Source organism: Condylostylus longicornis, unplaced genomic scaffold, assembly GCF_029603195.1.
Source record: "Condylostylus longicornis isolate FDR11 unplaced genomic scaffold, ASM2960319v2 ptg000004l, whole genome shotgun sequence".
NCBI lineage: Eukaryota > Metazoa > Arthropoda > Insecta > Diptera > Dolichopodidae > Condylostylus > Condylostylus longicornis.
In genome coordinates this window covers 1497465-1622109 of record NW_026577973.1, presented here as the reverse complement: position 1 = coordinate 1622109, position 124645 = coordinate 1497465, and the positions used below count along the sequence as shown (strand labels likewise).

The 124645-nt window shown below is 26.0% G+C and overlaps 17 protein-coding genes across 21 annotated transcripts; 9 read left to right on the top strand and 8 right to left on the bottom strand.

Annotated features, from left to right (window-relative positions):
* Positions 1-39789: 39789 nt before the first annotated feature.
* LOC129609881 (putative uncharacterized protein DDB_G0291608) lies at positions 39790-57981 on the top strand. The gene is made up of 4 exons (XM_055522081.1): positions 39790-40273; positions 40959-41023; positions 56376-56795; positions 56885-57981. Exons 2-4 carry the CDS (start codon positions 41012-41014, stop codon positions 57563-57565), a joined length of 1113 nt encoding a protein of 370 aa, XP_055378056.1. The 5' UTR covers positions 39790-40273; positions 40959-41011; the 3' UTR covers positions 57566-57981.
* A 1609-nt stretch (positions 57982-59590) lies between these two features.
* On the bottom strand, positions 59591-61357 carry LOC129612411 (SCAN domain-containing protein 3-like). Its single transcript, XM_055525995.1, has one exon. The coding sequence runs from the start codon at positions 61355-61357 to the stop codon at positions 59591-59593; it is 1767 nt and encodes a 588-aa protein (XP_055381970.1).
* Positions 61358-64900: 3543 nt separating this feature from the next.
* On the top strand, positions 64901-66169 carry LOC129610341 (apolipoprotein D-like). The gene has a single exon (XM_055522889.1). The coding sequence runs from the start codon at positions 65037-65039 to the stop codon at positions 65859-65861; it is 825 nt and encodes a 274-aa protein (XP_055378864.1). The 5' UTR covers positions 64901-65036; the 3' UTR covers positions 65862-66169.
* A 674-nt stretch (positions 66170-66843) lies between these two features.
* LOC129609988 (N-alpha-acetyltransferase 40) lies at positions 66844-76153 on the bottom strand. Of its 2 annotated transcripts, XR_008697067.1 has the most exons (4): positions 75689-76153; positions 75439-75637; positions 67742-68262; positions 66844-67508 (listed from the first exon to the last, which is right to left on the bottom strand). XR_008697067.1 is itself a non-coding variant. In XM_055522285.1 (2 exons), exons 1-2 carry the CDS (start codon positions 76045-76047, stop codon positions 75406-75408), a joined length of 591 nt encoding a protein of 196 aa, XP_055378260.1. In that variant the 5' UTR covers positions 76048-76153. The 2 variants fall into 2 exon arrangements, 1 of the variants encoding a protein (XP_055378260.1); XM_055522285.1 differs by lacking the exons at positions 66844-67508; positions 67742-68262 and having other exon boundaries at positions 75406-75637.
* Positions 74267-75418, top strand: LOC129610000 (pterin-4-alpha-carbinolamine dehydratase). Its single transcript, XM_055522298.1, has 2 exons — positions 74267-74697; positions 75030-75418. Exons 1-2 carry the CDS (start codon positions 74560-74562, stop codon positions 75327-75329), a joined length of 438 nt encoding a protein of 145 aa, XP_055378273.1. The 5' UTR covers positions 74267-74559; the 3' UTR covers positions 75330-75418.
* A 2580-nt stretch (positions 76154-78733) lies between the features above and the next one.
* On the top strand, positions 78734-87747 carry LOC129612489 (uncharacterized). Of its 3 annotated transcripts, XM_055526122.1 has the most exons (6): positions 78734-78848; positions 78911-79068; positions 83645-83823; positions 85752-87013; positions 87271-87417; positions 87483-87747. In XM_055526122.1, exons 2-6 carry the CDS (start codon positions 78912-78914, stop codon positions 87559-87561), a joined length of 1824 nt encoding a protein of 607 aa, XP_055382097.1. In that variant the 5' UTR covers positions 78734-78848; position 78911; the 3' UTR covers positions 87562-87747. The 3 variants fall into 3 exon arrangements, with proteins under 3 accessions (XP_055382097.1, XP_055382087.1, XP_055382107.1); XM_055526112.1 differs by having other exon boundaries at positions 78801-79068; XM_055526132.1 differs by lacking the exons at positions 78734-78848; positions 78911-79068 and adding an exon at positions 82618-83585.
* On the top strand, positions 79074-82473 carry LOC129612507 (gametocyte-specific factor 1 homolog). The gene is made up of 2 exons (XM_055526153.1): positions 79074-79148; positions 81755-82473. The coding sequence occupies exon 2, from the start codon at positions 81762-81764 to the stop codon at positions 82257-82259; it is 498 nt and encodes a 165-aa protein (XP_055382128.1). The 5' UTR covers positions 79074-79148; positions 81755-81761; the 3' UTR covers positions 82260-82473.
* Positions 87748-89980: 2233 nt separating the features above from the next.
* Positions 89981-92022, top strand: LOC129612498 (tubulin alpha-1 chain). The gene is made up of 2 exons (XM_055526144.1): positions 89981-90143; positions 90587-92022. The coding sequence occupies exons 1-2, from the start codon at positions 90141-90143 to the stop codon at positions 91934-91936; spliced, it is 1353 nt and encodes a 450-aa protein (XP_055382119.1). The 5' UTR covers positions 89981-90140; the 3' UTR covers positions 91937-92022.
* Positions 92023-93481: 1459 nt separating this feature from the next.
* Positions 93482-95497, bottom strand: LOC129610680 (acetyl-coenzyme A transporter 1). Its single transcript, XM_055523330.1, has one exon. The coding sequence runs from the start codon at positions 95423-95425 to the stop codon at positions 93809-93811; it is 1617 nt and encodes a 538-aa protein (XP_055379305.1). The 5' UTR covers positions 95426-95497; the 3' UTR covers positions 93482-93808.
* A 916-nt stretch (positions 95498-96413) lies between these two features.
* LOC129610469 (translin-associated protein X) lies at positions 96414-97996 on the top strand. Its single transcript, XM_055523074.1, has 4 exons — positions 96414-96806; positions 96881-97073; positions 97131-97604; positions 97658-97996. The coding sequence occupies exons 1-4, from the start codon at positions 96761-96763 to the stop codon at positions 97863-97865; spliced, it is 921 nt and encodes a 306-aa protein (XP_055379049.1). The 5' UTR covers positions 96414-96760; the 3' UTR covers positions 97866-97996.
* LOC129610461 (aprataxin and PNK-like factor) lies at positions 97919-99577 on the bottom strand. The gene is made up of 5 exons (XM_055523064.1): positions 99386-99577; positions 99152-99333; positions 98663-99051; positions 98280-98443; positions 97919-98215 (listed from the first exon to the last, which is right to left on the bottom strand). Exons 1-5 carry the CDS (start codon positions 99411-99413, stop codon positions 98007-98009), a joined length of 972 nt encoding a protein of 323 aa, XP_055379039.1. The 5' UTR covers positions 99414-99577; the 3' UTR covers positions 97919-98006.
* A 1698-nt stretch (positions 99578-101275) lies between these two features.
* LOC129608900 (protein penguin) lies at positions 101276-103602 on the top strand. Its single transcript, XM_055520685.1, has 3 exons — positions 101276-101293; positions 101548-102100; positions 102172-103602. The coding sequence occupies exons 2-3, from the start codon at positions 101566-101568 to the stop codon at positions 103512-103514; spliced, it is 1878 nt and encodes a 625-aa protein (XP_055376660.1). The 5' UTR covers positions 101276-101293; positions 101548-101565; the 3' UTR covers positions 103515-103602.
* Positions 103526-107322, bottom strand: LOC129608897 (peptidyl-prolyl cis-trans isomerase G). The gene is made up of 9 exons (XM_055520670.1): positions 107066-107322; positions 106688-106907; positions 106542-106629; positions 105954-105983; positions 105755-105894; positions 105555-105690; positions 105385-105502; positions 105098-105322; positions 103526-105038 (listed from the first exon to the last, which is right to left on the bottom strand). Exons 1-9 carry the CDS (start codon positions 107144-107146, stop codon positions 103635-103637), a joined length of 2442 nt encoding a protein of 813 aa, XP_055376645.1. The 5' UTR covers positions 107147-107322; the 3' UTR covers positions 103526-103634.
* Positions 107323-112196: 4874 nt separating this feature from the next.
* On the bottom strand, positions 112197-112875 carry LOC129611307 (ER membrane protein complex subunit 6). The gene is made up of 2 exons (XM_055524388.1): positions 112638-112875; positions 112197-112577 (listed from the first exon to the last, which is right to left on the bottom strand). Exons 1-2 carry the CDS (start codon positions 112771-112773, stop codon positions 112369-112371), a joined length of 345 nt encoding a protein of 114 aa, XP_055380363.1. The 5' UTR covers positions 112774-112875; the 3' UTR covers positions 112197-112368.
* A 556-nt stretch (positions 112876-113431) lies between these two features.
* On the top strand, positions 113432-115102 carry LOC129610297 (WD repeat domain phosphoinositide-interacting protein 3). The gene is made up of 6 exons (XM_055522834.1): positions 113432-113616; positions 113670-113756; positions 113806-114152; positions 114207-114395; positions 114458-114680; positions 114763-115102. Exons 1-6 carry the CDS (start codon positions 113553-113555, stop codon positions 114867-114869), a joined length of 1017 nt encoding a protein of 338 aa, XP_055378809.1. The 5' UTR covers positions 113432-113552; the 3' UTR covers positions 114870-115102.
* An 81-nt stretch (positions 115103-115183) lies between these two features.
* On the bottom strand, positions 115184-116897 carry LOC129610283 (dynein assembly factor with WDR repeat domains 1). 2 transcript variants are annotated; one of them, XM_055522822.1, is made up of 6 exons: positions 116763-116897; positions 116612-116687; positions 116237-116560; positions 115847-116164; positions 115456-115762; positions 115184-115402 (listed from the first exon to the last, which is right to left on the bottom strand). In XM_055522822.1, the coding sequence occupies exons 1-6, from the start codon at positions 116800-116802 to the stop codon at positions 115205-115207; spliced, it is 1263 nt and encodes a 420-aa protein (XP_055378797.1). In that variant the 5' UTR covers positions 116803-116897; the 3' UTR covers positions 115184-115204. The 2 variants fall into 2 exon arrangements, with proteins under 2 accessions (XP_055378797.1, XP_055378789.1); XM_055522814.1 differs by having other exon boundaries at positions 115197-115402; positions 115456-116164.
* Positions 116898-117119: 222 nt separating this feature from the next.
* Positions 117120-122188, bottom strand: LOC129607948 (Fanconi anemia group M protein). The gene is made up of 5 exons (XM_055519223.1): positions 122021-122188; positions 120766-121958; positions 120597-120708; positions 117629-120542; positions 117120-117576 (listed from the first exon to the last, which is right to left on the bottom strand). Exons 1-5 carry the CDS (start codon positions 122127-122129, stop codon positions 117261-117263), a joined length of 4644 nt encoding a protein of 1547 aa, XP_055375198.1. The 5' UTR covers positions 122130-122188; the 3' UTR covers positions 117120-117260.
* Between the last annotated feature and the right edge of the window lie 2457 nt (positions 122189-124645).

The following is a 124645-nucleotide window of genomic DNA, read 5'->3' as shown; positions in this document are numbered from 1 at the left end:
TAAAGTTGTGATATTTTAGTGTATACTGTATATTTGAACTAAAGAATTATAATAAAACTACAGATATGTGTAACTAAGTTGAATATCATAAATACTCTTCTTTTTCTGTACATTTTAAATTGAATGACTTGTCATTTAAAGTGTTCAACATCAAAAATGCGAAGTAAATTTTATTAAAAATTATGAAACAAGAGTCACTATTGACTACAGTTAAAACTACGTAATTCCATCCCTAATAAATAAAAATACACGATTTTCTTGTAATATTTTCCAACAGCAACATAGAAGCATATATCCTTCTAATTGTTTTAAAGCATCAAATATTTACAATACTAATTCTTAATGTTTAAGTCCTATTTTTTTACTGACCGTATTACATAAAATAAGGGAGCTTATGTGATGACACTCGATTTTTCGTTGGGAGTAATATGGAAGCATAAATGCATATACTATTTTTAGCAAGATGTCGGTGCTTCACAATATTCGGATCCCGCTATATTCTATAAATAAATGTGGTATGGCAATAATTTTTACTAGTTTTAAAGCAACTTTCAGTAAAATTAAAATTTTTCAAATTTTTGAAAAATTTTTCAAGGTTTGAAATAAATTTAATATTATAATAAGTTCAACAACGACTTTGGAATATCATGAATTCAGTCTTAACCCAAATGGAAAATTTACCAAATCATACTACTATATTTAATGTTTTGTATTTAAAAATCTGTGTACTATTCCTCTAAGTATTACGGGCTACATTTTTATACTACTACTAAATTCAATCAATGATATTAAACGAAAAAATTTTAATTAATTATGAAAAAGAATTTTTTTCACGTAAAATTATTTTACTAAATTTATCAATTTAGAGTTCAAAACTCTAAATAAACTATCAATTCCAATAAAAGAAAAAACCCTTTACTACTGAAAATCTTTACTTAATTATTTAACCTTTACAATCATATTTTATATCTCACCTAAAATGCGGCATCATTGTATACGATTAAGAGATTCTTGAAAAATAAATTATTTACGCTGATAAAAATAAGGAGACTTAGGGCATGATAATAAATATTGTCTTAACGTTAGCATACGTGTGATTAACGATATAATTAAGAAAATTAATTGCACAAAAATGATTTAAACGTGACATGCTATTTAGTAGAGTCTGAAGAAAAGTCAATTAATATTTTATTAAATTAGGTTTATTCAAAGAAGATTTTTATTCTGCTTTTATGTAGCATATAAGTAATAAATTATAAGAGCATGTTGAATAAGAACTCTTTAATTCGGTTTAATATGACATAATAAAATAATGGTAATTTATTATACAAATAAACAAAGTTTTTAAATAAAATTGAAGCATAAAATAAAATTTTACCAAAATTTAAATCAAAATTACAAAATTTTATATGTATTTCCATCTAATCTCATTTTCAAATGTCGTTAGTAAGATTATTTGTTACTTATATATAATTAAGACTAAACTAAAATATCTGAATTCCGTTCCACAAGATTAAATCAAAAATATAAAAAGAGATTTTGAACTATTAAGTAAGAAGAATTTAGTTCATATTCATGAAGTTTTAAAAACTCTGCAGTTGAAATTTCAAGAACTAAATTTAGTTAAAAACCGCCGCATCAATCGAATTTAATAACGCAATCAAGTATTAAAATTTAGTAAAAATATAACAAAATATAATAAATGGAGTAAGAATTCTAAATTCAGTATTTCAATACTTTTAATATAATTAAATGGTATTGTAAAGTATTTTAAAGCTATTTTGAAAGTTGGATCGCAAAATACCCTTTGATCGCCGAATTGTTTCGTAATACTCAATATACGAAAAGCAATTTATTCTATTTTTAATGTGACTGCTTTGAACTCACTAATACTTGGTTTGGAACTTTTCTATTCAAAAATTCTTAACAATATTGAATGAAATTGTAGATTATTATTAAAACGATCATTCCTTATATTTTGACTTTTAAGTATTTAAATCTTTAATTTTCTTTAATATTACATTTTCTTTAAATTACTGAAAACAAGTGAAATTTTCAATAAAATTCAAATATGTAAAACTTGTTTAAGTTTTAAAGACATATTCGTTTTTTATATGAAAATTCTTCTTTAAAGACTTTAATTCAAAAAATTGGGAGAAAAGAACACATACAAATTGAATTTGGTTTTATAAGTAAACCAATAAAATAATAATTTGAATTCATTACAACTTTTTTCTTGCTTTTTTTTTCTATTTTTCTCTTTTTCTCAACAATTACTCATTATTTTATTACAATTCATCCGGGTTATATGCAATTTTTTCTGTAATTTTTTTTTCTTCGTTTTGTCTTCACTTGTTTAGTTTTTTTTTTGCAAAAGAAAATCGCAAAATAAAAAAAAAAAATAAAAATATTCTTTAACATTTTTCTCAATATTTCTTCAATTTATTGTATAAAGATCTACAAGCACTCTATACATACATACATATACAAAAAAAAATAGAAAAAACTCGCAAATAAGCGAAAAAAAAATATAAAAAATTAAATAAAATCCTTGAAACAATTTCCGCACTTTTCAATAAAAATAAAACCAAAAACAAAAAAAAATTGAAATCCTAAGAACGTAATATTTGCCATCACAGTACAGAGTTTTGTACATAAATATTATAGAAGAAAAATCCAAAAACGAAACAAATTCAAAAAAAGAAAAAAATGAAAAATAAAATTAAGAAAAATTGTATGAAAAGAAAATTTTTCTTACACAATCTTGCATATCTATAGGAGTTATCTATATAAAACACACACATACGAGTATATAAAATACATACCTATTATAAGTACATTAGCGAAAAGGTATATTTTAACATTGTAATATGTTTTAAGTTTATAATGTATATAAAAACTCATATATCATTTTAAATAATGTATACACACACATAAATAATAAAAATAATAATACGAAAACTGTGTTATTTTTCCTTTTTTTTTTTCTTTTACTTTATTCCTTTCAGATTATTGTTATAGTTTTGATTTTTTTTTTGGTTTTGGTTCTTTTCGTATATGTTCATGTACGTTAAGCTTCAACAACCATAAAATAATATGTTCACCAATGTAACTCTTACAACTCTGTACATATACATGGATATATGTAAAGATATACAATAGTATTCAGGACTTTAAATGCTATAATATAGGAAAGGATAATATATTTGAAAAAAAGGATATGTTATTTATTATATATGTGCTATATATAATATGAAGTATTATTTCCGTATACATATACACAGGCGCGGTCCTGATGTATTCGTCGCCCTAAGCGGTTCCTAAAAAGTGCGCCCCCCCCCCCCCTTCAACCGTTTCACCTATTTTATTACTGTGAACAAAATTTAATAGGCATTGCACATTGTGCATCATAAAGCACTTTCTTGTAACCTTATTATGCTGAATTATAGAATTAAAGTCTGGAACTAAACTTTCAATATTTTGTTTTATAAATTCAAAAACAAGGTAATTTATTTAACTGTACGTTTTTTTATGAAGTTATGATCAGATTTATATCAATTATTTAAACTTGATTTTTTGATTTTAACAACCAAAAAATTTACTTTTTGACGTACAAGTGAAACTTATTGTAAAAGGTTCTATGAAAATTATATCAAACGAACTTTTTCAAAGCTTATTTGAATATGAAAAAAAGTAAAAATTTATTTTTATTTTTATTCGTAATTTTAAATTTACGAATAAAATTTAGCTTTTTATTTCACAAATCGCCTGAGAAATGAAGCAGCGTATAAAAAAAGTTTCGACTTGCATTCAAAAATTTCAAAATCAAAGTTTCGTTCTAAAATTTATGACTTGAAAACTAAGCTTTTTATGTAGATTGGTACAAGCTTTTATACTGCTCATTAAATTTGGTAGATTTTATTAAAATAAATGCATTTTTAATTTTGGAGTTAAATGTGTGAAACAAATTATTGCGCCATTTCATTTTACTTTTATTGTTTGGATGATTTACATAAGATCAATAATTCAACATAAAAATTTTTAACATTCGCTTGATTATTAAACAACATTTTTCCAATTCAATATAAGTAGTAGATATTACCAATTAATATTTAATGCTGTGATTGATAACAGTTTTTTCAAAAACGAAAGCAAAACATAATAGTAGAAATTCATAACGATCATGTAATTTTGAAATTCATTCAAAATTTTTGTTGTTAAACAAAAAGAAAATATTGGTATACACAATCTCAATATCAAGCTATACATTCCATTATTTAAGAATATTGCTCTCATTCTCTTTTTCTAATTTCTTTCTATTCTCATTCTTAATTTTTGTTTTTTTTTCTTTTTTGTTCTTGTAGTTTACTAATGCAATAGTATACAGAAAATGTAATACATTATAATAATGTGTTTGTTTGTTTGGTGAGTGGGCGCCAACTAAGCAAAAATAAAATTTTGCATGTATGAAACAATTTAAATATAATGTGTACGAACGAGTGTAGCCACTAAGCATAATAAAAACATTGCTTTGTGATATAATTATATGTGTACGAGCGAGTGTTGATAGGGAGCAATCTCAGCAAAATAAAAATTTTGCTTTATGAGATAATTATATGTGTACGCATGAGTGTTGATCTTATTCATATTAGACAATATAAATTATGTGTACATGTGTATTTTTGAATATTTTTATTTGTTGCGTACATTGCTTCTATATATGTATGTATATTATATGAGACGATTTCACTTATATATATGAACGTTTGAATGTATACAGCTGTGTGAAATAATATTCTGTGTTTATAGGCATATACAGTACATAAAAAATAAGAATGAAAGAGTAGTGTAGAGTAAAGAAATGTATGAGTAATTTTAATTCTATGAACATTTTTTGTTATATGGTGCAAATAGAAAATATGTATGTGTAGGAACAAAATATTATGTTTGCATGTAGGTAGATTTTATTAAGTTAATTTCGCCATAAATTGATGTATAAAAAAAAACTTGGAATCCTTTTTTTTGGGTGAAAATTTTTTTTTTTAAATTTAGGGGTTTTTTAAGTTTTCAATGGCGCCCCTATTTTTTATCGCCCATTGCAAATGCATACTTTGCATGTATGATAAATCCGGGGCTGCATATACATATATATATATATATATAAATATAACATTTTATTTATACATATATAAAAATAATATAGCCATATTATAAGTATATCTAACATAAGAGCAGCAATGTATCGCACCCCTTAGTATAGCATTATCGTACTCCAAAATTTTAAGTTTCGAGATTTTTCAGCTATACATTTACGAAAATATTTTATACGAAATTAAAACTATATATAGTACAACTGGGAACTTTATACCAAAAGTATAAAATAACCAGTTATGAATACCTCTTGCTTACAAGTTGTACTCCTTTCAATTCATATTTTAAATTTCAATATATTTGGAGATTTTGCCTGATAACTGCGACAAAAGTGATTTGTGTGGACCACTAAGTAATAGCGATTTTATTTTTTTATAAAATATGGAATTCAAAACTTTTAGTGTAAATTTCACTATCACTGATTAATTAGGTTCTTAAAGTTATTGCCCTGATCTACTTAATACCTAAGTTGTTTTAAAGTATTAAATAATTAAAATTATTAAAGCCAAATAATATTTATTACAAATTTGGCTTATAATTTATTACAACGTGCCAAAATAAAAATAACTGAAAAAAGTAGTATGATAATGGAATGAAGCAATTTTGTAATTTACGCAATAATTTCACTTTTCATTATAAAATAAAAACAATATTATGTTAAAATTATAAATGGAAAATTTACTGAAATGATGAACGTGAAAGCTAAAGAAATTTAAAGCAAGAGAAATCAATATAAAAGACATAAAAAAATTATAACACGAAATAAAATTCATCCTAGAAATAGTTAGAAAATTTAACTGACAAATATTCATATATAAGACAGATGACATTGTTCATTTTATTGGTTAATAAGAGTGACACAACACAAATAACCTTTTTGTAATTATTTATGTTGTGTCACTCTTATTCTAAGGGTGCGATATAATATTCTTATATCAGAAAAGCACACAAGAAATAAAAAAAGCATAAAAAACTTAAAAGAAGAATAAAAAAAATAAATCCCTTAGAGGAACTGCTTGTTGAATATATCCTTCTGGCAATAGATAGGAATTCAATTAAGATTCGACACTGGATAATAAATACATATACATATTATTTATCCATACATGCACTAGTATATACATATATAAAAGTAAATACATGTGCATATGCACTATATTATTTTTATATTATAATATAAAATATAAGAAACAAGGAAAAAATAAGAAAAATTTAAAGTTTAATAACAAATATTGTTAAAAGGTAATAATTTTTAAAATATTTTATAAAATTAAAATTAAATTTAAGTTGTTAAATATTGAATTTAATTTCTTTGAAGATTTTAAAATACATTGTACACTATTTAAGGTATTTTTAAGTGTCGGAGACCGGAAAATACATTGTTTCGGAGGAGATTAAAATGTTTTTTATACTCTAAATTTAAGCACGTTCTCAATAGAATTTGGAAAAAGGCGTACTTATTAGTTTCATATCCTGCGTCCGGCGGTGCGTTCATGTATCCGTTCGTGCATTTGTTCACAAAAACTTTAACAACTTTTAAGAGGAATCGTTTAAAATTTTTATTTAAATGTAGTTGCTCCGCAAAGTCGCAAAAATCAATAGCTTATTTTAATTAGACAATATTTTTTTCCACCCTCGTCGCTCCCCAAAGTTTCGTCTCACAAAATTAGTAAAATTTCATATACTTTAAGTATTTTCAAATATTTATGAAAGCCAACAACTAGCGGTAAATGCCTTATCAAAAAATACAATTAATACTCGTAACCGTAAATCGCCTAATTTGTTCTCGAATTCGACCATTATGCTAGCGCTTTTTTAAATTTTTTTTTTCTTGTTCGATAGGTATGCAATTTTCTTTATTAAGCATTTAATACATATGCACTACTAATTTTGTTTTGATACAAGTAATAATTTTAATACATACCTAGCTATAATGATGCGAATAATGTAAGTAAAAAATTGTTTTTCAAACAATAGCATTGTCAAATGCGCTTTTTTCCAACCCATTAGTTGAATCCGAATTTATTTTAATCTTAATTTAAATATTAAACATGGTTAAGGCATTCCATTTATTTATATACACAAAGTTTTAATTACATTTTGAGATTTTATTTTGGATTTATATTAACATATCAGATTTACTTTTATTTCAAAAATTTTCCTATGTGACGCAAATTAAGCATGATAACTAAGCAAATTTGTAGCTGAAAATCTTAAGTAAAATTGTTTCTTATTCTATATAATTCTTTAAAATGTCTTTGGTAACATAAAATTATTATTGACTAATTTCGATTTTATAGGTTGTCGTTTGAAATAAATTGCATTTGTAAAACTGAAGTAAGAGAATAAAAGGGTAAAAAAAAAATAGGTCAAGGGTCAAATAGGTCAATTAAATGTGTTACTATGGTTGATTTGAGATGCGCCAACGATATAAGAAAAGTGATTAGAAAGTTTTCATATTTTGTTAATTCAATTCCTTGTATCATATCAAACGTACGTATCATATCGTACCGCCAAACATACATATATATCAAACCAACGTATCATATAAAAATTTTAAAACAATTTAGAAGAAAAACTATTTTAGAATTGGGTTTGCTTAGTTCAAGTCGCTTTTTATTTCTCACAAGAATAATTTACGCAAAGATGGGATTATGAAAAAACAAATGTGCGTTTTTTTTTTTGGTTTGTATAGAAGAAATGAGAAAACTTTTAAATATAAAAACAATTTAGTTAAAAATTTAAGTATTTCATCTTTATATAAAAATAAAAAGTGAGATATTGGGAGAAGCAATATAGTTTTTTTTTAACATACATCACTTTCACATGGATAAAAATTCATATTCTAATAAATTGATTTGAAATCAGATTTTTATACTACAACTAAAGCACTAGTTTAATTTCGTTTTTATGTATTTTTAATACTAGAAATAGTACATAAATTCAAGGCATAACGCAGTTTATTTTTAAAACCTTTTAATGTTACATGAAATAAGAATAGCAAAAACAATTTGAATTTTTCTTTTTTTTTCAAAAATTTTAAGTGATCATCGAAATGTGTACTCTCAAATTTTCATAATTTTACAATATTATTCACTTGTAATAATTTTCAACTTCAAGAAATATAATAGACTAGAAAGTTATTTCAAAGAATTTTGTAACATCATTACCTTTATATGTAATCAATATTATTTAAAATTCTTTTTTTTTCGCTAATATTTAAATAGTTTAATTTTTCTTTAATGCAACAAGAATAATTAACATTTTTTCCAATCAGTGCAACTTAAAACTTAATGTTTCAAAATTTTGAGATAATTTTGTATATTCTCTATAATTTTATTTATTCTCTATTGTGAAAAATATTTTCGTTATTGTACATTTTTCTGTTCCAAGAAAAGTCACATTTTCAAAATTGTTTTAATAATAATGTAATGTAAAAATAAGCTGAAAATTATACAAAAAAAAATTTCGTTTAAACCTTTTTTGACAAATCATTTAATATTTTTCAAACCTACACATAAATCACATTCTTTTAATTCGGCCTTAATTAAGTACAAGTTACCCAAAATTTAACATGAAAAACTTAATTTTGCTATTTCTGTCGCATAATAAATTTTTTAATATGATAAGATATTAAAAAATTACAAAAAAAAAAATGAAGTTTTATTCTTTAATAATTTAAAAAATAAATAAAATTATTATTTTTATGTTTTTATGTGCAAAAATTTCCCTTTTTTCGCTTTATTATTAAAAACTACATAAAATAGGAAAAAAATACCAAGTGTTGCATTAACCGATTATAGACTAACACTCTTGTATAACACCAAGTCTAACTAAATAGTGTTAATACACTTTTGAAACGTCACTATTATTAAATAATTAACACACATATACATTTTCCTTTAAAGTTTAAATATAACAACAAAAACAAATAGTATCCTTTCATTAGAAGGATATTTAAAAGGAAAAATCTTCACAAATTAATAAAATAAAAGAAAAAAAAAAACAAATTTTTTCGTTTTCTGTATTATTTTACCACCGGATTAAAAACAGATTAAAAAAAATAACAATAATTTTAATATATAAAAATACAGTTTTTTTTTTCTTTGGTTTTTTTTTTTAAGTCAAACAGGAGATAACAAATAATAATCCTTTAAGTTTAATTTATTTAAAATCTTGTTTAGAATATATATTTGTACATACGTATGTATAATATTGTATAACATTTAATATATTGTATAACATTTTTACATAAATGTTATACATACAAGTTTTATACATAAATACACATATAAATATCTTATATAATATACGAGTATTTATGTATTTTAACAAAAAAAGGGACAAAAATGCTGATTTTCTTCTTTAAATTTTTTTTCATTTTGGATTATTTAAATTAATATTGTTTTTATTTTCCTTATTCTGGTTTTATGTGTATGTGTGTACGGTAACTAATTTGAATAAAATAAACTCAATATACATATTATAACCAAAACAAGAACAAAAAAAAATCAAGAATACAAAAAAAATGGTAGGAAAAAGTAAAATGTAATAAAAATATAAAATGAAAAAAAAAACGATATAAATTAAAAAAAAAAAATTGGAGGTTAAATTTTGCATATAACGGTTTTTTTTCTATACACATACAAACACATGTTTCTGTTACATTTTTTTTTTTATATAATAAAAAAATTTATTTTCAAAATATTGAATTTTTTTTTGTTATACTTACTTAGCATGATGTTATCAGAAAACGGTAGCAGAAAATTAAGAAATCTTAAATTCTAATCACTTTTCACTTAAGAAGAACAGGAACAACGAACGCGAAAAAAAATATATTTTCTTTTATAGAATAAAAAGCAAAAAAAAAAATAAAATTTTTTTTTGTTTTTGTTATTTTCACTTCTTTTATGGTTCTTTTATACATTTACATTATACCGTTTTATTATATATATATACACACATTTATATATATAAATTTAAATTGGTTAATGTATATATTTTTTACGATAATAATAAAAAAATATCAAAAAAAAAAGGTAATAACAGGAAATTTCACCTTTTTTAAAACATTTTATGGAAAAAAAATTTTTAAATTTAAAGAAAGAGAAAACAGGAGTGCTGATAGGATAACGTTATTTACTTGTTATTTTACTGTATTCTGTTTTTTATTATTTCTTTTTTTTTTAATTCTGACTTTTACCTTTTTCTTTGAAACTTTTCCGTAAACTTATATTTTAATCTTATGCTTTTTAAAGGTGAAAATTATAACGAACTGGATGCACATAATATTATAATTATTTGTCTGTATATGTGTTTGTATATTATTACTACTATTTGAATAAATTAATTCAAAAATAATTATTTAATTAAAAAAAAACCAAAAAAATACTAAGTATTTTAATTTTAGTCATTAATACAAGTGAAAATGAAATGTATAAATTTTTCTAATGAGGTATACAACCAAATGATTTTTGAATCGTTTTTATTGCATACTTTTAGGACTACACCTGATTTAATACTAATAAAATAATTTTCTTTAAAGTTTTACTACGTTATAAGCAATTTTGGTTTTTTTTTGTTTTTGTTATTGTTAGTTTTTACTAAAGAATTTATAATAACTATTTTAAAATTTATTTATTTTTCAATTCAATTTTATTTCAATGCAGTTTCTGTATTTAAAAAAAAAATTGTATGATTTTCTTAAATTAGAATTTAGAACCAAAAAGAAAATTTTCTTCTTCTTCTTACATTCTTGCACCATAAAATAATAATATTTTTTTTTTAAATCAAATCCTTAACAATATAGGGGTATTTTTTTCTCATTTGGATTATAAAAAAAAAGACCAAAGCATTAAAGAGAAAAAAATAATAAATTTATAAAATGAAAGACTTTCTTGAGTTTTTTTTTCTCTCTTTTTTAAATTTAAAGAATCGTTTTCTTTAGAAAATACCAAATATTTTTTCATTCTTGTAGTGTTTAAGCATAAGAACTCAGACCGTTCAACATTTTTTTTGCTTTCTACTCTTATTTTGTTTTAAATTTTTTTTTTTTTAATTTTGTGTTCTTGAAATACAAAATCCGATTAGAATTCAAAACATAAACACAAAAAAATAAAAAAAAGTATCAAAAGCAAATATTTTAAATAGTAAAAATATTAAAGAAAAAAAAAGTCAAAACATGAGAATACGAAAAAAATAATAAATAATCACAAATAAGGATTTTAATCTTCTCGTCTTATTTCTCCTTTTTTTTATATGATTTTTTCATATTCATTCACTTTTTTTTCACAATTTTTCTCGTATTTTAAATATTTATCATATTTTTTAATTTTGCTTTTTAATTTTTTTTTTTCAAATTTGCTTTATTTGTTGCTGCTACTGTTGCTCTTTTTACTATACAATTATAATATATATTATTTAATATGTGTTGTTGTTGTTCATTATCAATGTTAAACAGTTATGTTAAAAATATTAAAAAAAAAATTATTTTATTCTCATTATTTTCTAAAATAAAAATTGGAAAATTAATTAAAAAAAAATCATCAATTTATTAAAAAATTTATTTTGAAAAACAAAAAAAAAATATTTTAATTATTTCCTTTTTTTAAATCTAATTTAATTTTATTACAAAAAAATATATGTATATATATTTTCTCTTATTTGATACGTCCAATCCGGCAATTGAAACTCGAATGTCGGTACCGACGACCAACCAATAAAGGATCCTAGAGAGAATATCAAAAAAACAGAAAAATAAAATAAAACACACACAAAACAAAAAAAAACAAAAAATTTCAACAACAATAACAAAGAAAAAAAGTATATCATCATACAAAATAAAAGAAGGAAAATAGAAAAACAACAAGTAGAAAAGTGAAAAAAAAGAAAAGAAAAAAAAGATATATTCTTTCGATATACTGTTATATAAATTATATCAATCATTAAATATACACAGAGAAAAAGCTTTACCATACTGAAAATGTTTATTTGTTTGTTTTTTTGTATGCTTTTTTTCTTCTCTTTTTGTTTTTTCTTTATTATTTTTTTTTATTTTTTACATACATAAAAACTTTCTTAACTTTGTTGAATGTACAGTAATGGAAATGATTAAGAAATACAATAAAAATTTTTAACAGAACCATTTTAAAATCATTCATTTAAATTAATACATTTTTTTGAATAACAAAAATGTAAAATTAAGCAATTATGATTGGGTTCCTTAATAACATTAAAAATGAAGCTTGGCCAATTTACTACATAATTTTGAAATTAGAAAGCTGCTGTTTTACAGTTTACACAAACATTCGATCGAATTAAAAAAGGACATTCCATAAAAAATTTAAAAATTTAGTAGTTTCGTATATAAAATTTTTGTTCTATGTAAATTTAAAAATCAATTATTACGGCACTAAAATTTTAATTTTTTAACATAAATAATATAAAATTCAAATTATAAATATTGTATTCATTAAATATTTTATTAATTTTTTTAGAAAAAAAGAAAGGAAAACGACTAAATATTCAAATTAAATTCTCTTTTACTGTACATTCATTTGTATAACAGTATATATTTTTATATATTCATTGTTAAAAAAGTAAAATAAAAAGTAAGTCACTATAAAAAAATCTTATCAGTCGGTATCTGAAAAATGATCGGGACACAATTATATATTCAACAAATATATAACGCAATTATGTATGCATACATACATACATATATAGAAATAACGTAATAATTATATTTAATACATTGTATATTCTCGTATACGCTATACAAAAAATAAAAATAATTTTATATTTATATAAATTTTATATTTATATACAAAATATTTTATAATATGTATTAAATCCGTACATAATATACTTTTATATACACTTATGTACTCAGACGAATTCAACAGTATGAAATTTTATATACACACATATAAGAGTTATTTTCTTTATTCTCTATTCTCTCTTAATTGAATTTTTACAAAAGTATTAGTGTTTGTATACATTTAATATTTTCATATAATATATACTATATGAAACATATCAACAGGAGAAAGCTTTGCGTGAGAAAATTTTTAGTATTCTATGAAAAATTAAAAATAAAAACAAAAAAAAGCAAAATTCCTAACAAAAAGAGCTTTTTATTTATTGGTATATAAACAACAAACCTGCACATACATGTGAAAAAATATAGCTGTAACCTTTTATATATACTTAGTAATTTTACAGTTAAATAAAAAAACAAAAAAATCATCATTTTATGTTGTTGCTTCTTATGAATAACTACTGAGAATATAATAAAGATACATAGCTTTCATAGAGGTCTCCTGTAATATAAAAATCATTGTGTATGTATTACAAAATATTTTTTTTTTATTTTGTTTTTTATTTTGAACATCGCTATTTTCTATCTTTCCAAAAAATGAACAAGTATTAAGTGACAGCAACAGACATTTTAAATAAATGGTGAGAAGGGGGAAGTAAAAATTACAAAATAATTTCCTTTCAATTTTATGGGCAATCATTTGTTAATACATTTAAAAGAGAAAAAAAAGAAGGAAAATATTTTTTTTTATTTATTGTAATCGTTTTTCTTTTTAAAGCTTTAATACACATATGTACATTCATGTTTTTATGTAAAATTACATTCATAAAACTTTCATAAAAAATCATTTAAATTAATCATCTCCACTTGAGAACGACACTTTCGAGACATATAAATAGGTAGAGATGTAAAAGTAAATTAAATTGAATAAAAATTCCACGTTGTTATATAACGATAAATATTTTTTTTTGTTAAAGCCATTCATTTATTGCAACATGTTTGAAATGCTTGATTGCAACATGTTTTATTCTCTTTATCATATAAATATTTGTATGAATATGTTATTAACATGTTTTATAATATTATTAAAAATGAACTAAAAAAATTATTGAAGTTGAACAATCTAAATTAAAATATCGAAATATACATATTATGTAAAAAAGCCATATTCAAACCTATGTAGTTAAAAAAACAGCTCAAATTTCCGAAAACATTTCAGAATTCTCTTGATAATTTTACAAAACTTAATTTTATATAAATCAAATTAAATATAAACAAAAAAACTCTTACTTCTGTTAAATTTCGATTTTCTTTTAAAAACTTCACGATTATCCTTGCTTTTTGTATTAACATTGAAAAAAAACAATAAAAATAAAAAAATAAAAAGTAACAAAACTAACTGTGTGTAATTTTTTCTTTCTTTCACAATATATTTTTACAAGTGATGGGAATGGGTATATGATGTTCGTGTTGTTATTTTTATAGAAACCATACAAAAATACATAGTAGTAGTATAAAATGTATATAACACAAAATTATAAGAATAAAAAAATACTTATATACTATAGAAAATAAACCAAAAAGAGAGAGAATTCAAGCACATACCTCCATTGAATATGCAACATCGTCACCTTTTCGCTAATAGATGTATACTTACTTGTACATGATGTTCATACAGTATATAAACAAATACATATTATATCTATGCATATGTATTGAAATATATGTCCTTATAAATATTTATACGCAAATATGCAATCTGATTACTAAAAATATATCGATAAATTTTAAGGATAGAAATTCCCTCCACCCTGCCGACACCCCTTTTTTCCATTTCTCAATTTTTTTTTCTCTTTCTCTCTTTGTTTTTGTTTTTTTGTTTATTTTTGTAGTTTTGTTTTTTGTTTTTTGGCAAATTGTTGCGCTTCGTCTGTTGGCATTTATTATTATCGTTACTATTATCATTATTATTATTATTATGATTTTTATTATTATAATATACAGAGAGGCAGAAAAATTACAAAATAGATGACTAGATTGTAATATGATTACATACATTATTAGTGCAAAAAAATATAAGGAATAAAATTTCATTTTTCTTTTATATAATTTTATTATACACATATAACTAATACCACATAATAAATATTTAATATTAAAAAATATATAATATAAAAGTCCTGCTTTTTTACATAGAAAAAAAAAATATTGAAATTTTTTTATGTGCACATTATGGCTTTATGTTATAGTTATGCATGTACGTTGCAATATTGCGTTATCACATAAAATATTTAAAAAAATATGTATAAAATGTTACAATCTTAAGAAGATCTGAAAAAATTGAAAGGTTTTGTTAAAAATGAATGAGAGAAGTATAACGAATGAAGAATTTTCCTATGACTTATTATTTAAATTATGTATGACATATTGTATATAATAAGCAATATAAGTTTAACTTGAAATAATTCGTTAGTTTGCGTATACATAATTTTTTTTTTAATTAAAGCATTTTCAGGCTTTTGATGAATATTAATGAAGAATACAAAAATAAATATTTGTTTTATTTAAGTTTTATTAATTTATTCATGAAAACGTAAATGATTTTATAAAAAATGTATTTGAACTTAATAAAATATATATGTATACATATATAAAATCTATAAAAGAATTTACATTTTATTGTACCAAGTTTTAAAATATTTAATACAAATTCATGTAAAAAATATTATTTTGCATCTTTAAAACAAAATCACATCTTAAAATATTATATTTTAAAATTTTTTCGTTCAAAAGTTAATTATTTAATATACATAGAAAAAATAAATTATTTAATATACATAGAAAAAATTACTACAAATAATATTTTAAAAGTTCATTAAGTTTGACCCTCATTCAAACATAATTTTGCATGAGGTTCACTCTGATTTTAAAGTTTTTCTGTTTAAAAGTGGATTAATAAAAATTAGCTAAAATGAACATTGAAACTTAATTGTCAAAATTGCTATACAATAAACCTGATAATAATTTTTAAAGTGTATTTAAACAAAAAATTTTATTGCAGAAAATTCACAAATTGTAAAATTACACTTATATTAAGGCAGATGTATCCTCCTCAATTTGTTCCTCTTTAATTTTAAACATTAGTAAAAGTACTTAACCAGTGGTTATCCAAACGCTTAACTAATAATATCCATTCTCATACTTTTCTTACTTTAACCATTAAAAAATTTTGCAATTCATTTGTATACCATTATTGACAATTTGAAATTCTCACCCTTCGAAAACAAAAAAAAAACCGCTTTTGAAGGAACAGCTAAAAATTATGGCTAGTTGCTAACACAACTATTAATAAATGATTTCGAATTTCTTTTTACAAAATTTTTATTCATACGTATTTTACTAATTAAAGTTATTATTTAAAATTAACTTTAATATTATTCAGGTTTTAAATAAAATAAATTTAATTAACATTTAGTAAAAACTTTTTCATTACGCAATTACATAAAATTAATAGTATTTGGAATGAAAGACGAGTATCCCTGTTATATGGTGCATTCTCCACGAAATATGAATAAATGACAAAATCTGATAGTTGCGCAAAATACATATATTTTTCTTACATGATATGTGCTTCTTTACAAACTATTAGTGTAACACAAACTTGATATTATTTGTGTATTATTATCATATGATAAGGAAAGAAAAAAAATAAATGTTATTTATGTATTTTTACCATTTTATTCCTTTCAAATTGAAAGAGATTTGGCAGAAGCCTTTCTTAACTGCTTTTTATTTGTTTTTTTTTCATGGTATATTAAATCAGAATTAAATTTTGTTCGAAAATTTCATAATGTGTATGTGTGCAGAAATAAATAAATCAAATGCATAATTCGATAAGCAACATACATATATGTATATACATGTACATACATATGTTAACATATTTATTTATAAAAGAATAATATTATATATGTATGTACATATAACGTAAATAAATTACATAAAATATCAGAATAAGAAAAATTTTTTTTACATTTTACGATCTATTACATTAACATATACATATGTTTTTATATTAACTTTTATATTTCAATTATAATAAATTTACAAGAATTTATTCATATTACAAAAACATACATAGTATGTGCATATATGAATCTCCTAAAATTATGTGATTGAATAATTATATAAGATTATAGTTATTTAATAATTAAAATAGAGTAATATTTATGCGCAATATTTACATATTATTATGTTATATGCAATTTACAATGAAATTACCAATTTGTTTCATATTAATTTGCATAATATTCATACAGCAATAATTTTAAAAAATGAAATAATTACAATTATTGAAATAAAAAAAATACAAATGAAAAAAAAAATTTGAAAATTAAATTATTAAAATATTATTTATTGTATTTATGTTGAAAAAAAGAAAAATACATTCTTGTTCAATGAATAATGTGTATAAAACATTCCAACAACTAACATGTTGATAGAAAAAAAAATAATAAATAAAGAAATGTCAAATATGCATAACAATATAAAGAAATGTAAAATACAATATAACAGAAGTGTTTTATTTTCGAAAACGACATTATGATTGCATTTCGAATTTTTACTTCAATTATATAAAAAAATCTTTTTTGAAAATTGAAAAATTAATTAATGCTTGGCGAAATTTTATTCTTATTTTCATAGAAGTTCTGGAACTGAAATTATTATGCATTGGACTTCATTTACTTTTATCTATTATTGGATCAAACTTTAAATGTTTTACTTTCTTACATGTAGTTTCAACATTTCGTTTTTGATCAGTTTTTGGAAATCTTTCTAAAAATAAAAAAATTTCAACTCTCATATTGAGCAACAACTACGTTTTTGGCTCATCCCTTCTTTCAAAATGTTATATTAAATTTATTTTTGTGAAAAAAAAAACTGATATAACGGTAAATGTCGAAAAACTGACATAACGATAAAAGTATATTTACATATCTATTTTAGATGACATTACTGTCATATAATACGCCAGCTTTATTTAATTTTTGTTCTACTCCGCGAAGTATGCAAAATGTTATAAGTAAATACAAATATTAACAGAATAAAACATTTTGTATCTGAGTGATGTGATGGCTTTTGAAGCAATCGGATGTGCTTTATAGTGAATTGATAATTATAATCATTTCCACAAAATAATTTATATTTTACACAGAAACATTGAACCAAATTAGCTATATTAAATTTTAAAGTGCGAATATAAACTAATAATTAAAACAAAAAGAAAAAACAAAAAAAACCAAAAAAAAAAAGAAAAAAAAAGTGCAATAAAAAACAATCGACCGCATGGTCGGAGCGTCTATTAATGCTCTAAAACATGTGATTGATAAAAAAATCAAAACTAAAACTGATTTACATACTAAGATTACAACCATGTCTACGAAACTAGAAAATAGAACATCCAACACCAATTTACTGAAGAAGAATAGACAATTGAGGTTAGATAAAGCTGATCTAAAAAGAGAGTTGCAGCAAATGAAAAAAAAGTTGAATTCCTTATTAAAGCAAAATATAGATGCATCTGACAACAGCTTTAACATCCTTAATATGGAAACCGACACTGTAAACAATCCTGTGAACGAAGCAGAACCAATTCCAGGTACAACTATCAACAACGATGACGACTGGATACAAGTCTTGCGCAAAAGAAATAAAAATAGAAAAAATCTCCCTTTGGACGAAAATGTTGAAGCAACCACTACATCTGATAGTAATACAGCATTCAGTAACAACAATAAACAGAATTTCAAGTCACAAAAAAAGGTAAATAATTCACCGCAAATGAAAAAACAAAAAAATGCTCCACCAATTAAAATTAATGATAAAGACATAAATGCTATTAAAAAGTTATTAAAAGATCAACTAAAAATTGACAATTTTTTGATAAAATCTATAAGTAAATTTCGACATGTATTGTATTTACAAACCGATGTTCAACACAAAACCGTTTGCGATGCACTAAAGTCTGCAGAAGTAGAATGTTATACCTATACTCCAAAGCAAGAAAAACCAACTAATTATGTTTTAAAAGGTTTACATGGAGACTATGAGAGTGAAGAAATCTTTAACTTCCTAAGGAATCTTAATGTAGAAAATGTGTTCATAAATAAAGTTATTCGACTTACAACAAAAAAATCAACTCTTGAAAATAAAAAGTTACCATTCTTTATAGTTCAAGTAGGACCGCAAAGTGAAATTAACTAAAACTAAAATCTATTGACAACCAGATCATTAAGTGGGAAAAATTAAAAAAATCTCCTATAATTCAGTGTACTCGCTGCCAGAGATTTAATCATTCTGCATTTAATTGTAATATGACACCACGTTGTGTAAAATGTGGGAAGGATCATACAGCAAGCAACTGCAACTTAATCAAAAATGGTCCAGCAGAAAATTTATTTTGCATTTTATGTAAATCAGCTGGTCACCCTGCATCATACAAGCAATGCCCTGTTTACAAGCAAAAATTCGAAATAATGACGTCAAATAAGCAAATGAGTAAGCAAAAACAACTAAATAAAATTAGTCAAGTCAGTAATTTTATAAATCCAAAAATATCATATTCCAGCGCCGTACTAGGTAATGCTACAAATAATTCTAACCCATTTAGCAATAATTATGATACTAACATTATTAACAATAACTATGTTAACACAGATCCTTCAGTAGATATGAATAATAATTTAGGTCGAATGATGAATTTACTGTCTGAACTCAATAAAAATGTAACATTGTTATGCCAGGGTCACAAAGAATTGGAAAATAAATTGTCAACTCAGGCTGAAAGAATCGATTTTTTATTTGAAACCTTACATGGGTGAACCAAATCAGCATAGAAATTTAAAATTCATATCAATAAATGTTAATTCATGCAGATCTATTGCAAAACAACTTTCCTTGCTCGATTTTTTAAATATCAATAAGCCTGACGTAATGGCACTATGCGAAACAAAATTAAGTAGTAAACAAAAAATTTTGTTTAATGATTACAGGATCGTAAGATTTGATAGGCCTGAAAATACTGTAGGCGGTGGCACTGCCGTGCTGATAAGAAAAAATATAAAATTTTCTACAATTAAGAGTAACATTATCGGCAACTTCAAGTGCCTTGAAGCTTGTGCGATAAAAATTTCTATTTCCAACGGAAAAAACCTTATTATAGCTTCTGTTTACGCATCTCAGCGTAACAGTTCCTTTTTTCAAAATGAATTTATTGACCTACTTAATTTGCTGAACGTTACTAGTTCTGAAAATTATTTTCTTATTGCTGGGGACTTGAATGCTAAACATGAGGCTTGGGGTAATACTAGCCACAATAGTAGAGGCCAATTTCTAAAAAATTTAATACAATATGATTCTGTTAGATACAAAATTGCACTATACGCGTCTAATGTGGCTTCATACACTAGACATAATTCTTTTTTAGATCTCATTTTAGCTGACCCAAGATTAGCACTCAAAACGGATGCCATAGGTAAATTAGAAACTCTCATTTATGATAGTGATCATTTGGCTATTAGTACGGATATAACTTTGGATAATGATGATTTGATAATTGAAGTATCTGACTCCATGGAGTCGGGATCATTCAATTATAAAAAGGCAAACTGGAAAAAATTTAAAAGCAGAATTTCAACATTGGTTAATGGGGATATTAATATACGTAACTTACCCAATAATAGAAATTTATCGAGAACCGAGATAGATAATGCCCTACACACAATTGAGAATATAATTCACACATCAATGCGATACTCCATACCTGTATATAATACCAATATTAATAGCTCTGAAATGTATAGTAATAATTTAATTAATAAATTAAGAAAATGTAAAAGTCAGATTCTATCCGCAAAATTTCAATTGTTAAAGCTCAGTGTTAGTAGCTGCGACCCTGTTATGCAAAGAACAAATGCATTATTAAACAATATTAACTCATTAATTAAGCAAAACTTACGCTTATCCACAAATAAATTTTGGGAAAATAGAATTAAAAATATTACACTGAAAAAAAATTTTAACGTTTTTGCTGAAATTAATAAAATGTACAGAAAAAAAACTACCAATAGGGCGGAAAAATATTTGATCCCTGCTTCGAATTCTCAACTTTTAAGAACGGCGGGCTTGAGTACTGTTAATTTGAGGCGTGTTAATAATAATTACGTAATTGAAAAGGAACAGGATATTTTAAATACAATGGCAGCGCATTTATTTCAAACAAATAAGTCTACTGTAAGTAGAATATCTCCAATAGAGCGTAATATTTCACAAACTATTAAAAATTTCAATACATTTATACAAAATAATGAGGAAAATAACATTACATTGCTAAAGTTTAGTAATCTAAATCGCTCCGATGGGCCAAATTTAGACCAAAGACTTGCGGGTTTTTTTGCAACTCCTAAAATTATTAAGGATATACTACACAATTTAAAAAATAAGTCTTCATCCGGTACTGATAATATTCCTACTTTAATTCTTAGAAAAATTCCAGACCTATTAATAGAAAAATATTGTATAATCTTTAACAATTGTTTAAATCTTTGTTACTTTCCGGAGGCTTGGAAGGAAGCCCAAGTTGTTATGATTAAAAAACCTGGTAAATGTGCATCAGAAATCAATAACTATAGACCCATTAGTTTACTACCAAACATTAGTAAAGTTTTTGAAGCATTCGTAAATCGTATTATTATTAGAGTAGTTGAGGATAAGTGTATCATACCGGATAATCAGTTTGGATTTCGATACATGCATAGTACCACGCATGCTATGACAAAATTTTCATCAGATATCTGCAGATATATTAATAACAGGTGTTGTGTTGCAGCTTGCTTAGTGGATCTGGAGAGAGCATTTGATACCGTATGGCTTGATGGATTAATATATAAATTGCTAAGATATAAGTTCCCGTTGCACTTAGTTGCCTTAGTCAACGATATGATACGAAATAAGTCTTTTAGGGTTGTGGGTTTGGGAAACCATAGCTCCAAAAAATTTCGCATAACTAATGGCTTACAGCAAGGCACGGTTAATTCTCCTTTGCTTTTTATTATTTACATTAGCGAATTGCTTGATTGCCTAAACAAAGTGTTAGGTCCTAATCATAGCATTGCGTTCGCCGATGATTTAACCATCTATTCGGCCGATCCTGATCCAAAGATGGTTCAGTGCTTTCTTCAAACTCAATTTAATAAAATTTCGAGATATTGTAGATACTGGAAACTGAAAATTAATTATAGCAAGTGCGAAGTTATCTTATTTAGGGACACTATTAATAGGGTAAATCAGAATATCAAAAAGCACTGGAAAAATTTCGGGCTCAGGGCTGATGGGGGTTCGATTTCTTTACCACACAGTAATAGTGTTAGATACCTAGGTGTAACATACCATCATTTGATGAATTTCAAACTTCATGTTGAGAATCAAATAGGGAAGGCAAACAGAGCCTTTATGTCTCTGAGTAAATTATTTTACTCTAAAAATCTGGATTTTAAAGTCAAACTTCTATGCTATAAAACCTTAATTAGACCTATTCTAACATACGGCTGTCCAGTTTGGTATAATATAAGTGCTTCTACAATGGAAAAATTAAGGTTATTTGAAAGGAAATGCCTCAGAATCTGTACTAATCTCATGAGAAAACCTGAAACTAATTTTCTCCACTTCTATTCTAACAAGGCGGTATATGAGGCTTCTGATACTTTAAGAATCGATAGTTTCATAATTAGGCTGATTCGAAAACATATTCAAAGGAGTTGTACTGTTCATAATAATTCTTTGGTTGGCCACGCTTATTATGAGAGCGATGAATATATTCGCGATTCAATGACGACAGGTTTCATACCTCCTGAAGGATTTGTGTTTCTTGACAAAAATAATTATGTTGAAAATTCTAATTTCATTCCAATTTTGTATCACTTCAAAAGACATGCTAGTAATAAAACAATTCCACTAGACTTGAATACATACAATTTATCAAATGGTAACCTTTTTATATACGATACTAATATTATTCATAATAATAAACTATACAAATCTGAATCCTATTTTTGGAAAAATTAGTTTATAAGTTTTTTTTTATTTAGACTAAGTAAGTTTTTATTAGATTTTATTATTTTTTTTTTTTTTTTCTTTTTTTTTTCAAGGAAATTATTTTTGTTTTTCTTTATCTTTTATTTAAATTTTTTTTAAGCTATAGGTTAAATATTTTATACTACTCCCAAAAAAAAAAAGAAAACTGAATTTTTTTTCACTAAATTTTTTTCTCAGTGTAGTAAACATAAAATTATTATTATTTTACAATACTAATTTAAACATATTATCGTATTAAACTTGAAAAACATTATCGCAGGTAAAAAATGGCCTTAGCATTTAAATTTCGAGAAATAAATGAGAGAGCTAGAGCATTAGCCATGTGCATTTGTAAATAATTTAAGATTATTATTAGAAAGTTATTTTAGTTTTATTTGAACTTTTGTAAAAAACATATGTGACAGAATAAATAAAACATTAAAAAAAAAAAAAAAAAAAAAAAACATTTTGTATCTTGTTAAAAAATTTTGTGACCAAAAACGAATAGATGATTGATTTTCAAAATTTTTTGAAAATCAACCAAAAATAAAAGTGTGGGTCGAAATTTTAGTACCTAACTAAAATTTTCCATGTAGAATTCTTTTATTATGAATATAGAACACAAACCCGCCTCAAATTCAGAACATAATGTCTCAATTAATATAGCATATAAAATTCATATTTTTTGCTGCACTCTTCTCTGAAATAAACAAATCTTTCAAAAAGTTATTTGGTTAATCAAAATTTTTTAATAGCTTTAAACAGGAAACTGCTTTAATAATAGCTTTAATAATTTTATTAATAGCTTTCACTTCTCCGTCGCTCTACCTCGTTGCCCGTTATTTAATTCAAAAATTATTTTACTTTCTATTCATTCGATTTTCTTCAAAGAATTTAATTTCCTATATTTCATCCATATACAAAATACAAAAAACTCCAGATACATGTGATTATCATAATGTCATCATCATTATTATTAAAACCTTTTTTCTTTTTATAAATTTTCATGTTCTTTTCATATATTATATTATATACACAAAGCATTAATCCTTAATTTCTAACAAGTATTCAAAATCATATTATACTTAATTAAGCAGACATTTTATATTTTCCCATATTTATACATACTAGTACTTGTACCACAAATGAATGGTTTGGTAAGAGAAATAAAAAAAAAATTTTATACATAGTTTTTACGTCCATTATTTACATATCATCTTTGAAATAAATGTAAAGTACACACATTATAATAAAAAAAATTACATTATTTATACAAAAAAAAAAAAACAAAATAGAAAAGCTCCTTTTTATGCTGTACAAGGATTAAAGCTACAGTTTCCTTATACAAAATAAATGTAAATACACTTACCGAAACAGAAAAAATTGATTAAAGATTTTTTTTTTTCTGAACTAACGATCTATGTACTTACACCAACATTTATGGAGGAGGGTACACATAATGTGACCATAACATTCAATAATTAGATTGCATTCTACAGGTAAAAAAAAAACAAATTGAATCATTGGATAAGAAATAACATTACATTATAATGTAATTACGTACTTACATATATTTATATACATACATACATATAAAGTGTGTATAAGAATAACACATTTTCAGTAAATTTAAATATGGATCAGTTATTTAAAGTATGAGAGAAATATGTGTTTTTTCTTAATGTAATCATTAAATTCCATTTGCAATTTACTCATAATAATTACAATTTTTTATATCCATTTTTGTATCCATTCATTATAGTGTATTATTAGTTTTCGCCATAAAAGTATGCACAAATTTTGAATTTTTTTCAGATGTAAACAAAGTATTATGTGTTTACAAAAACAGCCATATTTGTATGTTGTTTATAATGCAGATACAATGTTAATAAATTTATTAAAAAAATAAAAAAAAAATCTAAATGATAAAAATGACTATTCAGGGCATAGATATGGTTTTAGTATGGGGTTTAATGAGACAATATTGCACTCTTACATGAATCCAATATCAATTTGAGCATTGTTATTGATATTGTTATAAATTATTTTGATTAAATTATTCACACAAAAAGTTCAATCAATACAAGTCTTTAATAAAAAAGAATAGAATTAAACATGTTTGAATATATAGCAAATTATAATTAATAAAGTTCGGAGAAATGCCAAGAATATTCAGTTTATATTCTAAATTTTTTAAAATTTATACTGGAGCCTCCAGTTCGAAATTTTGCATATCAGTTTTTTAAAACGAAATCCTTTAAAATTTCTCTTCCTATACCTCTGGGATCCAGACTCGGATCTACACCTAATGAGGCCACCTGAACAATACACCATGTCTTTATCTAAACCGATAAGATTGCCCTCCCTACAGAAAACGATCCAGATTTATAAATCAATACACTAAATATACATATTGAATTGATATTGATGATATACATATGTACATGTAACAGGCATAAATACCAATAGTAATTAGTAAAAAAAAAATTATCTGAAGGATTTTTTTCTTTGAATACTTTACTAACATTCATTTGTACAAAATATTAAAAGAGTAATCTCATGTTTTCAATAATAAAAGAGTGAAATATAAATATAAAAATTAATTTCTTTGTGAATTTAAGTTTTAATTTGAATCTTAAAAATGCAATTTGCCATAATAGAAGAGAGAAAAAAGGTCGAGAGAAAATAAATTAGTATACCTGTTGAGGTAAAACTGAATCTCACCGTTGAGTTTTTAAGCTGGAAAAATTTCTGACTGATTTAAAAATAAATTTTGAAAAATTTGGCTGTATTTGTATCAAATGTAAGTTTGTTATATTTATTTCAGGTAATCCTGATGGTTATAAGTAATGATTAATATCTTTCTTAAACAGCTCGTTTTACACCTAGACATTTCCTATATTCAATAAGGCTAGAAAAATATCTGAAATATCTAAATACAAATATGAAGTTTCTACTGATACTTCTGATCAAAACTTATTTAAAAGTTTCGAATTTCTTATAATGGAAAATCCAAATATATAATAAATAATTATAGTGTAAAATATCAGGCCTCGGGAACTGTACTTTTTAGCGGGCCTATTTTAAATTTTTTTGAACATTTTGAAGAAAATATTCAACCGATTTACTTGAAATTTCATATATCAGCTTCGCTCGACCGCCCGCGAAACCTGCCAAGCTTTTAGAAGAAATCAGGTGTCAGAAACAGAACGTTTACTGCGGGCCAAATATACATTTTTGTGTTTATAAAGAGAAATATTCAACCGATTTCATTAAAATTTAACATTTAAATTCTTTGTACTAAAACAAAGAACATATAAATTTTTTGGAAAGATCAGGGCTCGAAAACTGATCTGCGAGCCGATTTTAAGTTTTTTTCCATATCAACAGAACGAATTTATGGAATTTCTTGAAATTTGATATTTGAGTTCTGGTTGTTATCGCAACTAACTGGGGAGGATTTCAGGGAATTCGGGTAGCACAAAGCGAAACTCTACTAAAAGCCAAATTTACATTTTTCTAGGTATGTTAACTATTAGCTTCCTAAAAATTTAACAGACATTTTTAAAATATTCTGTAACACTTTCACTTAACTAGACAATACACATTGCGGTCGGTTAAGTGCTGACCACATCAGATTTTTCTTTATTAAATCTTCGGTTTCTTTCCACTTCACTAACTAATAAATAGTAACTTGGGATAAAATTTATTGACTTATTGTGTATTTTCGTAGAAAATTTATTAGAAAAACATAAATTATATACAAATATCTCTAAGGAAAAACCCTAAATTTTTAAATACAATAATTTTAAAATAAAATTGTTAATTTTTAACTATTCAGACCATTTAGATTTAACTTGCATGCTAAAAAGAGTTCAAACTTCAAAAAGAATATTTATAAATTTCCGAAATTACACACCTACATAATTATGCATGCAATTTCCGTTGAAATAAGGCAAAGTTGACAAAATCGAAATATCACAAAATCTAGTTATGACAATATTTTGATTTTTCGTTTTAAAATGTACAACCCAGCAAAGTTAGCTAGGTTCATTTTAACCAGTTCAAAAACATTGGCCGATATTTTTTTTTGTTTTAGGAAAACGAACTACTATAACATCGAAAATCAATTTTAAAAAGTTAAAAAAAAAACCCAATGAAAAAATTGTTTATTCAAACCAATATTGAACAGGTAAACTAAAAATCCTACAAACACAGTTTCAGTAAAAATTTTCAAACTTTTTTCCCAAAATAATTTTACACAACTTCAATTTTTTCAAAACTACAAATTTCGATTTAAACGATTTTTCGTTCTAGCAGAAGATTTAAATTTCGAATACAAAAACCAATGTTTTCAATAAACTGCGAAGTAAATAAAATTCCTGTCTATAAAATGGAAGAATTTAATCCAAAAGATGAATTTTCTTTAAAGGAAAATTTTCACATTTATTAAAAATGTTAACAAACAAAAAAAAAATATTTATATAAAATTGTTGTAAAATTTATGGTAAAAAGTTTTTCGACTATAAAATTCTTAAGTTATGCAACAAAAACATATTTTTGGTTTAAAGACATTCTAAAAACTATTCAAAGTTATGTTTTTTTCAAAACTATTTATTTTCAATCCTTAAAAATACATTCCTATCGTATAAATATATATATATGTACGTATACAATTTTATTATACACACACGTAAAGAAAATCGGAACGATATATGGTTTATAAAACGCTATTAAATATTTATAGAAAATTTATATACTTCATATTTTTCGAAAAATTCAACCTATATACACAAATATTTTGTAGGTATACATACATAATTTGTTGGTTAGTATAGAAGCAACAAATGACATAAAATTTTTTAGTTCCTTTTAGAACTAAAAAATTCAAAATACTTAATTAAATTTCAATAATTATAAAGTTATATTGATGATTTTATATAGTTAATGAATTTCTTATCATTTAGAAATTTTAACTGCTTTATATGTGTGGTATGTGTTATAAATTATATGTATAAGTATATAAGAGTTTGATTTCCTGAATGTAAGTGATATTTTAGCATTAAATTTATTTAATAGATATTGAGTATCTTTGAGATATTTACTATCTATTTTATACCAATACATTCATTTGTATATATATATGTACATTTAAATGTATAATACGTATTGAAAACACTCGCAACGGATATACGAGAACCCATTTCCAACATCCACATTATATCAGGATCTAGAAAAAATATAAAAATTATTGAACTTCAAAAATTTATATCTGATATGTAAAATTTATTAAACCTCACGAAATTTAAAAGCAATCACTAATCATCGTTTGATATTGCAGTATAACACGGCTTCCGAATCGGATTCAACTTAGAAGTAAATATGGATTAATCATAAATTTCTAATTAGAGTTTAAAAATCATCTTAGAACATTATTGAACTAAAGAATAGTCAGGAAAATTGAATGTCTTTAAAAAATTTTTAAAATTTCTTTGTTTTGGGGAAATAAAATTCTTTATATTATACATATAAGCCAACCAGCCAAGCCTCTACAAAATAAATAAACGGTATTTGTTACACAAGGTGAGAAATTAGGCTATTTGAATTAAATTTAAAAAGCACGATGATTAATGGCGATAAGTGATAAGTGTAACTTATGAAATTTCTTTTACCTTTAATTTTTTAATGACTCAAAAGATATAAGTTGTTCGATAGTGCAAATACCCACAGTCTTATAAAGAATTTATGCATAAGCAACATTAATTTTATTCTTACAAAAAGCAAAAAGTCGGGGTTATCCATCATAGGCTATGTTATCACAGAAAATATATAAATGAAATATCTTTTGGGATCATCATTTCGCTAAAATCCTCGCATTACATTTTGTTTAATCTTTTGGAATAGAAGAGTAAAAAGTACACAATATTTTAAAGATAAAATATTATTTTAGTTTTCGTTTTTTTTTATTGTTTATAGTGAAAACAAAAATTTTATATTTTCAAAAAAACAATTTTTAATTTTTTAAAGTTGGAGAAAAATAATAAACCCCCTTATCTTTAAGTATTTGTAAAACTTAAAAAGTTTGCAATTTTTCAAATGGAATTTTAAGAAGAAACTCAATCGTTCATTGAGTTACACTTGAATTCGTAAGTTTTTCAAAATAAAACTATCTTTCAATTTCCATTTATTTATAGTAAAAATTATTAGTTTTCAAGAGCTAAAAGCAACAACGGATTTTTTTTATTTCTTATTTAGTTAATTGTGTTTAATTAAAGAAATTGTTTTTTTTTGCAAATACACAGAGTGTAGTATATACAAATAATATGCCAATATAGGAAACTTGTTAAGAAATTATAAATTATTGTGTAACTATTCTTAAAAATTATAAAATATTCAAGAACATTTTGGTTTTATTTAAAAGTGCTATCCTAAATTTTAATGGTGTTAATGTATCTATCTTGTATGCGTACAATGTATAGTAATTCATATTAATAATTAAATCATAATCGCAAATAGTATAATAATTTATGTATGAGAAATCCTTTATTTTGTTAGAACTCACCTGAAAATAATTATTCCAGTGATAACTCGCCTTTTTATTTTATTTAGTTTATTAAAAAAATTGTTAGAAAAAATCTACTGTTTCTTATGCATAAATTCTGTGAAAAAAATTAAGAAGTTCCCATAATTATATAAAATCTTTGACACAAACCAAAAGTTTTACTTTGATTATACATCAAATTTCAGAACCATTTTTAACAGAAAAATGTAAATATGATACATATGTGACATCTTACGGAATGAAATGGAAAAGAATGAAATCTTTATAAAAAATTAAATGTTTGCATTAGTTGCATAAGTTGTAGGCGGAATCACTTTAACAATAAATTTAAAAACTACCAATACCTAAATCAACTCGTAAAATAGACATTTATGTGGTTTAGCTTTATACATATTGAATTTTAAAAAATATTCAAAAAGAAATTTCTAATGAATTTTTTTTTTAACATGCTCAAAAGAGGTTTAAACTTTTCTTTATAAATATCTTTATATGATTCTCAAATTATTCTTATATAAATATTTTCAATTTCAATATTTTAAATATTATTTTTCTATCATAAAATTATGTAATATTGGTTCCACAAAAATTAATTTTATATCCAAAAATTAAACAGCTGATTAACTTTACTACAAGCAATTTTAACTTCAATACATTAACAAATTTCACCCGAAAAATTGCGCCCAACAGTTAAAAAAGTTTCAAAAAAATAATCAAAATGGCATTTTCAAAATATTTTGTAGGTAGTCTTAGCCGTTGAAGATAAAGTAATCCACTTTATACATTTTTATTGAAGACTTGAAAACTTTGTACATATTCCGCTACTTAAAAACAAATTTTGTTAGAAAAAATGTTTGAATTATTAAACGAATACGACTATCTGCAATAATTATTAAAGCTGAACTCTATACTGTACAAATTTCAAGCAAATGAAATACATTTATGATATAAAGACGCATTATACTGATATGCTTAAGTATAATGTTTGCAATTTGAATCTAGAGAATTTACTTAAGACTTTTTCTGGCAACTCAATTTTTGATCTTTTTAACTTTAAAATCAACTTCATATTATATAATGTGTAACTACAACACTAAGTTCAATGAGAAAAGCAAAGTTTAACTAAAACTTTTTAAACACGAATGAAAATCATAAATCTTATGAACATTTCATTGTTCTTAACCAAAAAAAAAAAGTAATTTTAAAGAATAAAATTTTGCTTTTACATCATTTTTAGAAAAATATAATTTTTTTTACCCTGTAATTAAAAAATCTTATCGATAAAATGTTCACGTTTTTCAGTACCTTATTGATTTATTAATTTTTTTTTTTATTAAAACAATTACTTATTGAATATTCATAATAACGAAATTTATTACAAAATTTTGCAATTATTAAAATGTGAATTAATCATAATGGAATTAAAATTACTTATGAAGTTACGAAATAAAAGTAATTTTGAATTCTATGACAAAATTTTCTATCCTAATAGCTCCTGAATGTATATCCTGAAAAAGAACCTTATCATGACATGATAATATGTACAAGATAATGTACGAAATAGGAAAAATGTTAATTTTGTCTTTTATAACATAAAACTTGCTTAACTTAATAAAAACTTTTAAGTGCACTAAGTTTTGGTAAAAGGATTTCCTATATCTTTTTAGGAGCTAAAACCGCATCTACTGTTGAAATTAAAAAATAAAAGTAAATCTTTTATTTTTCAAAACGATAAAAAATTCTATTCATTTCTCACTTTAATTTATAAAGTACTCATTTTTATTATTTTAAGGTATTCAGACATTTATATAACTTCAATTCCCATTTTATTTTGGCATTTACTTATAAAGCTACTATCGTATAAAATGTCCTTTTTATACGAACATGAATTTACTGGAACTTAAATAGGATTTAAATAAAAAAATAAAGCGAAAACTTAAAATTATTAACAACTAAGTAAATAAAAATTCTATAATTTTGAAAAAATTCGTAACCCTACATAAATTTGTAATTCAACAATTTTGAATTTTGTAATTGCAATTTTTGAATTTAGAGGCTAATTTTTTTTTAAGAAAAAAATAACTTTCGTAAACAAATATGTGCTTAACTTTCTACAAACAAAAAATAATTCAAATTGTACTAGGCTACAAATAACGTTAAAAATATTCAAAATCAATTCATTTGATTAAAATATAGAAATAATAAGTGTAAATAATGTAATACGGGTAGCAAAACATTCGTTAAATTGCATAAACTGCCAGAAATTTATATTAACAGATCAACATCGTTGACAGATTAATTAATCTGTCAGAAATTTATATTAACGGTAAGTTCAGCTAATTCATGGGTTAGCTGAATTGGAGCTGTAATCTGTGTTACAGTTCCGCAAATACGAGCAATTACCAACATATTGCAAACATGTTCTATATAATATGTACAGTTAATGAGTATAATATTAAAAGAGAGTACTAAAGTTATATTTTCAATACTCATACTACCTTTTTTATTGATTTCAAATTTATAAATTCTAAACAGTTCTAAAATTCTTGTAATCTACTTTATATAATTAGTATGGAAGCATAACTTTTATAAAAAATAATTACATGTCAAATTTTTATGATTTGAAGGATGTAAACTCTATTGTCGGAATAATTTTAAAATGTATATTAAAATCAAAAATATTAAATACTTTTCTAAATTATGTTTATTATTTTTTAAGGCCCGCTGTCGTCTATTTATAAAATAATAAAAATTAATAGTAATGTAAAATATATTGTTTAATTAAAGTAATAAAATAGTTTTATAGGAAAATTATAATAATATTATCGCGCAAATTGATTTAAATATTTAATGGTGAATATGTATGCATGCGTTTATCTATAAAGTCAATATATACGTTTGTGTAAACATCACTAGAATTTTTATAATTAACCACTTTTGCTGTAATAAATTCTATTTAACCGTTAACTTCATGGAAAAACAAAAGATTTTCAACTACACAAATTTTTTTCAACTTTTCCCTCCGCTCGGTAATATATTTTGTAAAACTATATTCAATAAAAGTCTTCATTCATAAGATTTTCTATCAATCCTACACAAATTGTGTTTTCACAATGAATTAATGTTAAACACGTCTTAAATATTGTACACTTTATAAGTACACAAATTATTTTGTGTATTCATAAATTACTACAAGATACAATTAAAAGTTTTTTACTTACATGTTGTACTACATTGGTAACAAGCAGAAAAAAATTTAAATACACAGCATGAATATATGTATATTGTTATATACATACACATATACATATATGTATAAATAAAAATGAAATTACAAATAAACCGAAAGAGCAAATTAGGGCAATCATAATACAAGAATGACTTTTAATAATACAAGAATGATTTGCGTAAGTTTTTGCGACGTACTTCTTTTATATGCATTTAAAATTAAAAAAAAAAAAAAACGAATCATTTTTTATTATGAATGATCGTAAAATAGAAGATAAAATTATTCATTTTTTAAAAGGCAATTATACGTTAGAATAAAATTTTTATACATATTTAACTTTATAAATTTCAAGCAATTCAACTAATAGTTGCCGCTATATACAATAGTATAAATATAATATATGTAAGTCTATCTTCTAACAAAATGGACATATTGTTCTTAAAGTTGACCTAAATTCATGATCTTTATGGATTATCTTTTAACCATCACAACAAACCTTTATTTTTGTTTAAAGATTTCTTTTAAATTTGCAATACAAAAAATTGATCATATGACCTTAAATTTAAAATGCGGAACATTAAATTGTAAAAAATTTATAATTTTTCAACACATTTCTTGAAAATTAACTTAAAATTGTAAATAAAAGATGAATTATAAAATTTGTACAATGAAATAATTAAGAATTAATTATATATGTACAACAGGTTGCGTATTGAACGTTGTGGTGTAATATTGAAATACGTTGTAAACGTTTCTATAGCAGATATCAGCAAATTCTCCTCAAACGAACTCTTTCAACTCTGCGTTATAAAAAGACGTTTAATGAGTTTTATAATTATGTTTATTCTCGACTTCAAAATTATAATACACGATATTAGCTTATTTCAATAGCTGACTTATGTTTTACCGTATTACTATGTATAACTGATGTCAAACTATGCATATTTTACATTCTCAAAGTTCAAATTCTCATTCAAAACTTAATTTTTATCTAATTGAAAAATAGTTCCGATTAGTTAATATAGTCTCTATGAATACCTTAAACATACAATAAGAACGTCAAAACCCATTGCCATTGAGAAAAAATAACATTATTTTTGCAAGCCTTAAGGTAACAAAACAAAAAAGAAACTACAAGTCTAATAAATTTTTACTAGAATCAAAATTTTTCGAAGTGAAAAATACCAAAAACAAAAAAAAAAATATGAAAATTATAATGCCAAGCTTTGTGGCAAAAAAAATAAGTTATTCACTTTTTATTCTTGTTTTTAAAATTTTTATGACCTGATTTTTAAGATAAAAAATTATTCACAACTAAATCAACTCGAATTTTTTTAAATAAAAGGAGTAAATTAAGCAATCATTGGATGATTTTATATTAAGAGTATCAACTATTTTTCTCCCTATACCATTAGAAATATAAAGATTTTGGATACACAAATTGTATTTCTTAACTTTGAATAGTTTCTGACTTAGAAAATAAATTTTCATTATAACGTGGATTCTGCCTCATTGTATGCCTTTGTTTTCTATTTAATTGTATGTGCTGCAATTTGGGATAAGAAATCAAAATTAAAAAAAAATAAAAAAAATAATTTGACTATTTTAATATTTCACAAATTAAAGTACCTAAAAATATTATTTTATTTAACCTTATTATTTTGCATTTAAGAAAATTTGCTCCCATTATTCACAATCCCGAAGACATATAAAAAGTACGTATAGCCAACCAACAAACATCAAAACAATAATAAGAAACCAAAAAAAAGTAAATAACAACTTTCTATCATTTACCGCCAAAAAGAGTAAAAAAAAAACAAAATAAAATAACATCGCAATTTTTCACCTCTTTACAATTATTACTTTCTTACACGAAAGTCAGCCAACAAAATAACAAAACAAATGAAAGGAAAAAAAATAGGAAGAAAAACACAACCTAAAGGTTAATTGTAAATTTTCGATACCCAATTGGTTGGCACCTTAAGTATTAAAGGTAATTCTTTAAATATATATAATTTAAAATGTATGTAATATTAAAAAAATTAAAAAACTAAATAGTTTATCGGCATTTTTATATTTAATTTTCTTTCTTCAAAAATTATTTTTGTTTACGAATTTCATTATTATGATCTTATTAAGTAGCCTCATTTTTGCAAATATAATGATCAAATAAATTCCTACTAACATACTTTCGTTTAAAATTGAATGTTGCCGCTATACACTTAATAATGACAGATATTAAAGTGAGTTTACAAGTATTACCTTCAAACTTTAATTTGCTAAGAATAACATTGACAACTGACATCTTTTATCTCATTTTCAATAAAAATCATCATTAAAATCATAAGCAAAAATAAGGGGTAATTATATTTACAAATTCTGTACCGTAAATATTTAAAATGTGAAGAAGGATATTTAAATAAGACAGGACAACGGACAATACAATTTACTAGTGTGACCTACATAATTACGAATCATGTTGAATCATGTTATACTCATACATGACTACAATATTAATCATAAATATTTGAAAATAATTTTCATATTAAGAATATATGTATATGAATTTCAAAACAATTATTGAGTCGTATATACTATTTTTCTCTTTGCATTCCTATTGCAATATTGAAAGAAAACCTAACCTATGTCAAATGAATAAATAGAAACCTCCTAATATGATTTCTCTTTCAATGATTGAATGGATTTATTAATGTATTTTTCCATTTTCCATTTCCAACGTTTATTTATATAGGAACATTCTATTTTCTACATATACATTATATAGATTTTGTGTTGTTTGAAAAATGATTTCAATTAAAAGTAAGAACAAACCATCAAAAACCACTAACCATGTGGTTCAAAATACATACATAAATATATTAAAATATTGTAGGTATGTATATTATTTGTTCTATATACACATTAATGTATATATTCAAATCTAACATATGTTAATAAATAATTCGAACCTTAACCAGGCCCTCCTCTAAATCTGATATTTAAGTACATCTACTTCATATTGGAGCAAAAATGGAGCAACAGCAAAAAAAAAATTAAATAAAACATAAGTATTTTTATTTTGTAAATCCTCATAAATTTCATACCAAAAGTTGAACTTAAAAAAGAAAAACCTAAGAGAAAAACTCGATTTATGACCTCCAAAACCTTGACAATGATTGCTTTTATTACCTTTAAAGATTTGTTTTTTGTTTCTTCTTTCTCTTTTCTTTTTTATTTATTTATCATATTTTTTTTATTTTTTTTTTGTTTTCATTAATGTTGGTTAAAATTTTTTTTTATTTGTTTTCTTTCACCTGGAGAAAGAAATTTCTTCAATTGAATGTTGGTTGATGAGCTTTTCGTGGAAAAAGTAAGCAAGTAAGAATGAAATTAACAACGTTTGAAATTTTTTATAAGGTGTTAAAAATTCGGTACACTTTAACAATAATCTTAATAATATGCATACCTATGCACATTCACATTCATTCCATACACCACATATTGCAGTACATACAAGTCTATACATATACTTCGTTTCGATAATAAATATTGTGTGATTGTTTTACTTCTGATATTTAGGTGAATTATTTAAAATTTAGAAGGTAAATAAAAACAAATTACTTTTTGTTTTTTATTTTATAAATGGGTGATTTTTAAGCTCTTAAAATATTTCAATTTAAAGAAAACCAAGAGAAGTTATTAATTTTGCAGGTAATTTGTTCGTTTAAATCAATAAATTTAAATTAATAGCCATTTATTTTTCAAGTATAAATTCAATATCGATTTGCTGTTATCGATATTTTATTATATCATAGTAGATTGTCAGTAAATGCAAAAGATGCAAAAGATGAAAAGTGCCAAATTGCATAGTCTCGGCGGCCTATTTAATTAATATTTCGTAATTTTTTATATTCCAGTACCGTTTCCCAGACGACAAAAGAAACTGGATCACTTTGACATCCGCAATTGTAACGAATAGAGATACGTAAAAACAGAAAAATGAAAAAATGAACAGCAAAAAAACACCCATTATATAAGTATATAGGTGAATGGAAATTTAAATTTTTTTATATACATACATTCATATGTTTCTGTACAAATTTAAACGAATTATTCTAAAAAATTGAAAGTAAGTGTTATCAATGATTTTGATTATCTTTTTAATTTTAATAATTTGAACTGGTGAAAATATTTTCTTTTTTGTTTTGTTTTTAATTTAAAAAAAATACAGTATAGAAATGGAAAAATTTAAATTGAAACCGAAAACAAAATTTATCAATATAGTTTGATTATGAAGTCAAATATTTCACTACGTTTTAAAATGTTTTTGAGTTTTAAATAAATTACTTTTATTTGAAATTTCTCTTCATGATTAAGTCGAATTTACTTTTATAAATCATAGTTGATTGTGAAAATCATTTTTGTATGGGATCATTAACAGCTACATTATAAGTACACTGAAATGGAAATCTGCCGTAATTAATACATTTGATGCTTATTTTCCATATATCAAATCCAGTAAATTATATTATTATTCATACTAATGCTAGCTAAAATCCAGTACATTATTTTCAATGCCAGCACCAATATAAATAATAATAACATGTATAAAAAAGTATGCTAATAATTATTAATATATTATTTTAAATAATTTTTATTTATAATGAATTTTTGATTACAGGTCATTCAAAATAATTGTTTTGCACTAATTTCATTTTATAATTTACTGTAATGGTTAAATAGTAGAAAGGTTAATTTTAATCCTAATATTTCGCCCAGAATTTAACCAATTATTCTGTAATCGATGTGTGATAATAGATATAAACAAAATATTTCACGTATCCTTAAATACAATAATTTAGAGAAATTAAATGCTAAAACATGGGCAACCAACTGGCTGATCACAAATGTCAGATTAATTGCTCGCCAGCGCTCACTTTCTTTGTAGTTATAATATATACATATATGTATATAAACATATAAGATAATTGAATACCAATAAAAGTTTATAGTTTGATAGTGTGTATATGCATATACAAAATTGTTCAACATAAATAATTCTATTAAATCAAGTATATTACCGAAGTAACGTAAATATTATTGGGTCCATACGCTAATTTAAGGCAATTAAAAATACCATAATATTAAATGCGTATAATAGAAAATTTGAATTTAATTAAGAACACCCAACAACACAATATAATTCTTCTAGGTTTCTATATATAATTGAATTTAATCACAAATAGTTATTATTAAAAATTGAATTAATTTGAAATTATTTCAACACATATTTTTTCTTGTTCGAACACACATTCACATATAAACTTGATTCTTTCAGAACTTATGCATTATAGATTTATTCTTAAAGCAATAATAACACATATTGCAACATTTATAGGTATGTACATATAGGAATTACTGCATTTATAAACAACTAAATTATGTTCATGTCTACAAACTAGAAGCTGAAAAAGTAAAAGTAAAAAATTATAATACTGTTGATAAAACCTCATAATAATATAGTCTGTTACAACTATAATTAAAACAGTAGCCGGTTTTAGCTTTGATATTATTTAGTGTCCACAAGTTTTAGAAATTATCAGTTACAAAAAAAAGGTTTTTATGCATAAATTTTTAATACATACATATACCATAAAATTTAGTATTTTTATCGTTACAATTTACCTATACTATTATAAGAATATTAATTTCCAATTATACATTAAGTACATATATGTATATTTTAATTAAATTAATATTTGCTCTAATTTTTTTTTAAAATGGTAACTCTTAATTTTATTCGAATTTCAAAGTACAATAGATTAAAAACGAAATGGCAAATGCTCTCATAAATCTCATTTTAATATAAAACATTATTTTAGAACTTTAATTCCACTTATAGTTATACTGTATGCCTTTATAAGGATATTTTAAGACCGTACATAGGTCTAAATAAGTTTAAATTACGTACCAATGAAAATTTATAATTTTCGAAAACTTAATCTAAACTTATTACTGTTCTAATTTTATACCAAAAATTAGTATGTACTTTATAGAATTACTACAGAAGAAACATGTACATATGTATGTATATAAGAACAAAGTTTAAATATTATGACCAATTCTAACTTTTAAAAACAATAATAATAATTATTACTATTTTTCTGTAAAAAAAAAACAAAAATGTTATTTATATAGGCATTACCTATTTCTGTTTCCTTTTCTTACACAAATAAATTATATATTAAATAATTATTTCAAATTGCTTCAGAGTTCAATGTACATTAATTATTATCAAAATTACTTTTGTACTTAATTGATTGATTCTTGATTGAAAAAATTTAATGTTTATCTAATCAAAATATCAAAATTTAACGAAGAGCTGACATTATTTTTACATAACAAATACAATTCTTGTCAAAAAAGTGACAAATAAGGTATAAAAAAGAAAAATTCACTCAACTTAAAAGCGTCGAACCATAATGAATCCAACTTAAGTACATTAATAGAGTAACATTGGAAGCTTAGCTGTCGATGAAATTCTTTTAATAACAGTTCCAATTTATCAAATCGACATATTTCTTTTCAATTTTTCAAATATAATACTGCCGAAAATTTTAACCAAACTTTTGCCAATAACTTTTTTATTGTATAAAACTTAATAAACATTGTTATACTCCCAGTATAATAATGCAATTTAGCTCTTTTATTTTTTTTTTCTTTAAAAATTTTCTATACTTCTTATTAATTGTTATTATTATTATCATTCTCGCAAAAAAAAAATAAAAAAAAAATACAAAACAAAAAATAAATCAAAATAGAATAAAAAAAAAACTTTTTTCTCAACTATATAAACGGTTTGAACCCATGAAGTATGTTCAATCAATTTTGAATTGTTGCTGCAGCAACAAGTAAATTTTATTATTGTAATACAAAAGGCTATTTTTAAGTTTTTGATTTTTCATTATTTCTGTTTTTAAATAAAAAAAATTTCATAAGATAGAGTTACCACAAGTCTTCTCATTTGTATATTTATGAATTTTACTAAGTGAAAATTAAATTTTTAAATTTGATTGTTTTTTTCGAATTACAATAAATTTTTTAATCAAAATATATGCAAGCATACTTATATAAGGAAAGAGTGCGGTGGTTCCTTAACGGCTTTTCATTTAAAAATATAATATAAGAATAAAAAAATAGTAAAAATAAAATAAAAAAACAAAACTTAAACAGTAATAAAAATAAGTATACATACATACACATACATAAAGTAAATACTTATTTATGTACATATAATTGTGTATGTATAAGATACAAAGAATTATATAAAAAAAATTAAAATTTAATGCAAGTGTCGAGTGGGTGAAATTCGTGATTAGAAATTGTAATTAAATTTGTTTTTTTTTTATTTTATTCTTTTTCTTTGTGAAAAAAAAAAGATTGAGAAAATATCATAAGAAGAAGGGAAAAAAAAATTAATAGAATTATAAGAATTCTTTAACATTTTTATTGGTGATCTAAAAGTACATACATACACACAAAAATTGTATTATACATATACATATACTATTTTTAATATTATCTTTTTTATATTCATAATGATTATGTTGTGAACTATTCAATTGAAAAGAATCATAGCATACAATATTTTAAATAAACTTAAGAAATCTATTGGATTTAATTTTATATGGAATAATTTTGTATAGAAACCTATCTACATACACACATGCATATATGGTTACATATGTAAAATATGTATGTAACATATAACATTAAAATTCATTACTTATGCTTATTTAAATTATTTGGATATTTAAGTATTAAAATTTTTACATTATCTGCATATGTTTGTATGTATGTACGAAAATTTAAAATTTAATATCATTTTAGAGAACGATATTTTTATTTTGAATTTCATTTTTTTTTCTCTTTGACATTTTATGAATATTAATTTATTAATGTAGATATATATTTTATAAAAAGAAAGAAAGAAAGAAAGAAGAAAAATTTTTTATAAAAGAACAATTGTGATTTGGAAAATAATTTTTTTTTTTTACTTTTATAATCAGAATTCTATCAAATTACTGGAGCTCTTATTGGAATTGAAAATATAATAGAAATAATGAATATGAAGGTAAATTGCCATTTATAATTTTTAATTTAATTTTAACTATAAATTATAATTTATTAGCTGAAAATTTAATTAAAATTTTCTATTTATAAAAACTAATGATTTAAACGAGAAACTTGATTTTTCCAATTAACAAAAGTAATGTAAAACTTTGTTGAAGTTAAGGCAGTCCATAAATAAGTAAGATCCAATCCAAAATTTTTAAACTACAATGTATGGAATTTAATGAAATTTTGAGGTAATGCAATAAATTAAGGTCTTAAGGTTTTATATACTCATTGAAAACGTGTATAATAATTTTGCCATGTCATTTCTGCGAAACCCTCTTAATAATTCATTTTTTTTCTTAAATACCTTGTTACGAGTATTTGGAAAAATTGCATATATAGTATGTGATTATATACATACTTTGCTTTTTATATTTACTTATTTCTAATTATTGCTTTTTAAATTTATTCTTTGCTTTTACTACGTTAAATTTCTTTAAATATAGATATACTTACATAAATTTCACTTACGAATTACTATTTTTATCAAACATTATTTTATTTTGTCATTTTTATTTAAAACTTTAATTTTAAAGTTAAGTTGACTTCATAATTGAGGTAAAATTGCAAGCCTGCAATGGCAAAAGTTTGTTTATTTCCCTTGACATAAAACTTTGCAATGGATGTAGTTTTTGAGTATGTTGTTATGCAGGTATTTTTTTTACTATTTTGAGGCAACTAACATCATAACTGTAAATAGAATGTTTTACCAGTTTAATAGAATCTAGTAAATAATTTAATAAAATATTTCTACAATTGCTGTCATATTTCTTTATTATTAAATTTTATTTAGAATTTTAATATGGTAGTAAAAAGTAATTTTTAAGCGAGATTTATAGATGTAGTCTAATATGCAGTATTTAGCAAATCAAGTGTCTGTAAATAGTTTTTATTCAAATTTAGAGGTGTGCAAGAAAAAATATATATACATTGCAGGCAATAAAATCTCTATTATTATTGCATTGACCAAACAACGTCTATAAAATAATGTCATAATTATGTACTTAAAATACATTATGACATTACCTGTCATTTCAATATGTTTAAGTCTTATTTGAATTTTTTCCAAAACTATATGGATTATATCATTTATTTAATTCTTTTACTCACTTATGTGCATAAGTCATAAATTTTTAATTTTATATTTTATCGAAATTATGTAAAATATTCAATTCATACTAAATTTATTATAATACTATTGCAATTAAATAAAAAATAATTCCAGAAAACTTGAAAAGTTAATTTTGTAAATTTAAATCGCAAAGTAAAATATTTCAAGTTGTACTCGTATTCAATAGAAAAACTTGCATTTTATGAAATAATTTTCTTTGTATATTTTATTTCAAAGTTAAGATTACAAAGATAATATTTGAGAAAAATTAACTCTATTTTTTTTAAGCAAATTTTAAAAAATTCGCTAATATAAACCTAATTTGTGTCTACAAATTTTAGTAGAAAAACTTTAATTGATTAATATATTTTGATAAAAATAGTAAAGACATTAAAGAAATGCGGAGTTAATGATTTTTAATATCGTTGTTCGCTTAAAACCAGTAGTTTTTGATACGTTGAAACTACGTAGTGTAATTAATATTATAGTGCATAATTATATTATACTTAAAGTTTATTATTTTTATATAATAAATTGAAATTTATAAATTTTAATTACATTGTACTTAAAACTTCAAACTATTAGGCCACCAGATTGGCTTAATAATTACAATTTGATAATATTTCTTTTGTAATAATTATAAATTTGTGCATATATGTATATATATATGTAAGCTAAAAAACTGTTTGAAATTAATTTATATATAATCTTTTTACCGACCGTATTGTGCAAACAATAGGTAGGTTATGTGATGGCAACAAATTTTGCATATCGAGTTTTCGGTGGAAACGTACTTCTCCATAGTAGGGAGTGTAAATAAACTATTTTTAGCAACCTGTCGGTCTGTGTGTGCACGCGTGTATCTCAAGTTCGGCTGAACCGATTTTGATGAAATTTTATATGTAAGTTTATTTCCACCATGGCACGGATTGATCAACTTTTGGTATATATCAGGCCCCGGGAACTGCACTTTTAAGCGGGCTTATTTTACATTTTTAAACATTTTGAAGAAAATGTTCAACCGATTTACTTTAAATTTTATATATAGGCTCAGGTTGACCGTCCGCGAAACCTCCTTGGAAAAAATCAGGCGTCAGCAACTGGACGTTTACTACGGGCCAAATATACATTTTTGTGTATATAAAGAGAAATAATCAACCGATTTTATTGAAATTTAATATTTGAAATCCTCGTACAAAAACAATGAACATATAAATTTTTTGGAATGATCAGGGCTCTACAACTGATTGGCGGGCCGATTTTATATTTTTCACTATATCTACGGAACGAATTTATGAAATTTCTTGAAATTTGATATTTGAGTTCTGGTTGTTCCCGAAAATAACTGGCGAGCATTTCAGGGAATTCGGGTAGCACAAAGCGAAACTCTACTAAGAGCCAAATTTACATTTTTCTGGGTATGTTAACTAAAAGCTTACTAACTACCTAAAAATTGGAAAGAAGTATTTAACAGACATTTTTATAATATTCTGTAATACTTTCATTTAACTAGACAATACACAATGCGGTCGGTTATGTGCTGACCACATCAGATTTTTTATATATAATATTTCTTTTAAACTTGCATAATTGACATATTTCATAAATACTGCAATACATAATATACTTCTTTAAATGTTTCAATTTTGCATAAATCCCATACGAGCTATTGAAAAATTTTGCTAACTGCATATAAAATAAACTGTCAATAATAATCAGACAGTCGTCATATTGAATAATAATATTATTGATTTATAACTTTGTATACTCGTAATAAACAGTTTTTAATTTATTTCTTGCGTTATTTGAATCACATAATTACTTTATGATATTCATAATTTCGCAAAAAAAAATATTCCAAAACAAGGAATATTATCAATCATTTTTGTTCTGCTTTTTTTTTTAATTTCTCGTAAAATAAACAAAAATTTAAGGCCCACTAAACTCTTAAACCAAAAATTTTAGATTCATACATTTATATATGTGTATGCAAATATAATTATTGTATATAAACATAACTACATACTAAGTGAAATAATATTAAAAAGTACGGAAACTTCAATTTAGGCATTGTAAAATCGCATAAAAAAAATTTTCTTTGACAAAAAACACAGTGCAATACCTTGTTTATTGATGTGTAAAACTGTGCTTTAAGTCAAATAGAGAATTCATTTGTACACTTACGTATTGAAATTATATGTTTTCACAGAAATGTAGGTGGAAGGGTGTAGGTTTTATTGTACCTATTTAGTTTATTATTGAAATATGTATGATGTTGAAACTAAATTTATATGAAAAGAAAACAAAAATTGATTTTTACTTAGAATAAAAGCACCCCTCTGCAAATATCCATATGTTTAATAAGTAAGTATGTGTGTACATGGGAGGTTAATGACGATCAAATTATATTACAAAATAATTTAGTTTAGATTACAATAATTGTTTTTTATTTATCAATTGAAATTTTTATTTATCTTTGGTTAACAATAATAAGGATATCAATATGCAGGTTAAAAACCTTTTCGTGCACAATTTGCCTGTGTTCCATAAAATTTTCTTAATATGTGCATTTACATAAATATTTATAAACTTACGATAATGAAATACCTATAATATCAAAAATTCCAAAAAAAACTGCCAACGAAGTTAAAGTAACTTTAAAGACATCATATCAAATTATTTCATTGTTTATTTAATATGAATATGAATGAAAAATTATTTTAATTGTTGATAAAAAATATTTTTCCTTTATTGTTACAGAACCTAAAAGTTTCAATACATTTTATATAATAAATAAAGGGACTTCCGTTATTTTTGCACAAAGAATTATAAAGCTAATGTCATTAGGAATTGTTTATTACGTCATATATCAAAAAAAAAATCTTATTCTCTTAACTACAAAATTCTTATATATGTATCTGTAAAAATACATATATGTAATATTATTATCGAATAATTTCAAATATCCGTAACATATTATTGCTAATTGAAACAAAAAATTTTTAGTTTCTTACTTTTCACTTTTGCACATGAATCAAACAATGTTATTAGAATTTTAAATTAAACAATAATTTATTACAAAATTTGTCATAAATCTAAGTGATTTAGATACAATAGACAAAATTAATTTTATTTAGACATTATGTACAATAAGGAAAAAGAATTTTTTTAAATAAAAGTTGGAGTTAGTAACCCCATTAAACTTCATCCATTATACCATTAAACCTAATCCAGAATAGCTCAAAATCTTACCTTTTGAATAATATATTAAGAACAGCATTACTAGTGAAATCTAGCATTATATTAAATAAATAACTCAATCTCAATTTTTTTATGGAGAAAATTTTAGTTTTGTAAAACCCTTTTCTTTTTTAAATCACCATATTTCCATACATCATCTTATTTTTCTTAATAATTAGCCTTTTAAAATTAAAGTATTTGATTGTACAAAATAATTTTACATTCCATAAGAAATTTTCATTTTGTTTTTAATTTAAATACTGACGATATGGTCTATAGGTTAAGAAAATATTTAAACTAAATTTAAGCAGTTATATGTATGTACATATGTAAGTGTATATCTGAAATTTCATTAAAATTCATGAAAAGGTTTAATTATTATATAGTAAAAATTCATCATAATATCGATCTGTTAATTATTTCAGATTTACTAAATTTGTGTTTTGTGTATGTTTCCATTTACATACCTTTAAAACACTTGATAAAACTTTTATATTCATATATGTAAGTAATCATTAATTATTTGTTAATACCTAATTATAAATATACGTAAAAACATGCATATAGATATATATATTACTTATACAAAATAATTTAATATCGGAAATATTTTATTGTTATTCATACAAAATTCGCCCAAGGGTTAAAGACCTACCTAAACCTATTAAATCTCAATTGTATTTTAATAAAATAAAATTTTTGACGGACATTTACTTTTAAACAAAAACGAAAATTTTTTACACTGGAAAAAAATATTAATGTATTTTTTGCAATTTCAAATAAATTGAATTTTTCCAACTAAAAATGTATCGAAAAAACTAATTAAATGTTCTTAAACATTTTACAATTTTCTAATTTTGAAATTTTTACACTCTTCGGATGATGAGTTTACAAACGTTGAACTAAATATAAAATAATCTTCACTAAAAAGAAGTTTCAGTATTTTCGGAATTTAAATATGGAATTATTTAATAATAAATTTTCGGGAATATAAATACGGAATTATTTGAATTGAACTCTTATTACAAAAAATATAGTTAAAATTATCGGACGACCAGTAGATCTGTATATGACCTAAGTAGTTTCAAATTTTAACTGAACCTCAATTATTAAGTAATTCTTAAGTAAATTATTAAGTAATTATGGAATGCATTTTTTAACCACTGTCTATACCATGTTATATAGTGTTTTTTTATTTTCACTTACTTAATAATTACAATAAAATTGTGACTGTTATGCCATTATTAATTTACCTATACTGATTTAAAATATAAAAAAAAAAATAAACAATAAAAAAAACAACTTTCAGTTTCATTTTGGCAAATTGTACAAATATTTTTAAAAAAAATGTGCTTTTTGATTTTTTTCTGACCTACCGTCTGCCAGGCTATCTGTCTGTTTACAAAATTTTCCCACATATACATATGTATGTGTGTCAACATAAAAGCATCAAAGTTATAGCACTTGAAAATCGAGAAAATGTAACTCTTCAACAAACAACTGTGTTTAAACCACAAGGACACTCTGTAAAATGAAAAATTGTCTACCATAAATAAACTATAAACAAATATCAAGCTTTGGAATCGGTCCTGCGAATTAACCGTTTTCTAAAATCAATTTGAACTAACTTTCTGATACATTTTTCTTCAACGCGACATTTTTCTTTAAAGCAGAAGTTCCTGTTTATAGATATCGGTAAATATTATATTTCATTAGAACAAATTTCTTATAACTCCCCTTCCTGCCGAACTCTCAAAGTTTGCAATTTTCCAATTCTTACCATTCTATGATTTCTACTAAATGTATGCAAGGTTTCTACTAAATGTATGCAAGATTATATGAAATTGAGTAATAATTTCAATATCTAGATCGCTTTCATCAGTTAGATCTATAGCTACTTAATTAAATAATATAACAATATAATTTAACTAGATAAAGGAAAATGTACTAATATACAAACCATAGATTTCCTTGACTACATTTTTTATGGGTGTGAACCAATTTATTCAGAACAAATTATTGTCTTATTATATTTCATTAAAACATTCCTTATTGTTATAATTCTCGCACTTTTAAAGTGCCTATTTTAAAAAAAAATTTGCGGTAAATTTTCATATTATGTATTACTTATATAGCATGCATACATTTTTATAATAAATATGCCCATTGTGTACATATCATTATTTATAATTCAGTTTTATTTTAACTCAGTAAAAATAAGAGTATTTAAACATTAATAAAATTATCATAAAAGTTTAAACGCATGAGTTCTACAACTTATAATTCGTTACACTAACTAAATCTTGATTTATCAATTTTATTATATTATAGCACAAATTATGAATTTTGCAATAAATTTTAAACAAGAAAAATATTTAAAGAGAACAAATTCAATAAAAATTATAAAAAAATGGCTATTATATTTCAGTGTGAAAAATTTTCTTAAAGAGTTGTTGGCCTTCAAATTTAATTTAATTTATGTATGTAACAATGTATTGAATTAAATATTCAGCTACTTTATAGCTATACAAATATCCAGCAATTTTCTTTTTTATTTTCGCTTTATAATATTTAAATGCACTTAAAATTTTAATAAAAATTAAATAGATTCCGTAGAACAAAATTATTAAATTTTTAATTGAAATATCTAATCTAATATTATAACCTATATTACAAAACGACATACACGTAGATAATTATTTAATAATAATAATAATGTTTAATTATGCTTTTTACATTTATTAGCTTTATTTAATTTGTTACGCACGTTAGGCTTCTGACCATACATAAAAAGTAATAATAATAACGGTATGAATGAAAATTATTTTCAAATATTAAATGGAATGTATGTACTGCATAAATTTGTTACTATGGTCGTAGGTTCATTTAAAATACTGTTATTTTAAAGCATTAATATTTACATGTAAATATGTATATTTACCTATGCCTATATATTTCAAATTAATTCAACATAAATCATTTTTAAATAATTTTAAATATTTTGAAAAATATTTTCCAAAAATCAGACGTCATATATAATTTTATACAAATTAATGTTAAAGTCAAATTATTTCCATAAAATGTATTATTATAAGTATATTATAACAAATATTACTGATTAATGAAAACTGATTAATATTTTGTATTTGTACGATATATGTATGTACCCATACAAGCTTTTTAAGACATAATAAAAATCTTACATTTGCCTATTTATTAATTTATATCAACAAGTATAAGAACTTCACCCAATTATTCTTGTTAATTTCATTATTCTGTTATATGTCATATGCAACTGTTATATACATATTATGTACATAATTATAATACGTCTCAGTTCATAAATATGTAAATTCGTAGAGACAAGAAGCTAAATTTTTAATACAAATACAAATTAAGAAATTCAATCTGCTGGAAAATAAAACTTTTATTATATTAATAAAAATTAATACTTATTTTACAAAGGGTTCACACAGTAGAAGAGTACTGTAATTTATTTATCACTGAAAAACAACTATTGATCGAAGTGAGAAGCCAATATGTAAAACAAATTATTAAAAATTTCTATTCACACATATATGTATATCTTTTCCACGATTACACTACCGAGTAATTTAAGTACACTCTTTACTAATTTAATTTTTTTAGGTTTATTTCCGTAACATGCAAGGACTATAGTGTTTCAATTAATATGTCCCTGATTAAATTTCGATTTATAGAGATAAATTAATAAATTTTAAAAATGATTTATTTGCTAAATTAAATTGATTAGTTGCCAATTTTCTTAGGCGAATAATTTGCGAGTTATTCATAAAAAAGTGTTGCATTAACAATTATTACTTAGATTATAAAATCTGTTTTCCAAATTTTTAACCATTTATGCTGTACTTATATGGTTACAAAAAAAAACAAATTCTGACCTCAAATCTATATAATAAAAAAAATATCTGTATGTATGCTAGTAAAAAATTTTTACATAGAATTTTTCAACTTAAAAATTAGGTTCATTAAGATTGGGATTAACAATTAATACGTGAACAAGCAATATACATAAGTGTTACTGAAAAGAATTTAGAATATTTTATTTAACTTTAATTGTTTTAAAATTATTATATATGTTATAAAAGATAATACCTAATAAAATGTAGAATATGTACGTAAATGGTATACTATTTTACACACATATGCATGCAAATTATAAATCGGCATTCAAGGCTTTTAATAAAAATTTCAAGGGAATTCCACAAAAATCATAATATTGTACGTTACGTACATTGTATTTAATAAGGAATTCTTCCGGTAAATGGCAACCTGTTTCGTTTATATAATAATAAGAATATAAGCTTTAAGAAAATCATCAAGACAAAATTGTAAACAAAAATATAAAAATTTAAATAACTTTTTGTGTTTAAACACACCACTCTTAACACAATTATTTTAAGTATTTTTAAATTGTTTATTTTCTCGTCGTATATATATATATATAATTATTATTGAAAAAGAAATTATTTAGCAACTTTACCTTTATATGTGAATAATTTTGTGGTTGTAACAATATTGTGTTAACTGAATTGTGTTAAATAAAAATTGTTTTAAATTCGATCTTAAACGACCATAAAAAATCTTTATTATTTCTCCTATAATATTTATTATTAAATTTAACTTTGCCTTTTAATAGTGTTCCGTTTAACATTTAGTTGCTAAATTTGCAGCAATTTTATTTTTAATTAAAACCACACAATTACGTTTAATAGACATTTGTTTGAATTAGAAAACAAAAGTTTCAAATTAAGCCTCCGATTATGTTCACATTTTATTCCTTTAGAAATACTTTGAAGCAGGCGTCTGCAAAGTGCGGCCTAATAAAATTTGAATTTTTTTTTTTTTCAAAACAATTTTAAGAACTCAATCATTGATAATATAGATAAAAGTACGTAAAATTCCATACAAATTTATCATTTGTTAAAACAAAACAAAAAATAAAGCCAACTGAAAATGTCATTCTTGTAAGTAGGTAATGCAAGAAATTCGGGTGATACATACTCATATGTACTCACATAGTATGTAATTGTCCATAACTCACAAAAGTTTGCTGATGGTTGTTACAGTGTATGCATTTGCACATGTACATATATTTTTAAAATAGTTGCTTTATCATAAATCAACCAACTGTCATTCTTTAGAATTACAGTCTTTTTTTGACTGATTCTTTTTATCCTCCTTGTACATATCTTCCAATTTTTCTGTTAAAACCTGACATTAAATTGTGTCTTTTTTATACACTGCACCTTCATGAAGGACATATTCACTTTAATATGGTGTTTATAACCACTTGAAGGAGTATTCTCCAATATGGACATATCGTCAGTATTATGGAAGAGTCACGAAACTGTTTTTTTGAGAGTTTTGAGTTATATACATATACAGAAAATGCAGAATTTTCTAAATATGTACGATAGCTCAAAAACGAATAATGCAATGAACACCAAATTTCACAAGGAAGTTCTTTTTTGCCAAGAATGGCCGCTATTGTAATTGGACTAATTTAGACAACGGGTTGGGGTATAGCTGCCATGCAACTCAAAGAGGTTTTTTTTAAGTATTTTAAATTTTGGAAATGTGTGTCCAATTACATTTTACATCCAATTACACAACTCGAAAGGCTAACTCTATATATTCAAAAAAAAAATTAAAGCTAGATTCGTAAAACTTGGCAGTCATGCGTCCAATTGTAGGTCACATATGTCTCTGAAGTTTTGATGGAATGGTTTGACAGTTATGGGAAGCTGCCATCACACTCTAAAAACAAATTTTAAATATTCAGAAGAATAATGAAGCTAAATTTGTGAAACTATGCAGCCTCGTATCCCATTACAGGTCCCATATATCCCTGACTTTTTGATGGAATGGCTAGACAGGTTTGAGCAGTTGCCCCACAACTCCAAAACCAAATTTAAAATGTTCGAAAAAATAATAATATTAGGTTTATGAAACTTGGAAAATGTATGTGCAACTATAAATTCCACACTTTCATGTATGCAGAGTGGCTTGACAGATTCGGGGATTTGTATACAAAAATGTAAACTAATTCTAGATATTTCAAAAAGAAATTTTTAAACTCAGATTATCAAGGTATAATTCAAGGCATGGTATAATTCGGTTTATACCGATTGAAAAGTTTTTACTTCTTTTTATTTTAAATTTCGCTTTTTTAATTCATTTTAATTCGGTAGGTACTGAAAATTAGAATAAATTTTTAGGTAGCAAAATTATTTATACGCAAATCAATTGAAAATATGTATATTTTCAAAGAAGGGAGAAAATTTAAATATAATAGGATAAAATATGAATGGTAATAAATAAATAAAAATTGTGCATGTGTTTTGGTATAAAATTTTAAATAATTACATTTTTAGAACATTGTACAAAGAGATGTAAGCATGACTATTGTACGGATTTTATTTTAACTTTTCAAACCGATACACGTTATATACTATATTTATTGATGCTTACTTACCATTATTACTTTTATTAGTACCATTAATACACTACTAGTAAAAGTAAAATATTATTATTAAAATGTGCCACTGGTTTAACTTTTTTTTTATTTATACTTATAGTTTTAAATATAAAATTAAAGCATAATTTGACACGAATTTTCTTTTCGATTTCTTTGAAAACCCTTCAGTTTCCAAGATTTTATAGAAAAAATTACAAACATATAAAATCTTTAAAAAAACATAAAATCAACAATGAAAAAAAGCACCTTATTCAAGCACAAAAAAATCAACAAATTCAATGAACCTTTTGAAAGTAAAATTCGAACATTTTTTTGCCAAGATCTAAGTCAGATCACGTCCTATAAAAAATAGGAAAAAAATACCGATATACATAATTATCCATTTTAAATGTAAAAGTATGAATAAGTATGTTATTATTTCTATATAGGAATATATAAACATATTTGATTTTTTGCACAAAAAAGTGAAATCGTAAAAATTAATCTTTAAATTTCGTTTAAATATTGTAAAAAGTATAACAGCAATAAATACGCTAACCACAAACCAAAGTATCATTTGTTATTGGCTCATGTATTTTAATTTTGTTTTTTTTTTTCAAAACTGCTTTCCTTAATTGTAATTTTATACATATGTATGTATATATAAAACATATAACGTAGCATACATTAAATTTAGTTTTCAAAACCTCAAATTAATTTGTAAAAGCTCAAATCTCTAAAGAAAGTCATAATATCTTTTTATATCTTTGAAATATACATATATGTACATATATTAAATTACCTTTTTTTGAACATACGGACAATATTTTGAGAGTAAATATATTTACATGTTTGTATATACTATATACCTAGATATACTATGTACCTACACACCCATATGAAATATTTTTACAATTTAAAATGCAAATTGACCTGATTTTTGAATATTTTATCTTAAAACTATAAGGTATATGTGTATATGCATGTAAAGTAAAAAATTTCATCCGTGTTTAAAAAAAGTCATTCTGTCTCCCTTATAATAATTTCGAACTGATTAAGAATATTAAAAAAAGATATTTTAATTATCGTTTTTCTATACAAGTATAAAGTGAACAAAAGTTTAGGAGGAATATAATCAGTAAACACTTTATTAATTATGTAATTAACTGAAAAAACTCAGCTGGTATTTAAAAACATTCATACATTTACACGATAGAATGGTTCCCGAGAAATTCGTGTAAAAAAAATCGTCTAAAAAAAGATACTGGCTAAGTACAAAAATAATACATTGGTTCTAGACCTCAAAAAAAAAGATAAAAATACACTAAATTATATAAAAAAAATTATTGTTGTAGTTATTTTTAGAATTTATTTTCGTTTTAATTCATTAAATAAAATAAATTATAATAAAATAAATTAAAATATAAATTTTAGAAAAAAATATGTACATATTATATCAGAAATTCATTGATAAAAAACTTAAATAACAAGAGTACAATCATAACAAAAATTTAAACATTAAGCAATTTTATTTATTGTCACTGTCTGATAATAAACGCATATGTTTGCGAAAGACAAAATTACTGCCATCACTGGAAACAGTTCAATTGTATATTATTGTCGTTTCGTAATCATAATTATTCGAACAGTTGCTGTTACTTCTTGGTTCAATCAGGCTTATTTTAAGTAGAAAAATTTTTTTTGTATTCGTGTTGTTTCAAATTATGTCGTGTTAAAATAGAAATATTTTTTGGTGTTTACTCGTGTTATTTCAAATTCGTGTAAAAATAATTCGCGTAAAAACAGAATTGGGTGTACATTATATCGTTTATTTTAGGGCGACCATTTCTCCTCTTTTTTCCTAAAATACTATTTTCTGTATCATATGGTGTATATTGTAATTTTGCATTATCATTTGTGTTTGCGTTTTAAAAACATATTACAGAACGAATCAATAGCACCAGAATGGCGATACAATGGCACATGTGCCAAAATGGGCACGTCTCCAATTTTCTATGACACGTAAAAAGTTTTTAACTTTTTTAATACATATGTTAGATACTTCATTTACAAATTAAGAAAATTAAAAAATTTTTTTTTTACCTAAAAGAATTTTATATAAAATGTCCTAAATGTCTTCAACACAATTTAAAAATTAAGTTTTTTCTTTACCTTTAAGTGCATTTTTAATTACGGAACACCAAATAGTATTTATATTTTACAAAATATAATTCTCAAATAGAGACCCAAATAGTTTATAATTCCTTCAAAATTTAGAAATAATGAAATTTGGTTATAACGAAATGATTTTGATTTCTGTAGATCTGTAAATATATCAGAAATAAATTCGTTTTATTTTTTTTTCCAAAACTGTCGAAATTACGTCGAATTTTCAACTCGATTCTATATCTAAAAAAAAGGGATTAGAAACAAAATCAAAGAGAAAATATTGATATGACGTGGGATCGGCTTTGTTTCCAAAAATTCGGAATTTAAATTTTATTTCCATATGTCGGAAAAGTCAGTTTCGGATTCTACTTTAGTATTTTTTTCATATCGACTTTATTTCTAGTTACTTTTTTTGAAATAAAGTCGATTGGACTTTTTTTGAAATAAAGTCGATTGGACTTTTTTTCGGTGAACCTATGTATTTAAAAAAAGGATGAATTTTATCCATTTTAAGGAAATATTTACTAAAATTTTCACTGAAACGCTTGGCACATTTGAAAGTCAATTTATATTTTTTTTTTTAATTTGGCATAAATGTTCATCATCATTGTCACCTAGGCCGTAGTTTAATTCAAATCCAGCTATTGTGTTAGCATCAAGAAAACCCTGGCATATTTTCGCGGTCCAAATTTTCCGTTTTTATAACTTTTTATAAATCATAAAAAAACAGTGGATTATAAAATGAAATATTTTTTTACAAGTGGAATTCTGTAACATATTTTTTGTGCAAAATTAGCATATTTTTTCAGACTATTTTGGCAACACTGGTCCTAACGTTAATCTTATCACTTTTTTGCGCATTCGATTTCTGCGCTTAATGTTTTAGTTTTATTTTTTGCAGATCAAATTTTGGTCTCCCAAATATATTTTTTTTATTCATATGTTTATGTCCGTAATTTACTAGACACACACGAATATTGTAACACGGAAAAATTATTTATTCTTTAAATATTTTAATATTTTTTCTATATGAATATTGGAAACAAAAGTAGCCCGGTTATAAAAACTAAAAAATCATCAACAACAACCATAAGATATGAAAAAGTTTCAGTTAAAGTTTTTTGGTAGATAATTCCATTTAACAAGCAAGTGTTCTCACTTTTATCGTTTATACTAAAGTTTCACAAACGACATATTTACAACTAATAATAATTATAATTTAATTTTTTTAGTCTTATGAAAATTAGTAAAAATTTATTTTTGATTGCTTTTATTTTAAAGTGGTTTTCTGCATAATTATATTTACAATTCTTGTCAAAATCAAATATTATAATATGGTTGAATCTCTAATTTCCTACTACACAACTCTAAGTATACAACATATAAGTTCTTTATAATCAAAGATAGTAGGTAATAATATTTTGGAACAGAATTTGAAGTGCAACTAGAATTTATGCAATAACTTTGCATATGTAATGCAAAGTTATTACATGTACACTTCAACATATTTATTCACCAGCATTATAAAGGAAATGTAAAATTTACAATACCTTTTGAAAACTATGTTCGTCCGGGAATAAATTCAACAAAATATAGAATATAATTATACTCTCATGGGTATATTATTTTATACGTTTACACCATATTCATTCATATATATATATACGTACAAGAATATACACAACACATTATAGTTATTTAGTGTTTCACTATTGTTATTTCTGGTTTGAAAATTCGAATATACAATCATTGTGTTTACAGTTCTTTAACATGAGTTTTTACATAAAATTAATTCTTGCACTATGTTTTAATTATGTACATAAATAATATAATTTTAACATGTGATTTAAATGTATGTATGTGTATAATGTACATTAACTTTAGCGTAAAACGATTTCAATATTTTCTGACGACAATCAAATATAGTTTAAAACAAACACTTATTAATCGGATTAATTTACTTAACTGTTCGTATAAATAAATCTACAATTGAGTGAATAGGTAAATAAAGATATGTATGCATATGATTGTAAGCTATGAAAAAAACGAATAAAAAAAAATATTGAATAATTCAAAGTAATAATGAGAGCATAAAAATATGCTTACACATGAAATGAAGAAAAAATTTTATAATATTTAACATTATATTGATATTACATCCTGTTTACTTCTCTTCTATAAAAATTTAGAAAAATTTTTAAAATAAAAGATTTTTTAAAAGTCAAAAATACTCATATTATTTATATTGTATCGTAATGTACTTATATAAAAAAAAACTTTCTTTTTCAGGTATTTTTAATAATATTGTCACTCGTCAGCTATTCAAATTGCGCTGGAATGCTGAGGCGAACACCAAAAGTGTATAATGCTTTAATAACAACAGATGAAAATTTAACACCCAGCAGAGCATTTCCCGTTATCCAACCTACAATACATGAAACTGGCATAGCACACTACCCATATGGTCCTTATAATCCATACAGGATATATCATCCACCTATAGTACATCTAAATTCTCCTTTTGAATCTCGAGAAACAGAATCTTTTCTCCAACATCATCATCATCATCTTCATCCACAAGGCCCACCTTATGAAAGTTTGACTCCACCTACAGGTCCTTATCACCAAATTGACGGTTCCCCATATGAAACAAATCAAATTGGATCTCTACATGCGCAACAACCTCCATTACAAATGCAGCCGGCTCAGGTTACTAAAATTTCAAAATATTTATGAAAATTATTGTGCATGTATCGTGTTCGGTTTCTATAAATTTTATATTATTAAATTTCTTTTAGATACCACAACCTCCACCACCACCACCTCAACAACAAAACAAACATCATTTAGGCCCGATTCCTCAACAAGGTTACCCAAGATTATACCCCCAACAATCGCAACTTCCTCAATTAGAATCAAATTTATCCGAAATTGAACAAAAACAAGATCAGCTACCCGTAATACCAGCTCAATCAAATGAAAAACCATCACCGCCTAGTCCACAACAGCCTCCTATACCTTTGAATGAATTCGGTCTACCACCAAGCTTAATACCACTACAAACATATCAGCCACATAATCCACAATTACCACCATATACATTTAGTACTTATCCACTAATATATGACCAATTTAATCATTATCATCCTGGACAAGATCATTATTTACCACATTTCGATTATTACCCACCTCATTCATATGGAATACCAATTCATCGACCTGGTAAAAATCGACCAAAAAATCCGTCAACTTCAACATCAACTCCATCAACTGCAGTAAACGATATTGACCCAATTTTAAATAGTACAGATTCAGTTGAAAATATAACGGAGGCAGTGCCAAAACCACAACGAGAAAATAACGTACCCTTAGACAATATAAAAAATGGTATTGAAAATAAAAATGCAAATATTCCAGATGTTCCGCCACCACCATTACCTGCAGGTGCCAAAAAAGCGCAAAGGATAATTACACTTTGAGAATTGGAAGAATGAAATTTTATATTTCAATTCTAAATGTATATCTAGCATTTTTATTTATTTTATAAAAGTATATAAATATGTTCATAATATACAAACCTACATACATATATTTAATTATTAAGAAAAATCTTAAATTTTTTGATTTTTAAAAGATTTTATTTTATAATTTAATTAAGACTATAAATTATATTATAAATAATTATGATGTTTTAAATGAGGTCTATATGAAAATGTTATCTAATAATATTTTAAAAAATATTTCTAATTAGGAAACCAAATTTTTTTTAAACAAAAAAAAATTAAGATTAATTTATTATAAAAATAAAATTTTATGAATATACATATTTAAAACAAAAAAAAAATAAAGAAAATATTAAAAAGTAAATTTTTCAAAAATTATTGATATACGAGTATATACGTTATTTCATTTTAAAATTCTTTGTCTTGCAATAATTTATTAAAACCCAACAAATCTATTTTTGTTACATTAAAATTTTTGTTCTCTTTGTTCTCTTTTGGTGAATTCAAGTTGGTTCTCTGGCTTTGTTTTTATAATGAGGACTATCTTTTGATTTTTTGGATGGGGAACAAATATTCGAAAGAGGGACCCTTTTTCAATTCCTATATTTCATAAAAACACATGGTTCTAGTTTTCGCATTAATATTTTTAAATAATTCTTTTGAATTTGAAATGTTATGGTAAGCACTAACAATTGTTAAGTTGTTGATATTAATATTGGAATGTGTCAGACACAAATGTACTTCGATCATCAATATTAACTTCTAAATACACATTTATTTAAAAAGAAATTAATTTTTCGAAGAAATCCTGAAAAGGAAGCGGTGTTAAAAACTTAAATGACAGAAAAAGAAAACCAGAACAAAATAAATCAATTTTATAAATTTTTCGCATCCTATCACAATGAATCTTTGCCCCAATTTTATTTTAATGATATTATGTATGTACATACATATGCATGTACATATCATAGGATAAAATTTTTCTTTAAACGTAAAATAAATCAAAATCCTCTATAATTATTCTATATAGATTATAGAATATAAATATGTACGTGATGCATATTGCATTTCCAAACGCAAATAAAAATTTATTTTTGTTCTTAATATTTTATTAAAAATTTTTTTTCATTTTGTTTTCTATAATTTATTACAAATTTTTTTTTAAATTTCATTGTATAACTAGCAGGTCTTACACAATTTTATAGAATTAAAAAGTCAAAGTAACTTAATTATTCAAAAATAAATTTAAAGAAAAGAGTATTGGCTCGAAATTTTGCAATATTTCATTTAAGATAAATTTTAATACAATACCGAACATTTATATTTAGTTTTTCAATTCAACAATATTACGGGAATGTCTACATATTGTATAATAAACATTTTGAAAGTTCAAATAATTCAAACGTGAAAATAATAAATGATTAAATATATACATACTCGTAAGTGTGTATTTAAAAATTGATTTCCTTCTTAATTCAATTATACTTAAAGTAAAAGCAATAATTTTTTTATACGCACGTAACATCTGCTTGCATACAATAATTTCCGCTCACTTTAATTTTAAATACATACCTACCGCTGCAATGCGCTCTAAACATTAAAGCTTAGTCCAGAGGTTCCCAAACTATTTTCTCTCGTAGACCCCTTGTCGTGTTTTTCATTTTTTGGTAGACCCCCAACTATTGTCTTTGAAAAATTTACATTTCTAACAGCAGTAAGGTACCCCTTATGATGTTAGAAAGTTAAATAAAAAACATAATCAATTTGGTTATTAAATTTAAATAATTTAATTATCAAATTTAAATAAAAGTAAAGTAATTCTTACATGAACGAACCCAACAAAATATAAATTAAACTTAAATAAAAATAAAGTACTTCTTACATGAGCAAAACTAAAAAAAAAATTAATTCAATATTATACATATCATTAAACTTTTTCGGTCAATATTATCACATATTATTTTTAAAATACATCACATTTTTAGAAAAAATAAAAATAATTTAATGAGAGGGATGAATTTGATGATTTGATAATAAACTATCAATGTTTGGCTTTAATTTAGTGAGGTTTAACCTCAAATCTCCTCGGTTAATAATATCTAGTTTGTTTCTTTTTTTGGTTATGAGATTCATAACTGCGCTAAACCCCCTTTCTACAAGATATGAAGATGGGAAAGCAATTAAAAACTTTCTTACAACAATCCATAAATTAGGATAAGTAGCAGGTATGTCCTTTTGAAGCCAAAATTGTTGGTATCCCCTTCTAAACTGTACCTTTAGCTCTTCGTTAGTACTAACTCCAATTAATTCCTCCTGTAAGGTAACATCCATTTCCTCAATCTCACCAAATGGATCAATTATCCATTGGGGTATTACAAGCGTTAAAATATCTTCAAATCTAGTCTCAAAATCTGAATATAGCGAATCCAAATGTTGAACATAAATTAAAACATCGTCTTCTTGGCATATTTCCGGTGACAAATTAGGAAACTGGGAAAATTCATAACGTCCGATGTTTTGCTTCATTATCTTAATTCTGGCAAGAAATGCAGAGATTATAGATTTGGTTTTTATTAAGTTTAAATTATCACCTTGCAATTGCAAGTTCACCCCATTAAATTTAGCAAATAAATCAGTTAGATAAGCTATATCTGTTTTTCTATTTACTAAGTTTTCTTTCAAATTTTCATCATGACTTTCGAGAAACTCCAAAACAGTTTCAAAAAGTGCAAAAAATCTGGAGAGACATAATCCTCTTGAAAGCCAGCGTACATTTGTGTGAAAAAGGAGTTGGGTAAAATTTTCATCGTTTTCTTCACACAACTGCGCAAATAATCGCGTATTTAACGCATTATTTCGAATACTGTTAACAGCATCGATCACAAATTGAAGAGATTCATGTAATCTTGAATTTAAATTTTTAGCAACTAAATGTTGTCTGTGGATGACGCAATGAATCGCTAGTACTCCAGGTACATTTTTTTTTAAAAAACTTATAAATCCACGATAACGCCCAACCATGGCGGGTGCTCCATCTGTGGCAATCGATATTATATTTTTCAAAGGAATTTCCTTTTCTAAAAAATAATCCTGTAAAACATTAAATATTGTTTCACCTTTTGTATCAGCAACCAAATTTCTGGCAAACAACAATTCTTCGTACATATTTTCATTCATGATAAAGCGAACATATGCCAATAGCAAAGCTTCATTACCCGGCAAAGTTGACTCATCCAGCTGTATGGAAAAATTAGTCGTTTTCAAAAATTTGCACAAGAAGCTTTCAACATCACTACTCATTTCATCGATACGCCTTTGAACTGTGTTGTTACTTAAAGGAATTTTCTTAATTATATCAAATGAAGGCTTGTGTAGAACAGTTTTTAAAACTTCTTCAACAGCTGGCATAATTAAATCTTCACCAATGGTATGCGGTTTTCCGGTTTTTGCTATGAGTAATGAAATATTATAGGATGCTCTCAACCCATCATTGTTTTTTTGTGACGTTGAAGCCAACATTTTATCCAACGTGGGTCTGTTCCGAAGTTTTTCTTTAAGACCTTGAAAAAATTTCAAATCTTTATCAACATAATCAGGGTGACATCTCTTCAGATGATCTTGGAGCTTTGACGGCTTCATAGCGTCATTACCTAAAGTTTTGCTGCATATAAGGCATAATGGCAATTGCTGGTCCAATAATGATGGGATAAACCCAAATTTTAAATAATCAACATTGTACTGCCTGCATTTCTTTTTTGATTCACTCATGTTCTGTGGGGTTATCTATGAACAAAATTAATCCATTAACTTTTTAAGAATCTGGCAGTGCAATAATAATACTGATTTCTTAAAAATTAAGTACAAAACAACAAGTACTTATGTACTTATTATTAAGTACTTTTCTGGAAAACAAAATTTTATTCAATACACGAGACCAAAATATGTAATACGAAAGATTTGCTTTAATTTCAAACGGCAAAAAAATGTACAATAATGCTGAACGTAGCCTATATTGAATCGTAATACACTTTCATATATTTTGTTGTTTTTGTGTAGCTGACTTCGACAAAATATATGAAATTAAGAGAAAAAGTGTGCTACGCATCAATAGCGTACGTTCAGCATTTTACATGTATTTATTTGCCTGAACCAACCGTTTATTTTTGAATATTTTTTTGCGGACGAAAAAAGTGACAAAAAAAACAAAAAAAATATATAGTTAAAAAACTTTATTTTTCTCTATTTTTTAAGCATGTATCAGTTGAAGTTCGAATTTAAGAAAGAAGAAATGGAATACAAAAAAAAAAAAACAAATAATTTTTTTTTCCTTTTCATTTGAATTTTTCATTCATAATTTGTAAACGTTAACTTTGTACTCTGATTAATGTTTTTTTTTTCAAAATTAAAATTAAAAATAAGAAAAAAATAGCAAAAGTTTTATAGAATTTTACTTTTCAGTTTTGTTTTCTAGCAATATCTATATAATAATGTAGCATGTACTTACTGTTCTCCGTAATTCTCAGACAAAATTATATTATTTCACTTTATTTTAATTTAACAAACTTATATTTTTACTTTTTTTTTCAAAAAATCATGATTTTATTACATTCTAAGTAATCTAAAAACACAAGCAATTAATATGCCAATTTCTATTTTTTTATTCTCCAACTAAAACAGTTCCATTTCCACTATATTTCAGTTTATTATTCTTTTCGAAATTAAATTTCAAATTCGAAAAAAAAAAAACAAAAAATTTTCTATCTTACACACACAGTTGAAGTGGGAGTTTAAACGAAGGAAGAAACGAAATGAAAAAAGTAAAACAAATGAAACACACTTATTTTTTTTTCTTTAATTTGAATTTTTCGTAAAAATATTTTTCCGTTTAATTTGAATTTTTGGTTTATAAATGAAAAAGCATATTGTCTTTCAAAAAGGGAATTTTTCATTGTATAGACCCTCATTTTCATTTCGTAGACCCCCCTTTTCATTTGATAGACCCCCAAATTTTTTTTTCACCTTCGTAGACCCCCAGCAGGTCTTCGTAGACCCCTGGGGGTCTATATAGACCACTTTGGGAATCACTGGCTTAGTCATTTAATTTTATACTGAAATAAATAAAGAAACAAACATTACAGTTATATACTATATATTGTTTATAAATTGTACAAATGTAATAAATTTAATTGAGATTAAGTAACTTGAATGATTCAATTTAAATATTATTTATATACAAATACATATGTATATGTATGTATGTATGTATATGTATCAACAATACTTCAAAAAAGTTTATGCCTTCGTCATATTATCATGAAGTGAGTCTATTCTATAGTCATTTTCAGAATACCTATACATATGTACATGTACCTCATACTTATACATAGTCTTTCGAAAACAATAACATTATAAAAAGAAAATTATTGTAATATTGTAATATTATATAAATTCATACCACGATCTACATAATATGTACTTATACTATGTACTCCGCTTTAAAAAAAATTACAGGAAGAATTTATTAAATTTCGTTCAAACGAAATTATTATGAATATAATATAACTACGATAAATAGAACATTTTGACTGCTCAGTCAGTTATTGTGACTAAATACAACATTTTATTCAGTTATGTATAAAAATCTGGCAAAGTTAAAAAATCTAGCATTATGAGTAAAAAATCTGGTCATCTGGCAAACCTTTGAAAAATCTAAAAAGTCAGATAAATCTGGCAATATAGAAACGTTACTTGATACTTATGAAACTGATGGTTGCTTTTTTGCAACTGTATTTTTTATAACGCCTATTTAGAGCATAAGCACAATGAAGCTTAGTTAAAAAAATTTTATTTATTTAACGTAACGAAAAAATAAACTTTGGCTAATACGACGATTCTGCTAGATATTTTTGTACGTCATAAAATATCTTATGTTAATACAAACAAATATAATATATATACAAACAAATATGTACATATATGCATAACAAAAATATTTATTGTTACGAAATGATAATAAGTAATTTTTATCCTAATATTATAAATATTATTAGCAAATCGATAAAATTTTCAAGTTAAGAAATTTACTTTCTTTAAAATTAATACTCATAGCTATATACACACTACCTGTAGTTTTATTCTATCTCTTAATGACTCATTAGGTATATAAATTTAAATTTTCAACGAATATAGGCTGCCTTAAGACAAGCAAATATAAACAGCAATAACTTTACCTACCTAAATTGTGAATAACGTTAATTTACAACAATAAAATAACATTATTGTGAGATTATGATTATTCTAGTTGTATTTGAAGATTTAAAATGAATTAACTTATTTATAAGAAACGGCATATAATGTACATAGGTATATATTTTTCATATATTATATGGTAGATAAACAAAACACATAAATTATAACGTTATGGTCATAAGGCGAAAAATTTTTAACTTAAAATTTTCTTTATTCAATTCAATTTCAAATTTAACAAAATATACACCAAAGCAGAAATGCAAAGTCTTCTGTAATTTTTTATGTCAATTGTATTTTGGAAATGTATCTACTATATTATAACAACCATATTAACACAAAAAATTTACATAAATGTAAATATTTGCAAAGAGTTGCCATTAATATTTTATTCATAGAAGTCTCTTTTGCAAATTTATTTTGCTGCTATTCTAAAAAAAAATTAAATCCGAAGACGAATAAATGAGAATAAAATAATAATTCTGAGCTCTTGGAATATGTACACGAAAAATACACGAAGCCCTTTTTAAAATTTATGAAAATCGTTATTATTTTTATTTACATAAGTACAATACTTTAAATACTATGTATTATGATTACTCGTATATAAATTATGAAATGATCTATTGAAAATTCCAATTTATCACAATACGGTATGATAAATTTCATTATTTTTGAAATATTAAAGGAGTAACGAAGTTTGGGATCGTAGTCGTAACATCAGTCAATTATTCAGTTGTAACTTGCTTATTGTCTGCGTCTACAAAAATTAAATAAATTTCTCTGGAAAAAATTTCATTGCCTTTTTATATAACGTATGTGCCTATATAGTAGGTACGTACTTATGTATGTATGTATATACCCAACATTATATTATTCTGTTTACCACAAAATCTAATAACTAAGCACCAATCATGTGTGAATCATACAGGCAAACTAAAAGAGAATTTTACAATAATGACATGATAACCTTTAGATGAAAATAAAAATAAAGCACAAATCACAATAATGAAAACAATTCAGAAGAAAATAAAAATAAATAAACTCATTTTCAGAATTCTATAGCTCAGTCAGTTGCGATCATTTAACCGATAAAGAACAATTTTTTATGAAACAAAAGTAAAGCGACAATAATATTTCAAAGCTGTTATAGAAGTGAAGAAAAATTATTCTATTTTTAGTAAAAGACAGATAAACAAAGATGCTTAAGTTTTTAGTATTACTGGGATTTTGCTTTGGCTTTACTTTAAGCCATACATATCATTCTGGGCAATGCCCTTCTGTTGAACCACAATCCGGCTTTGAAATGAGTAAATTCTTAGGAGTTTGGTATGCCGTACAGAAAACTTCTACAGCATCAAGCTGTTTAATATATAATATAACAAGGGGTGAAGAACCAGGAGAATACAAAATTCAACAAACATCACAACATCTTATATTAGGATTGACTCCATTGAAACATAATTATAGTTATACTGGCGACATTACTGTACCAGATAATGATATACCAGCAAAAATGAAAGTCAAATTTCCATTAAATATTGCTGGCAGTTCATCATTTACAGTTTTTATGACAGACTATGAAAATTATGGCGGAATATTTTCATGTCAAAAATTGGGACCATTTCATCGTCGAAGTGCAACTTTATTATCTAGAACAAAAATTCTAGATAGAATATATATTGACAAATTAAGAAATCGCTTAGCTTCATCTTTAGTTGATCCCTTTGATTTAAGTATAATAAACCAAACCGGTTGTCCGGGTCCAGAAAGTGGTGGTGTTAATATTGGCATTGATGATGAAACATTTTCAGCTCATAACGTTGCAAATGTTTTCCGTAAAGCAGGGGAAAAAATTGGTGATGGTGTAGAATATACAATTAGTGCAGGAAAAAAATTATACAATAAAGTAAGTGATAAAGAATCAACATCAAACCATGGTGGTGATTCATTAGTAATTTATGAAAAAATAAGAGACTTAAGAGAATATCCAGCAGAGAAAGACTCAGAATGGATTACAGTTTAAAGTTATTAAATCCAATATACACATTCATACACATGTGTATGGATATAAATATGAGAACCATATAAGGGAACGCTATAATCTGACAGATACTCAAAAAAGTACTAACTATAAGACAAAATAAAACTCATTCCTGATTTTCTTTTTCTGTTCAAAATTATTGACATTATTTTTCACTATATAGTACATATGTATATCATGCTTTTGGATAAAGTTAATTAAGGTTAGTGAAAATAAATGTTTTGTGTATTAAATTACGTTAAAATATATAGAAAATTATGTTTAATAAAATAAATTAATTTTTTATTATATTTGCTATGCAAATTATTTGTCCTTTTCTAAAATATTAAATATTCCTCACTAGATAAATAAATTGACAGACACAAGCTTTTGTTTTTGAACAAAAAACTAACATATCTACATATTTATAAATACACACAAACAGTTGCATTATAATCTTGCTGTATTTTGTAGAACTTAAATTGCGATTTTAAATATATTTATTATAGATAGTGTTAAAAGGTTATCAAAATATTTTAATTACATTTTAATTCCTAAGTATGTGTATTATATATTCATTTTATGTATGTTTTTAGAAGAAGTTAATTCAAATCATAAAAACTTATTGTTTGCAAAGAAAAATCAAAACAGACCTTTTCTCTGCAAAAGCGTTTCAGCAACTTAAGTTTTGTGACGCACTTTTTCGTTTTCCTCTATACATATATTTTGATTGCTGCACTCATTTCTATAGGAAACAAACTAAAAAATATGCTTTAAAAGCCCATAAAAGAAATTTATTTAGTCACTTCGATTATATGCATGCTAGTGTTCAGGCATTTTTTATTTTCAGAATGTTTTTAAAAAGTTAAATCAGTATGAAATACTGCATCATGTATGCAAACACTGTCTTACATACTACCACCTTAAATGTACATAAATAACAAAAATCTAAAAACTTGCACAACTAATGGAATAAATAATAAAATTTAAATATAAACTCTTTTGCAAAATTAACAATCGGTCGCGAAGTCAAGCTACAGAATCAAAAATCTTTCATAATGAATAACTATAATAATGTGAAAATTCTTAATTTTGATTTGATTGTTAATCAAATCTTTATACCATAATTATACACACACCATATCGCTGATTATTAAAATATAACCCGACCCGACAAAATCTAATCGACGAAACCTCTATACATAGTATAATGTTAATTGTAAGTATCTCAAAACAGTTTTTTGTTTTTCACAAGAAAAATATTTCTTTTTATTTGCTTGAGTTTGTTTTTTTAGCTATTACAACCATCGTACATAAATACCTGCGTATTAATATTATTGTTACGGAAACTTTATTAGTTATATCTAAAATAAAGATTCGTTTGCATTTAAGACATATGTATTCTCATATAAGTTAAAAGGACTAATTTGCTTCAATCGTAACTGAGTCATCATTATTAGATACATTGCCATTGGATAAAACAGGTGTATTTGAAATTGCAGGTGAACCTCCTGGATTGGAAATCGACTCAATTTGTTGTACTGGAACCAAACCACTTACAAGAGGTGGATTTTGAACGAACAAACCAATATTAGAAAGTGGCAAATTAAAAGAACCGACATCATACCTAATAACCGGTTGTACCAGTTTCTGTAAAAGAAAAAAATGTAAAATTATAATTTTTTAAACATAAGCATTAACACATAGTTATAAAAACAAAATTATAATGTTTATGTCATTTTATAAATAGCAGAAAGTAAGTAAAAACCCTTACTCATTGCTACATAATACAGTCATCAAATTATTGAGTTTCTTCTTAAAACTACATACAATACGAAAGAATATTCACAATTTTGATGTAATATAAAATAATAAAATCATACCGATTCCAATACCGGAACAACTGGATTATGAGTTTGCAGAGTGCTGTAAGATAATCCACGTCCATCGTTAGCGACAGCTTGAAGCACGGATGATGAATATATCGATGGAATTTCCCTTGATTTTAAAATTGTCGCCGGTCCTAGTGCGATAAGTGGTGCAACATCTGCAGATACAAGAATTGCAAAGCATACTACAATAAGGATCTCTTTTAACACCATTTTGTATGCTTTAAATTTTTAGTGCTTTACTTGATTACTTTGAAGTGAACAAATAAACTAAGTCATGTACGATGGAAGACTACCCTTTTTATATTTACGTTTTTAATAAACAATTATTTATTGTATAATAGTTCGCATATACACTCATATATGTACATATATTATTACATGTGTTTTGATGCATTGAAGTGTAATTATTTCTAGTTTTTGATCATAAAATTTTTTAGATCATCTTCAATGATATCTAGGTATTTTCCTTTTTCAATAAAATGATCATATCAAACTGGTTCTCTCGTAGGTACCTACAAATATAAAGTAAATTAATGCAACCCAAAATCCAGTTAACAGTAAATTAAAGTTACATAGTCATAAATTTAATCGATACAAAAAAAATTAATCTCATTTATAAATTTTTTATTATGCAAAGACTTTGTTTTCCATAGCAATTTTCACAACAATATACATATGTATATGTATGTGTAAGCAGATAATAACTGAATCTATGCGTGGTATGGTATTGTCTTTGCACTCTCACAATTGTTTGTTATCCTAGGTCACCATCGTTTATGTATAATATATTCAGTATAAACGAATGAGTGTGCTTTAAATGTCGTTTAAAATAAATTAAAAACTTTTCTGTAATTGATATTAAAATTTAACAAAAGAACTTTATATTTTTATCGAACTGCAATAAAAGTAATCATGTACATATGTATATATTTATGTCATGCATTTATGTACATCTTACATAAAAAATATTTTTACCATAGAGTCAGTTTTTAAAATACATATTTTATAGAAAGGGACAAATTAAATAAGTTTTTCTTCAATATGTTAAGAGCCATTTGAGGAAACATTCGTTAAATGTTCGTAATTTACTTGCAAAGAAAATAAAACTTTGAAGTTTACAAAGTTTTCTACAAAATCTACTCTCCATTTAAAATTCTATTTATAACAAAATTTTTCAAAGCTCGTTTTTGCGTTTTGATACCTCGTCCAGCAAAAAAATTCTTCGAACGAAACTTGTAGAGAACGTCCACATCTTTTTTATTACCTCTTGTTACCTTTGAATAAACAGCTCAGCTAACAAATTTTTGAAACCGGCAGGACATTCAGTTTCCAAGGCAGTTCCTCAATGGCAATACGTATATCGCTTGCTAAGTTTTTTGAATAGTTTTAATGATTAAAAAAATGTTTAAACAATATTTGAAGATCTATTTGAAACTTCATAGATCATACTTTTTTCGAAACTCCATAGATCATACATATCTAAATTATCCCTCATTAACCAGACTTTTTCAAATCTCAAGACACATTATCATACTGTAATAAAATTGCTTTCGATAAACTAAGCTTAATATGAACCTGAACAAGGTGTGAAGTGTAAGTGAAAGCAAATTATGTTTATAAATAATATAACACATACATATCTTACGTAAAAACATACATATAAAGTAAGCTGCAAACTTAAGACGATTTAGTACTTGAGTATTGTATTGAGTACTCAAAGCTGGAGGATTAACTGCTGGAGGAAAGGGTAAGTGCCTGCACGGTTCTCTACACCTGCAAGAAAATGGTTGGGAAGCCAAGGGGGAAACCTAGCATAATTAGTACCAACCAAACAAGCAAACCAATGGTCCTATTCTAACTAAGATATCGTTAACCAAGTAAAATCATATAAAAACTATTTTTGAAGTTAAGAATGTAGCATAAATAATACTTAACACAAGAATCGCATTTAGCACAGGGGTTCAATTTGATCTTTTGATTAAATTATTGTTAAAATTTAAAAAAGAATTAGACAAAAAAAAAGAATTGCAAAATCTAGCATTTGAGAATAGATTTGACCTGAACAAGAATTAAATTTAGGCGTAATAGTAGCTAATTATAATGTATGTATGTATATATATGTCCGGAAATTTCTACGCTAACAGAATATTAATTTGTGGTTAAACGGGCATCGATAAGGAATAAGTATAGCTTTAATATGTAATCTTGTATAATTACAAAAGAGTTACACTGTAAGATAATTCAATACACTTTAAAATAATTCAAGAGATACATACATCTTAAGATAATTCAAACTTAATAAAATAGGATCAAACCCATGGTTTGTAAGGTTCAAAAGGTGAAAGTACTATTATAAAACATTAATTAATTTCATTTATATCGCAAAAAATTTCAAAGATTGCATACATTTAGAATGAGCAATCTTTAAAATAAAACCAAAAAACATTAAAAGAGGCGTTAACATAATGTTCGAATTTGTGTGAGTTAGGAAAAATTAATGACACGGCATTTACCGTTAGCTTTCGTCATTTGTAGAAACATGGAAATTTTGTCGTTTCGGAAATATATGTCGCCAAAAATTCGAGTGGAGTTGCAAAAAAATTTCTTTTAACGAAATTAATAATTTAATAGTGTCTAAAAGCTGTTAAAATTCCAGATTCCTACAACCTGAGGTTTATGACAAAAACAGTATCAAAAATTTGAAAAAAACCGCGTTTTAGATAATGGTTAAACATTTTGCTTTTTAAAGAACGCTGTCCCGCGATAAAGAAAGCTTGCCACTCACTTCGGGTAATTGCCATACAACTCCGAAAGTCAACTTTGGAAAGTAATATTTGGAAAAATATTAAAGCTAGATTTATAAAACTAGTAGTCTTGTGTCCACCTATTGATCAGACATAATATTCAGGAAGTTTCTAATCAGTGGTTTAACAGGTTCAAGTAATTGCCTCAGATTGTCAAACTGCAGGGTACTATTCTGTCGGTTTTACTTGTTTATTACTTACATTTTGTTAAATTGAACTAATATCTTTATTTTTTATTGAAATAAAAACTATTTGATACTTTCATGCATACGTACATATGCATTATATAGCGAATTTTTTGAAATTTTTATATAAAGTTATTTCTCAGTTTAACTCCCTTATAAAAACTTCTCGGCACGTTTACATAACAAAATATGTATATAATTTTTACAAGTTTTGCCACCCAGGCTCTATAACATGTTATTTATATGTATATCGTATGAAGTCTATACAGGTTTTGCCAACAAATTAAATAAACCTGTCATTGCATAATATTCGTTCTAAGAATTGTTATGTTATTTGACATTTTATGTCATATGTATTGCACATTTTATTTGATATTGTTATTTTGTTATTTGAAATGGAGTTAGCAAGAAAATATACTTCGTGAATGAAACATAATTCATAACACATAATATGAAATAAAGTACTCAAAGAAGAGAACAAAACATAGTGATTTTGCTTTTTACTTTTCTAATAAACTAATGTTCTGAGCTTTAGTAACCAAAAAAGTTTTGCAGAACTTTCCTCAGAAAATACTATTCAGAAAAAAAAATATGGTGTATGCATAATAGATTCTATGCATTATTTGTTTGCTAATAGATTTTTAGCATTCAAATCGTTTACGTCCGAGGTTACAAAATCACAATTTTGTAATATTTCAAATAAATAAATGTTAGTTGTAATGACGCGTTAGGGTTCTTTTAGGAAAATATCATTGTTATCAATTAGTCTACCAAACGGCCAGGTGGCAAGAAGGATGATGAATAACAAAGATGTAGTAGTCGTTTTTTGAAAAATTTTCAGTCTTTCTATTCAAAATTTTTTGCTCGAGTAGTTATTATTTGAAAACGGTAAGTCTCACACTTATCATAGCTAAACTGTGATGCAGGTCTATCAATTGCGACTCACCCATACGATTTTTTATGACATGTATAATTGTATAGCAGCTTAATCAATAGGTCTGTCTGGTATAAGAAAGTTTTTAATTGGGATTATACTTTTTGTTTTCCCAAAGTTTATTTTTTTTTCAATTTTTCCGTCCGCTTTTTTTTTTAAATAAGAATTATTTTCTTTTTGCGAGGAATTACGTCATTGTTTCTCATTTTAAAGTTGTTTTAAGTTTTATCCCAGAAAGACCTAATATGAATGCATTCTTGCGGGGCTTTATACTAGTATATTTAGTACAGTATAAAGCTATTCATGAACAGCTAAAACAAAACGATAAGGCGTACAGAGCTGCAAAATTTTTATCTTTTAAAATATCTAACAGTAAATATGATAAAATAGTAATGTCTATTATTCGGCATTTATTAAACAGTACCTTACGTTCTCTATACATTTCAATTTCCTTACTTTACCGATTTACATTCAAATAAAAACCTTACATTTTAAGAACTTATTTTAATATCAAAAGCAATAATTTTTTGGCTTAATTAAATTTATAACCTTTTCAAGATACAAAAATTTAAAAAAACGAGTTAAATATTAATAATAAATAAGCCTGAGGACAACTTTACTGAGATATTTTTTTGACAACTTCAAAGTATATGTTAAAAATAATTAAATGTGTCAAAAAAAATTAAAAAATATTTGATAACAAAATAAAGCTTATTATTTTATTAACTGAAATTTAGATAGGGATTTAAAGTAGACTATTAGTACTAATAGATACTTGTATTATTTTTGAATTGCTTTCCGTCATAAACGAATATTTGAGTATGTGCAAGCTCTTAATACTGTCAATGTCACAATTTCAAAAAATATTAAACATTTTTAAATATTTCTCTTTTTTAGTGAAATTTAAAATAAAGTTTAAAGCACAAGACTGGCAACAACAAGATCATATTAATATATTCGTTACAAATCTGGCCAACAAAAATTTAAAACTAGGGTTGAGATTTTGAAGATTTGACAACCTTAGATAATTTCACAACTTTTTAGATTTCGACAATCTTGCATAATGTTATATTTTGTAAGTTATTACAGTTATTACTGAGCCTGAGAGGGTCGCATATGTGAACCCTGTTTCTCATCAAACTTTATCTGACGACACTTAATAAATATGATTTAAGAAATCAGATTGAATATTAAATATAATCGGAATCTTATAAAAATCTTATAATAATCGAAAAATGACCTCAAATTAAATTCGATGAAAAAAATGGAAAACTATTCGGTTATGCTCAGATTTACCATCAGATTTGTAAAAACAATTTGGTATTCATTAAAGTTTATAAAAAATTTGCAATAGTCTAATAGCTTTAGGTTTTCTTTCTTAAACCGTGTATGAGCAGTATTAGATGATGCAATTAAAAACCAAAACGTTCCAAAATTTTTTACTTTGACTTAAGCTTTGAAATTTTTATCGAATTTGAAAATTTCAATTTCAAAATCAGCTGGACTGGGGCCTTATGTAATTCGATTTTCGTGAAGCGATTTTCGTATTTGCAGAAATGGAAAGGTAACACAAACTGATTGGTGCTTCCTTACAATGTGCACATACAACAATCTATGCTACGCTTGTTACGTACACATGTAATGTACAGAGGTCCAGTAGAACCACGGCAGCCGTTTGTACCTCGAACGAAGAGTTTTTCTTCCTTTTGTTCACGTCTACTTCGGTACTTCATTACTTTGTAAAAATTCCAATTTATAAATGATGGAAACAAAAAGTTCTTTTTAATATTTAGTACACCGGGTTTTATTCATTACTTAGGGGATGTGTTTTTTTTACTTTTTCAGCATATGTAATTACTTTGATTTTGGAATTGATTAAACAAATAATAGCTCGATAATTCCAAAAAAAAAAGTGTATTAACCTCAAAACACAAAAATGCATATACATGTACAAAAGTAACTCTAAAAAGAGAATCATAAGAAACCACATTTAAAGTTTACTCCTCTGTATAATATTTTCTGTCCTTTGCTAGTTTTTTAGTTTTCTAAAAAAACCAAAATATTTTGATTTTTAAAACACTTTTCTTGGTTAGTGGTGAAATGTCTACTTTGAGAGAAACTTGAAGTAAAATGTTTGCAATTTTATATAACTGAATGAAAACATTTGTTCTTTAATAAAATATTTTTACACCACTCAGCCACAAATATTTTTTTCGAATTTTTAGTGTTCAGTGTGTTTAGGCAAAATTAGAACGTGTTTTGGAGCCTTTTTTGTCGCACAGTTTCTAGGTTTCATTTATATATCTTGATGATCAAAAATTTAAATGTATATAACTTTTAGGTTAATGTATTTAAACGAAAATGTACGGCGTGCGTATCTGATTGGCGATTCTTAAATAATAGTTTGAAAAAAAAAAATTAATAAATTAAGTACAGTTAACTATCAGAATATTATTTAATAATTGATGTAGGCATTGATAAAAATTGATAGTACATAATTTATAATAATATCAGGTAGGTGGACCCTTCAAACTTGAAAGCTCATTTTTTTTTGTAAAAGCGACTACTCTATAACACTTTAAAACGACAGCGCTGTGTTGTATATGATTTTTATGTGAAAATAAATAATAAGAATTAAAAACAATTTTCTACGAAAAAAATCCAAATTTACAAGCGGCTCTTATTTTCCACTATCCCAATAGAATATATCGAATAAAATTGTACGTGTACACCACATTGTGTAAGGACATTCAATCACTATTAACTGGTTTTCTTTCAACTATAGTCTAAGTTTTCTAAACTAATAAATTCGTATACAATATTAAGTATGTACATACTTATATCCCCTTGAAAAAAATTATATACATACATATGTACATATAAATCATGTTATACCAAAAAGCGTTTGTAAAAGTTGCTGCAAATTATTCAGTTAACACTGTTAAAAGTAAATTATCCCCATTCAGTTACAAAATAAATCGTGAAGTTAGCACAATCCCCTCGCAAGTGAAGAAAGTAAAAATGGTAAGAAAATTTTTTATCAATTTTAAGTGTGGGTTAAAAAGCCAAAATTTGATAATTTAATTACGAGTATTAATTTTGTCACCTTTCAATGAGTGGATAGTTTTTAAAACGAAATTAAATTAAAAAAATTGAATTCTATTAAAATAAATAGAAATTATTTTTGTTTATAGTAATGTAATTGCTTCAACAGGTGGCTGTTAAACCTACCCATTTTTAACGTAGGTACATGTATGTAAATGTATTTATATTTAATGTACATATACATAAATGTATTACTTGCTTTTAAAGATTTCGTATGATTCTGCTTACTATAATGTTATCAATTTTTTAAGGCAAAATTAACCGAAAAGGAGCGTGAAGAAGTGCTAGTTCCACTTTTAAATGAAGGATGGTCTGTGGTGAAAGATCGGGACGCGATTTATAAAGAATTTCTATTTAAAAATTTTAATGAGGCATTTACTTTTATGTCAGGTATAGCTCTAATGGCCGAAAAAATGGATCATCATCCAGAATGGTTCAACGTATACAATAAGGTTCAAATAACAATGTCCACACACGACTGTGGTGGTCTAAGTATGAAAGATATTAAAATTGCAAACTTTATGAACCAAATTGCAAATAGATATCAATGAGCATAAATTATTATATAAAAAAACAAAATTATTTCTAAAAACTATTTGTCATTGTATTGAGATATTAAAATTAATCTTAAAGAACTTTACTTAAAATTTCATAATCTACCTTTTCATTATCATCAGGTGAAGTTTCATCTAGCTTATAATCTAACTTACTAAAAAAAGCTTTTGCATCATAATTATTTCTCAAAACTGTTAGTACTACTTTTTCCATATTCCAAAATTCCGCACACTTTTCCAACGCCGCCATCATAAACCTTCCTAAGCCTATACGTCGAAAATCTTGCTCTATTTGCATTTCATAACTGCAGTAAAAAATTATTATTGGAAGAATAAGTTAAAACAAAAGCAATTACCAGTACAATACTTTTTTTCCATAGTCATGATCGAATCTAAACATTGAATAAGCAATAGGGGTTTTGCGTTTATCAAAAGCAATCAAATATTTTGCCCAATTTTTATTGAGATCCCTTTGTTTAATCTTAGGCTGCCAACCCATAGAACAGGTTTTATAATATAATCCTACATTTCTTTCGGCTAACTTAAAAGCCCATTTTAAAATTTTGGGATCCACGTCGCATTTACTTTTGCAGATTAAGTTAAAAGTTTGCCCATCTTTTTCAAATTTCATTGAATCATCAAATTTTTCCATCGGGTTCTTAGCTTTTGAAGCCATTTCTATAAATTTTTGTTGTGACGAACTTGAAATATCCATTTTTGTGCCCTTAATTTTAAATCAAAGCGAACTGTTAATTAAATACAAAATAAGTTTCGGACCCAATACAACTTCGCGGTCAATTTCGTTTATGTTTATATTGCTATTTTTATTCAATTTATACATACATATGTACCTATTAACCAATTGAAGTTTGACAACTTTTGTAAGGGATGTACCAAAAAGTGAAAAATATGAGCGATATGACAGGTTAAGTAACCTGAAATCAGGTCGAAACTCAAGCTGCGTTTTTAATATTACTTCATTTATGTGCACCCTTATTGTAAATCTCACTCGTACCACTGAAATTCGGAGGAATTACGAATTTCATATTCTGAATTCCGAAGTAGTAGAATTGTGTTCCGAAATTCGTAATAGAGTAATTATGAATCTCACTTGTAATTAATATAAATGTCAAAATTCTACTAGTGAAATTTTAGCCAGTATTCAAGAGTGGTTTGTTAATTTTTTTTAAGTTTTTGTTTTATTTCTGTCATCCAAGTAAAAAGGATTACAAACATCTCTAAAACGTTTCAAAACGTTACAGCAAAGGAAAACGACTTCAATTTAATTAAGGACCTCATCGTGTATCTCGTGAGTAACTATCATATACTTGTATAAAGTTATTTTCGAGTGAAAAAAATTATTTGGTATTGCTTATCTCGTTTTTTTTTCAAATGCATACAAAATTTATTTTGTGTAATTTATATATACTTTGTTTTTGAAACTGAGACGTTCGGTCGATAATTTGAGAAAAAATGCAAAAATCCAATTGAAAAAATTAGTAATCTTGTTGAAAAAATGAAATATTCAATAGAAAATACTCAGAATTGTGAATTGAAAGAGAACAAAAAATGAGTAAAAAAGCGAGATACACGATCAGGCTGTAAACTTATTTTTTGATTGTCTATTGTTTTTTGAAGAGTTTATTATTTTTTAAAATGTCTATTATTTTTTTGACTATGAAATTTGAAAAATTCAAATGCTGACAGCTGTTAATAAAATACCGGTTTTAACACTCCGAAAAATAATGTTGCCATTACAGATTCATAATCTCTACGAGTTAGATTTACTCAAAAGTCTGCGTGCGTAACTTAGTTCGAAATTCGTCAAATAAAAAAAATACATTCACAAATAGTTTTTTCTAAAATTCACACTTTTACAAACCAAAATCATAATTTCCGGTTTTTAGAAAAACCAAAAAATATTTGCTTTTTCATAAATATATTGAAATTTGATGTTTATAACCTATTTATAAAGTTTTTAAAAATGTTTTCAACTTTTCCGTCTGGTTCACTTTTTTTTAAAATGATATTTTTTTTTTGTTTTCACGAGAAATTAAGTCAATGTTTTCTTGCAAAAACACAGTAGATGTTCTGTGAACCTATATAATTTTTTTTCAGTACATGGATACAACAACTTTAAAGATATTGTGAAAAAAAATTACAATGGCAAAAAATGTTATTCATATTTCGAAAACGACCGTCTCACTTATAAACTACGCATTTTAGCTCCTGCTTATGGCTTAAAAAAACTAAATAACTAAATAAAAATTATAATCTTATTACATTTCTGGATGTGTTTATTTTTTCTGTGAAAAAATTTGGTCATTATATGTATACCTTCAAAAAATTTAATAGATTGTACTCGTATTCCCCTTACAAGTTTTACAAAATCCACCTTACTCACTAAAAGCGAATTAAACGCTTCAAAATACATAAAAAATGTGTCTTAATTTTTGTACTATAAAGTTTTATTTCGTATCTCACTTTTTTTTTACTGGGAGAGAAAAAGGTGAATGACAATCATAATATGTACATTCGAATTGATCAAACAAGACTTTTTTTGCCATATAAGTACCTATTTTTTCAAAAACAAAATCAATCACGTTGTTTCAGAAGGTAAAATACTTAGCTGGTTTGAAAACAACCTCAAAATTTGTACAAATAAGGTTGTTGAAGTCAAACATATTTCTCAAAAGCATCCCATCATAAACTTTGATATTATTTCACGCTTGCATTTATACATAATTAGTAATGAATATTTTAGTTAAATGAATAGTTTAGTTTTGAAATATTATTGTAAATAATATTTAAAATTAGTAGTGGTATACGAAATGTTATTTAGTTTAACAATGCTTTAGGTTTTTATTTTGTCTATAAATCATAATGGAAAATAACATGTTTAAGTAAGAGATTCATTTTTCATCACCACAAATTGACAGGTTTTTAGACACTCATGAAATGACAACTAAATACAAAGAAATAAAACGTTTAATTTCTATTATTTTATATAATTAATTATATAATTTATATGATTAAAGAATTATTTTATATAATTAAAGAATTTACGAAATAAAATCTATAAAAAATCTATCGTTTTCCTTTACATATCTTATGCAATTTATAATGGACCGTTACAGCAAAAAGTTTCATAAAAAACAACGTGAACATACCTAATTATACTACATAATTGCAAATGCACTACACACACGAAATGAAATTGTAGATATACATGCATACTTACGTATTACGTATATATACGATATAATTATGTTAATTGTTGCACTAGATTCGCAATTGGATTAAAATATACATACATATAACAAGACTTGCATATTTTATTTCATATTTTATAAAAGTAATTCTAGGTAACAAGACGTTGGTAATAAAAGTGTAGAAAAATTTTGTGAAAGTACGTAATTAATGCTAAATAAATAGTAAATATATAAGTATAGATTAATTAGTTCTGAAATCTTCAAAGTTAAATAATTTAATATATGTACATAACTGAAAATATAGGTGATAATAAAAAATTTAATTAAATAATAAGTTCAAAATTTAAACGTTTTTTTTGTATAAAGAATGATTGAAGATAAATTAACCAAAAATGGTATTATCAACTTTGGTTTGACACTTGATTCAAACCAAAGAGATGACAGCAAAGAAAATCCGGTTGTCAAAGAATTAGAAATCGAAAATTCGAAAAAAAATCATCAAGTAGAATCTACAAATAATTTTGGTAAGATAAAGAGTTTCTATTTTGCAAATTTATAATAATATAAAACAATAATGCTAGACCTCTATTAATAGTCATTGATTGTAAGCCAAATTTCATTATTTTTGTTGTTTTTTAATTATAAATTACGTACATATATGTATTACATTGATATACCTAAGTGTGAAACAGGCAAACGAAATTTTAAAATTAAAATTTATTTTGACTTCTTATCACTTTTAAAAAATTTTATTCTTAAACCGTAAATTATTATCAAAAGAAAATCCATTATCTGGTGTGATAAAAAGTGCAATACAGTCTATATTTTTCCAATAACAAAGTGCATAATTTCACGTACGTGCTTAGCCTTAGATGTACATATAAATACAGTGAATAGCAAGAGTTTTAATACTTTCGCGTAAAGTTATTTACATTAATACAAATTTTTATATTCTATAAATTTTTATTTATTTTCCTTTTAAAGAAGCACAAAATAAAATTACAATTATAAAATTTTGCACAATTATATACATACTTATATGTATGTTTGCATGTAAGAATTATGCTTTGTTCCAATCTACTAGTAATTTGGTGCCTGGAAAAATTCTCTGAAAATGAAACGAAATTTTTTTTGTAAGCAATGGAGATAACATTATCTTTGATAATTTCTTTATATATTTTCTGAAGCTCAGTTAGGATAAAGTGGTAGATAACTGGTTCTAGTCTAATTCGAGGAGAGAAATTTTTATAGATAGAAAAATTTTATGATTATGTATACATATATAGAAAATTATATGTATCTGTTCTACTGTTTTTTTTATTTTAAAAATTTTTTGTTTTTCAGTGGTATTGTGTTTCATAGTACATATCTTTTCGGTGTTATTGTTTTTTATAGTATCTACTTCTAAAATAGTCTTATAAATAAGATTTACAAAATCGTCAAATTAATTTTTTTCGGGAAAAATTTCGGGAACATTTTGTTATTCTTGTTCCAAAAAAATTATACATACATATGTATTATTTCTTACGTGCGTATACATACATATTTATTGAGTATAGTATATAATGTTGACATAACACGTTTTGAAAAATTATTAGCATTATAACTTAGTTCATAATTACAATTTGTTTCATGTTTACATGTTTTTGTTCAATAAATTTTATTTTAAGTTAAACCGAAACTGGAAAATAATTTTTGATTTTTATACAGGTATCTACATAATATGTATGCATATATGTATGCATATATGTATGTATGTATGTAATCACAAATACAGAGCGGGGTTATTGCTCTGTATATTATAGATCAAACATAACATTTGGAATGGCGAAAATAAACTTTTTTGCTTCACGTTTCTTTATTTTCAATCCTTTTTAAAATTTTCTTTTTATCAAATATTATAAAAAGATAAACTACGTAACGTACTTATGTATGTATGTAAGTACGTACCTGCATTGCATAGTCTGACTTAGAAGTATGTATACTAAGGCTTGTAATACTATTTGTGTGTATATAAGTATACATTTATATACGTATACATAACATACATCACATTTTATATTATAAAGACACAATTCAAAGATTAGATAGTATTTATAAGTAGGGAAAGTGCTTTTATTTATATTGGAATATTAAGATCGGGGAAAAAATCAATATTTTGATAAATCACTAAGTCCTCGAGATGCGACATTTTTGGTTCCAGAAATTAATGTCGTAACTGGAATTGTCGCTTGAGGCGGGAAAAAAATGTATGTAAAGAAAAGGTGAAAAAAGTGAAGACAAACTATTTTATACTAAAATTCACCTGTTTTTTTTTTTAAAAAGATACCAAAGTTTAAATAACAAAAAAAAAACAACAAAAATAAAATAAAATCTGATTAAGTAAATTAATATTTTTCGATTCGTATTTTTAACAACTAACTAGTGTTTTTAATTAGAAAGAATTCATTACTGATTCTTATAACTAAATTCAGCACAGATTTTTAATCAAAAATCGGTAAAATCTGTCAAATGTTGCAAGCCGAATGGTCCAAATTTATATCATGTCGTAACTCGAAATGTCGTTTCTCGACTTAGTAATTTATTAAATAATGTTGAAAAGTAATGCACTTGGACCCTAAAATAAAAACTCTAAAATATCTTGAATTTATTAAGGCAAAAAAGAAATGAATGAAAATAATTTTATTTGAAAAGGAAATAAATAATTTTAAAGATATTAAATAAAATAAATAATTTTAACGAATTGGTTATTGATGTTAAATCAGTTTTAATATTCAAAGTTGTTGTTTTGATCTGGCAGGCGTTAAAAGGGTTCAGTTATTATACAGCAGAAAAAGTGTACTCAAAACTTGAAGAACAATTCGCCTGTTTTTTTTATTAGTTTTTTTTGTTTTGGAAAATTAACTCGGTATTTAAAGCCTAATAACATAAACAGCTCAACATGATTTTTATAATTTACCCAAAGCTATGTTAGGGAATTCTTTTATCTATTTACAATATGTATTTGCATAGACAATTGTTAAAACCACATTCATTCGAAAAAAAAATATTGCTCAATAGATTATTAAGATTTCGTTGATCGCTAAATTTATTACGATCACTGCTCGATTGCAATTATAATAAGCACTGCACTTGCATTATCTTTACTAATATTTTTAAAACGCTGCAACATCTTTTTTATTAATCAACAAAATATTTCAATACATGCAGGTTGACAATGGCTGACATAAATTCGGCAGATCCAGAAGACCTCGTTACCTGTCCTTATAATAAAGCTCATCTTATCCGTCGAAAAAAATTTCAGCTACATTTAATTAAATGTCGGTCACATCATCCCGATTCAAAGTTACTTAAGTGCCCATTCAATCTATGTCATATGATTCCCGAGCAGGAATACTCTATGCATATCGGTTCTTGCCCAGATCGGGCCATCATAACCAATTATAAAAATATTGAAGAAGATAATAAAAGAAAAGCAACAGAGGTTTCCACACAACCTAAAAATGATAGTGAAGAAGAAGACTGGGATAACAGTGAGGAAGATACGAAGGAAAGCACGAAAACCTTCTTAGAGTCCAAAGGATATGATCCTAATAAAAAAATAAATTCCAATGATATAATTTTACCATTAAACGGATATTTACCAGCACAAAGGCGCAAAATTAGAGAAGATCAATTGAAAAATTTTGAAAGTAAAAGATCTAGGCGCGACTGAAAATTTCAATTAAAATTAAAAAAAACTTCTAATTATAAATTAATATTGTATGAAATATAGTACAAATATATCAACACGTTGGGAAGGGTAAAACAGGAAAGTGCTATACATACATACATACATACATATGTATTTTCATCTTTTTAATTTTTTTTTTTTTGTAAAAAAGTTTTTACGTTTTTGTAAAAATATAAATAGAAGTTGGGGAGCATTATACAGGGTGTTTCGTATGATATTGAAAATAATTTTGTTAATGATTCTTTCCAGCAAGAAAATATGTAGGTACGCGGGGGTTAGTGTGGTGTTGGGGGGTGCAGGCATACTCATTTTCTCAGACTTTTCCTGGGAGCCATACAACATAGAGTTATCTTAGGAGCTTATCTTACAGGCAATTGTTCTTTATTTTCGGTTCTACGATTAATTTGGTTTGAGCCATAGTTTTCGGAATACAGCTCGTCAGAGTCGGGATTTAATTTTCGTTTTTTTTTTTTAATTTTTTTTTTTTTACAAAAGTCGAAATTTCTTGAAAACTTTTTTTTTCTTTATTTCGATGCGCTAAAATGAGATCTAAAAGTTAACACATGTAAAATTTTTTTCTATCTCGTATTTTCTATCTTTTTCCTGTAAAAGGTGTTAAATGTATTTAAAAACATGCGAAAAATGCTTTTTCCAAATAACGATATTTTCCTCCTATAACAATAGTTTCTTTTGTTGTACTGAAACTAGTGTCCAAAAATATGAATATATTGATAATTTTTCCCGGATACCAAATTACATAATGTTTCAAAATAAATCGCAACAAAGGCAGTTCGTTTGTGCTCAAATATATGTATGTCGTGCACTTCGTCCAATCTAAATTTCTTGTTTGATTTGCCTTTTTTTGAAAAGTTTATTTTTAAAACTATTGCAAATTTAATCCTTATTTAAAAATTTATAGATTTATGATATTAAAATAAATGAAATTTTGTTTTTTTATGAACAGACGCTTTTTAAAATAAAAATTTATATTATATTTGCAAACGCGAAAGTACATACTTGCTAATTCTAAAAAAAAATCCGTTGACAGTCCTAAAATTTACAGTTTCTAATAATTAATTCATGGACTAAACGTCATCGGGCAGAAATGAGTACATGCAGTTGTTTTTTTCGCGATGACATTACATTTTCAAACGTCAATGCTATCCAGAAGACCTTGTAAATATTTAGACCGTGATAATTAATAAATTGTCAATCACAAACTGGAATCAAAATTCAATCTGATCTGATTTAGGAAATATTACTTACTACTTAGATTGATTAAGAACACCATTTAGTAAAGTTAAAAAAGTATCTGCATATTTGTGAATATTTTTGAAAAGGTTTTGTTTAAAATATATTTATTATAGTAAAAAAAGATAACGTAGCCATGGTTCAAAATGGAGGTGATGCTGTCGCTGACGGGGCTGATGAAAAAATGCTTGGAAATGAAGATAAAAATTTGATTGGAAAAAAAGAAGAAGTTAAATTTATTACTGGTGATCAGCAAAATGGAGACGCTAAAATTGATATTGGAACCATAAATAAGGTAGGTACATATCTACCCCTTTTGACTTTGAAATTAAAATTCTTATACTAAATCTTATATGTATGTATATTAGATTTTTTTTTACTAATTGACTAATTAAATTTAATGAAATTATATACATACATGCATACCTCTAAAAGCTCTACATAAAGCTAAGCTTTTGACTCCATTTTAGCTGGAAAAAATGTTTCAAAAAAACAGGGTAAAGTAGATAATCTATGAGTATGACCGTATCAAAATTAAATTGATTAATTTGTCCTAATATTCTCATTTATGACATGCTCTTACTTAAAATTATATTTCGACTTATCTTCCATTTACCTCTATGAAAATTCCATAAAATTCGTTTCTAATTACTTAACAAACTTCAAAGCCATATTTTTATAGGTGGGGTTTCCTTTAAAAGCATACGAGCATGTTAAGTATTTCGTTTCAAAATATTTTAAAAACTGGTGTAAGACAATATCTAAATTTGTATTTCGTATCATGGCGATTTATTTATGTGTATATGTGCAGTGGGTACCTAGAATTATATATTAATGTATCTATAGAGTATCTACATCATATCTTGAAAAAACTGATATTATCAGAACTTTTGATTTATACCATACACATTTTACCATAATATGGAAGTAAAAATTACATTTTATTTGAAAGATAATAAAATTTATTAAATTTAAATCTTTAAAAAAAGTTTTGCATCTTTGTTCCCTTCAATTATTTTAATGAGTAGTATGTAGTTACGTATCTATTATCTACTGTTTCAGAAATAAGAAAGTTATACGTACATACATACATACAGTCGAAATAATTTTTTCTATACAAACATAATATATTATATATACCTACATCTATACCAACATACATATGTATGTATATGAAAATTTATATATATATATACATTTATCTATCAGGCCACCAAGCTGAAATTACTTTCCGAAATTTTAAGTCGGAAAAAAATACAAAAACACTTCTTTATGTTTTATATTTTCGAAGTGTGCCGATTGAAATTTTTTTTATTTTTTTTTGTGAAATTTTTAAGTATTTTTTATGATTCTCATTTTATTTAGTATAAAATATATAGTTTAGTTTTAAAAGCCATCTAGATTGTAATAATTATTTTTTTGTTTTTTTCTTCTATATACCGACCGATTTTTTTGAAATTTTTAAATTTAAAAAAATATGTAGAATCAGTAGAGCCAAGAATATTGATCAACTTCCTTCACACAAATAAATTCCGACACTGCTTCCATTTAACTCCATATAAATTTGGAATTTAATTTTGATTTGTTCTCTGAGCTTGATGCCCAGATAGATATATATGGCATTAATCTACTAAATAAATTTTCACACTGTCTACTATGTATGTACATATATGAATTTTAATACAGAATTTATTTTTATTACACGCATTACAAAACTTTAAAATAAAAGGAAAATGAAGTGGTAAGGCTTTTTGCTAACTTAATATTACGAAGTAACAATTTTTTTATTTCTTTGTTTTGCTTTTTTTTTTAATTATTATTTAAAAGACGACTGTAATTTAGTAACTTGATTTATTTTAATTAAAAAATTTTATACCACACTGTCTATAAAACAAAATCACTTTATATAAGTTTCGAGTTGACCTTTATTTAGTCAAAGATAAAACATGGATAAAAATGTTAAAATGCATTATGTGCCAACCAGACCCTTATTAGTTATTATATTATATATGTATGTATGTATGTATGTATGTACATCAATTTACTTTTAATTGATTAATAATAAAATACATACATATGTACATATTAATTTGACAGTAGTGATTCTTTAGGAATTGTTCCTGTTTTTTAATTATGCTAACATTTTATGATTTCACTTATGATTTTTTCTTTGTTTTCTAAAATTAAATTGGTAAAAATGATGAAATTTTATTATTTTCTAAGACTTTTACTGGAATGACAAAAGAAGAATTGATGAAATATGCTAATGATCCATTTTGGGTACGTTTACGTTGGATGTTTTTCATTTTGTTTTGGCTTGCTTGGATAGCAATGTTGGTTGGTGCAATTTTAATTATTGTCAATGCACCTAAATGTTCTGCTCCAACTCCGCTTGTCTGGTATAAACAAGGACCACATGCGAAGTTTGGCAAATTAGAAGATGCAAGCGCCAAAAATGTTGAAATAGCTAAAAAATTGCAAGCTAAGGGCGTTATTTATGAATTGTCTCCGGAGGATACTTATTTAGTTAAAAATGATCATGTTGAAAGTAAAATTAAAGCCGTAATTGAAAACTATAAGGATACTGATATTAATGTTATACTGGATATAACTCCAAATTACGTTACAAAACAGTCTAAACTCTTTAAAGAAGCACTTGAAGACCATCAAAAACGCACATCATTCTTATGGGTTGAAAAACCAGAAGTACCTAATAATTGGAAATCGATAGTAAATGGCACTGCTTGGGATGAAATCAAGCCTGGAAATTGGATTCTGAGTCAATTTGGCGAAGGAAAATATGATTTAATTATGAATGACACAAATGTTAAAGCAGAACTCAATCAAGTGTTCAACGATTTGTTAAATATAGGGGTTAAAGGTTTTCGTTTAAATAATGCAAAACACTTTCTGTTGCATGTTGATCTTAAAGACGAAGCGGTAAATTCACAAACTGACAGAAATTACCTGCATGATCAGTATGGATTTTGGACTCACACAAAAACTACTTATCAAGAAGGACTTGGTGATTTGTTGCAACAATACAATTCATACATTAAGAATGTAAGTGACAACAAAGCATTTTTAAGCGTTAACGAAGACATGGGACGTCCAGAAGTATTTAAAAATTCGAATAACGATTTTGGCATCGATATACCAATATATGGTAGATTTGCCACACATTTAGGTGGAAGTCATGAAAAGAACCTGTATACGGATCTTAAGAATATTTGGGAAACCGTAGGCAACTCAGCATGGTTGCAGTGGAATTATGATTTCGACAAGTACGATCGTTTAGATGCATCAGCTTATAATGTTTTTCTAATGCTACTACCAGGTGTTCCTGTTTTAGATACAGCTTCTGAAAATTTGATGAATATAAGTAGCAATACCTGGGAGCAAATGGACAATATGAGGAAATCTCCTTCGTTTATGCATGGAAGTTTTGATATGTACCATTCAGGAACTCTAGTAGCATATTCAAGGTAATTTATTTTATTATAAAGAGATAATTGGTATAAGATTCAATACTGCAACTCATTTTCATTTAAAATTTGTGCTAACCACCATTTTTTTCGGATACTAACTTTCAGGCAAAGGTAAATAATTTGACAAAAACACTTTGTTTTTCCTCAAACTTTTTTGACTTTGCATGCGAATTACTTCCCTTAATTTCTTTTTAATTTCTTCCTTATTTTTCAATTTATTTTCCAACAAAACATAAAAGTAGTTAACTTTGCAGGATCAAATCAGGAAATCCAGGTTTTTTCGTTGTATTAAATCCTACAGACAGTTTTGCTACTGGCAATTTCAGTTCCAGCGGATTACCAGAAAAAATGACTGTCGATCTTTTAAGTGATGGATATAATGCGACAGGTGTCGTAATAAAGTAATAAAATATATTAAATTTACATTTTAGTACGCATAAATAACATTTTTTATATTCCAATTTAGGAGCAAAGTAATGACAGATTCCATTCAAGTTTCTGCAAATTCAGCTATCATACTAACTTACGTACCAGTTAAAAATTAAGTTTTTGATTAAACATCAAATCTTTCAATAATGAGATTTCGGATTAAAATCAACTATTGAAAAGAAATTTATACTTTTTCTTAATATAAGATTGTAATATTGTACAACACCTTATTCTCAAAAGTTAAATTAAAAAAAAGTAATACATACATACAATAAATAAATAATCATGATAATAAAGCAAATTTTATATTTTTTTTCTAATTTAAAAACAACTATATATTATACCATTATATTTATAACTTAACGAAATTTCTGTCCTTTAACCATTATTTTAGCTACCGCAAAAATATAAGGATGGACTTAGTCCAGTCTGCTGAGTCTTGGATGGGCCCTCTCATCCACAGAAAAAATGAAGAAAAAATGACGATTTTATGCGTGCTTTTCCATATTGTGTTCTTTTTCTCTAAAATTTTACTGAAGTTCTCTGAAAAATACTATGAATTAAAAACTTCGAGTTTTTGTTGGTTTCTTTGTAGTTTTCCAAAACCTTTGAATCCATATGCGGAATTTGCCTAGGTTTTTAAAAGACATATCTCAGGACTTACGAGCTTTGGATGACTGAATTTTAAAAAAGTTTTAAGATTTTGAACACCTTTTTTTAAAGCCCCTACGAAGATTTTGTACGGACGTACATCTTCCAATTCTTCTCATCAGCAACTTTTTCACTTTCATCAATAATAACTTTTTCAAAAGTTATTATTGATGAAAAATTTTTTCAAAAATAAAACCTTCTGACATAACCAATAAAAACATATGTATGTCTCGAAAGGAAGATTTATTAATAATATAAATAAATTACATAGGAAGATTTATAAATAATATAAATAAATTCAATCAAGTAAATAAAAAATATTGAAATACGTACATTAAAAACAATGTATGTATGTATATGTAAATAAAAAGGCAAAGTGGAGCTCAAACTTGAAGGAGTGAAAAAGAGAATCATGGAATTTTGATACTATTCGTTTTCATATAAAAATAATTTGTTTTCCTTTTCAATTAAAAATAGTTTAATTTTTTGTTTTTTGGTAAAAAAATTTATTTTATTACTATATTAAATAACTGATATTATAATACAATATGTATTTAACTGATCGCTTTATCAAAAAAACATCGTCTGCAAATAGTATCAATGCGGAATGGTAAAAACCTGGGTGAGTTTACGCATAAGTTCAATAACAACGGTACCAGCATAATTTCTTGTGAAGGGGCTAATTAGTTTTCTAAAGATCGAATTATTGTTGTTGGTTAATTAGTTTTCTAAAGATCGAAATAAGTATAATTTAATCACTTTTCAAAAACCGTTAGTTTTTTTTGCCATTTAATGCTCTAAGCGCAATGAGGCAACACTTCCGAAAAAAATTTGACAACTACAAATAATCTCTGGGTTATTGAATGGATGATACTCTTTGAACAAAAATGAGAGAAAATGATGACGTTTTTATTTTATTTTTTTATATTTAAAGTTTTTTCAAGTGTTGTAAAGTAGAATTTAGTGTTTTAAAAACTTAAAATCAGCAGTCGAGACATATGTTTTTCTTGCTTATGTCAGAAGGTTTTATTTTTGAAAAAATTTTTCATCAATAATAACTTTTTTCTCAAAACTTTTCAATTAAAAATAAAATAAGCAAAATGGGTTCATAAATGGTTTTTCCTAAGTTTCACACTTTTACAATCAAAAATCAAAATTTTCGGTTTTTGGTATAACCAAAAAATATTTGATAAATACTCTGAAATTTGACAATTATCACATATTTATAGTTTTTTAAAGTTTTTTTCAAGTTTTCCCTCTGGTTTATTTTTTTTTCTTTTTGCGAGAAATTACGTCATTGTTTTTTCAAGTTTTATCCTAGATAGACCTATTGTTTACACCCTGTTTTTGCAGTTGTTGCCTTTCATATTTTATTAATTTTGGCAATATACATTTATTATTTTTTTTCTTTTGGAAATTTTAAATGAAAAATGTTTTGTTTTTTTTTATAAATGTTAAAAGTAAAAGTTTTTTACAATACCAATAATTGAAGTAATAGAAATAATTTTTTAGATTTTATTTTGATTTTGAATCTTAATCGATAAAGTTGATTGCATGTTTAATAGAAGTTTTCCACAAATGTTTATTTGAATTCAGTGACACTCTTCACTATATTAAATGTATTTCAATATACAACAGAATTTGTATTCAATTATCATGATTTTTAAAAATAATTTATTCACAAGAATAAGTAAAAAGAATGTTCCAATTTTCAGCAAATCGAAAGAATATGCCTTGAAATAATACAAGTGAAAACAGCCTACTTTCTGACAAATGATATGAAATGGCAACATTTTTATTAAATGTGGAACTAACGTAATAGGAAAAGTGGATTTGAAAAAAAGCATGTCCAAAATTAGAAATAAAAGAAAAGTGGGCGTCGGTAACGATTTTTAGAAACCTATAAGTACTGGTGCAAAGGGAAATTTTCGTCATAATCTGTTTGGAAAGCTACATAGCCGGCTGTTCGAAACGGAAGTGTAGATTTTAATTTAAAAAAATTAATTTGTAATTTGTGAAATTTCTTTTACATAAATAAATCAAAATGGTAAGTTTAACAAATTTAATAAATTTAATTTAAAAATTACAATTAAATTTAATTTAACAAATTAACTTCATTAATTGAGATCGGCATAGAATTACATGAATCCTCTATTTCATTCAATTGGGCGTTTCCATTCATTAGAGAAAAAACGTGTTAAAATTGAAATGTAGTTTTCAATAATTCTTTTTAATTTATAAAAAATAATTTAATTACACATTTTTACTCTACACGTTTCGATATTTTATCAACATTTTTAAAAATTTGAGCATAATTGAAGAGACGCCATTTTAAATTTTACTTGTATGCGGCAATCAATAAATTGCCATGACTCATTTAATTTGCATAGTAGCAATTCAATGATGTCATCACTGTCGATTTTTCAATTGAATTTTTAAAGAAAAAAAATTACCAGAAATACTAAGTTTTTTTCTTTTTATTAAATGTAGCGTGAATGTATCTCAGTTCATGTTGGTCAAGCTGGTGTTCAAATTGGTAACGCCTGCTGGGAATTGTACTGTTTAGAACATGGTATTCAACCTGATGGTCAAATGCCTTCAGATAAAACAGTTGGAGGTGGTGATGATTCATTTAACACCTTCTTTAGTGAAACTGGAGCTGGTAAACATGTTCCTCGTGCTGTGTTTGTTGACTTAGAACCAACAGTTGTTGATGAAGTACGTACTGGAACTTATAGACAATTGTTCCATCCAGAACAACTAATTACAGGAAAGGAAGATGCTGCAAATAATTATGCCCGTGGTCATTATACCATTGGCAAAGAAATAGTTGATCTAGTATTGGACAGAATTCGTAAATTGGCTGATCAATGTACAGGTCTTCAAGGCTTCTTAATTTTCCACTCTTTTGGTGGAGGTACTGGTTCTGGTTTCACTTCTTTGTTAATGGAACGTTTATCAGTTGATTATGGTAAAAAATCAAAATTAGAGTTCGCCATTTACCCAGCTCCGCAAGTATCTACAGCTGTCGTTGAGCCATACAATTCTATTTTGACAACCCACACCACTTTGGAACATTCAGATTGTGCTTTTATGGTTGACAATGAAGCTATTTACGATATTTGTCGCAGAAATTTGGATATAGAGAGACCAACTTACACTAACTTAAACAGATTAATTGGTCAAATTGTGTCCTCAATCACAGCTTCACTACGTTTCGATGGTGCACTTAACGTTGATTTAACTGAATTCCAAACAAATTTGGTCCCATATCCACGTATTCATTTTCCATTGGTAACATATGCCCCAGTAATTTCAGCAGAAAAAGCTTACCATGAACAATTATCTGTTGCTGAAATTACAAATGCTTGTTTCGAACCTGCCAATCAAATGGTTAAATGCGACCCACGTCACGGTAAATATATGGCTTGTTGTATGTTATATCGAGGCGATGTTGTACCAAAAGATGTTAATGCAGCTATTGCTACAATTAAAACCAAGCGTACTATTCAATTTGTTGATTGGTGTCCAACTGGTTTTAAAGTTGGTATTAATTATCAACCGCCAACTGTAGTACCAGGTGGTGATTTAGCTAAAGTTCAACGAGCAGTTTGTATGTTGTCTAACACCACAGCCATTGCTGAAGCTTGGGCTCGTTTAGATCACAAGTTTGATTTAATGTACGCCAAAAGAGCTTTCGTTCATTGGTATGTAGGAGAAGGTATGGAAGAAGGTGAATTCTCTGAAGCACGTGAAGATTTAGCTGCTTTAGAAAAAGATTACGAAGAAGTTGGAATGGACTCTGGTGATGGTGAAGGCGAAGGGGCAGAAGAATATTAGAAACAAAGTCTTCTGCAAAAATTAAAAAAAAGGCAACCCTCACCTTATATGCAGAAAAAAAGAAATAAATGCAAATTCAATTAAAATCTTTGTTCAATTATTGAAAAACAAATTTTCTCTTTCAGGTGAAAGTTTAATTTTATTTTTAATTAAAGCTTTTTAAAATGTAAGTATAATTTTTAAAAACTTAAAATTGCATTAGTTTTGCAAGCAAAAAATATGTTCATCTATGTACATACATGTTGAATAATGCTGTAAGAATTAACATCCTTGAACCTTATGAAAATTTAGCAAAGAGGTATTAATAAACAAATCAGAAATTACACTTTATGCTGAATTATGCATTAAAACTGTATTATGAATATACTAAATTTTGGAGCCCAAATGTTGCGATTTATGTAAGGAAGTAATTTTGTGTTGAATACAAGATATAAAGTAGATTAATGAATAATTCCAACATCATTATAATAGACTTTACGGCACATTACATACTTTTTGGAAATATTAAGCACATAAATGCATTATGCATGCAGATACTTATTAGATACTACTTTGAATTGCATATGATACACAAATATACTTTTTTATGATGTACATATCTTATGTACAACAATATGTTAATGTACATATCTTATTAAAACAATATGAACATACATATCAATTCCGAATTGGCGAAAGAAAACTTCACCAAATTATAATTTTTCTTGTAGTTTAATGGGTATATGTACATAATTTTTTAAAAAAATTCAATAAATGGTCAGAAAATAATTAGTAAATGGGTTAGTAAAATATGTATGTATGCGTATACACACATATACTGTGTGATATTAGTTTCCTTGGAAGTAGTCCACATTTCAAACTTCAATTAAACTTACTAACCTAACCGTTTTTAGAAGAAACATGATAGGTATAAAACTAAAAAAAAATCAATAAACTGAATTTGGCATAGAGAAGTCTGTTATAAAAGAAAAATATATATGTATTCATACTATATAATTTGATTTAAATATTTTAAGAGTTCTTAAGAAAAAAAATTATATAATTAATTTAAAAAACTATGAAGTTTTGCAATTTGGAGAATAAATGTAATACCAAAGCAATATATTATTGTTATCGAATATTTTTATTTTAACTCATTTAAGACAATGCTATTGTGTCACATCAATTTTTATTCATTACTTCGTGCGTAACTAGGTACGATAATTATTTACCTTTTTTGATTAAAGCTCTGAAAGAAAATTTGTTTGCCCACATATATTAATTTATTTGGTTAACCAAAAATGGTTTTTATTCAAAACTTGTTTGTTGATTGTAGTTGAACGAGTAATTATTTAGTTATATAACTACCTACACAAAAAAAAAAAACAAAACGTTATGTATATATGGATGTACGTAGGAGCAAAATGTAATTTACCAATATTTTCTAGAATTTTTATATGCGATCTATTATAATATTCATATGGATATTCATATTTACTACTAAAACAGTATTCTTTTCTATATTTAAAAATTATTTTATTTTTTATACAAACAATGGTAGGTACATTATACACAGTATACATATAAGTACATAATATGTATGTAGTTTTATATTTTCAAAATATTCCTAATGACAAAAATCGTAATGGAATGAATTGCAATTAAGAATGGAAAAATAATCTAGTGTTTTATAACATGTCATTGAATAAATCAAAACATTTAAATGGTATTTCAAATATTAACAATTTAATTCCATATTCAAACCCTGGTGAACCAAATGTATCATCACCAAAATAAAATTAAATTAAAATTGAACTTTCTTCTAAGCATTAAAATAAAGGAAATTTTCTATGATATACATATTTTGAATATGTTCCATTATACTACTAATTGCTATCTCGATTTGCATTTTCTCTTGCTATTAACAATCAGCCATTCTTTTATTGGCAAACTTTGTAAGTGATATATCCATTTTCTTGATATAGTTAACCATAATATTCCATATACAGCACACACAAGTGATTCTACATAATAACCATCTACAGTAATCTGACATAAGCCTCCTGTTGCAGTGCATAGATTTTTGTCTTCTTCTGAATAACAAGAATTTGCTGTTATTTTTGTATCTTCAGCACTATTATTTACACATTTTTTATATGTTAGTCCATCGATAAGCCATAAAGCTACTGTGTTGGGCCAATTTCCACCTAAATTGCAAACAGTATTGAGTAATGTCATATAAGTTCCACCTACAGCTGGATCGGAAATTCTTGCGAAAAAGGCCATAATTGATACAAACATAATATATAAGAAAATTTGATAAATGGCATAATTAATAATTAGCATAACATAATAAAAGATTGGAATTTCTTCACCACTTTTAATTATGTATGGTGTTACGGCGACAATTACCGTAGCTATAAAAGCAAATAACATTCTTGGTAGAAAAGCTTTGATATAAAATTTTAAAGGTTCTGGCCCATTAGTATATTTGCTGACAATCACTGGTAAAATAATTTGTAATGGTATTATTGGTATAGCTAACAATGCAAGTTTCTCTTTCGGTACACCAGCGTCAATTAGTTTTAAAGAACTTACGGCATCAGAAGCTGAAAATGTTACTTTCACTGTTAATAATATTATAATCAATATTTGAATTGGTTTTAGTTTCAAAATTTTTATCAAATTTTGATAACTTTCCCAAATGTTGAATTCGTGTTTTTCCATATTTTGAGTATTATGATTCTCCGGACTTTCTTTTTTCAATAATGCAATTAAACTAGTGATGACAAAAAAACAAATTCCCCAAAACCATAGAAACTGAGATAAAGTTACAATTCCTCTTTCTTCAGGAACAGCCCTAAGGTAATTGTTACAAAAAACTTTAGACTCTAATGCTATAAACACGACGTATCCTAAAAAATATCCTGCCGTCTGGCCAACACTGTTACATGTAGAAGCGTAACTCACATTACAACGTTTTAACATAGTTAATGCCCATCCATCCACTGCAATATCTTGCGTAGCAGCTAAAAAGTTCAGGGCAAAAAATATTAATGTGAGAGATTTTACATCAGGAGTAAAATTGTCTGTATTAGTGGAACCACCAATCCATTGGTCAACATGGTAGGACAAAATTACCATAAATAATCCAATTAAATATTGTGTGGGTACTAGCCATGATTTCCTTCTTCCAAACTTGGCATAGAATAATGAATCTACTATTGGAGCCCACAACAATTTTAAACTAAATGGAAAATAGGAAAAGCTAAATTCGGCTTGCTGCTTATAATTGGCTCCTCTATTTTGTAGAAGCATAGGAATAGCGGATGTTAGCCCAAGAGGAATTCCCTGAAGCAAATATAGTAGAAGCAGAAGTACTATATTTAATATATCGCCCTGTAAATTTGGATGATTTTCCAGTTTCTCATCGCTATATGGTAATAATTTTTCTTTACTATCTTCAAGCGTTTTTTGTTTTTTCCGAGCATTCAATTTTACTTCACTCATTTTCAAAAATTTAATATGCTATTTATGTAAATCAAATATTGATCACTTTGTGTTGACACGTCAGTTTTTTTAAACACAGGTGAAAATTGAAAATTTCTAATTTGTAAACAAATTTTTGAACAGCTGTTTCAACTTCTTATTAACCCTGACGTAGATGTTCTACGTATTGTGGTATTTTGTCATTCTTTATTTGGTCGTACGACAAAAATTAATTGTAAAATTTTTGTCGTAGATTTAATCTAAAATTAAATCGACAAAATTCGATGATTGTCAGACCGAAATTATCTGATGGAGATCCAGTAAATTGGATGAGAATGTGCTAATTTCTATTATTAGCGTCAGCCAAAATTTGATGTCAAACGCTGTTTACATTTATATGACTTTCATTAGAGTCAAATTAACAACCTCGTGTATCTTGTTTTTTTATTCACTTTTTATTCATTTTCAAATCAGAATTCTTAGAATTTTCTAACGGATGTTTCACTTTTCCAATAAGATTACTAATTTTTCAATTGAATTTTTGCATTTTTTCTCGAATTATCGATTGAACGTCCCACTTTGAAAAACAAAGTGAATAAACTTTGTATGCATTTTAGAAAAAAACGATATACGCAAAACCAAATAATTCTTCTTACTCGAAAATTACATTATACAAGTATATGACAGTTACTCACTTTCTTTTCACATTCTGAGTAAAATAGAGAGATCAGGCTCTTAGTTAAGTATTAAATTTTTTCGTAATATTTAAGCAGTAACTTTACTGTTTTGTTGAAAAAAATAAACAATATAAAGGAAATAAAAGGAAAAGATATGTATGTATATATTTTAAACAATAAAAATTTTTTTTCGAAAGTAGCTGTTACCTTTGGAAAGAAATTTAAAATGAGCTTGCTTGTGTATCTCATTACGACAAGTTATTTGACATTTCGGAAAAGAAATGCTCTAATTACTTCAATTTTTCGCGACAATTTTGTCTTCATACAATAAGCGTCAATTCAAATTCCAAAATTTGGCAACTGTTCCAAAATCAAACACAGATCCATTTTTGAGCAGATTAGAACCATTTTATTTAAAATTGTTTTCATAAAAAGAGCTCTGATTTTTTTTGTTCTGGCCGGAAATCTTAACTAAATTTTAATCGTTGCCGGCATCCTTGCCGACAAAATTCTGTATGTAGTCTTAGGCTGTGTTAACTAAAAATTATAATTTTGGAACGATTTGTATTTAAAAAAAACTGTGGATTTCGCTACAAGTTTTATATAAAAACAAATAATTATTTAAAAATTGTGTAATAAATTATTTGCGTATTTAAAAATAGAAAAAAGGAGTTTAAATATGCAACACACTAGTTCATCCAACAGAAGTAAAAATCACAGTCGCGGTAAAGTAAAAAGAAAGAAAGTTCATTTCCGTGATGTACTTAAATACATTTCTATATAATTTTAATTCTGTTAGGACGCTGGGGAATTCATAAAAAAAAAGACCAAGGAGAAAATGAAGTTAATTCCATTCTTTTGCAAAATTTTAAGAAATATGCCGAAGAGCTTGATGATAAGCATGATCGTTATGAAAGGATTATTAAAATATCTCGGGACATTACAATAGAATCGAAACGAATAATTTTCCTTTTACATACAATTGATATAAAGTAAGTAGCAAGAATTATTGTATAAGATTATGGATTTTTCATATTTCCATATTTTAGAAAAGGAAACTCCGACAAGGTTTTAGCTGAAGCCAAACATCGGTTACAAAATCTTTTTGCTAATCAATTTTATCTTATTGCGAAGGAATTGCATAAGATGGATGCTTATCAATATTCCCGTGCTTATTCGGCTGGCCTACAAGAATTTATCGAAGCTTTCTCGTTTTATGAATATTTGAATAAATCAAATTTGTCCAGTTGGGAAATAATACAAAACCATTTGAAGTTTGACATAAATGTAGATGTAGAGAATATAGAAAACAAAATTGAATCAGAAAATATGAAAAATATAGAATTAGCAAATACTGAGACCAAAAATACAATCGTTAGTTGCCTTGTGCAACCTACTGAATACATACTTGGACTAGCAGATGTTAGCGGAGAATTAATGAGACGTTGCATAAACTCTTTAGGAGTTGGGGATATTGAAGTTTGTTTCGAATGTTGTCGAGTGCTTCAAATTTTTTTCACAGGGTTGTAGTTTTTATATTATAAAAGGAAAATGGTTGAACTTTTCTTTTTAATAGATTCGTTGGCTTAGACACATTTCGTCAAAGAGATTTAGCTAGAAAAATATCTACATTACGTCAAAGCGTTCTCAAAACTGAACAAGTTTGCTACAATATAAAAGTGCGTGGTAGTGAAGCAGCATTATTAGGCGCTGGTGGAGAAGCAACTTATCTTTCTTTCGTGGGAGAAGAAAATGATAAAATTGATGAAGACTATTTCGATTAATTTGAATTATGATCTTTTTTAAAGGGTAAAGCCTAAAAATTTCTCTTTTTTTATATAAAGAATTTATTTATATTATATATAAAAGTATCATTGGAAAAATAAAAAGCTTTTAAAGTATTTACATTGATTAATTGAATATCTTTACATATCTTCGCTATCCTCAGTATCTTGATCTTTTACATCAACGCCTTCATCACTTTCTTGATAACCAGCAGGATCAAATTCATCTTCTGATCCTGCTGAAAAATCATCTGATGATGAATTTTCGTCAGGATATACCGCCATATACAAAACAGGCTTTTTATCTCTTAACCTTTCTTTGTGATCCAAGTTATTTTGTTTGGAGTTTGCTTTAAATATTTAGAAAGACAGGTTATTACTAAATTTAGTTAAATGTTATATGCATGTACTTACATTGATCAGGGTGTGAAAATTGTTGGAAATGAACAGGATTACGACGATAACAGAAATTTCCGTATGGGCAAATCGGAGTCCCTTTCGGGGGCTCAGGATACTCAGGGCGACGATAATCTAAATCTCCAGGATGTGCTTCTTCAACTCTATGAACTGGATTTTGCCTGCAAAAAATTTTATATGAAATATTTGCCTTAATATTTAATTCTATATGACAGCAAGCATAATTAAGGTAATGGAATTTTATCGAGAAATATAGTTTTTCAAAAAAAACAAACATTGAAATTTGAGATTCTACTAAAAACGTTAGTAATTTTTGGATAACATTCCTTACTGATGCATTTTAGAGAATGTGAGTAAAAGAAATTGCGACTTATAGTTACCTGTAACATTTGATTCCAAATTTACATGATATTCGTTGAGAAGTATTGGCTTGTGGTTCATTTTTAACAACTGCATTGATTGCAGCATCTGATACATCATTTGATCTAGTTGCATTTGAAGAAATATCTAAATTATTTCCTGTATCATCAGCACTTTCTGTCTTAATAATTTTATTCGTAAAGGAACTTTCATTTTCAGAAGCATTTGGTATAATCATTTGCGTTGCTTTAGAGCAGACTACTGATTCAGAATTATTTGTTGAATCCGGTTCCAATTTAACTATTACATCAGCTATTTGATTTCCACTTGAGTTATTGTAATTTTCACTAAAACTACATTTTTCAGTTTTTATAATTAGTTTTTCGTCCACTGCATTGGAACATATTTCCTGAAAAAAGTTTTTGTACAATGTTGTTTAATAGGATGTAACGAAGTATATATGTATGTATATAAAGTTGTGTTTCACTTAATATGAATTAATTCTTTACCTCTACAATTTTCTCTTTTTTTATATTAATTTCCACTTTATCCAATGAGATTGATTCGGACGGACTTGGTTTTTCAGGTTCATTTTGTGAAAAGTTTTCTGAAGGGTACGATTCTTTTTTACGTTTCGCCAAATCTTCGTTACAACTTAACCAGTTTGGTATTTTGCGTTTTTTCCCTAATTCTGGAATTTATTTTCAAAAATTATTTCATCAAAATTTTGTTTTCCATATTACCTTCGACTTCTTTCCCTTGTCCAAGCATAGTTCCGTATTGTGATTGAAATAAACCTAAACAGAAAAATTATTCAAAAACTACAGCTCAATTTTAATGTTTGGTATTTTTGTTGTGGATTGTGAAATGAAGAATTTAAAAACTTAAAAACACAATACATATATAACTGCTCATCTAAGTATTCATTAGGTCTGCTGTGTACTGAATAGCTTTTGACAGCTGTAATTTAAAAAACCTGACGTCCTCTGGAAGATATGGAATTATGTGGTTTGATCTTCTGAAAATAAAAATCTCTTTGATGACGTCTGTTTTTCAAATATAATGCTATTTCGCATACCTTGTAAATTTTTAGGCTATAATTGCCTTCTAAAAATTACAAATGAAGCCTTTAACTTTAATTTTACTGTTTATTAATTTCACAAAAATCTTAAAAAATTCTTATACATATCGCAATGATAAAAGAATCAAGTTATAAAGCAAATTACTATATAAAATAAAGCATGAAACATTAACTTTTAATTGTTTATTAAATACACGCTAGCTTCGTTTTTTAAGTTTTTCGGCAATGCATTAAACATTTGCCTACCCTTAGTCAGCGTTTACATGTCAATGAAAGATTGAAAATCATGATTAAGGTTGGCGAAGTTTGACGCTGTAAACATCATCAATAGATCATTTTCATCAAACTTTTGATTGACGAAAAAATAAATATTAGTTCTATTTTTATCAATCAATATGAATCCGAAAGAACATAAAGTATAAAATCAAGAAATATGCTGCTTTCAAAACCTTTACTAACCCTTCCAAAAACTGTTTGTTTGAAACTTTTGTCTTTTTCAGAACGAAAGTTATAAACAAAACAACTTCGCAAATAGAAATTTCGTGAAAATTTGTTGAAATCACTGAACCTCGGAAACCGTCGAGAGTTGACTCACACCTATTTCTTAACAAAAAATTTACTCGGTTTTGACACCCTAAACGATAGAATATGTTTTAGCCCTGATTACTGTATAAATTTGAATAAGAATAAGTAAAGGGAACTATCGATAGTTTTAATTATCGAAACTATCAATGGTTTCAAAGTCGACATAATACTATTGTCAAATAAACATCGATTCTTGGCAATTAATAAATTTTTATGGGAGAACGGAATATCGTTAAAAAATGGGCAACAACGAAATATCGTTTGGAATTTTATGTATTCCATAACATTATTTTCACACGTATACAGATTACTTTATCACATTAGTGAAAATTAGAAATTTTTGCTTAATATTTCTATGTTCTTTTATTTTATTCCAAATATTTGGTGAAGGCGCGAATTGAACTGAAACTGACATTGAGTCTCATTATATTCTTAGCATTCCTTATTTGGAATCAAGAAGAAAAAAACATGTTACTTTATGTTAAAGTTGAAGTTTAACATAAAACATATCGTTTGGATATCGAATTTGACTGAGCGTTTACATAAGCAAGCTGTTGGCATAATTGTTTCAATATATACAATAATTTTACTAATATTCTAAAATATTTCAACCTGCCTTTTTATTGGCAACCGATAAAAATTTTTTTTTTTGCTTAAACATATGACAAATTCAAAAACTTTAAAACAACAAACATTTTTTTATCGATGAAATAAAGAATGAAAAGTTAAAAAAAGAAAAATATTTACTAAATAATAAAAATACTTAAAGTTAATATTATGTACATTACAATGACTGTGTAAGCCGTTGATAAATCTAATTACAGTTGATATTTTCCAAATAATATAATTTATATACTTGTTTTGTTCATTCCATGTTTGGTTATAATTACGCTATCATGTATATACCACTATTTTATGTTACTTTACAAATTAAATGGAAGTTAATACAGAAGCAAGTTGCGTTACTATACAGCAGGTTAAGCAGGTTAGTTGGAATTTTCTATTATTTTACGTAAAAAATGTTGTAAATTGGCAACTCATATGTTTTTGACAATTCATTTGTAAGTTTATAATATTTTAGCCAGAAGTGTATTTTTGTTAAATATAATGTAAAATGTTCATCTTATGACTTATGCCTTTCTTAAATTGCAATGACAAAAAATATAGCATATGTATTTTATCTATGTAGTAGTTTTATTATCGCACGTGTTATTTCTTAATAATTTTGGAAATTTGCAGAGCTAAAAATATTTAAATATGAAAGTAAAAAAGGAAGAAAAAAAGATTAGAGGAAGCTTAGAAAGATCTTCAAAGATCAAAAAAAGAAAAGATAAAAATCATATTCAAAAAGTGGATCTTAAATCCAGTAAACCCACATTTTCTAAACTACAAGTATTAAACAGCTTAAAAAATGAGAAATCTGAAAATGGTGAGAAATTAAAACGTGAGAATGATAAGAAAATGTTTGGAAAAAGTTATCAAAAATCTAAATTCAATTCAGAGGAAAAAACGAATTGGCCTCAATTTAAAAAAGAAAAAAAGATACTAAAAATTAAACGTAAGGAAGGAAAGTATAAAGATTTATCTACTTTAATTAAGGAAGTAAAAGTTATATATGAAAAACTGAAATGCAGAAACACACCAAATAAAGATGAATTATCAGAAAAATTATTCGATTTACTTTTGAAAGCCAATTGCATGCAAAAATTTGTATTAGCTCATGATACATCAAGAATAATACAATGTTTATTCAGATATGCACCACAAAAAATCAGAAATATAATATGCTCAGGTTTAACAATACACACTTCATGTTTATTAAATTAGAATATGCACTTAAATACGGCTTTTTTTATTTTTTAGAATTATTACCCATAACTGTAAGTATGATGCAATCACGTTATGCACACTTTTGTATAACTACAATGCTTAAATACGCTAGCGAAGATGCAATATCTCAACTGATTGAAAGTTTATATGGATCTGTTATCAAACTTTGTTCACATAATATTGCTGGTAAAATAATGGACACTATTTATTTTGAAAAAGCATCAAAGAATCAGAAAATTTGTTTAAGACAGGAATTTTACTCTGATTTGCTTGTAAAAATGAAAGATTTGAATGTTCAAAAACTTAATGATGCGTATAATATAGTACAGAACTCGAAAGAGTTTATTTTGGAAAATGTGAAGAATAAACTAACACATTTAGTGAATAAAAACGCAATGGATAATTCGTTGGTACATGAAATTCTTCTGGAATACATAGAAGAATGTCGTGAAGGCAAAAGTAAAGAGAACTGTGACGAGTTTATAAAAATTTGTATTCCTGTAATACCACATTTAGTAACCACAAAAAATGGGGCAAAATCCGCAATTTATATATTTTGGTATAGTCCAACAAAAGAACGCCGGGCTATATTAAAAATTTTGAAGGATCATTTATTAAAAATTTGTACTCACGAACATGGACATCAATTAATTTTGGCAATTGTCAATGGATTGGATGACACTAAGGCTGTGAAAAAGTTAATAATTGATCCTTTGATGGAAAGTTTCCATGAAATACTTACAAATCAGTACGGAAGAAAAGTATTACATTGGCTTATTTCTCCAGCAGATAAAGAAATTTTCCACCCAAATTTTATAAACTTTTTAGATAACGGACTAATCTATAGTAAAAAAGACAAAAAAATGAGAAGAAACGAAATATTTGAGCAAATAGAGCAGTTAATATTAGAAAAAATTAAAGAAAACCCCAGAATTTGCATTTCAAATAGCAGCATCGGCTTACTTGTAAGTGCATTTTTAAAAGAAATTTCAGGTGATAAAAGTCGGGAAATATTTCAATTAATATCAATGGAAATATCTTCACCAACCTGGAAAGTTGAAAATTGCGTCGAAGAATTAGCAATTGAGGATACTGGGATGCATCATGTACTGAAAAAAATTCTAAAGCAAGATATTACAAGAAAAGAAAAAGGGGAAGCAACTTTGGCTGAAGAATTATTAAAAAATCTTTCTGACAATACAATTGGGTTGTGGATTGCTAAAAACCGGGGCTGTTTTGTATTGATTTTATTGTTTGAAGCATTAGATAAAGAAAAGCAAGAATATTTCAAAAAAAATTTTAAATTACACACGAATACTTTGGAAAAGTCTCCACATACTGGAGCTAAAATATTATTGCAAAAAATAAAAAGTTAATTCCATTAATTTATTATTTAATATCTTTATTTAATTCAAAATTGATAAGCACTGACTTTTTTACGTTTTGATTAAAATAAATGTTATCAAGCAATTTATATTACTTTTAATTAAATAAGTTTAGTTCGAACGAGATGATGACTTTGCACGTTTTTTAGCCTTTTTAGTTTTGTCAGATTTTTTCTTCTTTTTTTCCCGTTTTTTTTCATCATCATTTTCTTCGTTTGAGCTATCTTTAGAACGTTTCTTTCGAGTTGAAAGTTTAGTATTGTTGGCCACATTAACAACTGCTTCAATAATCTTTTTAGCAGCAGTAAATTGTTTCAACTTTTCATGTTCTTCTAGTTTAGCTAAAGTTTCTTGCTTAAGTTTTTCTAATTGTTCAAGTTCTCTAGCAGTTTTTTCTTTTTCGATTTCCTCAAGTCTTAGCTTCTCTGCACGTTTTTCCTCCTCTTTGGCAATTTCTTTTCTCATGTGATCTTTAAATAGTTGCAAAGCTTCAGCTCTTTTCAACATTTTTTCCTTGGTTAATCTATCCTTTTCAGCTTCAGTGTTTTTAGGAGGCGAATTTCGTTCAATTTCATCTTTTCTTTTTTCTGTTTTTGGGGATCTAGATTTCGAACGCGAAGATCTTCGATTAGTAGGCGTTTTCGATCTTCGTGATCTTCTATTGCGAGGGCTTTCATCCCGTCTTCTTTTAGGAGATCTAGAATTAGATCTTTTCCTATCTCTCCAACGGTCATCACGACGTTCAAACGAACGTGATCTTTGCCTATATCTACCAGAAAAACTTCGATCACGGCGATTGGATATATTACCTCGTCGAATAGGGGATCGAAAGTTTAAATTGCGCCTTTCACGGCGATCTGTAGATTTTGATCTTCTATCTCGGTTCCGGTTTCGACTTCCACTTCGACTTGTACGACGATTTCGACTCCTGCTTTTACTTCTACTTCGATCTCTCCTACTTTTCTCACTTACCTTCGATGTATCAATTGATTTGTCTTTTTCTTTGATTTTATATTTTTCTTTATCGTCTGATCTGATTTTTGATTTGCTTTTTTGCTTCTCATCTACATCACCCTTATCCTTTTTCTTAACTTCAGAATCAACAGCAATATCTTCGTTATCACTTCCTCCTTGTGCCTCATAATCTAAGGCGTTCATGTCGACTGACTTACGATTTTCCTTATTCTCGTTTTGCCTTTTCAATTGTTCCCTTAAATTTTCTTCTTCTTCACATTGTTTTTTCTCCATTTCCCGTTCAACCGAATCTTTGCACTTATTATCATATGTTGTTGAATGCGATAACTCATAAAATGATTTTTTAGACTCTTTTGCTAAATCTTCATGTCTTTTTTTTCTTTCAGCGACACGCCTTTCGATTTCACGCTCACGTTCTTTTTTTTCTTGCTCAATTTTTTCAAGTTCCGAAAATTTAATAGTTCGCTTTTGCGCTTGCTTCCAATGAGGAGGAGTTTGGCTTTTTGTTCGACTACGGGAACGAGAGGGAGTACGATATCTCTACAACAACAAGAAGTAAATTAATATTTTTATTTAGAGTTAAAAACGCAATTTCTTACAAAAACCCCACGACCTTTGATCGCTCGACCACTTCGGGACATGGGTATTCTTCTTTTTGACCAACCAAATGAGCTTCGAACGTCCACTCTACGGTCACGATCTCCATTTTTGCCACGCTCCCTCGAGTTTCTCCGATTTCGCGATCTTTTTTCAGAGTCCTCTCTCTTTCTTGATTCATTATCTTTATTAATATCACCGCCTCTCATTAAAAATTTATTTGTAACCTTTGAAAGAAAGAATGTTAATTCGAATGAGATTCAAATATAAAATTTTAATATTTTCTTGCCTCCGGTATTTCATTCGGATCAATTTTCGTCACAGTTACCATTGGATGAATTTCTCCCTCTTCAGTTTCATTATCGTCTTCTTTCTGATTGACCTGATCTGGTTCTTCTTTTTCGACGCTGCAAATTATTTGTGAATTTTAAAACCAATATCAAAAGCCAATAAACTTACTTTTCGTCTTTTGATTTCTTTTTGTCCTTTTTTTTCTTTTTTTCCTTCCGTCTTTTTTTTTCAGAATCTGATTCTTCTGTAGAAGAATTATCATCATTGGATGAAGCATGTTTCTTTTTTTTTTTATCTTTTTTCACTGCAAAAATTAAAAAAAAAAAAAAACATTTTAAAATAAATTGAAATTTAAGAAAACCACCAACCTTTGAGTTGTTTAACGAGCTGTCCACAATTTGAAATTACGGCATCTTGTAAAGGACGGGAATTTCGATCTACTGGTAACTGCTCCAATTGCCTTACCAAATCATGTCCGGCAACAACATGTCCGAAAACAACGTGCACACTAGAAGATATAAAATATGTCAGAGCTTTTGGATATTAACCTTCTATAATTGTACTTACTTGTTAAGATGTGGTGCGGGTTGCGTAGTACTACAATGAGAAAAACAAAAGAACAATATTGGTTGGATTTCTTTGTTACAGTTACTAGTGTTGATCATGTGTTGAAGTAAAAATATGAGAATATTTTAACAACAATACTACTTATTTTTATAATTTTTTTTTAATAAAGGAACATTCTGATTGATTTTTATTAGCTGAATTTAGTAATATGAAGATCTGGCTGGTTGAGCCATCCTTTTGTAATCCCTAAGTTAAGTGGATAGTAGTGAATGTAGTGTAGCTAGCATTTTTTAATATTTTACAATGTGGTTTGTTTAACACAATCAACACTTTGCTTTATAAATGTATCCTTGATTAAAGATCATCCGCAATAGGATTTTTTAACATTTAAAATCAATTTTTTTTACGTGTAAGTTCCACCCAGTATTTTTAAACATAGCTAAATTTGTATATCATAAATTATGAAGACATATTTAAGTAAATAGACGTATCAATTAAAGCAAAAAATTAATGAAATTGTGATTATTTAAAATATATAAAACGATAAATCATCTCAATAGACATTGTTATCTATTTCAAAAAACTTACATAAAAAATTGAGACCCATTTGTATTTTTTCCTCTATTAGCCATAGAAAGCAAAAATGGTTTGTCATGTTTTAATTCAAAGTTTTCATCTATAAAAAATTTAAATGAAATTTGTAACTTTTTGAAAAAGAGTTGAAAATTTCTTACCGTCAAAAGTTCCTCCAAATATTGATTCACCCCCTGTTCCATTTCCTGCAGAGAAATCACCTGACTGAACCATGAAATCTTTAACAACTCGATGAAAAATTACATTTTTATAATGTAATGGCTTGTTCGTCGTTTTTCCCAAACCTTTTTCCCCTGTACATAAGGCTCGAAAATTTTCAACTGTTTTCGGTACGATATCATTAAATAGCTCAATTGTAATCTAAAAATAGTTAATTTCTATCATTTTTCATAAGAAACTTATAAATCACATCTCGAAATGCGAAGTATAAGATTTTTGAAGTAATTTATGAAGCAAACTTTTTAAGATGAATTTATTAATAAGATTTATCTGTTTTTCCTTCCTTAAATTATACTCACCCTTCCACAATGTAATCCACCTAAGGATATATCGAAAAAACACCGAATTCTTTGTTTTTCTTCATCCGCATTTACAATCATATTTAAATTTTCGGAGAATTTAAAGATATTTCCCTGTATGATCTTAAATTTTGCTATTTACCCTGGATTTATTTTTTAAAAATTGCAATGGCTACAAACTCACTCTATGAAAAACCGACATCCGAAATCAAGCAAATGCAAAATAATTAATAAAATGGTGACAATATGACATATCGCAAGATGTCAATTTTGAATTTTGAACAATACATGATCTAATAAAGACAAGATTTGCTGGATAATTTTGACTTTTAAAAATGTAACGTCACCGCGGCCGCGTCTATTGTTTTATAATTTAAATAAGACTGAAGAAAACCTATATGTACGTATGAGACTAATATAATGGTACCCATCTTTTTTTTTCTTTAGTGGGATTTTATATTTACCCATTTGCCGTAAAAAGTTTTATGAATAATTTGGAAGCTCACATTTTTTTGACACGTTATTTTAGCAAAACAAGTGACAATTTGACATAAGATTGCTAGAACAACTCCTTTACAAGAATATTATAATACATGAAAACAACTATTTGTAAAAGTTCATAAATTTTGTCATATTGTATACAATAACTTGGACGTGACGTGATGGTATTTTCCCATACGACACGATACGGTCACCAGAATATGGGTGAATATCTATACAAATATTTATTAAAATGTTCTGCAAAATTATTGAAAAAATTATAATATAAATATTAGGTCTGTCTGGGATTTAACTTGCAAAAACTTTAAAAAGAGAAACAATGACGAAATTTCTCTCAAAAACTTTTAAAAACTTTATAAATAGGTGATAAATGTCAAATTTCAAAGTATTTATCAAACTTAAACAAATATAAAAAACTAAAAATTTCGATTTTAGATTATAAAAGTGTTAAATTAAGAAAAAACCAGTTGTGAATTCATTTTTTTTATTTTATTTTTAATTGAAAAGTTTTGAAAAAAAATTATTATTAATGAAAAATTTTTGTAATTGAAACCTTCGGACCTAATCAAGAAAAACATATGTTTCGGCAGCTGTAAAATTTTCAAAGTTTTTAAAAAATGGATTTTTACTTCACAAAACTTTAAACATTGAGAAAATGACAACGACATCATTTTCTCTCATTTTTATTCAAAAAGTATTATCCCAGATCCTTTGCATGCAAAAAGTGAAGTTTTAAAAGTTTTTAAAAACTTTTTTATACTAGCAGACCAATGTCTTTGGGGCGACTTAACGTATATAACATCATACACAGTGAGTTTGTTTCGTTGTTTCTTTCATTTAATTTTAAAGTTTTAAAACTGATACATTCATCATTTGGATAATGATATTCAGGGCTGTCTTTTAATTTTTCGATCTTATTGGGGAGCAGAAATATTCAAAAAAGGAAGCCATTTTCAAAAAAGTGGGGCCAATTCCTATATTTCATAAAAAAACAATTTCTTTATGGTTCGAATACTAAAAAAAATTGGAAAAACAAAAACTTTGAACAAATTAATAAATAAATTCGAATTAAAAAATATCACAACAAAAATTTAAATTCAAAATAATATTTTTTACATGAAACTTCATATACGTTTTTTTTACATTATACGCTCTAGTTATCAGAAAATACCTTGAAGTATTAAAAAAAACATCATTAAAATGATTATGACATTTTTTTCTGATCATATGTTTACTGCCTTATTCCTTTCCTTATACGTAGATTAAAATGGTGTTGAAAAAGCGAACTTGCAATATTATCGTCTGTTGAAAAATAAACATAATACAAACATATTTCATCTGCCGACGTCGAGCAATTTTATTACAATTTGGTTATTTGACATTTTGACTAACTAACTGAATAATTTGACTGCAAAAAGATAGGTGGCGGCTTTTGAATTAGCTGGAAAACTATATGTACATATATAATTTCGTTAGCCAAGGGTTTGTCAACAAATTTTTAAATTGCCAGAAAGTTTTTTTTTATTTAGAAATTACATTTTCTATTATTGTTATGGTCTGCATAAGGAAAAAACAAAATCGGAGCCAAAATGCAAAGGGATGAGCCGGGGACAAATTTTCAAATCGGAGCCAAACGACAGCCTTTAGATAACCACGGATTAAGTTTAATAAAAGTAATAACACTGAGTATGTAAAAATTAGACTTTATCATAAAATAAAACGCTTAACATTAGATTTTTTTTTATATTTTTGTTATTCTGACCAACTAATGCTATAAATTGAATAAGGATTTAGCAATCTTTGATTCCTTGAATCTTCTTATACTAAGTTTTGATCAGACAGGGCTTCGTTCTTTTTAAGCGTCGTAAGTCGCTCTTATTACTGTGGATAAGTTTCTGGATTTCCACTTTGGTGTGTGAGATTCTATTTTTATGTTTAACTGCCGTTTTGATAATTTCGGTTTCGACTAATTCAATTAATAAATCTTTATGTATATCATAACTTCTCATATACCAAGGTGCATTGTTAATGTTTTGAAGCACTTTGTTTGTTTTACGCACCCCCAGATTTGTATGCCGTACATCCGCACAGGTTTTAGCACTGGTTTATGTATTAAAATTTTATTTTTGGTTGAAAAATCGAAGTTCTTGTCTAAAAGCCAATGTAATTTTTTATACTATGTTAAATTTATGTTAAATTTATCTTTTTTAATTTTTTTATACTCCTTCCACCTTAATTTGGTGTCCAGAGTCATTATTAATTATTTGGCACTATTTGAGTACGGTACCATTGCACTATTCACTTGAATAGGTAATTGCGATATTTTCCTATTTGTAAAATTAACAAGTGTAGCTTTAGCTTCATTTAATTTTATTCGCCACTTTTTTACCCAATTTTCCAATTTTTGTAGATTGCTTGTCCAATTTTCCAATTTTTGTAAATTTAATACTTGGATCTGCGTTATTGAGGAGCGTGGTGTTGCCGTTGACACATTGTTATTTTGAGGATATGTCCTCGACAATATAAGGTACAGTGTCCAAGCACACTTACTTGGAGAACTCCTGCTTATACTTATGTAAGTTTGGAATATTCGCAATCATAAGCACTCTAAATTTTCTATCTGTTAGGTAAGAACTTAGTATTTGATAGTGTTGTATCGATAGGTCTCTATGGAGTTAGTATTTTAACTCAAACTCGATTGAGAGTAATGTTCTTTCTAACTAAAATAGCTGTATCATCTTTAGCCTTATTTTCAAGATGTGGCGTATGATAAAACAGATACATATTTATTAGTTGTTATATAAGATTGGTAATTGAAATCAGTTTGAAACGTGTGTGCTGTAGATGAAGAAGTTAACGTATGTTGTTCTTTGCTATTTCTCTTGTTCTTCGATTAAACTTTTTTTGTTACTCACTTTGTTGGACTTTCTTTGTTTATGATATTTTTTTCCTATCTTACAGCCTCTATAGCTTTGGTGATCACCTAAGCCGTTTGCACATCTTGCACTGTATTCTTTTTTTAGCTCACTTGTTTCAGTTGGGTGATTTGCGACACATTTAACGCAAGTATATTATCTTTTGCAATAGTGTTGTGTGTGGCCAAAGATTGGACATCTTTTGCATTGAGGGACCTAATCTATCCATCTAACCAGCACTGCGCCAGCATCTAACCAAAACTATTTTGTTTTCCGGTCAATAATTCAGAAATATTAAGAAAATATAATTTATTTTAATTTTTAAGAAATAATTATGTATGTCTAAATTAAAAATACATGTGTATGTATATACATATGTAAGTATATTGTTGAAAAATTAATATAATGTTTGTTTAAAATAACTCACATAAATTTCTAATTATAATTATATTTTCAAACCATTTCTGGCAACACTTTTTATGTTGTAAAAAATAAAAACAAAAAACAACAATATTTAACGTTGGCTTCAAACATTACTATTATATTACTAGATATATGGGTACCCATGATTTGAATATGTGAGTTATTAATAATTTTTACAGAAAAATGTATGTTTTTTTTTATTTTATTTTCTCTATTTATTTAATATAACTATTTATACAATCTCATATTATTATTACTTCCTTTTTTGTTTATTTATTCGTATATCGTTATACATTTTAAACCCGTTTCAAATTAGTAGTATTGCCCTGTAGAAGGCTAAGACGGAAATTGTCGTTACTCCTCAAATTGTAGCTGTGATGTTTGCCCGCATAATTTTATTTTTCACATAAATAATTATGATAAATTATATGTTTAATTTTGAAAACAAGAACGAGCACATTTGTTTTAATTTTCTGCTCTACCGTTAGCCATTTCAGCGTTTTAAGCATAAAGTTAATTGACGTATATCTAGAAACTTTCAGGATTCTCCGCATCGCCTTGTTATGCATTCTTTGAAGTCTACCCTTTAATTGTTTTGTGGCCATAAAAGGGATTAACAAGCAATATTAAAGATGTGGCTTAATTTTATATTGTATATATGTATGTATGGCATTTATTATTGTCAGTTTTTTTTAATAATTCTAAAATAATTTAGCCGTTTCGAAATTTTTTACAAATATAATCAATATGTCCAACGAATTTAAGATTGCTGTCGAAAATAACACCTAAATATTTAATTTAATCAACCATTTTAATTTTCTCACCATCTACTATTTCCACTTTTTTATTAATTAACGTACTTTTTGTTTTTCCAATATTTAATTTAAGCATGTTACTTTTTGACCAATTATCTATTTAGTTTATTAAAATCATATTTTAGCTTCCTTTCACACAGTCTTGTACGTCATTGCCAATTATACATATGTATGTATATAAAAGTGTATGATCTATAAGTATGTAAAAAAATTACAGGGGAATTTTATCTTGGATAGTTTTCAAATAAGTTAAAATTTGAAAAAAGTGTTTTAAGGGTATCTTCATAATCTTCTGCAACAGTTTCGCTAAACTAGCCAATACACCTTATATGGTCATACTTATATGGTCACTTAATAGGTCATTTAAGCGCCATAATGATAGGTTTGAATAAAATGAATTTAATTTAAATCAAATTTCTCTTGGTCTTGATATGTTACATTAAAAAATTTTTCTACTATTACAAAAAAAAAAAAATCTGTGCTTAATTTTCATTTTTCATTCCACTTCAATTCGATTTAAACATTTTACAACATAAATACATACATATTTGTTTTCCAAGCATTTTTTTTCTTGATTTTTATATTTTTAAGAAAACCATATACTATAAATTTTTGTTTTGGAACTGCTTGTTTGAAGCATTACTACTTTTCAATAAACATGTACCATCCCATATAAAAATGTCCAAAATAAAACATATGTACATAATCCTCCTAAAAATCCATTCGTAAGTAAGTTTCGTCTGCTAACGAAATATTTTTGCCATGTTGAGCCTGATTTCAATAAAATTAAACCCCATAAGCCCAGGGCCGATAAAATATAAAATAAAAATCCAATTATTCCAGTCAGTCCCAAAATTCCTTAAATCGAAATTCTAAGACAAGTTCTAAAAATATGGTACATGTATTAACAAAACCTACCTGCACAACATCCTGATAAAGCGCACAAGGAAGTTTTGCAATAATCTACTGCCGATGCATTATTTCGTATTGCATATTCACTATATGCGATTATTTCTCCACTTTTAAGTTCCTTAGTTTTTAAGTTATTTGTCATTCTAATATTTTATTAGCTTTTTAGGTTTATCTTCCAGTAAAAGAGTGTTTTCTTTACTTTAAACTCGAAATTAATTAAAACATGACACTATTAAAATGAAAACATGACATTATGATAATAATTGACAATCATTACCGAAAATGTGACATAACTGATATCTTCCATTTAAATTTAGGTAAAGCAAAGTTCATATACATACGGTAATTTTTGAGAACACGTACAGTTATGTTACAAGCAAAAAACCGTGAAATTTTTTCCGTATTCAAAAAATTAGTTATTCAAGATTTATTTTGATTTAACATTAGGCTCCTTCACGAGATAAAAATTAAAAAAAAACTCGTTTAAATTTTAATAATAAATCTGGCTACTTTTAAAATAACAGATGCGCCGCTATTTGACTTATGGGTTATTACGTTGAAAATTTTAGAATAAAATCCATTTCGTATACTGTTAATGTAATTTTAGTATTTATTTTAATGTAATTATTTATTAAGCTAAAGTTTGAAATAAAAACTACCTTTGACATTTTTAGTTGCTAGATTTGTATTGAATAATAGAAAAATTTTAATTTCTGTACTTAGGCAGTTTTTTCTTCACAGCGTGGAATGTCATTAACAAAATAATTTCGAAAACAGTCAATGCAGCAACTAAAATGAAAGCTAGTTTAAAAAAATTTTAAAAAATCTTTATTTTGACATTTGAATGATATCTAAATTTATTCGCATATCTTTTGAATTTATTAATTTAATCCGTGAAACAAACCTATAAATTAAGAAGAAATGAACTTATCCGATCTTAATATAGGCAATGGACTTTTATACGCAGGATTTAATCAAGACCATGGTGAAAAATCTTTGGAGTAAATAAGGCACTAGTTATAAAATAATTTCTTGCAGGGTGTTTCGCTTGTGCTACAGACACTGGATTTCGAGTTTATAATTGTGACCCACTAAAAGAAAAGGAGCGGCAATATTTCTCCGAAGGTTTTTTTTATTTCTTATTTAATTATGACATATTCATTGATATATTTAGGAGGTTTGGGACATGTTGAAATGCTTTTCCGATGCAATTATCTGGCGTTAGTTGGAGGGGGTATTCGACCACTCTATCCACCAAATAAAGTTATTGTTTGGGATGATTTAAAAAAAGCGCCAGCTATTTCAATTGATTTTAATCAGCCGGTTAAGGCAGTGCGCCTTAGGCGTGATAGAATTGTTGTTGTTTTAGAAGGAGTTATAAAAGTTTTTACATTCACACAACAGCCTCAACAGTTACATGTTTTTGAGACAAGTACAAATCCACTAGGACTCTGTGTGCTGTGTCCGCATAGTAATAAAAGTTTATTGGCTTTTCCAGGAAGGCGTAATGGTCATGTGCAGGTACTTTTGAAGTATTGAAATGGATTAGCAAAATTATAATTCCATAACTGTTAGATAGTAGATTTAGCAAATACAGAAAGAGCCCCTTTAGATGTAAATGCTCATGAAGCAACAATAACTTGCATAGCTTTAAATTTGCAAGGTACACGTCTGGCAACAGCTAGTGAAAAAGGAACATTGATTCGCGTTTTTGACACTGAAAATGGCAAAAGAGTCGCTGAATTAAGAAGAGGAAGCAACCAAGTAAGTTTTAAAATATGTTTTGATTCTAGCAGATCTGCAACTATATTATGAATTTTAAATAGGCAACAATATATTGCATTAATTTTAATCACTCATCAACTTTGCTGGTAGTATCTTCAGATCATGGTACGATACATATTTTTAATTTAGAGGAACCTAAGCAAAAAGAGTTGAATATTCCAATGATACCCAAATATTTTTCCAGTCAGTGGAGTTTCTGTAAATTTTCTATACCACAAGGCCCTTGCATCTGTGCGTTTGGAACTGATTCAAACTCTGTAATTGGTAGGAATACTTACACTTTTCTTAAATAGAAATAAAGTAAAAAGTAAATAGTGACGAATCTCGAAATTTTTATTTTTTTTAGTGATATGTGCTGACGGTCATTATTATAAGTTTCTATTTAATAACAAAGGGGAATGCAGTCGAGATGTGTGTACTCAATTTCTTGAACTAACCGATGAACAAACATAAACAATGGAGTTAATTTAATAACAAAATGTTTAAGTTAATTTTTTTATTTTAAAATAAATACATGTAAGTTAAAATTAGTTCTTCAGAAAAAAATTGCAAAATAATGCAATGTATACTATATTATGTCCACAGTATGATAATACTTGCTATACATGTTTATATATATCACAAAAAGAAAGAAAATTATTAATCTTCTATAAATAATAAAAGTTCAAGCTAATTATTTTATGAAATTGTTTGTCATAAATTCTTTTAACGAATTGTTCAACATTTTAGTTGGCTATACACATTTATCACTCACTTTCAACATCTAAATTAACCGTATACCAGTCATATCATCTCCATATTTTACATGTATTATCTTTAGAAGCTGTGACTACAATATCCCCCTTATAGTTGAACCCACATGAAAAAACATCAGATTCGTGACCGGCTAGAACTTGGGAACAAACTCCAGTATCTGAAAACCACAACCTGGAAGTTTTATCTGCTGAGGCGGTTAAAAGCAAACAACCAGAAGGACTGAAACACACCTACATGAAATTATTGTTAACTTTAAATATAACTTTATTAATTTAAAGAGAACTTTGGAAACTTCGTCACTATGACCAGTCATTATAGCTGATAAATTAAGGTCTCCTTCAATGCTCCAAACCTTTGCAGTAGTATCACTACTTGAAGTTGCAACTCTTTTGCCGCAATAATCAAAAGTAATATCCAAAACTTCATCCTCATGTCCCCTAATTAGAAATAAGCTCTGATCTCCAATAAGGCTTCTAATATCCCAAATTCTGGCTGTTCCATCAAGTGAACTTGTTGCTACCAAATTTCCCGGAAAATTCCATACACAATTACTGAGTGCTGCTGTGTGTCCGTTTAAATGCGCTATTGCTCTAAAATATTCGTCATTTTTTAAATCAATATAAAATATTAAAATGATATGTATATGTATGTAGTTCGGTATAAATAAAATATACTCTTTCATTCTGGTATCCCAAATAAAAGCAGTGTTATCAAAAGATCCAGTTAAAATTAGCTGCCCTTCCCTGCTATATTTCGCTGCTATAACTTCACCTGTATGTTGATCTAAAACTCCAATTTCTTGGGCAGTTTCTACATGCCAAATACGTCCAGTTTTGTCCATAGATCCTGTAACTAAAACATCAAAATTGTTGGGATTAAATTCAGCAGAAACAATTTCTGCTGAGTGTCCGTAATATGTATTTAAACACGAAGCATTTGAACAACTCCAAATTTTTGCTGTCTTATCGAATGATCCAGTTATAATTTTATCACTAGATTACAAATTTATTATATAAAATAAAATAATTTTTACCTAAATAATTCAATGAAAGATTATATTTTACCAAATTGGATAATTAAATCCAACAGAGAAAACCACATTTTCATGTCCCCTGAAACAACGTTCCTCAGTTCCTGAAGTTGTGTTTATTAAACGGCATGTTCGATCATAACTTCCCGTTAAACATTTGTCGCTTCTATCAAAATTTATGTTAGTAAGTGGTAATATATGAGATTGTATAGTTTTGTGTAAATAAAATTTGATTTTAGTTGGTTCTCTTAATTTCTTTTGAATTTTATCTAAAGCATTCCGCAAAGGTATGTACAAATCGGACGTAATTATATCATCATTGGCAATTATATATTGTGTCAATTCTTCAATATTAGTTCTAAAAAGGGTAATTTACAGCTTAATTTACATTTTAGGGTAAAAAAATTACTTAACATTCAAATCTAGCAAATCTATATGTTTTATTTTTTCCTCTGCTGCTAAAGGCTTATAGCATACAGCTATTCCTAGAATTATCAAAATACAATTTAATCAATAAGTATCAATATATAGTAAGTGCAAATTATAGTAACAAGTCTCACCAGGAGGGTAATATCTTATACAAATCTTTTTCCAGAACATTTTTCAAACAATGTGTTTCAGTAACTATCTTTGTTATACTTATTTTCATAAAATTGTCATTGCATGATTTATATTGAGGGTGATTTCAATAATCCATTTCATATACAAATGTATGTACATAAAGTATATACTTATTTATGTAGGAAATGTTATTTTAAAAAATCTGAGACGTTATAAGTAAATTTGTTTGATCGATATTTACGATTTTTAATGTGCTGTACTACACTGTTGAAAGCTTAAATTAGAATGTTTTGAAAATAAATTTTTTGCAATTATTGCAAAATTTTTAATTATAAGATAAAAAGCAAAATTTTACGTTAAGTTTTTGTGATATTTATTAAATAATTTTAATTACTATAATGTAGAAAAAATTTTGAAATATTTAATTGATTTTTAGCTAATAAAATTAGTTCTCTAAATGCAGTATAATTAACATTTTGTTAAGATATTGCTACAAATCATCCTTTTTCATCATCTGAAATTTCTATTATATCATGTAATATACGTCTCCTTCTTTTGTTTTTTGGTTGTATATTTAATAACTTTTTACATTTTTCACGTTTTCGTTTTTGTAATATAGCTTCCGCTTTCGATAACGGTGACATTTCACTTTCCTCACTTTCACTAAACTCTTCGTCGCCAACTATAAAGGAATCATTACAATCCAAGATATCATCCGCATCATTTGCTGGTTGAGATAAAATTTTTGACAAATCATTGTATTGACGGGGCGAAGGAAATTTGAAACCATTATTTCGTAATATTTGAGGACTCCTGAAATAAAAAAATTTTAAAATCGCATTTGCTTGAAATCAGTTTAAATTACTTTGTTGTTTGTATATATTTAAGATAAATTTTAGAGTCCAGAAAGTTTTCTGTTTCATCATCTTTTGCAATAATAGAATCATAGGCATCAGACTCATTGCCTTCACTTTCTTGACTATTCAAACTGCTGTGAGCCGCTTCATCATCTATGAAATTACATCTCTTCAACCGCGTTTTTCTTTTAACTCTTAATTTCTGTCGACTTCTGTTGCATTTTTCTTTTAAAGGAGTTGAAGAAATTTGAATGTTAGTTGATTGCAGCCCATTGTGACATATACTGCTTTCCAAGTCTGAAGAATCCGAACTAAAAATTATCTTAAAGTTTTTTTTTACTGGCTTAATTTGTGAAGTGCTATTGATATTTTGAGTTTCATTTCCAAGATTATCCTCCTTAAAACCGTCCCAACTTAATTTTTTAAGAATTTTTTCTGTTGAATTTGAATAACGCGTTTCACACGCGTTTTGTAATTTTAAGCGACTTGTTGTACGTTTTATAAGCGAAGGTGATATTTCATCAATTGCTACATCATTCCTTTTTTGATTACCTTTTGGAGACATACACATTTTATTTTTGGCAATAAAAGAATCATTCATACCATTTATAGTTGCAGTTACTTTTTTCATATCAACATTTACATTTTTATTACTTGTTATGGACTGCTTGGAATATATTTTATTATTCAGATTTTCTGTATTTTCAATATTATTTTTGAAATTATTGCGACCTTCAGCAGATATGTTTTCAAATGTGTCAACGTTAAACATATAATTTTCCTCTTCCTCAAACGGTTCTGCAAAGTCGTTGATATCAAAATCTTCTAGTTCAGGATTAGTCACGTTAAGTTTGTTTACAGTAGATTCTTTTTTTCCTACAATTTCTAAAATTTGACTTATTGATATCATAGATTTTTCATCAAATTCTTTTTCTTTGCTGAAATTTTCAAATATATTATCAGTATTATATAATGTAGTACATTTATTTGTGTTGCTCACAGGGTTTCCTTCTATTTCGCATTGATTATTTATAAAATCTAGCTTATTTTCATCATTACTATCCGATTTTGTATGTAGAATATTTTGTTTTAGACCGGCAGTTTCGGAAAAGTTATCAGAATTTATTTTCTCACAATTTTTTATTTCATATTGTCGCTCAGTGTTTGTGTCAATATTTTCATTTTCACCAAAAACGAAATCAAAATCGTCATCAAATAAATCTATTGAAATTTCACTACAAATTTTTTCTGGAAGTATAGATTTTTTTAATTCTGCAGCTTTTTTGTTTGAGTTATGTAATGAAATTTGATTTTGATTTTTTGCTGTAGATTTATTATCTAATATCTCTTGATAATTTATATGCCTTGGTCTTGGTGGGTTTCTCGAAAATTGCTTTTCTTCTTTTGATAAGAGTTTTGGCGTAGATGTGACTGTAGGAAAGTTGTTATTTAGCAATATTTTCTTGTTTTCAACCTCTTCAATGACATCTGAATTAGATTGAGCTTGGTTTGAAAATTTTGAATCAGATGTCGAATGGCTTTCAATTTTAATATCATTTGACATATTCCACTGACTTGCATACTTTGAATCACATTCGGAATGATCAAAATCCTGATCGATGTCTGGTAATACCGTATCTTCTGTTATTGATAGTTTTTCATCATTTTTATTAGTTTCATTCGTAATATTTAATATATCAATGGATTCAAATTTTTCCACATCTTCATTAATAAAGTCATTTTTGTAAACAGTGTCAAGCATTTCAAAAGGTTTTCTTTTTTTTAAACTTTTAAACGAATCAATAACATTTTTGGTGACATATGCTTTGTAATTGAACAGCATTTCTTCTTTACGTTTTTCTTGTTCATAACTTTTTATTAAATATTCGATTTCCATTTTATTTCCTAGAACACTTTCAAGTAATTCATATGTTTCAAGAATCTTTTTCTTAGAAGTGTTTATAGTATGTTTACTACCATTTTCTTCGTCTGTAGCCAATAACCCATTCACAGCATTAAATTTCTCTTTTATATATTCTCCATTTTTTAGTAAAACATACCTTTTGATAGATTTATTGATCACCTTGGATTTCAATAGTTCATCCAAATTTTTAGTGTAATCACATGTTTTTATATCTTTATCTAACTGTCTGGTCATATAATTAAGTTTCTTGAATTTGTTTTCTAATTCTCTCACAGCAGATGTGTTCTTAATTTCATTTTCATATTCAGTATTGTCTAATTGGGTTGTAACATAATCTTTGTAAAAATTACTCATACATGCGATTTCTTCCCGTATTTCTAAAATAGTGTTTTCTTCGCTTTTACAATCCCTTTCACTTATTTGTTCCATGTCAAATATAGCTAGTTCTCCTTGTGATAAATCTGGTTGAACTTGTTTAAAATAACTGCGTACATCCTTTTTCTGGAAACAGATTTGTGTTTTTTTACTTTTACTTTTATATTGTTTTGCCACCTGTTTGCAATTTTGCGTTTTTTCCGTACTTTGCAATTCTTTCATAAAAACTTCTATACATTTGGGATCAAATTCTGGTGGGACCAACCTTGGAGACCGTTTATAAAAAGCTTCCTTAATTTCGCGACTTTTCAATAATTTTAAGGTTGTTTTGTCTTTGTTAGCTAGAACCTCTTTTAATATTAAATGTTCCTTTCCTTCGGCAGCCAACATTATTACCTGCCCTTGTCGACCCCGGCCCGTTCTACCAACGCGCTGGATTAACCTGACTGGATTCTTCGTACTTATATCGAAGCAAATTATTAAATCAACCTCTCCAACATCAATACCTTCCTCAGCTACAGATGTAGCAATTAAAGTATTACACACTCCTTCACGAAAATCTTTCATAACTTTTAACTGTTGTGCTTGGGTAACAGCACGTATTGACCCTGTTCCACCTTGTCCTAAAATATGATAAAATATTTATGTAAAAAATTTAGAAAAAGCAAAATATTTACCGACGAAACATTTTGATTTGATAACTGAACAATTTTGATGTAGTATACGATGCATCAACATGACTGATTCACGAAATTCACAAAAAATTATTACTTTGGACTCAGGCTTCTCCTGCAAAAAATGTTTATAAAGCTTTTTTCATTCACTAAATTTCTAGATTAAAATTACTTGAAAATGCTGAATTAAAATGTTTCTAGCGTACTCAAATTTCGGATGTCCGAAATTCGAATCAATCGGTAAATCAGGAATATTTCCATTGGGGATTGGATTATCATTATACAATAAAGGATTCGTTCCTGTCTGCTGTCGTAGTTTTTCAACAAATTTTTTTATATTTTGGTCTAGGCTAACGAAAAATTTCTCCTTTTCAGAATGACCTTCGTCAAAGTAGTTTAATAAAACTCTAGTTCCATGCCTCTCAAGCAATTCTAGGGCGTGATACAAAGATATACAAATTGAAAAATTTAACGATACTTTTGAGTGATTTATATGCCTTTGGTGCATTGAACGTTCACGAAATTTTTTTTGTTCCATTATCAACCAACCTTTGGACATATTGCAGACGTTACTGCTTATGACTTCATCATCAATTAGTGCACGTAGGTACGGATCAATTAAATTAATTAATTCCTCACGTATGCTAAGCAGTTCTTTTCCTAAAGGTATTGTAATAATTTTAATATTTTTTTTATGAGTAAAGGGAGACACATCGAGTGAATTTTCGTAACGAATTTCTATATTAGATATCAGTAAATTTCGAATAACTTCCAAAACATCAGTTATAGTTCTACCTGGAGTTGCTGTTAAAGCTAATACCCTGAAATTTTTGTTTATTTCTACAACCGATTGTATTACTTCAACGTAAGCATATTTTCCTTTCGCTTTGTGGGCCTCGTCTACTACAATTAATTTTATATGTTTGAAAGGAAATTCTATATTTGCATCAGATAAATCTCGCTGGACGATTTGTGGCGTTGCGAAGAAAATTTTTTTATTATGCCATTCATTTCCCCTATTATTTCTAGTGACTTTGCTTGTCATTTCTGCGATATCTGTTTTTGGAATCCCCATAATTTTACAACAAGCATCAATTTGTTGGGTTACAAGTGGACGTGTTGGAGCCATAAAAATTATTTTACCGTTTGGATACCACCGATATATATTGTACATAACTACAGCTGCAATGAAAGTTTTACCAAGACCCGTCGGCAATACAACCAATGTGTTTTTGAACAATGAATTTTTTGAAATACTTAATTGATATTGCCTTATTGGTTTATTTATCGGATACACCCACGTTGCTCCCAAATTGCTATCAAATCCGCTATAGTTCTCATCATCTCTTAATCGATTATTTGGACCTACATAAGAATTTCTTATATATTTGAACGTATTCGTGTTTTGAAATGTTTGTAATATTTACCTTCATTTGAGTCAAATGAATTTCCCAGTGCTTGAATGACAGACACATCTTCAATAGAGCTCCAAGTTGAGTTATAAATATCATTTTTTAAATTTTTTGAATTATCCATTTTCCATAGACCTTAGTATAGAAAATCTAATTATTTATTTTTTATTCTTTGACGTTTGATTGTTCTGTTGACTTTTAACAGCGTTGTGTGAATTATGCGAAATGTCACATTACCGTTTTCTACATCATTAATTAGGCAATACGCACCCTGTAAATTTATAGTTAATTCTTATAAAATTTGTAATAGAGAAAAAGATCTTTGTTTGACATTTTAATATCTCAATTTGCAAATTCTCGTAATGAAGAGAAAAAAAATCACAAAATTTAACCGTTTGATAGCGCTCCTATTTATTGTATCATTTTGGTTACATTAGCGGTATGTACAGTTTTTTCGTACAATATAACATTTTTTTTTTTTTTTATCGTACAACCATTATTTATACAGTCGCCGCTCTATAGCTCGCTCTATAATTTGATCTATTTGTAAAAGAGGGCTTCATGCGCTTTGTGCAGCAAACCATTTTTGCAAGGAAAATTTGTAAATTTCAATTTTCTTATTGTTTTCAAAGAAGTAAATCAAAGACAATTTAAATGTATAATTCCTATTTCTTATGTTTTTTATTTAAAAATACAATATTTATGATCTAATTATTTAACTACGTTTGTGAATTTTTTTTTATATATACCCAAGTACTACCGCATTTTTGGCATATGTCCACAAAATTTGTGCCGCACTCAAACGGTTAAATTGAGGTGCATTAATTTGAATATCAGAAAATTCAAAGATTATACACGAAAACGAGTACAAACTTGCTCTTTGCTTAGAAACGGTAAATAAAACGAAATCGGTAGATTAAACGTCCATTCGACAAATTAATAAGGTTATGCTGAATAAGTACTCGAAGTAAATATCCTCGAATATTCGCCAAAATAATAATGGTTCGCGAACAATAAAATTCGCTAGAAAAAAATCGTTGCTATAGATTTCCAAAAAATGACATTTGTAGTTAATAGAAAGGTAAGCAAAGTTAATATTTCATGCAGAAAGAAATGTCATGCCATTAAAAAATCGCTAAGTCCTCGAGATAAAACCCTTTTGGTTAAAGAAATTTATATCTTAACTCGACTTGTCGTTTGAGGAGGAAAAAACATGTATGGAAACAAAAAGTGAATCAGACAAACTATTTTTAATACAATTGACCTGTTTTTTAAAAAAAGGTAACAAAGTTTAAAAAAAAACAACAAAATATAATAACGAAAGCGAAAAATTCAATATTGTGACAAAAATGAATGAAGTAAAATCTGATTTTTGTGATAAAAATAATAAAAGTTGATATATCACTTCAATTCGTATTTTTAACTACTGACTAGCATTTTTAACTAGAAAGAGTTCATTGAAGAATGTAAACTTGTATTATAACTAAATTCAGTATAGATTTTTATTCAAAAAACAGTGAAATCTATCAAAAATTTTTTTTTTAAATTTTAATGTATCAGGAAGAAAGTCGCAAGCCGAATAAAAATGGTCCAAATTTATATCATGTCGCAACTCGAAATGTCGTATTAGAAGATACCACATCTTGAGAACTTAGTGTAATTATTTTTTTTAACGCAGCTTACCTTAAATTCTTGGAGCGGAAGATTGTTGTCACACAGAGAGCGTGGCTCGCAATGCTGTAGCGTCTCGACATTCACCCAACCAGAACAACAAGGACTTCAACGCATTCTCTTAGAATTTTGGAAGCCACTACTTCAGATGACAAGATTCCAAGAACTGACTAACATACTAAAGATCCTGCTCTTCTTTAGATTCCTTTTAAATATCAATAATAACAGTAATAATTATTTGGCTTTTTTAAATTTATGAACGTTTATTTACTTATGTTACAAATTTAAATTCAAGACGTATATTTGAAGAATCTACGATATATGGAGTCTGGTGACTCTTTAGATGTCAGACTGAAATTATTTAATTGCGCTCAGACTTTAAATCAAAACTTAACAATTTGCTACAAAAATTAACCAAAATAAAAATCAGCTGATCACTGTGCCAAACTTCCAAAAAAAATTACTTTTAAAACATTCGACAGTAAATTTTATGGCAGTAAAGCCATATTATGGCAATAATGTTATTTACCTTCAGACAAAATCTAATTTAGTAGACAAGTAAATTAATAAATCAGTTTAATCGTAAATTTTGTATATGTATGTTAACCTAAACAGTTAAGAATTTGGATCAGCGATTAGCTGATTTTTATTTGGGTTGTAACAGCAACTATTTTATAGAAATTACAAAATTAAATTACAAAATACATATATGAAAATATTCAAGTAGGTAGGTACAAAAATCAAATATAATTATAACTTCTGACTTGAACCAGTATTCTCTTTAAGAAACAGAAAAATAGAAATTTTCCTTAAATTTAATAAAAAGTGTTTTTATGTGTGCGTATATTTATGAAAAATATAAACACGAATACAAATATTTTTGCTAGAAATACACATCACCACATACTCATAATAAGTATATATGTAATTCAAAAATTTTACAAAAATTTGAAAATTTTCAAAATCTTG

Bases quoted from the DNA above. Each gene is read 5' to 3' on its own strand.
- LOC129609881 (XM_055522081.1), top strand. The intron at 56,796-56,884 runs GTTACTAAAATT...AATTTCTTTTAG, and splicing joins TACAAATGCAGCCGGCTCAG to ATACCACAACCTCCACCACC.
- LOC129612411 (XM_055525995.1), bottom strand. From the start codon at position 61,357: ATGAGTGAATCAAAAAAGAAATGCAGGCAGTACAATGTTGATTATTTA.
- LOC129610341 (XM_055522889.1), top strand. From the start codon at position 65,037: ATGCTTAAGTTTTTAGTATTACTGGGATTTTGCTTTGGCTTTACTTTA.
- LOC129610000 (XM_055522298.1), top strand. From the start codon at position 74,560: ATGTTATACCAAAAAGCGTTTGTAAAAGTTGCTGCAAATTATTCAGTT. The intron at 74,698-75,029 runs GTAAGAAAATTT...CAATTTTTTAAG, and splicing joins AAGTGAAGAAAGTAAAAATG to GCAAAATTAACCGAAAAGGA.
- LOC129609988 (XM_055522285.1), bottom strand. From the start codon at position 76,047: ATGGATATTTCAAGTTCGTCACAACAAAAATTTATAGAAATGGCTTCA. The intron at 75,638-75,688 runs GTAATTGCTTTT...TTTTTACTGCAG, and splicing joins GGAAAAAAAGTATTGTACTG to TTATGAAATGCAAATAGAGC.
- LOC129612489 (XM_055526122.1), top strand. From the start codon at position 78,912: ATGATTGAAGATAAATTAACCAAAAATGGTATTATCAACTTTGGTTTG. The intron at 79,069-83,644 runs GTAAGATAAAGA...TATTTATTATAG, and splicing joins AGAATCTACAAATAATTTTG to TAAAAAAAGATAACGTAGCC. The intron at 87,014-87,270 runs GTAATTTATTTT...TTAACTTTGCAG, and splicing joins ACTCTAGTAGCATATTCAAG to GATCAAATCAGGAAATCCAG.
- LOC129612507 (XM_055526153.1), top strand. From the start codon at position 81,762: ATGGCTGACATAAATTCGGCAGATCCAGAAGACCTCGTTACCTGTCCT.
- LOC129610680 (XM_055523330.1), bottom strand. From the start codon at position 95,425: ATGAGTGAAGTAAAATTGAATGCTCGGAAAAAACAAAAAACGCTTGAA.
- LOC129610469 (XM_055523074.1), top strand. From the start codon at position 96,761: ATGCAACACACTAGTTCATCCAACAGAAGTAAAAATCACAGTCGCG. The intron at 96,807-96,880 runs GTAAAGTAAAAA...TAATTCTGTTAG, and splicing joins AAGTAAAAATCACAGTCGCG to GACGCTGGGGAATTCATAAA. The intron at 97,074-97,130 runs GTAAGTAGCAAG...TCCATATTTTAG, and splicing joins TTACATACAATTGATATAAA to AAAAGGAAACTCCGACAAGG.
- LOC129610461 (XM_055523064.1), bottom strand. From the start codon at position 99,413: ATGCTTGGACAAGGGAAAGAAGTCGAAG. The intron at 98,444-98,662 runs GTAACTATAAGT...AATTTTTTGCAG, and splicing joins TTTGGAATCAAATGTTACAG to GCAAAATCCAGTTCATAGAG. The intron at 98,216-98,279 runs GTAAGTACATGC...AAATATTTAAAG, and splicing joins ATTTTCACACCCTGATCAAT to CAAACTCCAAACAAAATAAC.
- LOC129608900 (XM_055520685.1), top strand. From the start codon at position 101,566: ATGAAAGTAAAAAAGGAAGAAAAAAAGATTAGAGGAAGCTTAGAAAGA. The intron at 102,101-102,171 runs GTTTAACAATAC...TTTATTTTTTAG, and splicing joins CAGAAATATAATATGCTCAG to AATTATTACCCATAACTGTA.
- LOC129608897 (XM_055520670.1), bottom strand. From the start codon at position 107,146: ATGATTGTAAATGCGGATGAAGAAAAACAAAGAATTCGGTGTTTTTTC. The intron at 105,895-105,953 runs GTAAGTACAATT...TATATCTTCTAG, and splicing joins CCCGCACCACATCTTAACAA to TGTGCACGTTGTTTTCGGAC. The intron at 105,323-105,384 runs GCAAGAAAATAT...TTTCTTTCAAAG, and splicing joins ATCCGAATGAAATACCGGAG to GTTACAAATAAATTTTTAAT.
- LOC129611307 (XM_055524388.1), bottom strand. From the start codon at position 112,773: ATGACAAATAACTTAAAAACTAAGGAACTTAAAAGTGGAGAAATAATC. The intron at 112,578-112,637 runs GTAGGTTTTGTT...TTTCGATTTAAG, and splicing joins TTTATCAGGATGTTGTGCAG to GAATTTTGGGACTGACTGGA.
- LOC129610297 (XM_055522834.1), top strand. From the start codon at position 113,553: ATGAACTTATCCGATCTTAATATAGGCAATGGACTTTTATACGCAGGA. The intron at 113,617-113,669 runs GTGAAAAATCTT...AATTTCTTGCAG, and splicing joins AGGATTTAATCAAGACCATG to GGTGTTTCGCTTGTGCTACA. The intron at 114,396-114,457 runs GTAAGTTTTAAA...AATTTTAAATAG, and splicing joins TAAGAAGAGGAAGCAACCAA to GCAACAATATATTGCATTAA.
- LOC129610283 (XM_055522814.1), bottom strand. From the start codon at position 116,802: ATGTTCTGGAAAAAGATTTGTATAAGATATTACCCTCCTG. The intron at 116,165-116,236 runs GTAAAATATAAT...TTTGTAATCTAG, and splicing joins GGATTTAATTATCCAATTTG to TGATAAAATTATAACTGGAT. The intron at 115,403-115,455 runs GTTCTCTTTAAA...AATTTCATGTAG, and splicing joins ATAGTGACGAAGTTTCCAAA to GTGTGTTTCAGTCCTTCTGG.
- LOC129607948 (XM_055519223.1), bottom strand. From the start codon at position 122,129: ATGGATAATTCAAAAAATTTAAAAAATGATATTTATAACTCAACTTGG. The intron at 121,959-122,020 runs GTAAATATTACA...ATTCTTATGTAG, and splicing joins TTCATTTGACTCAAATGAAG to GTCCAAATAATCGATTAAGA. The intron at 120,543-120,596 runs GTAAATATTTTG...ATCATATTTTAG, and splicing joins CAAATCAAAATGTTTCGTCG to GACAAGGTGGAACAGGGTCA.